This window comes from Schistocerca cancellata, chromosome 1 (assembly GCF_023864275.1).
Source record: "Schistocerca cancellata isolate TAMUIC-IGC-003103 chromosome 1, iqSchCanc2.1, whole genome shotgun sequence".
In the NCBI taxonomy this organism is placed as follows: Eukaryota; Metazoa; Arthropoda; class Insecta; order Orthoptera; family Acrididae; genus Schistocerca; species Schistocerca cancellata.
Window position 1 is genome coordinate 198,007,143 of NC_064626.1, and position 144,179 is coordinate 198,151,321.

Here is a 144,179-nt window from a genome sequence, read left to right on the forward strand (position 1 = left end):
AAAATGAACTGCAAACATCGATTTATCTGCGAAATGTAATAACACTAACTGTAAAAATATACACTATAGATCGATAGATGCAGAAAAGACATTATTTTTATTGTATGAGATTATAATGTGTAAGTAATTAAAAGAAGTATTTTTATCTTTGTAAGAGTATAAAACACAATGCAGTGCTCATTCTTCTGTCTAGTCTGTTTTGTTCTGTTCGTTCTGGTGTTAGCTGGAATAAGGTACGCAAGCTATTGTGCTGCGCTAGCATTTGTTTCTGTCGTAACGTAATTGCAAATATTTAATGGTGTAAACTGTGTCCTAGTAAGACTATATTCGTATAAAGTGATCTCCGTGTGTTATTTCAAGATCCTACGTCACATTTATCTTATGAAAAGAATATTTAATGAAAATCATTTATCATGTTTCCAGCTGCTGCGGGGCGAGTAACAGTGATCTCTGACTGTTAACAATTAGCCGCCATTACGCGATACATTTAAAAATAGTTTTTCACAGGACAATGTCTGATAGTTGGAGCGGAAGAAATGGTGTAAAAATATTCAGTGAGATTAATTGAAGGAATCCAGTTAAATAATTTTATTAAAACTTGTCTATTTTCTGTGATAGTAATTATTTCAGATCAGTGAACTGGAGCTGAGTAATACTACGCTACTGCATTTACAGTAATTTGTAGGGAGTCTGGCGCTCGATAAAATCAGATATAATATGTAACTGGCAACGTATGAAATTCATTATTTTGCTTATTATATCTCTTTTGTATTTTTTTGAAAGCTAAACGTAAAAACTAGCTTCACTTAAAATCAGTAACAGATCACGATAAATCAAAGGACAAACAAATTTACTAGGAGAGTGTTTCCTCTAAATAAATAGTTACATTATTTTTTAAGAGATATAATACATAGAACAAACTGTAGAATTATCTTCTGTTTTGTCAAATGTGTACTTGTTGTCTAGATGGTGGTTGCAATATGATCTGAAAATATTTTTTCTTACGTAAAGTAATGCGACGGCTCATTTAGGGATAGCTTGTGAGCTGCCATATCGGGAAAAGGACGTGCGCATGCGCGTGTGTTGCAGACGCCATGTGCGCACTCTTTAGTTTCATTGTGAGACGGTTTCACAACGCTTTTGAGCTTGGCTTATGAGTAGTTTTGCAAGTGGCTACACAGAGGTCCTTTTGGTTCTATTTGACTATGTGAAGATGATCGAGGTCTGCGGAATAGCAGTTTCGTACGCCACATTGTTACACAAATGGAGGTTACTGCTGTTTTAAACCTGAGTATTACCCAATCATTACTATCGTGAATTTGTTCCTTGTGGCAGGTTAAACTTAAAAAAAGGGAGGTTTACTGATGTGAACTATCAGTTGTGGTAACTAGATGCTGGCCGGCCGCTGTGGCCGAGCGGTTCCGGGCGCTTCACTCGGGAATATCGCGACTGCTACGGTAGCAAGTTCGAATCCTGCCTCGGGCATGGATGTGTGTGATGTCCTTAGGTTAGTTAGGTTCCAGTAGTTCTAGGGGACTGATGACCTCAGATGTTACGTCCCATAACGCTCAGAGCCATTTGCACCATTTGAACTAGATGCTGAAGTGTGAGGTATGTATTAAGGAGACGCTTAGGTTTTAAGCAATCGATTTTGTATGCTGAGCAAATTGGCTATTGACTGTATGTACCATTCGCATATTTCACATATTGCATGAGTGGAATAAAATAAGTTCACATGCTCTGGTAAATTAAAATTGGAACGGGCGCGTACTGTTGACTTTACTAACCATGTTTTGCACTAACTGGACGTCAAATTCCCAACCTAACATCTGCCCGATCTGTTGAGGCTTCTAGCATGTCGCAAACTGCAAAACTTCTCATCCCATTAAAGTAGGCGCAATTCATTTTCTTTTAGTTTTGTGAGCAAAATCGCTATAGTTTTTACATTCGAAGGCAGAATACAATTCGCATCTCATCAGTCTGTGACATCCAACGAAGTGAATAAACGTTCAGCACCGCCACCGGTTACAAATGATCAGACAGCAGAGGCACAGCATGTCCACTCTGCTAACTCCGAAAAAAAAGCATCTACACTCCTGGAAATGGAAAAAAGAACACATTGACACCGGTGTGTCAGACCCACCATACTTGCTCCGGACACTGCGAGAGGGCTGTACAAGCAATGATCACACGCACGGCACAGCGGACACACCAGGAACCGCGGTGTTGGCCGTCGAATGGCGCTAGCTGCGCAGCATTTGTGCACCGCCGCCGTCAGTGTCAGCCAGTTTGCCGTGGCATACGGAGCTCCATCGCAGTCTTTAACACTGGTAGCATGCCGCGACAGCGTGGACGTGAACCGTATGTGCAGTTGACGGACTTTGAGCGAGGGCGTATAGTGGGCATGCGGGAGGCCGGGTGGACGTACCGCCGAATTGCTCAACACGTGGGGCGCGAGGTCTCCACAGTACATCGATGTTGTCGCCAGTGGTCGGCGGAAGGTGCACGTGCCCGTCGACCTGGGACCGGACCGCAGCGACGCACGGATGCACGCCAAGACCGTAGGATCCTACGCAGTGCCGTAGGGGACCGCACCGCCACTTCCCAGCAAATTAGGGACACTGTTGCTCCTGGGGTATCGGCGAGGACCATTCGCAACCGTCTCCATGAAGCTGGGCTACGGTCCCGCACACCGTTAGGCCGTCTTCCGCTCACGCCCCAACATCGTGCAGCCCGCCTCCAGTGGTGTCGCGACAGGCGTGAATGGAGGGACGAATGGAGACGTGTCGTCTTCAGCGATGAGAGTCGCTTCTGCCTTGGTGCCAATGATAGTCGTATGCGTGTTTGGCGCCGTGCAGGTGAGCGCCACAATCAGGACAGCATACGACCGAGGCACATAGGGCCAACACCCGGCATCATGGTGTGGGGAGCGATCTCCTACACTGGCCGTACACCACTGGTGATCGTCGAGGGGACACTGAATAGTGCACGGTACATCCAAACCGTCATCGAACTCATCGTTCTACCATTCCTAGACCGGCAAGGGAACTTGCTGTTCCAACAGGACAATGCACGTCCGCATGTATCCCGTGCCACCCAACGTGCTCTAGAAGGTGTAAGTCAACTACCCTGGCCAGCAAGATCTCCGGATCTGTCCCCCATTGAGCATGTTTGGGACTGGATGAAGCGTCGTCTCACGCGGTCTGCACGTCCAGCACGAACGCTGGTCCAACTGAGGCGCCAGGTGGAAATGGCATGGCAAGCCTTTCCACAGGACTACATCCAGCATCTCTATGATCGTCTCCATGGGAGAATAGCAGCCTGCATTGCTGCGAAAGGGGGATATACACTGTACTAGTGCCGACATTGTGCATGCTCTGTTGCCTGTGTCTATGTGCCTGTGATTCTGTCAGTGTGATCATGTGATGTATCTGACCCCAGGAATGTGTCAATAAAGATTCCCCTTCCTGGGACAATGAATTCACGGTGTTCTTATTTCAATTTCCAGGAGTGTATGTTACGCAACTTCTTTCAGCTTGATGGACAAATTACACGACCTGAGAGTGTCTCCCGTGTTCAAATCAGTGTATGTAAATAAACTGTTACGCACACGTATACTACAAACATTTCAGACATGTGAAGTAACATTACAGAATACAGCCTTTCGCAGCGTTTGCTCACATCTCGCAAAAAAACACAATCATTTTACGTTTGACAACAACAAGCTGTCATTCAAGAGGACTTTGCTGTTTTGTACACTATGACAATGCGATACTATACCACACTGGTGTTTACGAAACAAATAGTAAGCGTCTCTTTTAATAGAACCTCCCACAAGATTGTACCGTGTCTCTACCTTTCAATACATCAAAATCAAATACTGTCTACGTGCTTATATTTGACATTTTTGATCCGTAAGCCCCTCCCTGCCGACATGTTAGTAAAGTTTCTACCACACAGAAGGCAGTTAATGGCAATAGCAGCAGATCATGCGTTCTAGTTTTGTAAGAGATCTACGTACAAGAAAGCAAAAAACAAAATCATTTCTCGGTTCAACAACAAACTATAATTCAAGTGTTGTCTGCTTTACAATTACAGGTTATGAGACACGAAATAACACAAAACTTGCGGTAAAACCTAGTTATAAACACGCAATCGTAACGATAATAATAAAAACAGTCAGTATCCCACAAGAACAGATACAGTCGATTTCTACTAGTTTTATGAGCAAAATCGGTGTAGTTTTGAGAGAAGTATCTGTATACTTACTTCAACCAGTTATACCACCTATAAGATTTTACCGCTTCTGTCTTCTGACGCATCCATAAACAAATGCAGGCTGCATGTTGACATTGAGCACATTACATACGCACGCATCACTCCAATGGAGCTGTAGGCCAGTGGTCGATGTCACTCGCACAGACCTGCTCAAAGTTCTGTCAACTGTACTGGAGGAAGATCATATCCAACAGACCATCAATCACAGGAGATTGTTCCTCTATTGTTCCTTCATAAGCAGTTTAATACATTGTTTTTCCGGTTGTAACAACATAAATCGTGTACGACTACAGCTTTATACTCCGCCATACACTTCGTTTTTCTACCATGACTTCGAGGTCTATGTCAACCCTTAAACCCACATTAGCACATTTCGACCCATCGACTCTCACAGAATACTGAACATCGCATGGTGTAAACTGTGCAGCTCCCATAACACACAGGTTGGTAGAAATGAAAAACAGAGGTGTTGTTTCTCCTTGACAAAATTGTGGAAGACATCGCAACATATGGAAACTGGAAAACTTTGCTGCATTGCAGAGCGTTTCCTTCAACTGTCTGAAGCTGAGGTTCCATACAGTTAATCTGATCTTCCTCAGCGGCGGGCTAGCGGATGTCTTAGTGTTCCGTTTCGAAGAACATTGCTCCCTCATTTTGCAGTCGTGTACTTGATTAGTGTTCCAGTGCTGACCATGGCAGGGGGATGCTGTTTACAACATGTACGAGGTGGTAGAAATAGAAAGAGGTACTGTTATCTTTATATTTAATCCCATACTGCACAGCGAAAAGTAGCATATATCCAGGCATTCCACCAACGCTCCCTCCATCTCAACCGAGTGTCAGTCAGTCATTAAGTGGTAACCAACAGCTTACCAGTCGATAGATGGGATGGAAAGACTCTGTTGATATGGAAAGATGTACTGTAATATGCACCGCAGTTGATATGATGATCACTTTGCAATACAGTCGTTTGACTATATAAAATGGGTATCTCAAGAGGGCACTAGAGAGACATAAATCAACACATCGCTCATCAGTTACACTGCCAGAAGCAGAGTTCGTTTTGTTTGCAGACGACACAAGTATTGCAATAAATAGTATGTCGAGTGTAGTTCTAGAAAGATCTGCTAATAATATTTTCATGGATATTAATAAATGGTTTAAAGCCAACTCACTGACATTAAACTTCGAAAAGACTCACTATATGCAATTCAGAACCTGTAAGAGGTTTCCACCCAGCATATGCATAAAGTACGAAGAAGAGCAGATAGAAGAGGTTGACAGTCTTAAATTCCTGGGATTACAACTTGATAATAAATTCAGTTGGGAGGAGCACACCACAGAACTGCAGAAACGCCTTAACAAATCTGTATTTGCAATTCGAGTGTTAGCAGACATAGGCGACATAAAAGTGAAAAAATGGTTCAAATGGCTCTGAGCACTATGGGACTCAACTTCTGAGGTCATTAGTCCCCTAGAACTTAGAACTAGTTAAACCTAACTAACCTAACGACACCACAAACATCCATGCCCGAGGCAGGATTCGAACCTGCGACCGTAGCGGTCTTCCGGTTCCAGACTGCAGCGCCTCATAAAAGTGAAAAAGCTTGCGTACTTTGCCTACTTTCATTCCATAATGTCATATGATATAATATTTTTGGGTAACTCTTCAAGTCAAACAAAAGTTTTCAGAGTCCAAATGCGTGTAATAAGTATTATTTGTGGAGTAAACTCACGGACGTCTTGTAGAAACCGCTTCTGGGCAGTTACAGAGTAAAGTCGTTTCTTCTGTTCTGTATCCAAGGAGAGATTTGTGAGGAGCTGTGCTCGTCCGGACACACAATCGAAACTTAGCTTTTCAACTGGCTGCGACTAAATCATGCTGCACTCCGGAGTATGGCGGATGGGATGCTGATTCAACATCATCACCATACACCAGTCAGTTTCATGTCATACATCTGCGGTGTTGGTAAAGTGCGGCAGCACCAGCAGATAGGGGACTCTGAGAAACATTACCACCACTTGCTACCTTTTTGCCATCTGCAGTAGCTGCAGTCAGCGCCTCTCTGTTTCCATGCAAAGATACGTCTTTTCTCTGTGTGGTGAATCACCGTTTTGGGTTAGACAAATCCTACAACAGTATTAACAGCCCTCCACTCACTGTAGTGTCAACAGAACATTCGTTGTTGTCAAACTAGGAATACAGGGTTGTGTTTTTAGCAAACCAGCAGCAATTCTTGCTCACGTATGCGATTTTTGTACATCCTGCCACTGTAATATTCTGTATCAAGGTCCAAGTTTTAATTTTGTGCTTACACAAATAAAATTGTGGGGTTCTGCCCACTCATCTCGTATAGGGTGCCTAAAGGATGCTGCGTTCTCGGAATGCTATATAACAATTCAAGCAAATAACATTAATAGCTGTTATTACAATAAAGAAGATAGACATTGCGCGGACAAGTGCTCTACCACTGAGCTACCGAAGCACGACTCACGCCCGGTCCCCACAGCTTTACTTCTGCCAGTATCTCGTCTCCTACCCTCCAAACTTTACAGAAGCTCTTCTGCGAACCTTGCAGAACTAGCACTCCTGAAAGAAAGGATACTGCGGAGACATGGCTTAGCCACAGCCTGGGCTATCCTTTCTTTCAGGAGTGCTAGTTCTGCAAGGTTCGTAGAAGAGCTTCTGTAAAGTTTGGAAGGTAGGAGACGAGATACTGGCAGAAGTAAAGCTGTGGGGACCGCGCCTGAGTCGTGCTTCGGTAGCTCAGATGGTAGAGCACTTGCCCACGAAATGCAAAAGTCCCGAGTTCGAGTCTCGGTCGGGCACACAGTTTTAACCTGCCAGGAAGTTTCATATCAGCGCACACTCCGCTGCAGAGTGAAAATCTCATTCAAGATACACATTATTTAACTTCATATTACAAGAACGTGTCGCAAGCGATGGGCGACAGACAAAGCGTCAGCGTCTTTCTCTATATACTACGTCCATACAAGCAATGGATATAGGTCACTAATAATTGCTATTGTAGTGCTCTCTTAGTGCCGGTCTAGTACTGTGCCACCGAGGCTGGCAAGGGCGGCGTTTATATTCTCTTCTTGTAGAGGCCGCTCCTGTGGTGGTGCAGTCCAAGTCAGCGAGCTACTGGCTGACGTCGTCTCACAGCCTTCTCTGCTCTTGCGTTCTTCGTTTTCGTGCCGGCGCTTGTGGTTACGCCGGAACATTCTTCCCCCCTCCCTCCCCCCCCCCCCCCCAAAGCGACGGACCGTCGCCGTGTAGGGAATGCGACCACGGCGGGGGAGGCAGGAGCGTGGGCGCATCGCGGGGACGGAAGCTTTGGCTGCAGCGGACGTCAAGCTTCCAGTCGCACCCCGCTATCTAGCCTTATCTCTGAGGGAAACATCCCCCAGTAAACGACCAGAGGGGTACATGACCACCTATTGATGCCACGAACCAGATGAAGAAGGCGGCGACTGCTGCGGTGTGAGCGGCTCGAGCTCCATCGTTAGGATGATAGGAGGCGGAGGAGACGAAGGCCCCGCCTCCATTGGGTCATCGCGCGGTGCGGAATCCGTGAATTTGGGGGAGGAGATACAGAAAGATCACCACACACATGACAGTGAGTCTGGAACCGCGTGACCACTACGGTCGCAGGTTCGAATCCTGCCTCGGGAATGGATGTGTGTGACGTCCTTAGGTTAGTAAGGTTTAAGTAGTTCTAAGCTCTAGGGGGCTGATGACCAAAGATGTTAAGTCCCACAGTGCTCAGAGCCATTAGAACCATTTTCAACTATGACAGTGACGAATTTGATTGTGATGTCGGCTCTGCAATCCACCTGGGCCTGAAATGAAATACAAGCAGCAGACGACCAATCCGATTGGTTTTGCTAACGTAACGACATCGCCTGCAGCACCTCTCCTGGGCTCGATATCATAGTCAGTACCCCGCTATCCGGCGTTCGCCCTGGCGGAAAAGTCCCACGGAAAACGACCAGAAGGGTACACGTCGACCTCCTGCTGCCATGAACCAGATGAAGAAGGCGGCGACTGCTGCGGTGTGAGCGGGTTCAGCTCTATCGGTAGGACGAGACGAGGCGGGGGAAGCGAAGGCTCCGTCTCCATCGCGTCGTCCTGCGGTGTCATGATGACACCTTCCGACGGCTTCTGTGGCCGCGCTGTTCTCTGGATCCGTGAATCTGGGGGAAGAGACGCTTAAAGATCATCGTCCATATGACAGACGCGCAGCTGATTTTGATGGCGGTACAGCAAGCGAGCTGGACCTGGAATAATACACATGCAAGCGAGAAGTCGACGGATGACCTCGCCTCGCGCCCACCGTCTGCTGCCGCTAAAGATCCTATAAATTGCAATATCATGCGGCGCGAAGCGATACTTGCGGCCTTCCTTCAGAGCCGGATGCTGAGGAGGGTGGAGCAGTGTCCTACGGTGGCAACCGTGAAGCAATTCGGCCGGCGATGGTCCATCTTGTGGGTACGAACGATAGGAGGCAAGAAACAGTTGCAACGCTTGATTCCTGGTGTGTGCGGAACGGATTTTGGCCATCTGCTGCTTGAGGGCTCTGACAAAACGTTCGGCTTCGCCGTTTGACTGTGGATAGAGCGGTGCACTAGTTAGATGGTGTATGCAACTGCGTTCACGGAATGATTCAAACTCATTTGACGTGAACTGAGGGCCGTTGTCTGATACCATTACTTCAGGCAAAAAATAGAGGACAACTCCTGAACTGAGCTACGTGACGTTGTTGAGTTCATTAGCACAGTGTAACCTCCCCACAAAATTTTAATATAAGTAATAATAATATGAGTATGATTCTAATTTAGTGTAACCTCCCCACAAAATTCTTTCTCATTTGACCTCCCACACAAATTTCTTTCTGATTTAATCTAAGCTCAAAATTCATTCACACTTAGCGTAACCTCACAACAGAAAAATTCCTAAACCTCTCAACAGTAAAAATTATAATTATGTCGTTCACATTCAGTGTAACGTCCCAATAAAAAAATAAATTCAGTAACCTAGTAATAAAACAATGTACCTAACCTCTCAATTAAATTGTCGCTCACTTATGACTTTTCAATAATTCACTGTGAATTTAATCTGGTAAATTTTGGACGACAGCAGTGCTGCGTCATGGCCCTGAAAGATCATTCTGAATATAAAAAAAAGGAAAAATTATTACCTCAATAAAGTCGCCGGATATATCTGCTCTTACAATAAATTTTTCCGGCACAGCTCTGTGCAATGCTGGCCGATATATCTCTCATTTATGAAAGGAAGCAACTGATTTTTCTATTGCAATAATCGGGATGATCATGGATGGGAGAAATTAGTAAATCCTTTAAATTGAAATGAATGGTCGTTAAAAGTTACTTTTTATAAGGAAAGTTATTATTACGAGAGTTTTAAAACATTTACATGTGACTTGAGATAACATTACTACATATGCGCGAGGCTGTTTTTTTACCTTATACAATAATACTCAGGCTCCGGCATCGCTGAACTGCGACCGGGCCAGCCAACACGATACACTATACCAGACCAGAGCAGACTCCAGACTAGCAACAACATACTGCTACAGCTACACAGTTCCTACTGCGGCCAACACTGCTCTCTGGTCAGAGATTCTCTTATACCTTGCCTATTGCAGGCAGCGCATGAGCAATACAAAGAAATTACATCTGCTCGGACCTCTTACAACAACAAAGGAAACTTTCTATACAAGTCAACCAGAATCAACAATGAGTGTTCCAAAAAGGTCCCGCAAAGTCTATGTGCACTCGTTGCCATGGTGATGCGACTTAGGCCAACCAGAGAATTTTTGTGGCCGAGCGGTCTGATTTTGCGCACATGCATGACACTGTGACCTCATCTGTTCTATTTGGGTGTCCATACCCTGCCTAGTACAGTGTCAACGCACTAACCGTTCCGCATTAACACAATCTCTCAGTGTCCTTGGTGAAGTAACTGCAACACTTCTTTGTGCAAAGCTTTAGGGGTCAGCACCCGTGACTGTCCACTGTTATTTTGTACAAGAACCATACCTTACTGTACAGCGAGGCTATGCTGAGGTGCAAAGTATCGGCGCACTACAGGGTTCTGTATGCTATGCAAGGAATATGGCCAAAATGTGCTAATGTCTGTTAGCAAAATGTTCAAATCTGGATCAGCTTTCGCGGTCCGTGCAATTTTCTTATAGCTCAGCGGAAAAGACTGAAGCAATTCAGAATCCTGAGTATCGATGTGTCAAGATGCAACAGAAGCGTCAGAGTCTGTGTATCAGTGCCAATCGGAAGACAGAGAGCGCATCCGCATTACCATGTTTAGCTGTAGAACGATACACAATCTGGTACTGGTATTGAGACAACAACAAAGCCCATATTTACAATTTTTGGGCAGTCCGTACTGGAACCAGTTTAGTCGGATGACACAAGGACTGCAAAGGCTTGTGATCCGTTAGAAAGCAGGATTTTCTGCCATGCAAATAGTGGTGGAATTTGGTGACGCCATACAGAATAGCCAGTGTCACTTTCTTTATTTGTGAATAGTTACACTGAGCTTTGGACAACACCTTTGATGTGAAAGCAACAGGCCTGTCTTCATCACCAGTTCTGTGCGAGTGCACTGCACCGATTCCGTATGAGGAAGCAACTTGCAACACGACTGATTTGTCAGGATCAAAGTGAACTAAGCATGATCACCGAGCAGTGCATCTTTAAGTTTTTGAAAAGCTACTTGGCCCTCATTTGTCCAAACAAAGGGACATTCTTACGACGCTAACGAGAAATGGAGCTGCGATTTGTGTAGCATTCGGTATGAACCGAATATAATAGTTCATTTTCCGTAAGACTGACTACAATTCTGTGATATTGCGAGGATCTGGCAAGTCTCATATGGCTAACAAATGCGACTGAGTAGGATGTATACCTCGACTGTTTATGACATGACCAAGAGACTCCAACTCAGGTTTAAAAACATCACACTTGTCTAGTCAAGACAGGTAAAACACGAAACAAAGTACGTAAATTTGCAGTATGTTCTTCAAGTGTACGACTTGCTACGACAATATCGTCCAAATAGTTTCAATAGTTTGGTACTTGCACAGTCAGCTATTCCAAACACCGTTGGAAAATGGCGGATGAGTAAGTACTGCCAAAAGGCAAACGGAAATATTCAAACACAGCCAAATGAGTATTTACTACACACACTTTCTGAGACTCTAAATATAGCAGTATTTGAAGATGCGAGCCGTGTAAATCAATTTTTGAAAAGTAGCATGCAGTGCCAAATCTGTCTACGGGAACCTCTGGGCGTGGCAATGGATAAGTACCAATGACAGTTTGTGGGTTGACTGCAGACTTACCGAGCGAGGTGGCGCAGTGGTTAGATACTGGACTCGCATTCGGGAGGACGACGGTTCAATCCCGCGTCCGGCCATCCTGATTTAGGTTTTCCGTGATTTCCCTAAATCGCTCCAGGCAAATGCCGGGATGGTTCCTTTCAAAGGGCACGGCCGACTTCCTTCCCCGTCCTTCCCTAATCCGATAAGACCGATGACCTCGCTGTCTGGTCTCCTTCCCCGAAACAACCAACCAACCAACTGCAGACTTAAAGTCAACACAGAGGCGAATGCGACCTGAAGGTTTGGGGAACAAAACCATTGGGCTTGCTCACTGACTAGCTGATATGGCCGCAATAGCTCCGATATCCTGCATTTCTTTAAGTTCAGCAGCGACTTTGTCCCGTAATGCAATGGGAACAGTTCTGGCCCACTAAAATTTCGGCTGAACATTTTCTTTCAGTTTAATATGTGCTACAAAGTTGTTAGCTTTGCCTAAATCATCAGACAAGATTTCCAGGAATTCTTTTAGCAAGCTAGCTACACTGTCTTTTGCATTGCATGCGGACACAGACAACACATTGTCCTGAATGTTACAGCTAAACAAATCAAAAGATTCAAGGCCAAATATGTTCTCACAATCGGGTGATTGTAGCATTGTAAAAGTAACTGTTCGCATATGCGAGCGATGTGTGGCAGTCAAAGGACATGTTCTAAGAGCGGTAATGTTTTGTCGATTATAAGCCGTCAGTTGCGTGCTAGTTTTAGACAGGTGTGGGGAGCCAAACAGTTCATACGTGTGACGAGTCAGCAGTGTGACAATGTGACAGATGCACCCGTGTCCAACTGAAATTTCACACGTTTCCCACAAAGTAGTAAATGAACAAAAAGTTTGTTTGACTGGCGTATCACTGAAGAAACTGCTCGTGTACCAGTTTTGCGAATGCCTGTTGCAGACTTCGAATATACTGCATTGATGACATGGGCCTTATGACTAGATCTGTGTGAGTGGGCATAATTCTTATGTTTTTTTCTGTTGCAAACCTATGGATCGTAAATGTCCTTTCCTAACGCAAGTGCAACACTGAGGGGCAGTCTCGGAGTTAGTGCCCCATGAATAACACGGAGGGCAAGACTTAATTCTGATCGCCTGTGTGGTGTAGTGAACTGCTTATGTGGCATGGAAGGTTGTTTACTCGGCATGGCGAGCGGCTGCCGCCGCCAAATGGGCCGATTGCAACTAAGGGACCGCCGGCCGGAGTGGCCGAGCGGTTAAAGGCGCTACAGTCTGGAACCGCATGACCGCTACGGTCGCAGGTTCGAATCCTGCCTCGGGCACGGATGTGTGTGATGTCCTTAGGTTAGTTAGGTTTAAGTAGTTCTAAGTTCTAGGGGACTTATGACCACAGCAGTTGAGTCCCATAGTGCTCAGAGCCATTTGAACCATTTGAACTAAGGGACCCAACCAGACAAATGGCTAGCTGCTCAAAATTTTGAGCCGACAAGGCACCTGACTTGTACAGATCTAGTATTTGCTCTACCTGCTGGAATGATGGATCGGACTGTTTCAAAATTTGTTCTCTGAGTTTGACATCAGGCCCATTGTACACGATCGCATCACGCAACATAACGTCTGAATATAAAGTAACGCAAGCACATTCGAATTTGCATTTCGTTGTCGTACCCTACAAATCTCTTACCCGGTTGCGATAAGTTTGTTCTGGCCGGTTTTTGCAATTAAAGAATTGATACCGAGATGCTGTCACATTCACTTATTGGTCATAATAGCGAGTCTACCAGTTGTTCATAAGACAGTTCACTCGGAGTGGTGCTAGGATATAATTTATTTATGAGGCGGAACACTGCACTTCCTGAAGTGGATAAGAAATAATGGCTTTTCACAGTACCTGGTACGTAGTGAGCGAACAGGTGCGCTTCAAACTGGTTCAAAATGGTTCAAATGGCTCTGAGCACTATGGGACTAAACATCTGAGGTCATCAGTCCCCCAGAACTTAGAACTGCTTAAACCTAACTAAGCTAAGGACATCACACACATCCATGCCCGAGGCAGGATTCGAACCTGCGACCGTAGTGGTCGCTCGGTTCCAGACTGAAGCGCCTAGAACCGCTCGGCCACACTGGCCGGCCTTCAAACTGGGACAACCACTCTAGCCAATCCTCTTCTTGTTCACAAAACTGTCGAAAATACGGTATACTAATAGGTATTGCGATGGGCGGTGCTTCTTCCGTCAGACGCGCAGCGTTGGCCACTAGCTGCTGCACTGTGTTGAGCAGGGTGGACATCTGCTGCATCTGGAACTGAAACATCAGCATTAGCTGTGTGGCATCTAATGCTTGAGGATTTGGCGCCTGAGCAGGGGGCGGGATAGGCGGGGTGGGCATGTTGAAAGACACAAATGCAACAAACAGACAAAGCGAGCAAGCAAAATAAGAACAAAAGCCCACCTGAAAAGACTGATTAGGAAAAACGAGAAGAAACTATTAAAGCAAATAAACGCCCCTACAAAGTAAAGACAAGAGAAAATTAAGGCGCCAGCATACAAAATTCCATGGCCGTCAGGCACTAGGTTCAGTGTAGACCTCGTCGCCAATGTTGGGTACTGCCCACTTGTCTTGTATATGGTGCGTAAAAGATGCTGCGTTCTCGGAATGCTATACAACAATTCAAGAAAACCACATTAATAGTTTTTTTATAATGAAGAAGATAGACAGTACTTAACATTATATTACAAGAACGTGTCGCAAACGATGGGCGACAGACAAAGAGTCACTGTCTTTCTCCATATACTATGTCCACACAAGCAATGGATTTGGACCACTAATAACTGCTATCATGGTGGCCTCCAAGTGCCGGTCTGCGTTCTTCGTCTTCGTGCCAGGGCTTGTGGTTGCGCCGGAACAAAATCTATGTTTTATAGCTTAGCACTCTGCCTTCTTGGTTCATGATAATAACTTACCTTCCTTTTCCAGCCTGCATATTTTTGAGGGGCTATCACATAATTTCTGTAGCAATTGTATTTAAGAGAAAGTAGGCAGAGGCGAAAGTAAATTAGCGTAAGATAAACCTTGCGCCACAGTATGAGAGAGCATTCTCTTGAGGGTGGCAATTAATAAAATTCTTCCGTTTTTAATGTAAATCAGTCAGTTCTAATTAGGACCGGCCACAGGCTAACTTCCATAATTGGCGGCCCTGCTGGGATGGAACTCCCCTCAGTGTCTTCCAATACCTGTTACTCAGATGTACCACACTTAGGAGTTTTATATTTTCTTTTAGTTTTGTGATAGTATTTTAGACCTGGAGAGTTTATTTTTATTTTCGCTCTATCTAATCCATGCACCTTCATCTTTTTCTAGCGTATTGTTTATGTGTGTTTATGTGCTGGTGTTATTGTTTCTGAACCACATCCATGAATTTACATATCATTGTTTTACCAGTGTTGCTAACATTTGTTCGTGGAGGGGTGTAATTTAGAGTTAATGCCTACTAAAAGGAATGGAAATGAGCGTTTCGCGTCATTGGCCGGGAGGCCCCTTGCGCGGCAGGTCCGGCCGCCTTGGTGCAGGTTTTGTTACATTCGATGCGACATTGGGCAATCTGCGCGCCGGATGGGGATGAAATGACGATGAAGACAACACAACACCCTGAGCGGAGAAAATGCCCGACCCAGCCGGGAATCGAACCCGGGCCGGTAGGACGGCAATCTGTCGCGCTGACCACTCAGCTATCGGCGCGGACAATGCCTACACATGTAGCAGAAAAGCCGCGCAGGTGAATTTTGTAGCGAAACAGTTTTTTTTGTCTTGTGGTGACATGCCAGTAATGCAGGAATCCTAACAAGAAGCTGACTAAGGTTGATGCAAGGACTAGAATCTCGTAGCAATAAGGAGCACATAAATGATATGGACGAGGACGTTTCTGAGGACGAATCGTCATGCTTTCCCACATGGCAGACTGCGACATGCTACAACTGTAGCCATTCAGTACCAATCGATGACGACGGACAGGAACTGGCATGTGATAGTAGAGAGGAGACAGGCTATGACGATGATAGGAGCATTGTGAACCCACTGTTAAAATTAGGAAAAGAGACAGAAGATAGACCGATCATGCGATGCCAGTGCTATGGTGCTGGCGAATCATCGATCGCATCACCAATTACAGGCATACGTTGTGAATCACTACCTTATCTGGTGACCACTCTCGTTGGTCGGATAAAGAACCAGATTGAGGAAGCAGAAAAGACACGAACACAGGAGGCAGAAGAAGCAGGAAAGACACGAAAACGGGAGGTAGAAGGAGCACAAAAGAAACGGCAGCGTGAGGCGGAACAATTAATGAACGAAATCACTGAAAGCATAGAAGAGTTCGGGAACGAAGTCACAGAAGTACACGGAATTAGTGCAGAGACATAGAAGAACGCACATCTCACCCGAATAGAGGCACCAGGGGCTAAGAATATCGCTCTTGTGCTGGACAGTTGTGCAAAGCTGACCAGGTCGACGGCAAACATGTGTTTCAAAGGCTTGGCACGTGGACAGAGGGTTGTTGCCAAATGTAAAGAAAACATCTCCGAAATGGACGATCGTTTAGCTCTTGTTGAGCAGACACTGAAGGCAATAACATCCAGAACAGATCTTACTGCTCAAATACACATACGTGGGACCCGAATGGTACAGAGGCAGCAGTCGGGCTCCGCACACGGAAGCCACACCCAGGCCACCTGTCAGAGCGCGGCAAGTATACATACGGGTGATAGCCTCACTCCAAGAGGCGAAACCATACCTGGAGAGTTGGATGGATTAAACCGTCACAAGAGACATGAGATGTCACGTCATTTGCAGCAAATATACAGGGTGTACATTAAGTCCGAGAACGCTTTCAGTTATTTATTGCACAAGAACGAAACACATGTGTCATTTTGAAGAGAAACCAAAAAAGGTTTTTGTTTTTTTCATGTATTCCGCCACAGCGTAGTTTGGTAATTTGCCGATAGTCAGCGCTAGTCGCAAACATGGCGGCCGAGCTACAGAAGGGGGACAGTTGTTTCATGAAATGGCCTCCCCGATCACCAGATCTCACTCCTTATGAGTTTTTTTTTTTTGTGTGGACACATTAAAGATCTGGTGTACGTACCGCCTCTACCACGTGATGTAGCAGAGCTCCAGGAGAGAATACGGGAAGCGACTGCCACAGCCGACGATGCCACCGTACTGGGACGGGTATGGCAAGAATTCGATTACCGTATTTACGTCTGTCGGGTCACTCATCGTTCGCATATCGAATTTTTGTAAAAGAAAACTTTCAGAGTTTCTCTTCAAAATGAATTATGTATGACATCTGTACAATGTTTAGTTCTTGTGCAATAAATAATTGAAAGTGTTCCCAGACTTTATGTACACCCTGTATATGACGGATTTTGTAAGAACTGTAAGCGCGAGGGACGAAACAATATTCGACCAGAAACATTTTCACTCCGTTCGTTGAGAGATTAACAACATGCTCGCTGCTGAAACGGCCTTCTTCGAGGTCTCCCACAGCAAATCTTGAATTTATCTGTGGCTACACAGAAGGGTCGGCCACAAAAAATGAGGAACCTTGCAGTTCGGAGCAGAACTTTCGAAGAATTTAAAGAAGCATTTCTCGGTAACTACCGGTTACGAGAAATACAAGATTGTGTTAAACAAGAACTTTTGATGTTGCCGCACTTTGAATCACCAGGTTACAAAGGAACGGTTAAAATGTTTGAGGCCCTCATCAAAAAGAATCAGTTCCCGGAAGCACCACGTAGTCCGTCCGAGATAATCCGTCTCTGATTCTGTAAGTGCCTGCTGACGTACCAGCAGGCGCTAGTGGAAAGGCGCGAAGACAATATAGAGTCCTTTAAGATTTTGCTCTACGAATTAGAATTTATATACGAGAAAAAGGGAACGCAAGGTAAGAGAAGAAACAACGAGGGCAACAATCAGTAACGCCATGAGAATAATAATAGACAGAAAGACCAAAATGACGTCGGCAGCTGTGACCGAGCGGTTCTAGGCGATTCAGTCCGGAACCACGCTGCTGCTACGGTCGCAGCTTCGACTCCTGCCTCGGGCATGGATGTGTGTGATGTCCTTAGGTTAGTTACGTTTAAGTCGTTCTAAGTTTAGGGTACTGATGACCTCAGACGTTAAGTCCCATAGTGCTTAGAGCCATTTGAACCATTTTGAACCAAAATGACTAACATGGTAGGAATGAGGAGCGAGCAACTCAGGTCGACCGGGAAAACACCAGTAACAGTATTATGGGAGTAACAATGCACAACGGTATGACTGCAACTGGCGTAGTCGGGATACAACCAGCACGCGGCTGTCAGTTGGCGAGGGCGGACAGAATTCAACAGGGCGGCGGTGTCACTGAACTCCGTCCACAGAATCCGTCTCATGGCAAAGGTCATCAGACTCCTGCTTGGAATTGACTCCAGGCGAGAACGGGAAAAGTTCCAACCAATCCCACTAAGAAATTTGGGAATAACACCATATACTTGACTGAACGTGAGGAAATAAGGGACATCTTAATTGAAAAAGGAAATAAAAAGAAACAACAAAGGAAGACTTACACCCGGTCATATCTGTGCAGATAGGAGACTCAACATTTAAATATGATACAGGAATAATTTGTTCCTGCGACCATGCCAGATTTTAAAATTAGAACTGATCTTTTTTGTGTTTTCTCACATGCTTTCAGTTTGGTACGTCATAGTAGTTAGAGTATTTGTTTTCATATGTTATGTTACCCTCATGGTTGCCATTTTGGTTTTGTGTTTTACACATGTTTATTCTGTAAGGCAACGGTTACTATGGAGTTGGCAGAACATCAAATGGTTCAAATGGCTCTGAGCACTATGGGACTTAACAGCTGAGCTCATCAGTCCCCTAGAACTACTTAAACCTAACTAACCTAAGGACATCACACACATCCATGCCCGAGGAAGGATTCGAACCTGCGACCATAGCGGACGCGCGGTTCCAGACTGAAGCGCCTAGAACCGCTCGGCCACACCGGCCAGCGGCAGAACATCGTAAGGCCAGAATCCAACTGAGTTGCGCATCAAATTCCCATTGTTCGGGCTGCCATGGGGTTGAGACTGCCCTTTTTTCGCTGAGGAAGTAATCGTTTTCGTTGTGCGTATGAGCTGGACTGGACTTGTGTATTTGCAAGAGTTGCGGTATACCTGCTGTAGTCCTAGGACAGTGTTCCAGGAGATGGGAGCGCCCTTTTTGCCCCGCACCAGCCTCCCGTGTTGATTCCTGTATATATGAGCACGCCCTGGAGCATTGTGCATACCCCTTCTGGAGCTTCCGAGTAGGTATAGTCAAGTCTAAGTGCGTTTGCTGGTTTCTAGTTATAGATGATACTAAAGTAGCCTCCGTACCTTCACTGGTGATAGGAGAGGCTGGTGTCAACTTCGTGTCATCGCACATGCGGGTGTTATCTTTGTCAGCGCCATGACAGGGCACTATGACGGACATACTTGGGAGAGTTTTAGAATCACGAGCGTGTTTAGTCGACCGACATGCCGGAGTGTCTCACCTCAATCCAACATTCGACGAGAATCGGCATACAACAGCAACACACTACAACCACTCTCCCAGTGACGTGGGTTGGCCATTCAGAGATCGGCAGGATCGCCGACGCTTGTAAGAGTACTAAGTATCGTACTTTCGTTATACAGGGTGGTCCATTGATCGTGACTGGGCCAAATATCTCGCGAAATAATCGTCAAACGAAAAAACTACAATGAACGAAATTTGTCTAGCTTGAAAGGGGAAACCAGAAGGTGCTATGGTTGGCCCACTAGATCAGGCTGTTCCACCTCGTCGGCTCCGTTGTGAGCCGCGGAGCGCTCCCTGCTCCAGGGAGCCGTGTCGCTCGCTGTGACCATTCAAGTGGGCCGGCACGCCGGCACGTGGCACGGCTGGCTGAGGCAGGCGGCAAGGCAAGCGTTTTGATGTGCCAGCTGCGTCTTACAAGATCGACAACCTCATATTCTTAGCTGCTAAGACGTGGTGACATGCTACACCAGGAAATGCGATGTTTAGGAATTAAATGAGAAACAAATGTTTTACAAGAAATGGCATACTAAATTTATTGGGACTCTGTAGCTTGACATTTTCGTTTCATTACAAGATCGGAAACATCAGGCGTCAAAGTGCTAGCAGCGTTAATGCGGAGGATGGCCTTCATTGTTGCATCCTGAAGAAACGATCGTTCCTTACTTTTTACTCTTTTCATTGCTGAGAAAAGCTGCTCACAACAATACGTAGATCCAACCATGCACATGATCTGAGTGGCATTGTTGTGAAGCTCGGGAAATGTTTTTTGCTGTAATGAACGATACCATCGTGACAAATCCAACGTGTTGTAGTACCTTCTTTCAACAAAGCTGAATTTTGCAAATCAATAATCTCCAATTGAAGTGACGATGACAAGTCATTGGGGGAAACTGAAAAAGGAGTGCAGAACCCCTAAAGTTTCATTTCCAAACTAGTTAGGTCTCGGAATCATGTCTCAAACGGCGTGATGAGCTGCTTTAACTTTGCTTGGTAATCGCCGAATGTAGTACCTTCAGGGAGTTTTAAAGAAGCAAAGACGACTGAAGAACGTTAAATGTCCATTACTCATCTGCCTCTATAATAAAGGTAACTTTTCCATGAACTCTTTGATCTGATCGTGCATGTCAACGATTAGCTGCCCTTTGCCCTGCAATAACAGATTTAAATTATTCATATGCATAGTTATGTCAGCTAGGAACGCCAGGTCTGATATCCATTTTATATCTTTCAGAAAACGCATTTCTTCCCCTTTCTTTTCGAGAAAAAAGGGATATTTCCTCACGAATGGCAAAGATAACATCAAGAACTTTTCCCCGACTCAGCCAACGAACTGTACTGTGGTAAGGTATATCCCCATACTCCGCTTCCATATCTTCCAGGAATCCTTTGAATTGGCGATGATTCATACCGTGAAGCCGCACAAAATTCACACACTTCACGACATCTTTCATTATGCCACCTAGCTCTACAGTTTCAGCCTCTTGGTGAATAAAACAATGAAGTCAAAATGTCTTTCCCGAATTCGTCCCTGAGTTTATTTTTCAAATGAGAAGCAAAACCTTGGTGACGCCCGATCATTTGTGGTGCACAGTCTGTCGCTACAGAATGGAGCTTATCCCATGGCAAATTAATATTGTCCACTGATTCACAAACAGCTTCAAAAATGTCACGTCCTGTTGCGGTGTAATTGAGCGGTACCACATCCAAGAGTTCTTCAGTTACTTGCAGTTCCATGTCGACACCACGCACAAAGACTGCAAGCTGAGCACAGTCCGATATATCGGTGCTTTCGTCAAGCGCTAGCGAAAATGCAACAGAGCTCTCCGCCTTTTTCCTGAGCTGTGTTTCTAAATCCGCTGCCATGTCCAGGATTCGACGAGACATTGTTTGCTTCGACAGGCAAACCCCTTCAATTGCCTGCACTCCCCTTGGAAACAAACATTCTGCAACTGCTACCATGCACGATTTCACGAGTGGTCCCACTGAAAACAACTTGCCACTCGTCGCAATGATGTGAGCGACCCTGTAGCTTGCTCGAATTGCAGATTCAATAGTGTTTTCTCCGCTCTCATTCACCTGAAAATTATAAACGCATTACAGATCACGAACTATGTTGCATGTTTTGATACCCTCCGTATTACGAAACCGTTTTTAAACTTACGTCTCCTGGTATGTTGCTCTTAAGACTGGCTACCAGTTCTCTGCGTGCAACGCCTTCTACCTGATAGTAGTGCGCTGCGTGAAGACGTGTGTAATGTCGTTGTACCTCTTCGCAGAATTAAATACTTATGACATACAAGACACTGCGGACGACCATCCCTCTCAATGAATAGAAAGGTACCTCCAATAGAGGTACAGGGCTCCTGCGGCTAGTCATAGCTGTCATTGAACACGGATTATTGCGTCAGTTGCGGCAGCATGCGGCCAGGGGGCAGTGAGTTCGCTTTCCCCCTCCACGCGGGCTCCGAGCTGCCGCAGTGAGCGCTCCGGAGCGCTCCGGCTCCCTGGAGCTCGGTTGGAACAGCCTGCACTAGATGGTGTTGCCATAGTTCAATCGGATATCAAATGCGTCTTTTAAGTAGGAACCCACACTTTTTATTACATATTCGTGTAGTACATAAAGAAATATGAATATTTTAGTTGGACCACTTTGTTCGCTATGTGATAGATTGTGCTATAATAGTTACAAACATATGGCTCACAATTTTAGACGTACAGTTGGTAACAGGTAGGTTTTTTTAAATTAAAATACAGAACGTAGGTCGTTTGAACTTTTATTTCGGTTGTTCAGATGTGATACATGTACCTTTGTGAATTTATCATTTCTGAGAATGCATGCTGTTACATCTTGATTACCTGTAAATACCACAGTGATGCAATAAATACTCAAAATGATGTCCGTCAACCTTAGTGCATTTGGCAATACGTGTAACGACATTCTTCTCAACAGCGAGTAGTTCGCCTTCCGTAATGTTCGCACATGCATTGACAATGAGCTGATGCATGTTGTCAGGCGTTGTCGGTGGATCAAGATAGCAAATGTCCTTCAACTTCCCCCACAGAAGAAATCCGGGGACGTCAGATCCGGTGAACGTGCGGGCCATGGTATGATGCTTCGACGACCAATCCACCTGTCATGAAATATGCTATTCAATACCATTTCAACCGCAAGCGAGGTATGTGCCGGACATGCATCATGTTGGAAGAACATCGCCATTCTGTCATGCAGTGAAACATCTTGTAGTAACATGGGTAGAACATTACGTAGGAAATCAGCATACATCGCACCATTTAGATTGCCATCTATAAAATGGGGGTCAATTATCCTTCCTCCCATAATGCCGCACCATACATTAACCCGCCAAGCTTGCTGATGTTCCAGTAGTCGCAGTCGTCGTGGATTTTCCATTGCCCAATAGTGCATATTATGCCGGTTTACGTTACCGCTGTTGGTGAATGACGCTTCGTCGCTAAATAGAACGTGTGCAAAAAAGCTGTCATCGTCCCGTAATTTCTCTTGTGCCCAGTGGCAGAACAGTACACGACGTTCAGAGTCGTCGCCATGCAATTCCTGGTGCATAGAAATATGGTACGGGTGCAATCGATGTTGATGTAGCATTCTCAACACCGACGTTCTTGAGATACCCGATTCTCGAGCAATTTGTCTGCTACTGATGGGCGGATTAGCCGCGACAGCAGCTAAAACACCTACTTTGGCATCATCATTTGTTGAAGCACGTGGTTGACGTTTCACATGTGGCTGAACACTTCCTTAAATAACGTAACTGTCCTGCGAACGGTCCGGACACTTGCATGATATCGTCCAGGATACCGAGCAGCATACATAGCACAAGCCCGTTGGGCATTTTGATCACAATAGCCATATATCAACACGATATCGACCTTTTCCGCAATTGGTAAACGGTCCATTTTAACACGGGTAATGTATCACGAAACACATACCGTCCGCACTGGCAGAATGTTACATGATACCACGTACTTAGACATTTGTGAATAATACACAAAGCGAAAAAAGTGGTCCAACCAAAACATTCATATTTTTTTACGTACTACACTAATATGTAATAAAATGGGTGTTCCTATTTTTAAAAAACGCAGTTGATATCCGTATGACCTATGGCAGCGCCATCTAGCGGGCCAACCATAGCTCCATCTGGTTCCCCCTTCAAACTAGACATGTTTCGTTCTTTGTAGTTTTTTCGCTTGGCGCTTATTTCGTGAGATATTTGGCCCGGTCACGATCAATGGACCACACTGTACATGTAGCATAAATTGTCCCGCCGACAAGACTACATTTTCATTACTCAATTCGTACATGTCCGAAAGAACAGGTACCACCTTCGTATAGATAAGGCATACCGACCAATGATCTTCAGTGTGGATGCACTCATATTGCTCAAACTCACGGGAATTGGTAGATTGACTGCTGCGAGGGATGACTATAGTGGGCAGGGGCACTACAAATGTAGTGTGTGGACAGTAAGTTGGAAATGTGGGACTCACGGGGAGCGTGCCAGTGATAAGTCCCTGCAGTCGCACTATCTTCTGTGTCCTCGATGGCTCAGTCGGACGGAGCGTCTGCCACGTAAGCAGGAGATCCCTGGTTTGGGTCCCGGTCGGGGCACACATTTTCTACATTCTCCGTTGATATTTATCAAGGCCTGTAAGCAGCTAATGGGCTAAATTTCATTGTTATTTCATTCTTTGGGAGATGCTAGATCATCAATCGTATCTTTTCTTTCGGACATGTCCGAAGGAACAGATACCATCTTCACACAGTTCTGAGCATATCAGTGCTTCGCAATTCTGGCTTGGTGGTTCCCCCAGGGTGTAGGCAGAGGTCAACACACTCTCTCCACTCTCCCTTTCTCCACAGTATCGGTGTACACCCTCTTGAGGATGGTGGATATCAGAATTCTCTCTTTTAAACATTGACTAATGTAAATCAGTCAGCCCTAAATAAGACCCATCGCAGGCTACCTTCTACTGTCGACCGCCAGATTCTCCCCCACATGTGATCTACAATTTTAGGATCATTCTCAGCTCGCTAGTACTTACGATCCTCAGTGTCACGACAGAAGAAGACTTTCGTGATCCAGCAACCAACTGAGATTATTACAGTTTTATAATCGGTGGACGTTATAAGAAGTCCTGTGAAACAATATGAAACGCCTTCTCTGAAAACTGCCTACAACAAATAGTACGGAAGCCTGATGATGATGGAAATATCAGATCTAATGGCAACAAATAAATCTAAAGTATTTCAGGAAGTCTAAATTTATACTGGTGTCAGTGGCCATGAGGCAGCAGTAGCGATAATAATTACCAAAATACAAAAGCCAACAAAAACAAACAGAAGGTTTAAATGGAAAGCATAATTTCGGGTCGGTATACACTGACAGATCTCTCTCTGGCTTCCAGTTGCATGAGTACTCTTCGACCATTGAGAAGTGGTGACTAAAGTACGGTTGCCGCTGCCGTCATTATACAGCGGCGCTACATCCTGTGGCGTCATTGGTGCCATCTGAGGTAATATTGTTTTGGCGGCGCGACTACCGCGCCTGTTTCAACCTTCCGATGGCCAGGTCCCAAGCTGTGCATTTCCGCAGACCGTGGTGTTTATTGAGGCGTTTTCAGAAATATTAATCTCGGTCACTTATTTTGTGGAGGTATCCCAGAAAACATTTGTTCTTTTTTTAGTAGTAGTTGTTTCGTCAAATGCAATTCAATGTCCATTTTTAAGTTCATGCTTTGCTACAGATTATTTCTCGGGATACTGTAGGCGGAAACGCCATGTTCTATACAGTGCAGTTCGATACTGCGCACTGTCTGTCTAACATAAAACAGTTCACACGGACACGGTATTCTGTATAATCTTGGAATTCTGTGCCTCACATCACATGTCACAGGCCTAATTTTTGCTAGAGGCCTAAAAACTCAATCGATATCATCAAAAATAAAATGTTTCTTTGTTCAACAAACTTCACTACTGGCCATTAAAACTGCTACACCAAGAAGAAATGCAGATGATAAACGGGTATACATTGGACAAATATGCTAGAACTGACATGTGATTACATTTTCACGCAGTTTGAGTGCTCAGATCCTGAGAAATCAGTACCCAGAACAACCACCTCTGGCCGTAATAACGGCCTTGATACGCCTGGGCCTTGAGTCAAACAGAGCTTGGATGGCGTGCACAGGTATAGCTGTCCATGCGGCTTCAACACGATACCACAGTTGAACAAGAGTAGTGACTAGCGTATTTTGACGAGCCAGTTGCTCGGCCACCATTGACCAGACGTTTTCAGTTGGTGAGAGATCTGAAGAATGTTCTGGCCAGGGCAGCAGTCGAACATTTTCTGTATCCAGGAAGGCCCGTACACGACCTGCCACATGCGGCCATACATTATCCTGCTGAAATGTAGGGTTTCCCAGGGATCTAATGAAGGGTAGAGCCACGGGTCGTAACACATCTGAAATGTAACGTCCACTGTTCGAAGTGCCGTCAATGTGAACAAGAGGTGACCGGGACGTGTAACCAATGGCACCCCATACCATCACGCGGGTCATACGCCAGTATGGCGATGACGCATACAGGCTTACAATGTGCGTTCTCCGCGATGTTGCCAAACACGTATCCGACCATCATGATGCTGAAACACAACCTGAAATCATCCGAAAAAATGACGTTTTGCCATTCGTGCACCCAGGTTCGTCGTTTAGTACACCATCACAGGCGCTCCTGTCTGTGATGCAGCGTCAAGGGTAGCCGCAGCCATGGTCTCCGAGCTGATAGTCGATGCTGCTGGAAACGTCGTCGAACTGTTCGTGCAGATGGTTGTTGTCTTCGAAACGTCCCCATCTGTTGACTCAGGGATGGAGACGTGGCTGCACGATCCGTTACAGCCATGCGGATAAGATGCCTGTCATCTCGACTGCTAGTGATACGAGGCCGTTGGGATCCAGCACGGCGTTCCGTGTTACCCTCATGAACCCACCGATTCCATATTGTGCTAACAGTCATTGGATGTCGACCAACGCGATACGATAAACCGCAATCGCGATAGGCTACAATCCGAGCTTCATCAATGTCGGAAACGTGATGGTACGCATTTCTCCTCCTTACACGAGGCATCACAAGAATGTTTCACCAGGCAACGCCGGTCAACTGCTGTTTGTGTATGAGAAATCGGTTGGAAACTTTACTTATGTCAGCACCTTGTAAGTGTGGCCACCGGTGCCAACCTTGTGTGAATGCTCTGAAAAGCTAATCATTTGCGTATCACAGCATCTTCTTCCTGTCGGTTAAATATCGCGTCTGTAGCACGTGATCTTCGTGGAGTAGCAACTATAATGGCCAGTAGTGTAATAATGAAGAATCTTAGAAAGTAGTCTCAACTCAGAAACAATGCCTTGTCTAGAACAGAATGACCGCCTCCAGGGCAACCAGCAGTGGTTGCGGAAACATTGCTCGTGCGAAACATAGCTTACTCTTTTCTCATGTGACGTCGTGACTGCCACGGATCAAGATAGTCACACAGATACAGTATTCCTTTACTACTGAAAATCATTTGACTCAGCAGCACCCACAGGCTAATTATTGAAAGAGTGATGATACGATCGATGGTGTATCAAAAGAAACTTGAGACTGAACTGAGGATTTCTTAATAGGGAGCGCACAGTACAGTATCTTAGTTACAGAGCCGTTCACTGATGTAGAAGGAACTTCATGTGTGCCCCACGGAATATTGATGGCACGCTTGCTGCTCATGTTATGTGTTAATTACCTTGCAGACGGTATTAACAGCAACCTCAGACTTTTTGTAGAAGATGCAGTTGTCTATAGTGTAATACTGCCTAAGAAAAGCTTCGCAAATATTCAGTGAGTTATTCGTAAGTTTTAAAGGTGGTGCAAAGGTTATCATCTTGCTTCAAGTGTTCACACTATAAAATTTTGCACTTCACAAAACGAAAGGACGTAGTATCATGTGACTGCAATATGAGTGAGTTACAATTAGAATCGGTTGTGTTATTGTTGTGGTTTTCAGTCCTGAGGCTGGTTTGATGCAGCTCTCCATGCTGCCCTATCCTGTGCGAGCTTCTTCATCTCCCAGTATTTACTGCAACCTACTTGCTTCTGAATCTGCTTAGTTTTTTCATCTCTTGGTCTCCCTCTACGACTTTTTCCCTCCACGCTGCCATCCAATGCTAAATTTGTGATACCTTGATGCCTCAGAACATGTCCTACTAGCCGGTCCCTTCTTTTTGTCAAGTTGTGCCACAAACTCCTCTTCTCCCCAATTGTATTCAATACTTCATCACTAGTTATGTGATCTACCCATCTAATCTTCAGCATTCTTCTGTAGCACCACATTTCGAAAGCTTCTATTCTCTTCTTGTCCAAACTATTTATCGTCCATGTTTCACTTCCATACATGGCTACACTCCATACAAATACTTTCAGAAACGACTTTCTGACACTTAAATCTATACTCGATGTTAGCAAATTTCTCTTCTTGAGAAATGCTTTCCTTGCCATTGCCAGTCTACATTTTATATCCTCTCTATTTCGACCATCAGTTATTTTGCTCCCCAAATAGCAAAACTCCTTTACTACTTTAAGTGTCTCATTTCCTAATCAAATTCCCTCAGCTTCACCCAATTTAATTCGACTGCATTCCATTATCCTCGTTTTGCTTTTGTTGATGTTCATCTTATATCCTCCTTTCAAGACACTGTCCATTCCGTTCAACTGCTGTTCCAAGTTCTTTGCTGTCTCTGACAGAATTACAATGTCATCGGCGAACCTCAAAGTTTTTATTTCTTCTCCATGGATTTTAATACCTACTCCGAATTTTTATTTTGTTTCCTTTACTGCTTGCTCAATATACAGATGCAATAACATCGGGGAGAGGCTACAACCCTGTCTCACACCCTTCCCAACCACTGCTTCCCTTTCATGTCCCTCGACTCTTATAACTGCCATCTGCTTTCTGTACAAATTGTAAATAGCCTTTCTCTCCCTGTATTTTACCCCTGCCACCTTTAGTATTTGAAAGAGAGTATTACAGTCAACATTGTCAAAAGATTTCTCTAAGTCTACAAATGCTAGAAAAGTAGATTTGCCTTTCCTTAATCTAGCTTCTAAGATAAGTCGTAAGGTCAGTATTGCCTCACGTGTTCCAATATTTCTACGGAATCCAAACTGATCTTCCCTGAGGTCGGCTTCTACCAGTTTTTCCATTCGTCTGTAAAGAATTCGCGTTAGCATTTTGCAGCTGTGACTTATTAAACTGATAGTTCGGTAATTTTCACATCTGTCAACACCTGCTTTCTTTGGGATTGGAATTATTATATTCTATTTGAAGTCTGAGGGTATTTGACCTGTCTCATACATCTTGCTCACCAGATGGTAGAGTTTTGTAGGACTGTCAGTAGTTCTAATGGAATGTTGTCTACTCCCGGGGCCTTGTTTCGACTTAGGTCTTTCAGTGCTCTGTCAAACTCTTCACGCAGTATCATATCTCCCATTTCATCTTCATCTACATCCTCTTCCATTTCCATAATATTGTCCTCAAGAACATCGTCCCTGTATAGACCCTTTATATACTCCTTCCACCCTTCTTCTTTCCCTTCTTTGCTTAGAACTGGGTTTCCTTCTGAGCTCTTGATATTCATACAAGTGGTTCTCTATTCTCCAAAGGTCTCTTTAATTTTCCTGTAGGCAGTATCTATCTTACTCCTAGTGAGATAAGCCTCTACATCCTTACATTTCTCCTCTAGCTATGCCTGCTTAGCCATTTTGTACTGCCTGTCGATCTCATTTTTGAGACGTTTGTATTGCTTTTTGCCAGCTTCATTTACTGCATTTTTATACTTTCTCCTTTCATCAATTAAATTCAATATTTCTCCTGTGACCCAAGGATTTCTACTAGCCCTCACCTATTTACCTACTTGATCCTCAGCTGCCTTCACAACTTCATTCCTCAAAGCTACCCATTCTTCTTCTACTGTATTTCTTTCCCCCATTCCTGTCAATTGTTCCCTTATGCTCTCCCTGAAATTATGTACAACCCCTGGTTTAGTCAGTTTATCCAGGTCCCATCACCTTAAATTCCCACCTTTCTGCAGTTTCTTCAGTTCTATCTACAGTTCATAACCAATAGATTGTGGTCAGAGTCCACATATGCCCCTGGAAATGTCTTACAATTTAAAACCTGGTTCCTAAATCTCTGTCTTACCTTCATATAATCTATCTGATACCTTCTAGTATCTCCAGGATTTTTCCATGTATACAACCTTCTTTCATGATTCTTGAACCAAGTGTTAGCTATGATTAAGTTATGCTCTGTGCAAAACTCTACCAGGCGGCTTTCACTTTCATTTCTTAGCTCCATTACATATTCACCTACTATGTTTCCTTCTCTCCCATTTACTACTCTCGAATTCCAGTCACCCATGAACATTAAATTTTCGTCTCCCTTCACTGTCTGAATAATTTCTTTTATTTCATCATACATTTCATCAATTTCTTCATCATCTGCAGAGCTAGTTGGCATATAAACTTGTACTACTGTAGTAGGCGTGGGCTTTGTGTCTATCTTGGCCACAATAATGCGTTCATTATGCTGTGTGTAGTAGTTTACCCGCACTCCTATTTCTTTTTATTCATTATTAAACCTACTCCAGCATTACCCCTATTTGATTTTGTATTTATTACCCTGTATTCACCTGACCAAAAGTCTTGTTCCTCCTGTGACCGAACTTCACTGATTCCCACTATATCTAGCTTTAACGTATCCATTTCCCGTTTTAAATTTTCTAACCTACCTGCCTGATTAAGGGATCTGAGATTCCACGCTCCGATCCGTAGAACGCCAGTTTTCTTTTTCCTGATAATGACGTCCTCTTGAGTAGTCCCCTCCGTAATATTTTACCCAACAGGACGCCATCATCATTTAACCATACAGTAAAGTTGCATGCCCTCGGAAAAATTACGGCTGTAGTTTCCCCTTGCTTTCACCCCTTCGCAGTACCAGCACAGCAAGGCTGGTTGACTCGTACAAATACCTGGGTGTGACAAATTTTGGAGATATGAAATGGAACAATAACATGGGCTTAGTCGTAGGTAAATCAGGTGGCAAACATCCGTTCATTGACAGAATATTACGACAACGCAGTCACTCTAGAAAGGATTATATTGTGCGTGATGTGCGAGGTACGCTGCATGGGACGGTTTTCAGGATCATAAAGGTTTTCTTTCTGGTATAATCTTCTGCTCAGTATGAAGTCTACCAGTGGCAGACGTGTCCCGAAAATAAAAAAAAGGATCTCCACCTTAAACAGTTCAAAAGAGTTAACTTCTCCCAACACGGAGCGTTTTATCTTGTTCCAGTTCCGCGTTAGGTCTATTAAAAGACAACATAATGTAACGATTTTCCGTCACAAGTTGGCACAATTATCGCAGAGAATTATCCGTAAGTTTTATTCGTAGAAAATAGAGTTATTTTGCATATGTCGGTTTCTCTTTTTTATTATAAAAAATAGGATCGACAGATGGAAAAAAGTATTTTTTTTTCTAGAATGCAATCCTTCTTCTTAATATCAGCCCTCGCTGTGTGACATAAGAATATATCAACTCGGACCTTACGGCCAGTTCTAAGCACATGACGTACGATGAATGTGAATATCCGGCTGTAGACGAACCTGCTGACTGGAAACCGGAAACGTAGCTGTTTCTTCACAAATAGAATAGTTTACGTTGGCTGATTACTGTTCTTGATATCTGTAAGAATTCGTCCAAATGAAGCATATCATACCGCGTCACCTTAGAAACAACTCCAGTCAAACCCCGCTTGACCCTTTTTTTAATTTTAAGATGTTAGAAAGGAATTTCAGACTAATCCACGCACTTAATGTTCGTTCCCTCCTCAAATCAGGAAAGGAGTGTGTAAACGAACGTCTTTCAAATGTTAAGGTTCTGTGAAATAACAAATCTAATTCCTAAACATTAAAAGCGACGTGATTTTAGTATGTCTCCAGTATGGGTAAGTCATCTTAGGTATTACTGTGGTGCTGCTTGCTGGTTGTGACACAGAGATAGTGTTTACTGTATTTTTATATTACCCAGACACACACATCCATGCCAGAGGCAGGATTCGAACCTGCGACCGTAGCGGTCGCACGGTTCCAGACTGTAGCGCCAAGAACCGCTCGGCCACTCCGGCCGGCCTTTACTGTTTTAGAATGAGGGATTGTGTGTGATGGTGAATGGTGAGCATGAGTTAGTATTGGAACGAAAGAACCCGATATTAATTGAGATTACGTTTTTTTAAAGATATTTTACATGTGTCAATCATTTTTGGAGCACCACGTCACAAGTGATACCGCACTTCCCTGATATAATCCTGTTGGAAGTATGAGGTTTGCTCCTGTTTCCCTATAATGTCGTTCCATTACATTCTCCTCTATATCTATTCCAGTACCTTAAAAAAGTCTTGCCACGCTAAATGATAGATTGTCTCAGAATTAACAATAAAATGAAAGAACGATAAGTTTATGGTTACTCTGAAGATGCTTGTCTTCACATACTATTTCCAAGATGTTCACTGAACTTCAGTGTAAAGGATATCTCCCTTCAAAGTTAGCCAAAGAACAGCCAGCATTTGGTTTGATGCAGTGAGAGATTCCTTTAGAGGAATAAAAATAAAAATGCGATATTCGCGTAAGAGAGGTACTTATACTTTGAGACACGAACGAAGAGGATGCGGACAGTATACCTACGACTTCATCAATCGCCTGACTCGTAACATCATGTCAACGAAAAAGACGAAAAGAAAAAAGAGCTAAAAATTCTCCTGTGTTCGGAAAGATCTAACAATGCATTGTTTCTGCAAAGATTGCGTCAAGTGAAGAATTTTCAATACAAAAGCGTAGCTAGCACTTTCACTACAGATATATAATTCACTGCAAATTGTATTATGAAAAGTTAGAAACTCTCTCATAGCAAGCTTTACAAGTACACTGAATGGAATGCAAACAGCAACTACAAGATGCCAATCAGTGTTTTATCGTGAGCGCTAACAAATTCTGTGAAGAGCCATTAGAGCTGCATACTCATAATGAGAAAACAATATCCAGTAGCAATTAGACATGATAAGCTCTGAGGCTCCGAGCACTATAGACATAAGCACATTCCCTAATGAATGAAGATTAATTTCCTTAAGTGACGCGTGTGACGGTCGATCGGTGCTACAAGGAACATCTTGAAGCCCCACACTGTCTTGCTGCCTGCGTGCAATATGATTGAAGCAAACATCAGGATGGTACACTTTAGATGTTAACAGTGTAGTGGATAGTTTCTTTTCTTGCTGACTGTGTTCCTCTTTTGCTCGAGAACAACGTCCTGGGAAATGTTATTAACTTTGACAGCAACAGGATATCAACTGAAAGCAAACTGTTTTCCGAAGAAAAAAGCTGCTTGGTCATTACGAGATAGTGATTTACTGCGACATCACATGGCTGAACTTTTTATTTCTTATTAGCTGTCTTGCAACAGTTCTTCGGGAAGACATGGCTATTAGCAACGTCACAAGAAATGAACACAGTTTTAGACACGCCATCAGACCATTGTATCTAGCGTACCAAATATGCGGTCTGGCTACAGTAACCTGTTACAGCACTATATCTGCCGAACCGTCTCCCAAACCCAAACTCAGAACAGTTACCAACATTCTTATAGTGACTTCTTGGCTAAGTGCACTCGTGATACTCGGTACGCACTGCATTGATAATGAAAAGTGTATACCCTCAAAAAACCGCAATATGCCAGCGACCTACCACTTGCAAATGACAATCACATGGCTTAATTGGCTGGAACCTGCTTCAATGCTACTCAGCTCTACAGTCACGAGAAATCATTATCAGATCGAGATAGTCCAAAATCTGGAACACGTGGACTCTTTGTTGGCGCATGTCGATGGTGAATACATGAGAAAAGTTTACAAGAAAACGCGGGTTGTGGCACTGGTTTTATTGGGAACAGTTGCACTTTTCGCTGCAGTGCCAACAGCTGGCTTTGCTGCCGGAATTCTGGGGCACCCGTCAGCTACGATCTACTTCTGCCTGGGAGCCTACTCCCTGCTGTGGCACACGCAGTTCCTCGGAGTAGTACTCACGGCGCGCAGCCGTCTGGGAGTGGTCAGTGCGCTGATGCTGAGGAGTGTCCAGCCGCCGGTCGCTTCCGTGGACGACCTGGATGAGGTGGTGACTCGACCAGCGCCGCCAAACCTGGCAGCGTCAGCGGAGAACGGCCTGCGTACGTTGCAGCACGCCAGGATGGTCCTGCATAGAACGGGACGCCTCTGCTCGCTGCACTTCGGGCCCGCGTTGCTGCTGGCCGTCCTCTACAACACCGTCGTCATAGTGTGCCTGATGTACGTGATCACAGTGGTACATGCATCACTCCTTCCTCCAGAAATAAGACTGGAGATACAGCTGCAATTGTCTCTCTACCTGCTACTTGTAACAGGCCACCTACTAGTCGCATGCTGGGTGTGTTCTTCTGCAGTACAACAAGCTGTCCAGACGGGGCATGTACTGGCGAGAGTACGGCTGTTGTTGCGGACGTGGACTGCAACTGACGTCTTCAAAGTCCCAATAGAAAAATTGCGTTTCTCTGTCTGTGGCTTTTTCCTCCTTGACCTACACTTCTTTGGATCAGTGGTAACTGCTGTAGTAGCCTATTTCATTGTACTTAAACAGTTCTCCCCAAAATAAGAATATCTTACAGAAAATATTTTTCTGCAGTTTATTCATAATCTGAAAAGTAATATTTCCCACGTGTGTAAAGCAGAAATCTTGATATCTGTGTTATGTTCACATATTAGGACGACAAGGCGTTGTTGTAGGGTCAACTTATTTTCGTGAGATGAACATTTCTCGGTTTAAATACAGGCGCTAACTGACACTCATAGTACCTGCACAATTCTGCAGGTACCTTTGCTTGTATGTGTTTCACATGCCAGAGCGAAAGACCTAAGTATGATGTGATGAATTCAGTTTGAAGAATATTACTCTTGGTTAGCAGCTGAACAATCCAATAAACAGCTGCACTAATTTTTATTTTGATAACTGATTTTGTCCACCATCTGACCATAAAGGACGCATTTAACTTTGACTACACCAATTGCAATAACCACACAAGGCGTTGACATACTCCTATATATATTCTGAAATAAGAATCATGTAAAAGTATCACAAATTAAATAAAATTGGAGCATTTAAAGATACTGATGAATTAATGCAATTGTGGAATGCACAGTCTTTTATAGACTAAAGACTGTCAGAAGGGTGACCAAAATCAATTTTCAAAATGAAAGTAAGTGAAGATGTTCTACATTACCAACACTAAATTGTAACCTTTAGAGTCTTACATAATAAACATGCGTATTGTTAAGTTAGCTGACACACCAGTTTGGGTGATGGTGAGGCAGGTACTATCATTTCAGTTACACTATTTTGTCCTAAAACTGTGCTATTTTGTTCCAATATCTGTATATTTTCTGTACATTTAGTTCTGTATCTATTTCTTTGACAGTTTAAGTGAAGTCTGATCTAACTAGCCTGTTGAAAAAGAAGTGAATGGCACAGACCTGTATATCTGCGTGTGGCAGAAACGCCGTTGCCCCTCATTAAACAGATTTGCTACCAAAATGCTGGATTGACATCTTATGTGTTAGAGGTAAGCACAACTGTCACACACAAAACACATACGCTCTATTTTAAAGAAAGGTAAATAAAGGTTAGGAATGTAAGCTATTAAACAAAATATTATAGTAGACTTCTCTGAGAGTCAATTCACTGACACTTCAGAACTACTGTGTTCTGCTCTGTTTTAGTTATCTGTATGAAATTATAAATTACGTGACTGACTAGATAAAATTCCAAACAGTCAGTGATACACACAGCAACGTAACACTGCTCTGTGAGAATGAGACAAGAAATGTAACTTAATCTCAACTTTGCCTAATCTGAACCTGATATTAATTTTGGAATATCGTCACTAACCTCTATAGAGTTCTTCTTTCGTCTTCAAAACCACCAACACCACAAAATCTAGAAAACCTAAATACAAATCATCAACCTATACAGATTTTATCTGACATCTTCAAAACTACTAATACTACAACGCAGCTAGAAACCTTAATACATACTATCAATCAAATATTAAATGAGTAGAATGAAGGTTAAGTTATTTTTTTCTGGTCCAGTATGTGAGCTTGAAAACACAACAGTAAAACTATAGCAATACACAGCCATAACAAAAAGAATAATAGACAGTTGAATGAAGAATGTAGCTACATACATCTATACAAAAACGAAAAATGTTCATCATCTATTCAGCAATTCATGTTAAGTTTCTTTTTTGCAAAACTTTCGAAATACTTCGACTGTTCTAACACTTGTAATTAAAACTGTCATTCTTCTGTGTACTTGAATGCTCTTTGTCACGCAGTCTCGGCCGTCCATTATTTTACCTGCGAGGGAAATTATGTTTCCGAGAATGTTTGCGTACACAGAGTAAGTTCTTACGTTCATTCAGACTGTCTGCCTAGAAATGACCAAAATCATTATCATTATCAGTGTTCATAACGAACGTGGTTTTGCAGTCAGTGCTATGTTTACAAATACGGAGTAGGCAGAAGCCCATTTGATGTATGGATTAGCATGGGGCAATAGCCGTGGCGCGGTACGTTTGTATCGAGATAGATTTCCAGAACAAAGGTGTCCCGACAGGAAGACGTTCGAAGCAATTGATCGGCGTCTTAGGGACCACGGAACATTCCAGCCTATGACTCGCGACTGGGGAAGACCTAGAACGACGAGGACACCTGCAATGGACAAGGCAGTTCTTCGTGCAGTTGACGATAACCCTAATGTCTGTGTCAGAGTAGTTGCTGCTGTACAAGGTAACGTTGACCACGTCACTGTATGGAGAGTGCTACGGGAGAAGCAGTTGTTTCCTTACCATGTACAGTGTGTGCAGGCACTATCAGCAGTTGATTGGCCTCCACGGGTACCCTTCTGCGAATGGTTCATCCAACAATGTGTCAACCCTCATTTCAGTGCAAATGTTCTCTTTACGGATGAGGCTTCATTCCAACGTGACCAAACTGTAAATTTTCACAATCAACATGAGTAGGCTGACGAGAATCCGCACGCAATTGTGCAATCACGTCATCAACACAGATTTTCTGTGAACGTTTGGGCAGACATTGTTGGTGATGTCTTGATTGGGCCCCATGTTCTTCCACCTACGCTCAATGGAGCAAGTTATCATGATTTCATACGGGATACTCTACCTGTGCTGCTAGAACATGTGCCTTTACAAGTACGACACAATATGTGGTTCATGCACGATGGAGCTCCTGCACATTTCAGTCGAAGTGGTCGTACGCTTCTCAGCAACAGATTCGGTGACCGATGGATTGGTAGAGGCGGACCATTTCCATGGCCTCCACGCTCTCCTGACCTCAATCCTCTTGACTTTCATTTATGGGGGCATTTGAAAACTCTTGTCTATGCAACCCCGGTACCAAATGTGGAGACTCTTCGTGCTCGTATTGTGGACGGCTGTGATACAATACGCCATTCTCCAGGGCTGCATCAGCGCATCAGGGATTCCATGCGACGGAAGGTGGATGCATGTATCCTCGCTAACGGAGGACATTTTGAACATTTCCTGTAACAAAGTGTTTGAAGTCACGCTGGTACGTTCTGTTGCTGTGTGTTTCCATTCCATGATTAATGTGATTTGAAGAGAAGTAATAAAATGAACTCTAACATGGAAAGTAAGCGTTTCCGGACACATGTCCACATAACATATTTTATTGCTTTGTGTGTGAGGAATGTTTCCTGAAAGTTTGGCCGTACCTTTTTGTAACACCCTGTGTACTTCCGTCAACTGTAGTATTTATCCATACACCTTGCGATCACTGGCAGAGTATTTTAAGTTTTTGACGCTCTTACGAAACTGAGTTTCATTAAGCCAGATGTTCTTTTAAACTCTTTATCCCCAATCCGTATAGCGCTATCGGTTACACTTATAGATTGAGAGCCGAGCATGTACGGTCTCTCCTTGCTGGCACCGAATGTTCTATCTACCATTGTCGTGTACTGGTTAGTAAAGTCAGCAACTGGATCGTTCTCGACATTATCATCTCATCATGCTAGCTTTCTGATAGATTCTGTATCAGGTTGAAATGTCTCTGTTAGTGTTTGCTCCCACTCAATATTCCTCATCCTCAACAAACGTAATTTCTCTCGAACAGCTTTATGTGCATGAATGACTTTATGTTTAGTCGACATCTTGACGCACACTAATCGGAGCTCTGTACATCGCAAGGCTTTATATATGCTGTTGTTCTCCTTCTTTCCCAGATCCTCCTCCCCTCCACCTCAATAATAAGAGCCTCATCTTCTATTTTCGTCTCAATTGCGCTAATTCTTTCCTCTAGCCAGTATTGGTCAATCGCATAAACTTTCTAATTTTCTCTTAATTCCCTTACATCCTTACCGAGTTTGTTGAGTCTTCCCTCAAGAATTTGAAATTTCGTATGAGTATACTTGCGAGCATTTTGTCTATGTAAACCTAACCTCTCAGACTCAGTGCCCGACATGTGTGCGAACTTGTCCATGGTGTAGAGTATACTGATGCATTCACCTATTTTGTACGATTGCATATGGAAAAACTCCTGGAAGTTCCGGCTGTACCTACCACCATTCAGTTTTCGAGTTTCATCAATAATGAGAAACCCATACTGTGAGTGATTCCAGCAATCTCCACATATCTTTACAAATTCATTGTTCGACATGTCAGTTCCCACATGAGCCTGGTAAATGAGTTTTAAATTGACATTGTCTTCTTTGAATGCTATAACGAGGTTGGCCTTATCCTTAACCAACTGTTTTGGGATCCTGGAATATGTTTGACTCAGATAAAATACGTCAACATCCATATGGCAACCAAAGCAGAAATGTATACGGATCTGGTCCTGCTTTTCAACAGCTACATCATCAAATATGAAGACCGTTTTTGGCTTTACTTCTTCAGGTGTAGGGATATCTTCGCTTTCACTAAATGCCCTGTATGTTACACCATCTAATAATCTCTGCAGTAACTGATACTTGGGTTGAAATAGTGTTCCGGAGACTATGTAGACATGCTCGAAGTGAACTCCATCAATGTCTGTTAGCACAGCCATGAGAAGATTTGTCTTGCCACAGTTGGAGGGACCTACAATTATAGCCCGTATGCTGTAGGGGAAGGAGCACTCCATTCTTCTTACTCTTCTTCTCTGGATCTTCATTATCACAGGACCAGTCACCTACAACAAAGTCCTCGTGGAGAGGGTACTTCATCCATCCTGCTATGATACCTGCTCTGTTAGGTCCTGGCTTGCAACATGCTTTTATATAAAGAAAGAAAATGTGTGTAATCACATGCGACATTACAGGAAGGGTCATTTTTTCTAGAGAAATAACACAAACACAAATTTGAGATAAAAAATATCTTTATTCACCACTGACAATTACACATAGCATTATTACCATCAAAAAATCATTTGCTCCTTTTCTTTTAAATCGGTCCAGCAGCAGTGCAGTATTTGGAAAATAACTGCTACTTATATCCCTCAAATTCTGCACGTATATCACATTGCAGGGGTCTGGTATTCCACTAGTAAATTTAATTTCAACATTTTCCACGCCTATTCAACGAATAGCGTGAGGCTTCGGCACTGTACTTACACAGGTACTAAAACAGTGATCTGTATCTTCTATGTGAATACTGCATGTGCGAAGCCAGTTCATGATATCAATGTATACATCTTGAACATCGTAGTAGTTATCACTGAGTGCAGATGGAACAAGTTATCAACTGTTCAGTGCTGCATGTAAATACTCTGCCCATCGGCACTTTTAGTGTAGCATCATGATACATTGATAATATACTCACAGTTAGGCCTCCACAGTAGATGTCCTGGTAAGATTGGGCCAGATCATGTTCCATAATCATACGCCTCTTAATGTAAGCTTTTGTGTGACAGAGTTCATCCCACTCATAGTCTGATAAACGCACTTTAATATTTTTTGGCATATTTTCGAGCACTAACACAGCTGATGTGTCACCATCTTGTGAAACTTCAGTTCCTATATGGGGGTGGATAGCTTCTCATCCTCAATATCCATACCAGCACGGTTAACCATCTGTTCTAGCACTGATGCTGGAATGTCTCTTGCACTTGGTGCAATGGACGGTGCACACGATGGAACCCAGTACGATGTTGCACTGTCGACAGTATTGAGCAGCACAGACAATAGTCTCATTATCCTGATCCACCATGCTGATGCCCCAGATGTGGATCTCTGTGGGTTGGAACCTGCCAACTCTAACAGGCTGGAGCTTGGTGCCACCGCGTATGTGGGACTCAATGGGATGGAACTTGCCAGTCCTGGCAGGTTGGATCTTGCCAGTGCCATGGGTGTGGCTCCTGATGGGGTGGAACTTGCTTGTGGCGGCAGGTTGGATCTTGCTGACACTTGCTGATCCCGACAGGCTCGAGGGGGACTCTATGGATACCTCTGGTGGAGAGAGAAGAATAATCATCAGCATCATATGTTGCTGCTACAGAAATAATAATAATAGAGCAAAGTAGATATTTACTTGTCTGCTACTTCCTCTTCCTGTTCTGCTGGGCTAACTGGCGCTACATCATCCTGGCTGAGTGACTGACTGACGACGATAGATTTTGAGCAGCTGCTGGGCTCACCTTATGCGTACATCATCATGATGCTGTGCTCCTATTGTTTTAACTGCATGATCATGTGACCTATAGCAGCATCCTCTAGTGTTGAACCCGCGAACTAGCTCAGTGGTCTGCTGGATCAGAGGCAGTTGTCTCTTGTGGGGTGGGAGCTTATATGTAGGTTTTATAAATGACAGACAGTTCCAGCAGAGACAGATGTTTGCATATGTTGTGTAATGCATCTTTAGTCCTCTCGTTGCAAAGCATTTATTTGGAGGACCATATCCTTCGTCGTCATATGTTCAAGCATTAATGCTCGCTTCCATTCAACATGTAGGAGGCTATGGGTGCAGTTCTAGGCTGTATACTTACAGGAAACAAGGCTGTTAAACTCAATAGCTCCTCGATATAACACATTCCGAACAGCCGCGAGGATAGGGATGAGTAGCTGCTCTTCAATGATATATATCACGTATACAAATATGCTCCCACTGAAGCGAATTTACATCAACTGCCCACCTCTTCCGTTTTGGGAGAGTGAGTGCCTCATGTTGAATATTGCGACAGTTTGCACATGCACATGAGCATTTATTGGACACAACATACATCTTGGCTCCATCTCTCTGCACTGTCGCAATCTGATGAACTGAATTCTTCTGCTTCTTTCTCCTACACTCTACCAACATCATACTCTTCTATACCTCAGGTAGTGAAATGTGGCTGCAGACCTCCTTCGAATGCGCACATGTATTGCAGCTATTGAAAGCTGCTCTATCCTTCACATTCATCTCGATGATAGAACACATCACGATGGTTCCACAATGACAACTCAGCAAAGATTGAATGTGTGCGACCAATTCTGGTCACGTGAGAGGAGAAAAAAAATCCCTCCAAATATCAACATTCCCGCCCATTTTCCAAGGGGATGACGCACTATCATGCACAAAGTCGAAAAGGGGGGACCCATAGAAACCCATAATTCAATTTCCCGCCAAAATTCAAACTTCCCGCCAGGGAAGGGGGGGGGGTGGTGGTGACACTTTCCCGCCAAAAGCCGCCACTTTGGATAACGGTAATCACGTCATCAGCTGACATCACGGTCGCCATCTTGGATAACAGTACTCGCGTGATCAGCTGACGTCATGGCCGCCATCTTGGATGACGTCAGGGGGCCGCACTGGTGTTAAGTCGTGTAGTACAAAGATTTACCTCAGGAAGGTCTCTTCTTACTCTAAGATAGGACACTGCACTGTCATAAGTGCGTGTCTCTCTGCTAATATGCCTCTCTGCTGACATGCCCAGTTCCAGCACTGGGCTAAGAATTCCAGTCTACAAAACCCTGAGTGTATCTGTCTGTAAGTAGCAAGCATAGGCTCACTTGTGACATAAAATGCTGTGTTTAAGAGGCTCATGTTCTTCCAAACCACACACCAAAATTGTGAAGAAAATCAACAGGGACGATTGTTGAATTTATCCAGCTGGATTTGTACCATAAATGTGCTGGAACGTTTCTTGGTACAGGCTAGGGAAGAAAGTAATCGACAACTCGAAAGTGTCACAGTTCTTCTCGATCAGATGGTTGGTGGTTCAAGCTTATTGGGACAGCTGTAGTTCTAAGGCTTGTCGATTCACAGCGCACTCCTAATCTATAAATTTATTTCCTCTGTCATTTACATTTATAGTTTGCTACACTGTGCCTCTCTCTGTTCATTTACTCTAGTTTCCACAAAGTCAACTCAATAATTAAGTTCCTCTGCGTGGGCTGTTCTCCACTCAGCTGCATCACCTTCGAGATAATTCAAATTAAATCAGCTTTATGCCGCCATTCCAGCGCTTAGGTAAGGGATTCCTAAACGCTCCTAAAATGCGTAGGATGTGTCTTTCACCCATTTTAAACTTGGAGATTTGCTTGGTAACGTTAGTACGGAATCCAAGTGTATTTGAAACAACCTATTCGTCTACGATTAACAACACTGTTCTTGATTTTCGCCAGTTCATACCATAATTTCCTAAATTTTCCTTTCATATTTTCTAAGTGAAGATGAAGTGGATCCACTGACGAAACGATCCTTTTCTTTACCTTTTGCTAAACCAGATTACTTGCTGGTTCCTCCAACTCCTACAAGGAAATTCTTGACGTTGAAGCCCCTCAGAAATTTTCATTGTGTCTAAGACATTAAAACATTTGTGCTTGCCTGATAGATGGTTCGTAATATCTATAAATTTATGAACATTTGCCTGTTTAAACTGTAAAATCCGATGATTTTAGTGACAGGTTAGGCTTCAGTCGTTCGACGTAATTACTTCCAATCCTCGTAGCCATTCCTAACTATGTTACACTGTGTTTCTAAATCAGAACGCAGTTTTTCCATGAAGTCATATACATTTTGACATAATTCAGTAGTCTTTTTTATTTGATTCTTTTCCACTCAGGACCTGGCAGTATGTTCCTCTATGTTTACATTATTCTGATCTTATTTACTATTACATTGCTCACTGTCTAACATAAATTCAGCATACATTTGTACTATTTTAGCATATAATAGTTGTCTAAACTCTTTCAGAATTTCCTAGTTATTATTGGCATACGGTTCAAATGAATTAAATATAACACCCAATAATTACTCGATCCCCATTTCATCACAAAAAAGACACATCACTTTTCCACCAATAATGACCAATGTATTGTACTATTAACTAGTTTCACCGCATTCTGGATTTACCCCAATAGGAATTGCCAAACCCATCAGTGGTTAGCGAAGTCGACGTGAATAGTACAGCCCGCCCATCGCCCATCTGCTTCGCGTCTCGTGAGTTTGGTGGAGCATCGCTACGTGACGTCCTGGTAGCTTTAAAAATAATAACCGTCGTTGCTGCTGCTCTGAGAAACGATGTTCTTGCTTCAAACTTCAAGCTGGACTACAAGCACTCCTGGAGAAATTTCTCTGATTGCAATTCGTTTATGGCTGGTTGCTCGTGGACACGAAAGACAGTTTCGTAACAGTCCTCATTTTCTCTTTGAAATCTATATATCTCGTACTATAGACGGAGGACTGCTCATTTAACATTGATCTGTACTGCCAAATATAGATTATCTCTCAATATATAAACTTCACTTGTCCACAAAAAGTCTCAAAAAGTTGTCACGTCCAAGGATAAACAATTGATTCGTTCATAATCTACAAAACTATAACATCCTGTCATCGATTCTAAAGAAGTTTCTTTTCTAAATCACCTCTCTTTCTCTTTATTAACTATATTTCGTTGCTTTCTTTATCACACTTCGATCGACGCATAGGTCACCAAAACTGTAACATTTTCGCCTGACTTGATTTTTCCCTTAGGTAGACTGTATATTTTGTGAGGCTCGCTTTATGTATCCATTTACATGGATCTGTTACAGATGTCGACGTCACCTTACGTATATTCCAGGCAAACAGTCTTTTTCATCTAAAATTCGTTATACAGTACTGCACTACAGCTTGCTTTTTAAATCAAATAGCTCTTCAAAATTTGCTATCCATAATATATTCTTCTTCTAGTTTGTACAAATGTCACATTGCAGGTTGGCAGTGTAATTCTATTTGCTCTCTCGGAGGATTCAACCGAACTGAGCTTAATTTCTCAGAACTTGATTACATTGTTCTCTTAATATTTCTTCCGTGGAAGCCGGCATCCTTCTAGGCCGGCTGATTCATTCACGGAACGTCTATAAAAGCGTCCGAAAAGACATTTCCATCTCAGCGTGGCCTCTGACTCTGCGACCGCTGAAGACGCGCTCCGTCCCATATTTACACGAAACACGAACACCACAGCGCCCTATACAACACAAATATCTACCAGAACGTAATACTTCGCATAACTGTTTGTGGTATTTTATGCATTCGAATCTCGTCTGTCTGATAGCGAGGACGAACAAATGTTTCGCCTCTCCCACGTAGTAGTGGCGCGAAACACCACACATCAGTGATCATATGAACTAACCGGAGTTTCCACTCCGGTATAAATAACTAAAACCATAAGCAAGGCCACTGCAGTAAAGCAGTATTTCAGTTACGGCATATTAAAACACAGAAGTGAAACCTACAGAATTTTAGTGAAAATAGTCGTCCTTTTGTTTATCGAGTTTACTGAACATGTTGAATATTCTATACACCTTTGTATCCCTTTATTTCGTGATGATCAATCAACAGTTGATTCATGTCGATAACGAACAATGTCTCTTCTGAAATCTTCAAGATGATCACGCTTGCTCTTTTGTACCCTTTTTGTCATTTTCTAAGGAAACTTTCAGAACTGATACACATGAATTTTTATTCTCTGGCTCTTCCCAGAACGTTTCTTTCTTTATGTACTTTGATGTGTTTCTTCGAAATTTATTATGTACTAAGATGTATAACTACGGGTGTGCCAGTTTACTCCTCGTTTTTCAGTTACGTCTGCGGGTAAGTGGCGGCCTACAGACCAAATTAGCTATAGATTTTAGTTTACCCCACATGTTAAGCTTACAGAGCTTAGTATGCATGAAATCTCTCATTATGCCATTACCTGTTTTATTTTACCTTCAAATGTGTTACTTCTCAGATGAAAGTATTACTAACCAAGTAGTGATTACAGCCAAGTCTCACAGCAGCTTCCGAGCCGTCTTTCTAAATTTTGCGCTTCAGGGCCAGCACATTTATATTGAAGCCCAAAGCTGTTTCGGATGAAGGGACATATAGTTAAGAAATTCCTTAAATCTGTATGACATTTAGTAAGCCTCGTTTGCAACAGCCTTTGGGGTAACATTCAAACAAGAATAACTATTGAGGTCTAACAGCTTTCGTGCTTCTAAGACAAGTCTCAGACTTTACACACAAGGTCCTTATAGAATCGCGAATGTGTTCGGATCGTGCCGTTCATATGGCTCAGTGTGAAGCACATTTTGTTCTCGTTTCAACAAATGTTTTAAGATAAGCGTAATAATTAAACAGAAACGAGTTACTAGATCAAACTGTTACGTTATATAATTTTCCAAATAAAAAATGAAACATAGTAAACGTCGACACATCGTTATAGAATAATATTTTGTTATATTTTTAATGTTTCATTACTACAGTTTTACTGGATACATACCTCGCAGATATCACAGCACTTAATTACGCATGTTCAAAAACTATGTGTGACCAAAATGAAGCTAACTTCTCTTCGCTCTCTAAGTCTCACCGAGACACTGCGTTGCATCTTAAAGTTGCGAATTTTTCAGTACGACTCACTGGAATGGAATGAGCTACCTCAGAAGAAACGACACACTTATCAGTGTTTCCACGCGAGTCTTCTTGAAGACTGTGACATGCTATTTTGTAATTGATGTTGATAGCTGACTAATCTTTCGTCACAATTCAACGTATGTAGCACATCCGATATGGATGTTATTGAACGGAGGTTAAATAAAAGCTGTTTTAGAAACCGTTGTACTCAACTCTATCAGAGAAGAAACCGGAATTTCAACCCATAGTTTGCATAATAATTAAGAGCAAATTTATAAATACGTAAATGATTAATTAGCAGCTCCTCCGTATGGCCAATATGACAATTACGTTCAGTGCCTTGCGTGATGGCAATATTCACTAGTGAGTGACAGTTAATTTTCTTAATGGAAACGGCTTGCTGACGATCGATACTGTATGAGACAGTATGACCACTTCAGAATGCAGTGCAGTACTACAGTACGGCTGATAGATCCTTTAGAGGTGGTCTGCTTCACATAATATTGCTATATTAAAACATTACATTCTTGGGTATGATGAACACCCTTTGAAAGTATTTCGTGCTTTATTTACACATTAGGATGCGACAGTAAAAAACTGAGAAAAGGAGACCAGATTTTTGTGATAACAAAGTGAAAGTGGAGCTATTGTTTCGCTGCTACATTGTTGTTATTCGAAGTCAGAAACATATATTGGGTACTACTGGATGAAAGAAATTCTGCAGAAAATGTCTGACATCTACATTGTACACAAAGACTGCGACTTCAGACATGCCATCAGGCCGCTGCATGTTTTCAGCCAGATATGTGGTCTAGCTCCTGTTACTTTTCAAAGCACAGTACCGGCGCCAGTTCTCTCCAAAAGTGAACACAGCAAGTTAATTAGTTTTATCGTGTCGTTATCGTGGCTAGTTGTAATCACAGTGCTTGGTACATTATGCAGCTATGGAGGTGGTTGTACACATCCTAGCCTACACAAAGTGCCCGCAGCCAGCCACTTGTACAAGTTAATTATGTGGCTTACTTGGATAGAACCAGCTACGATGGCGCTTACTTCATTAATAACAGGGAACTGGTATCTAAATGAAATAATCGATCACTTTGCCTCGGTGGACTTTTTACTGTCGCGCCATGATGACCTCCGCATGAGAAGAATCCATGCTCGAACCCGGATCCTGGCAATGGTCTCGCCGGGAATTATTACGCTTGTCGCTGTCATTCCTACGGCGTGCAGTGTATTTGGAGGACTTGTTCAGCTGAGAGGCTTGACATTTTTCTGGCTGACAGCCTACTCCCTGTTGTGGCATGCACAGTTCCTGGGAATAGTGCTGACGGTGAGACACAGGTTGGGTGCCGTCAGAGCGCTGATGTTGAAGTGTGTCCAGCCACCGGTCGCCTCTGACGCCGACCTGGATGAGACGCTGACACGAGCAGTGCCACCGATACTGTCAGCGTCGGCCGGGGACATTCTGCGGAAGCTGCAGCACGCCAGGATGCTCCTGCATAGAACGGGGCTCCTCTGCTCACAACACTTCGGCCCTGCTTTGATATTTGGTTTCCTGTACTACGCTACCATCACAGTCTTTCTGATGTATGTGATCACTGTGGTAAACGATACACCAAGAGTAGCGCCGAATTTTAGGAGAGAGACAATTTCGCACATGTGTGTCCTTCTGGTGCTTGCTCTCAGCCATCTGCTCTTCATGTGCTGGGCGTGTTCTTCTGCAGTGGAGCGAGCTGTCGAGACGGGACACACTGCGGCGAGGGTGCGGTTGTTGCTCAAAAGGAGCAACGCGGTGGGTGTATTCGATCTTCCTCTGGAAATGTTGCGATTTTCTGCCTCTGGGTTTTTTTATGTAAACCTCCATAGCTTCAGATCTGTTGTAGCTACTACTTTGGCCTACTTGATAGTAGTGAAACAGTTTTCTTAGTCGCAAGTGGCTTTCCAATCCCGCGAATAGTAACAGTCATGACACGAACTTGTATCAAGAGTCTCTCTGAAACACCTATCAAAATTTTAACTGCACCAATAACTAAGTGACAATTGTTTTCTAATATTTCCACACCTCACACAGAATACCTATACGTACAGAATATGCGCAAGCACATTCACTTATTCTGGAGTACCATTCAAGCCCTGATTGTGGCACCTGTGTCAACATCCTTCTCAGTTAACTTGAGTTGATAGACTTCAGTATCATAAGGCTTCACTGAATATTTCTCTGCTTCTTTGGTAGAAGGAAAGTACCGGGTGATGAAAAAGTCAGTATAAATTTGAAAGCTGAATAAATCACGGAATAATATAGATAGAGAGGTACGAATTGACACACATGCTTGGAATGACATGGTGTTTTTATTGGAACCAAAAAAATACAAAAGTTCAAAAAATAACCGACAGATGTCGCTTCATCTGATCAGAATAGCAACAATTAGCATGACAAAGTAAGACAAAGCAAAGATGATGCTCTTTACAGGAAATACTCAATATGTCCACCATCATTCCTCAACAATACCTGTAGTCGAGGAATAATGTTGTGAAGAGCACTGTAAAGCATGTCCGGAGTTATGGTGAGGCATTGGCGTCGGATGTTGTCTTTCAGCATCCCTAGAGATGTCGGTCGATCACGATACACTTGCGACTTCAGGTAACCCCAAAGCCAATAATCGCACGGACTGAGGTCTGGGGACCTGGGAGGCCAAGCATGACGAAAGTGGCGGCTGAGCTCACGATCATCAGCAAACGAAGCGCGCAAGAGATCTTTCACGCATCTAGCAATACTTTTTTTTTGTTCTAGTAAAACCTCATGTCGTTCGAAGCATGAGTGTCAATTTTTACCTCTCTATCTACATTATTCCGTGGTTTATTAAGTTTTCAAATTTATACTGACTTTTTGATCACCCGGTACAACTAAATCCTAGCTTAAGCATATCTCTACAGCCACAAGCCGCATCACAGTTCCGTGAATGGACTATAACAATGTAAAACTCGTTAACAGTAAGTTAGATTTTGACTGTAATTATTGTTCTGTAACAATTATTAAAATTTAAAAGTTTTATAACTCCCCAAAAGAAAACTTGCCATAATTGTGAAAAAAATTCTGTTTTCGTAGCAAATGAAAGTTTGTAAAATCAGTCAGCTTGTTATGGCAACATACACTCCTGGAAATTGAAATAAGAACACCGTGAACTCATTGTCCCAGGAAGGGGAAACTTTATTGACACATTCCTGGGGTCAGATACATCACATGATCACACTGACAGAACCACAGGCACATAGACACAGGCAACAGAGCATGCACAATGTCGGCACTAGTACAGTGTATATCCACCTTTCGCAGCAATGCAGGCTACTATTCTCCCATGGAGACGATCGTAGAGATGCTGGATGTAGTCCTGTGGAACGGCTTGCCATGCCATTTCCACCTGGCGCCTCAGTTGGACCAGCGTTCGTGCTGGACGTGCAGACCGCGTGAGACGACGCTTCATCCAGTCCCAAACATGCTCAATGGGGGAGAGATCCGGAGATCTTGCTGGCCAGGGTAGTTGACTTACACCTTCTAGAGCACGTTGGGTGGCACGGGATACATGCGGACGTGCACTGTCCTGTTGGAACAGCAAGTTCCCTTGCCGGTCTAGGAATGGTAGAACGATGGGTTCGATGACGGTTTGGATGTACCGTGCACTATTCAGTGTCCCCTCGACGATCACCAGTGGTGTACGGCCAGTGTAGGAGATCGCTCCCCACACCATGATGCCGGGTGTTGGCCCTGTGTGCCTCGGTCGTATGCAGTCCTGATTGTGGCGTTCACCTGCACGGCGCCAAACACGCATACGACCATCATTGGCACCAAGGCAGAAGCGACTCTCATCGCTGAAGACGACACGTCTCCATTCGTCCCTCCATTCACGCCTGTCGCGACACCACTAGAGGCGGGCTGCACGATGTTGGGGCGTGAGCGGAAGACGGCCTAACGGTGTGCGGGACCGTAGCCCAGCTTCATGGAGACGGTTGCGAATGGTCCTCGCCGATACCCCAGGAGCAACAGTGTCCTTAATTTGCTGGGAAGTGGCGGTGCGGTCCCCTACGGCACTGCGTAGGATCCTACGGTCTTGGCGTGCATCCGTGCGTCGCTGCGGTCCGGTCCCAGGTCGACGGGCACGTGCACCTTCCGCCGACCACTGGCGACAACATCGATGTACTGTGGAGACCTCACGCCCCACGTGTTGAGCAATTCGGCGGTACGTCCACCCGGCCTCCCGCATGCCCACTATACGCCCTCGCTCAAAGTCCGTCAACTGCACATACGGTTCACGTCCACGCTGTCGCGGCATGCTACCAGTGTTAAAGACTGCGATGGAGCTCCGTATGCCACGGCAAACTGGCTGACACTGACGGCGGCGGTGCACAAATGCTGCGCAGCTAGCGCCATTCGACGGCCAACACCGCGGTTCCTGGTGTGTCCGCTGTGCCGTGCGTGTGATCATTGCTTGTACAGCCCTCTCGCAGTGTCCGGAGCAAGTATGGTGGGTCTGACACACCGGTGTCAATGTGTTCTTTTTTCCATTTCCAGGAGTGTATATATTTATATTTTTCGTGACACTCTGCCTACCGAAATGACAGTACGGCTTGAAAAATTATCGGATATTTTATCTGAAAAGAGAAACAGTAATTAGTAATGACATTTGCAGTGCAGCATTCTATCTAGCTGTAGTGATGGGACTTTATACCAGAATCCGTTGATGTGAGTTTTAACTTCCAAAGTTCATGATTTCATCTGTATTACATTTTGATGTAAAGTGTTTGTTTCTAGTGTGTTCTAAAATTTTTTGGTAAGTATTTCAATCTAGAGTGCGCATGAGAGACTTGTTTCGCATTCAGACACATTTCAAGCGAAATTTCTGAAAGATTGGAGCAGATGTACACTACACTGTTTTCAATATGTGTTACTACTAGCTTGCTTTGCTCGTGTAGACGTCACAGTCTGCACACATTTTTTCCTTTAATGGAATTTTTTTGTTTTTCACAGAGTTTAACACCTTCTACACTTTTCACGCTAGTTAAGACCACAGAACATGGTACTTTCTGAATGTGCTTCCGACCAAAAAGCTATTCTGGAATCTGGCAACCCAGATTTTTGTTAATCATGTCTTTGGCGTTCTTGTGGTGATACTTCCAAAGAAAATTTCAACCCCTGACAAATATTTCTTTTTTTCTAAGTGAGAAATGAAACATCAGATTTTATATATTTAGTTTCGAAATTTTTTACTATTCCTTAAAAGTTTTTAGTCCATATTTCACCACCTTAAGGGTTGAATTTCCAAAAACAGTATATCTTATTTCCAACAGAGAAGCCAACTAACAATTTACGCAGATTAAGCTTTGAAAATGCTTTCAGAAAGAAATAATTTCGAAAATAATCCATCCCATTTTTCACTCCCTTTTTGAATTTCAAAAAAACACTAAACATGTAATTTTTTTTATTTCCAGCCCTGAAGACAGATACCAATTTTTATAGATGTAGCTCTAAAAACGTTTTGGAAGTTCTTTAATAATGATTTATTTAAAAAATGTCACTCTCACTACTTCACTCCCAAAAGCGTTAAATTTGGAAAAACGCTGAAAAAAGTATGAATTCATTTCCGACTGAGAAACCAAATACTAATTTCAATAGGAATAGCTACAAAATTTCCTTCTCAGCAACATCTTTTCAAAAAGCCTTTCATCCCCTATTTCACCCCCTTTGGGCTGTTATTCCCAAAAGTCCCTTCCTAAACAATAACTTCAAAACCTTATCCCAATTTCAGGTTTATGTCCTCACCAGTTTGGGCTGGGCGATGATGAGATAGTCTATCATGACATTGCCTTTCGTATATAGTAGCACATTTTCAACTCAATACTGAACTATGACATTGAAACAATGATATTAGAAATAAATTGTTAATGCCCCATTCTTTTGGTAGACAGTGTATACACATAAGATTTTGACTCCCATCCACATACGGTAATCAAAAATTTGTACCATAAAATGATTGACAGATGTGGTTTTTGCGTTTCTATAATACATAGTTTCATATCAACCTTGCTGATAACGACTTTTTGATGAATATCATCGTCCTCAATTTTCTTCAGCCATGTTGTTCTCCAGTCATTTATTACTGAAATTGTTTACTCTGGCCAAGGCTGAATAATCATCAGAGGCGACATTCTACTGGAAAAACAAGAAATATGTTGCGACCATAACTGCTCAAAGAAGGACAATTCAAGTTTCACCAGATTTCCTAAGCACTTTGTATTAAGGTAGGCTCTGTTCTCAGTGTAACTTAGAATACAAAAACAAAATTTGTAACTTGCATTGTTTAAGAAGCTTTCAAATAATAAGATTGCATCATTATTAAAATTATTTAAAAATTATTAAAATTTGTCTTCCTGAGCTTCAAGTTTGTAGATCATCATATTTTGTATAAAGAGGACGACAGTTGCTCACCTAAGGAGTGGCTAACTATTCACTTGCTGGCACTTTTTCCATGTTTAGGAGAAAAATCTGTACACCTTAAACTCTGTAAAACAATATTTTCATGATGCGCCTTTGTTTCTATTGAAATAGAAATAAATAATGTGCCCCTCAGCACTGAAAATATATATGATAATTGCGATATTTTGTGTTTCTGTGAAAATCTACTAAAATTTCAGTAGATGCATGGAAACTTATTATATAATGATAAACAATAACTGCGAAAATATTAATTATGTAATTTTTTGTGTGCCTTTATGCAATAGCAGCATTTTTTACTGTATAAACATAGGTACTATCGCCATTAATGATATAATCAAACCTCAGGGGACTAAAATGACGATACAAGATAACATTTTGTCTTTCTCTGCTTAGTTTCACGAATATGCGACCTTATGAATTGTGGTTAACGCGGTCGCTCTTTACAAATGGGAAATTTGGGTTCGAATCTCAGTCTGGCACAAATTTTCATTTGTCACAAGTAGCTAATGCTAATAGAAATTCACAATATGTGAATCCATTTCATAACTAATTTTTGTTACATTCGTCTAGAGGCTAGTGTATTACACACATTTGAATCTATAGTTCGAAAAATATTTCACTGTTTTAAAATTAAAATAAGTAGAACACGAGATACTGTTCCTTCTCGAATGCTCTGTATACATGTCGTCCCTTTTTAATCCACATAATGTCAAAAACATGAAATGGACAACAGAACTCAATACATAGACTTAAAACGCCGTTCAGATGATCCGATATGTCGTTACTATCACGGTGCTGAACTTGTAAACAATTGACTACCATCACTACTAGACATCTGAACCATCATAGAGTAGAGCTGTATGCAGTTAAAATGACAGCTACGCGTACTGTAGATGGGTTGTTCGTGCAGCTATGTTGAACATAATGCTGTGGTGGTGTAAAGGTCAACATATCTGCCTCCTAAGCAAGAGGACTCAGGTTTGAGTCCCGGCGCAGCACGAATTTTAACTCACTTCCTCAGCTTCCAACGTTATCGTAGATAAATTAGAGACAGTAAATTTCGCTGTCCTAGTGTGAGATGTGTAAGTGGCAGGCAAACGGCACTGTCCAAGCACTGCTGGAATTTCCTGTCCGTTGTAAGCAGTGAAGCGTTTGCTAGATTTAGAAAGGCGTGGTGAGCCTAGCTGTTCCTACGTGACACGATTAAGCGAGGTTACTCAAGCTCCTGTGTCTAACTGGAAGTTCACACGACAACCAGCAATTCGTAATGAGACAAATAGTTTGTTAGAACGTCGTTGCACTGCACTTGGGCGAGAAGGAGCAAAACATTAATCTTACTTTTGACAGAATCTTTTGCAGGTTGTGAGAACACAGCGTTCACTGCATGTGCACGAGCCTGTTTTTTTTTTTTTTTTTTTTTCTGGAGTGGTCAAAACTGGCGTTTTTACGCCGTTGCAAACAAACTAATTTGACAAGGTATTTTTTCGATACCGGTAACACGTTGAGTTACGTGATGGGCAGTCCTGTCTCTCGTGAGCGGGGTAGCCGTAAAGGCGTTTGATGTAAAATTTGAAATTTTCCCGGCGAATCACTGTTCAAACAGATTTCGGGTTTGCAGCCGGTCGTCGTAAACTTCATTGCACCATATTTCGGCTGGACAACTGCCAGTCAACTTCAGGTGAGCCGAACGTAGACTGACGAAGAGGTTCTCCGATCCAACATATATAGTGCGATGATAGAACTGCCGCGCATGCGTTGCAATTGGCGGAGACGGAAGGGCCACATTCAGCTGTCGTCGGTATTGTCGCTGGCCGCAGCTATCGAAGTCTTCTGGCGTCTTCGTCACGAAAAAATTTCGGAGATGACGGGATTCCGTGTGTTATTCAATTGGTAACCACTGTCACGGTTCATTAGATATCCCGCAATGCGTATTTCAACTGATTCTTTAAGAATGGAGTCCCAAAAAATATTTGCAGTGGCCAAAATCGAAGTTTTGTCGTACTACATTGAATGTCCGTTAGAAATACAATGTTCCGCAACTGTAGACTTACTGGGTTACAGTAGGCGAGTGCAGTGCTGATGTTCTGTACAACGCTCTTCTAGTGTACGCGTAGTCTGTCCTACAGGGTGATTCAAAAAGGATACCACAACTTTAGGAATTTAAAACTCTGCAACGACAAAAGACAGAGCTAAGCACTATCTGTCGGCGAATTAAGGGAGCTATAAAGTTTCATTTAGTTGTACATTTGTTCGCTTGAGGCGCTGTTGACTAGGCGTCAGCGTCAGTTGATGCTAAGATGGCGACCGCTCAACAGAAAGCTTTTTGTGTTATTGATTACGGCAGAAGTGAATCGACGACAGTTGTTCAGCGTGCATTTCGAACGAAGTATGGTGTTAAACCTCCTGATAGGTGGTGTATTAAACGTTGGTATAAACAGTTTACAGAGAGTGGGTGTTTGTGCAAAGGGAAAAGTTCTGGATGGCCGAGAACGAGTGATGAAAATGTAGCACGCATCCAGCAAGCATTTGTTCGCAGCCCAGGAAAATCGACTCGCAGAGCTAGCAGAGAGCTGCAAATTCCACAATCAACTGTATGGAGAGTCCTACGAAAAAGGTTAGTTATGAAACCTGAACGTCAACTACCCGAGGCGATGGATCGGCCGCCAGGCAGCCCGTGACAGAGCACTTCATCACTGGCCTCCAAGAAGCCCTGATCTTACCCCCTGCGATTTTTACTTATGGGGGTATGTTAAGGATATGGTGTTTCGGCCACCTCTCCCAGCCACCATTGATGATTTGAATCGAGAAATAACAGCAGCTATCCAAACTGTTACGCCTGATATGCTACAGAGAGTGTGGAACGAGTTGGAGTATTGGGTTGATATTGCTCGAGTGTCTGGAGGGGGCCATATTGAACATCTCTGAACTTGTTTTTGAGTGAAAAAAACCTTTTTAAATACTCTTTGTAATGATGTATAACAGAAGGTTATATAATGTTTCTTTCATTAAATACACATTTTTAAAGTTGTGGTATTCTTTTTGAATCACCCTGTATATTGGTCAAATAAGAAGCGAAACTGGTCGGGTTCTTCTGAAAGTTCCTCCTCAACGCAGTAATATAACCGCTGAAGAAAGGGCTGCACTACGGAACCTTGGAGAAGATCCGGAAATAGTGGTGCTTAAGGCTGATAAAGGTAACTCTACCGTTTTGTTACCTCGTGGGTTGTATTTGGAGAAGATGTATAGTCTACCTAGTGCTACGAAGTATCGGAGAATTGATCAAGATCCAAGAGCACTTGTCGCTGGAAGACGTGTGCACTTCTGAACTCTTCCTCGCTAGCTCCAGAGACTATCAAGCGATTAAGACCACATGGCAGCGTACCACCGAAAATGTATGGTCTTCCTAAAGTGCATAAAGAAGGTCTGCCTTTACGGCCTATAGTGAGTAATATTAACGCACCGACATATGATTTAGCCCAACATCTAGCTTCTTTGTTGAGACCATTTGTTGGCAAATGTTCACACCGTATGCGGAACTCTGCTGATTTTATTAACAAAAAAAAAAAAAAAATGGCTCTGAGAACTATGGGACTCAACTGCTGTGATCATAAGTCCCCTATAACTTAGAACTACTTAAACCTAACTAACCTAAGGACATCACACACATCCATGCCCGAGGCAGGATTCGAACCTGCGACCGTAGCGGTCGTGCGGCTCCAGACTGTAGCGCCTTTAACTGCTCGGCCACTCCGGCCGGCGACTTAACAGACTGGGGGCTCTCCACTTAAGTAGTTAGGATCTTCTAGTGAGTTTTGATGTAGTTTCCCTTTTCACAAAAGTACCTCTTGCGGATTCCTTGATTCTAATTGGTCAACAGTTTGAATCGGACATTACTGCTTTGTTTCGACATACTCTTTCCTCAACTTATTTTATGTTTAACGAGGAATACCTTGAACAGTCTGACGGTGTCGCCATGGGCAGCTCTCTGTCTGCTCTGGTGGCTAACCTCTTTATGGAGGATTTTGAGGAGAGAGCACTTGAATCAACAGTCTGTAAACCAACTGTTTTTTGGAGATACGTTGATGACACTCTCATAGTGTGGCCCCACGGAGAAGAAAAGTTTGTAAGAGGTCCATGATTAAGGAATGTGTTGCTATCGCACTCGAGCAGATGTAATTTTGATTGATTGCTCACGCGCTGCCTGTGATATGTAAGCTATAAGAGAATCTCAGACCAGAGAGCAGTGTTGTATGCAGTAAGAGCAGTGTCTGTAGCAGTAGCAGTAAATAGTAGCGAACTGTCGTGTGTGTGGAGTTGGCTGGGCCGGTCGTGGGGAGCGATGGCAGATTCTGAGTGTTGTAGTATAAGGTAAAAGCAGCTTCGCGCATATGTACTATTGTTGTGTCAAGCTCCATGTAAATATTTTAAAATATCTCTTAATAATAATCTTTATTATAAAAAATTAACTTTTCATAATCATTCATCTCAATTTCAAGAACTTTCTAATTTCTCCAATCCATGGTCATCCAGATTATTGTAAAGAAAAATCAGTTGTTTCTTTTTACACATGACAAATCTATCGGACAGCATTGCACAGGGCTGTGCCAGAAAATTTCTTATAGCAGAAGGCATTGCGCATGACCCGGAAAAATTTCTTATAGGAGCAGATATGTATGGTTATCCGGCGACATTATTGAGGTAAGAATTTTCAATTTATTTAGAATGATCTTTCAGGGCCATGACGTAGCACTGCTGACGTCCAAAATTTAGCAGTTTAAATTCACAGTTAAATACTGAATGGTTATAAGTGAACCACAATTTCATTGAGAGATTAGTCACATTGTATTATTGTTATGTTACGGAATTTGTCTGTTGGGAGCTTACACTGAATGTGAATGATATAAATAATTATATTTTTTACTGTTGGGAGGTTTCGAAATTTTTCTGTTGGGAGGTTACACTTCGCGACAATGGGCCAGGATCGTAATTTTGTGAATTTCTGAGAAGTAGTCAGTTGTATATCTGCTCTTATTTACTTAATGTTAAATGTAGTTTGCATCTGGCGCAACGCGTTTACTACTTTGTCACTCTTTCTTTCACAGATCATCGGCAATTTGTTGCTCTTTGTTGTTATTGTATTTGTTCCATTTTTGCTTTGTCTTTGTTTGATTTTGTGCTTATCTTTGACTTGTTAAAATGCCGCGAAAAACTGCCAACAATACATCGCGATCCGTAATGAATGGAACAGCCGACTTGAATAATTTGACCGGTAATACTAGTGACACTCAGTGTCATAATGATAATCCTCTAATTACAGATAATCAGTGCGTACAGACCACAAGTTATGATTTTAATCCTAATGATGAGCAAACAAATTCAATGATGTCCACAGTAAATTTAACAATTGGTGACGCGGCACGTTCCGATTCAATGAACGCCGGCCAGTTAGACACACCTGATTTGCAAAATTTACATAGTGAACAGATAAATGTTTCTAACGAAGGTGAGCAATGTACTCAAAATATGTCAGATCTATTTGATTCCGACGTAGTGACCAACAGTGCACTTCCAATTAGCAGACCTTTTCGTGTATCATACAATGACCAAATGGTTACACAAAACGTGACACATGTAGATACACCATCACACAGCACAGAAAATAGAGCCGCTAATTTTGGCTTGGATCAAGTTATGGCATTATTACTACAAATCAACGAAAAAAATGAAAAATACGACAACCATTTTAAACACCTTAAAATTTCAAACAGTTGAATGAAAAACACGACAACCTTAATGAATAGAACAAACAGTTGAAAGAGAAACAAGACAACAATTTCAAACAACTTAGTGAACAGATTACAGCCGTTGCCGTGCCATGTCATGGTACTAAAGAACAATTGCGTGAGGACATTAAGGCTTGAGCTAGGAACAGTAGTGAAGAAATTAGATCTGTTGCAGAAGAATTAAGTAATACACATGCAGCCACAACGAAATTACTTAGAGACGAAATTAGTGCAGTCGCTAAACAATGTTCTGAAAAGGCAACACAGTTACGCGACGAGTTTAAATTAATGTCAGCAGAACTTTCACGCGCACTGAATACGAAAGTCGACAAGACATTTGAACAACAAAACAGCCAAATTGACGAACGTTTGAATCATCACCTACAAAACAATGAAACGCGTTAATGTAAATTCATACAGGAACAGAACAAAGTAAAGAAACAAGTCATGGAAACAATTACTGCACAGAGACAGGAAGACAGGCGAAAGTTGTTTACGAAAGCTAAAACATACGTAGACAACAACATTGCGACAGTATCAGACGAAATTAATATTATCAAACAGTTGAACACTGAATTGCAAGATGAAATCGCCGGTCTTAAAACAAAAACAGACACACACATAGTAGACTTTCAGACAGTGACCAACAGACTTGAACAATTAGAATTAATACAGGACCCTGATGCCATCAAAGCAGGCGTTAAGAAATTGAACAAAACCACACGTAAAATGCAAAAACAAATTAATGCTTGTGACACTAAAAATGACGATCAGGTTAAATCACTGACTGAATAATTCGATGAATTGGCCAGTGGTATTGACGTTATCGAAAATAATAATGACACTAAATCAGACGATACGTCACCAATTTCGTTCAATCAAACACCCAAATTCCAAAACGTACAGCAATCAGTGAGATAGGTTCGTCCAATAATACATTGCGTAGAAAATTGTCATCTTTACAGCCAGAAGTGACAGAAATGAAAAATGTTTCAGCCTCTAACACGTCACAGCATATGCCACATTCTGAACATTTGTCACACTCACACAGCCAGTAAACTTAGGTAATTTACAAAGAGAACGTGCCTTAGATTCCGAACAATCACAGACAAACAGATTATCATACAATCCTGAGCCTGCTCAGACATTCAGAGACGATAATTTTGATTGCAAACACTTTCTATCTGTTAGGAAATTTAAGGTATTTAAAAATGACAGAACACAGGTTCACCCTTTGGATTGTATACAACAATTTAGCTTTGATTTTTCACCAACTTGGCCTGTAACACACACACTTGAATTTATTTGCCGTTTTTTGGAAGGCGAACCTGCAACTCATATGAGACCGATCGCGAGACAATGCTACTCCGTGGAAGAATTTCAGAATGCTTTTCTGTCAGCGTATTGGTTGAAAACGACACAGCACGGAATCGAGGATCAATTAATTAGCTTACCGAATTATGAGAAGTCAAATTTTCCCACTGTCACGCAATTTTTGAACACATGGTCCAACAAAACCAATACGTAAGTGAGCCATACAGTGAATCAGCACTTATCAAATTATGTACTTCTAAATTACGACGATCGTTAAGAGTATCGCTTTTAACAGACCGCAGAAAGAAAATATTTCGGCACTTAGAGATCTGTTACAGCTTTTGGAAGTTCAGCAATCAGACTATTCCTTCATAAACAAAAATTTTTCACATCATAACCAAGGCCAACAAGCATACGGCAGTTACGATCAGCCACGCTATTTTAATAGCAAAGGCGATAGACAGTCCAGAAATGACAACTACCAGAGCTGTAATAACAGACAAAAATTTAATTATCAGTATCATCAAAATTATCAGCAAAAGCAAAGAAATTTTGGTAACAATAGAGGTTTTTCCCCACAACAGCAACAGAACCAGCCGGTTAGCATACCTAACCAACAATATAATGTGCAAGGACAACCAAGCTTTAATGTTTTGCCGCCTACACGTATAGCGTCGGCTCCTCCAAATAGTAACGCACCGCAACAAGGAAATTAGTACGTACAGAAAACACATCATTTCAGTTCCTATCGCAACGCGCCGTATAGCAATGACTATCATGACAGACGTAAAAGCAATGAGCACAATTTTAAGCGTAACAGTCGGTCTTACCGGCAGCAGAATCAACCACAACAACAGATTATGTGAATGAACCAGACAGTAGGTGTCATCCCGAACCTAATATGTCAGCACGAAATAACAGAACAGTACAAATAGTTGAACTGCCACAGCATCCTCCCTCAAACAACAGCACGTCACAAAGAATTTGACTAGATACAGTACAGGTTGCATCTTCCAACAACGTAAGCACTACTTTTGACACGCAGAATGTTGTTCACGAAAGTGTTATTATTTTTGATGACATCCGAGACACACTTTTGCATAAAAAACCAGTTATTCAAAAAACCATTTCCCACCCTGTCTTGAAGTAAAGAATGGAGCATCCACATTTTCAGTAGTAATCGATTCTGGATCACCTATGTCAGTTATAAATGAAGAAACTTTCAACGAATGTAACAAAGAGAACACTTATCCTACGTTACCATTAGGCAAAACTAAAGTAAAAGGAGCAGTATCTAGTAAAGGGGTAGACGTAAAATTACAGACACACTTATCATTTTTTATTGCATGTCATACGTTCCATTCAAATTTTTGGATTGTTCCCTTATTGACAACAAACGTAATTTTAGGTACAAATTTTTTGGTACAACACGACGCAATTATAGACTTTCAAAATTCCTATTTAATGTTTAAGGATGAAAATGTACAACTGGCATTAGAAATCAGCCCGCGTTATCTGCAGATGAACAAGCAATTAATCGAACAGAAGTCATTTCTACATCGCGTAACACAAACTGTCATTCGACATTGTTCACAGATACGTACGTACACAACTACAATACACCAGACGAAGCTGACTATGACGTTATGCAAATGATTTCTGAGAAGATAAAACAGAGCAGTGCACAGACAGATGACGAACGTACGCACCTACGCAATATTCTTTTACAGCAAGCTCCAGTTTTTGACAACGTCCCTCGTACTATGTCCGGTTTTATGTATGAGTTTCAAGTTAAACAGCACGACACGTTTAAAGCCAAACATTATCCCATTCCATATATTCACAGAGAACAAGTTAAGAAAGAATTGCAAGCTATGCTTGACCAAGGAATTATTGAACCGGCAGTTAGTCAGTACATAAACCCGCTCCATGGTTCACTTCGACTCGTAGTTGATTAGCGACATGTCAACGACATTATTATTAATGAAACAGATCGCCCACAGACACTAGAAGAACTTTTACAGAAATTTCATGGTACTGCTATTTATTCCACATTAGATATAAAATCGGGATTTTGGCAAATTCAGCTCCATCCGAACTGCAGAAACTACACAGCATTTCTCTGTTTTGATGATTGTTATCAATTTTGCAAATTACCGTTCGGTTTAACAATTTCTTCAGCAACGTTTATTCGCGGTTTGAATACTATACTTCCGACAGAACCGAAAGACAGAATCACAACGTATGTAGACGACATCCTTATTGCAGAAGCTAATTGGTCTGAACACAATTTGATTCTGGAACAACTGTTACAAACGTTTCGTGCACAAGGACTCACAGTTAATCTTAGCAAATCGCACTTTGGGAAAATTTCCATAAAATTTCTTGGACGTGTAATTTCAGCAGAAAGCATTGGGCCTGACCCGGAAAAATTTCTTATAGGAGCAGATATATATGGTTATCCGGCGACATTATTGAGGTAAGAATTTTCAATTTATTTAGAATGATCTTTCAGGGCCATGACGTAGCACTGCTGACGTCCAAAATTTAGTAGTTTAAATTCACAGTTATATACTGAATGGTTATAAGTGAACCACAATTTCATTGAGAGATTAGTCACATTGTACTATTGGTAGGTTACGGAATTTATCTGTTGGGAGCTTACACTGAATGTGAATGATATAAGTAATTATTTTTTTATTAAAACTGAAGGAACTGCAAAAAGGTGGGAATTTAAGGAGATGGGACCTGGATAAACTGAAAGAACCAGAGGTTGTACAGAGTTTCAGGGAGAGCATAAGGGAACAACAGACAGGAATGGGGGAAAGAAATACAGTAGAAGAAGAATGGGTAGCTTTGACGAATGAAATAGTGAAGGCAGCAGAGGATCAACTAGGTAAAAAGACGAGGGCTGGCAGAAATCCTTGGGTAACAGAAGAGATATTGAATTTAATTGATGAAAGGAGAAAATACAAAAATGCTGTAAGTGAAGCAGGCAAAAAGGAGTACAAACGTCTCAAAAATGAGACTGACAGGAAGTGCAAAATGGCTAAGCAGGGATGGCTAGAGGACAAATGTAAGGATGTAAAGGCTTATCTCACTACAGTTAAGATAGATACTGCCTACAGGAAAATTAGAGAGACATTTGGGGACAAGAGAACCACTTGCATAATATCAAGAGCTCAGATGGAAACCCCAGTTCAAAGCTAAGAAGGGAAAGTAGAAAGGTGGAAGGAGTATATAGAGGGTCTATACAGGGGCAATGTTCTTGAGGACAACATTATGGAAATGGAAGAGGATGTAGATGAAGATGAAATGGGAGATATGATACTGCGTGAAGAGTTTGACATAGCGCTGAATGACCTAAGTCGAAACAAGGCCCTGGGAGTAGACAGCATTCCGTTAGAACTACTGGCAGCCTTGGGAGAGCCAGTCCTGACAAACCTCTACCACCTGGTGCGCAAGATGTATGAGACAGGCGAAATACCCTCAGACTTCAAGAAGAATATAATAATTCCAATCCCAAAGAAAGCAGGTGTTGACAGTTGTGAAAATTACCGAAGTATCAGTTTAATAAGTCACAGCTGCAAAATACTAACGCGAATTCTTTACAGACGAATGGAAAAACTGGTAGAAGCCGACCTCGGGGAAGATCAGTTTGGATTCCGTAGTAATGTTGGAACACGTGAGGCAATACTGACCTTACTACTTATCTTAGAGGAAAGATTAAGGAAAGGCAAACCTACGTTTCTAGCATTTGTAGACTTGAAGAAAACTTTTGACAATGTTTATTCGAATACTCTCTTTCAAATTCTGAAGGTGGCAGGGGTAAAATATAAGGAATGAAAGGCTATTTACAATTTGTACAGAAAGCAGATGGCAGTTATAAGAGGGACATGAAAGGGAGGCAGTGGTTGGGAAGGGAGTGAGACAGGGTTGTAGCCTCTCCCCGACGCTATTCAATCTGTACATTGAGCAAGCAGTAAGGGAAACAAAAGAAAAGTTCGGAGTAGGTATTAAAATCCATGGAGGATAAATAAAAACTTTGAGGTTCACCGATGACATTGTAATTCTGTCAGAGACAGCAAAGGACTTGGAAGAGCAGATGAACGGAATGGACAGTGTCTTGAAAGGAGGGTATAAGACGAACATCAACAAAAGCAAAACGAGGATAATGGAATGTAGTCGAATTAAGTCGGGTGATGCTGAGGGTATTAGATTATGAAATGAGACACTTAAAGTAGTAAAGGAGTTTTGCTATTTGGGGAGTAAAATAACTGATGATGGTCGAAGTAGAGAGGATATAAAATGTAGACTGGCAATGGCAAGGAAAGCGTTTCTGAAGAAGAGAAATTTGTTACATCGAGTATAGATTTAAGTGTCAGCAAGTCGTTTCTGAAAGTGTTTGTATGGAGTGTAGCCATGTATGGGAGTGAAACATGGACGATAAATAGTTTAGACAAGAAGAGAATAGAAGCTTTCGAAATGTGGTGCTACAGAAGAATGCTGAAGATTAGATGGGTAGATCACATAACTAATGAGGAGGTATTGAATAGAATTGGGGAGAAGAGGAGTTTGTGGCACAACCTGACTAGAAGAAGGGGTCGGTTGGTAGGACATGTTCTGAGGCATCAAGGTATCACTAATTTAGTACTGAAAGTCAGCGTGGAGGGTAAAAATCGTAGAGGGAGACCAAAGAGATGAATACACTAAGCAGATTCAGAAGGATGTAGGCTGCTGTAAGTACTGGGAGATGAAGAAGCTTGCACAGGATAGAGTAGCATGGAGAGCTGCATCAAACCAGTCTCAGGACTGAAGACCACAACAACAACAACATTTTTTATTATTGGTTGGTTACAAAATTTATCTGTTGGGAGCTTACACTGAATGTGAATGATATAAATAATTAAATTTTTTACTGTTGGGAGGTTTCGGAATTTTTCTGTTGGGAGGTTACAAGTTAATGGAGTATTTTCATCATCTTAACTCCATCCATAAGTATATTCGATTTACTATGGAACTAGAGAAAAATGGCTGCCTTCCATTCCTGGATGGTTTGGTTAAACGGAAGAGTGACGGCACGTGGGCCAATCTGTCTACCGCAAGCCTACTCACACTGATTTGTATCTACAGTATCCCAGACCATGAGAGTACTTAAAACCCTTGTACACAGGGCACACACTGTATCGGATGCAGAGAATTTGCCTAAGGAACTGGCACATTTGAGAACGGTGTTCAGAGACAATGGGTACTCGCCCCTCAAATTAACAGGGCCTTCTCAACTAGAGCCAGGAACCGGGAAGTGTATAAAATGCAGGACGTCCAGCCAAGTCCCTAGCTTCCTTTTGTCGGAAATATCTCCTTCAAGATAGCAAGGATTCTTAATCATTTTAATGTGAAAGTGGGTTTTCGTCCGCCTTCCAAGATTTCGGATTTGCTGGGATCGGTGAAGGATGATTTGTTACTGCGGAAGGTGGGAATTTACAAAATATCGTGTCAATGTGGTATGGCCTATATAGGACAGACAACGTGTACACTGGAAGAGCTTTGTACAGAACATCAGCGTTGCACTCGCCTACTGCAACCCAGTAAATCTGCAGTTGCGGAACATTGTATTTCTAACGGACATTCAATGGAGTACGACAAAACTTCGATTTTGCCCACTGCAAAATCTTTTCGGGACTCCATTATGACGCATTCGGGAGGACGACGGTTCAATCCCGTCTCCGGCCATCCTGATTTAGGTTTTCCGCGATTTACCTAAATCGTTTCAGGCAAATGCCGGGATGAATCCTTTGAAAGGGCACGGCCGATTTCCTTCCCAATCCTTCCCTAACCCGAGCTTGCGCTCCGTCTCTAATGACCTCGTTGTCGACGGGACGTTAAACACTAACCACCACCACCACCTCCATTATGAAAGGATCAGTTGAAATACGCACTGCGGGAAATCTAATGAACCGTGACAGTGGTTACCAACTGAATAACGCACGGAATCCCGTCATCTCCGAAATTTGCTCGAGACGAAGACGCCAGAAGACTTGGATAACTGCGGCCAGCGACCTAACCGACGGCAGCTGATAACTGCAGTTCCACCAGCGAGGGCGCTGCCGCTGGGCGGTGTGGCCCTTCCGTCTCCGCAATTGCAACGCATGCGCGGCAGTTCTATCATCGCACTATATAGGTTGGAGCGGAAAACGTCTTCGTCAGTCTACGTTCGGCTCACCTGAAGATGACTGGCAGTAGTCCAGCCGAAATATCGTGCAATGAAGTTTACGACGACCGGCTGCAAACCCGAAATCTTTTAGAGCAGTTGATTCGCGGGGAAAATTTCAAATTTTAGATTAAGTAGTTTGTAAGCCTAGAGACGGATGACCTTAGCAGTTTGGTCCCATAGGAACTTACCACCACCAATCCGGTCTTTTATGGCGAGCAAAACATCGAGGGTAAGATATCACTAAATTCACAGACATTTTTACATGTCTACGTGGCTTTCCGCGCGGCTGCGTAAGCGCTCGTTATGGTGGCTGCTTGGGGTGGTCCGAACATGGGGGGGTCTCGACCCGACAAGTTGGGGCCTGTTCAAACGTATCGGCCGCTATGGCACCCGAATCATTTTGCTCTAAGATTTGCAGTACTTGAGGAAGTGATGATCAGAGTACTTTAAGATGCGTTCTACTATCTGGGACATTGAATGTTATTGTTTCCCTAATCATTAAGTAATAAAAGTTTCCACAACAACACTTAAATTTACACTTCCTAGTCACGCCTGTTAACTCTGTGCACCACTGACGGTAGGTTCAAATGGTTCTGAGCACTACGGGACTTAACATCTGACGTCATCAGTCCCCTAGAACTTAGAACTACTTAAGCCTAACTAACCAAGGACATCACACACATCCACGTCCGAGGCAGTTTCGAACCTGCGACTGTAGCGGTTCCGCGGTTCCAGACTGAAGCGCCTAGAACCGCTCGGCCACACCGGTCGGCCTGGCGGTAGGTCTGTTCCGGTTCTTTCTCCAATCGAAAGAGCTGATATCTAGCTGCAGCTGCTTGGACTTGCTGGTCATAATATTGAGTTAAAGCAGCGATTACTTGGTCATGGCTGAGTTCGTCGGGAGACGCGGTTGGGAATAGTATTTGTATTAACCTCAACACTGGGTTCTCCGCAACCGAAAGGAAGTATTGTAGCTTTAGAGTACCTTGAAGACGATGAACTTCACACCGTGCTTGGAACTGTGTCAGGTATTCGAGCCATTCCTATTTTGTGTCGTTAAATTTCCGGAACGTTGGTATGCTGGTCGGCGGGGCTGGTTGGTTGGTTGGTTGTGCGGCCGAGGCAGCTTGTGCAGCCAGTAATTTTTGTACTGTCACCAACAAAGCAGCAATTTGTTGATTCCGAAACTGAAAAACTTGTGTTAGATCCATCACAATGGCCGAATGCGGGTAAGACGCGGGGGCAGGTAGTGGAGGGGGCGTGGCAGCCATGGTTTACACAAATACGTCATATCAAAAGGCAAGCGAAGCCTTTGAAAAGAGAAATTTGATTAGTTCTGCGTCTCTCCTCGTGGAATACATCAAAGAACAGAACAATATTTGAGTAAATAGAAATGAGCAACCCCGCTTGCTAAAACACAAGAGAAGCTAGCAAAATCTTTGGCGAAGTTGCTGAACTTCAATCGCATATCCTCGTCCCCACTGCAGGTTTCTCGTCGCCACTATAGAGTCTAGTACCACAGGAATCAATGGGGAGAATATTGTTTGGTGGCTGGTACCCTCCTCCTACAACAAAACTGTACATATGTATTAACAGGGTTCTGTATTTACCTAAACAGGAAGCTACCTATCATAAGAGAGTCCATGATTTTATTAAAAAAAAAATGTTCAAATATGTGTGAAATCTTATGGGACTTAAGTGCTAAGGTCATCAGTCCCTAAGCTTACACACTAGTTAACCTAAATTATCCAAAGACAAACACACACACTCATGCCTGACGGAGGAGTCGAACCTCCGCCGTGATCATCCGCACAGTCCACGACTGCAGCGCCTGAGACCGCTCGGCTAATCGCGCGCGGCCATGATTTTATAACTTACGCCAGCACTTTCCTCTCCCCCGAAATGCCGCACCGTTGTCGTGTAGGGAGATCGCGAACGACACTTTCTTTTCACTAGCAGCTTATTTTTTATGACCCACCGTCTAATTTCTTATGGTGGGTCGTATGATGCCACTTAGCCGCTGTGACTGGGTCCGGGGTCCGGAGTGACTGAAAGTAACACCACACCGGCTCCCGTCCCCACTCACACCGTTGCCCGTGTCCCGCCACGTGGAGGCGGGATCTATTTGTTTACATGGCACCCCATACCATCACGCCAGGTGATACGCCAGTATGGTGATGACGAATACACGCTTCCAATATGCGTTCACCGCGATGTCGCCAAACACGGATGCGACCGTCACGATGCTGTAAACAGAACCTGGATTCATCCGAAAAAATGACGTTTTGCCATTCGTGCACCAGGTTCGTTGTTAAGTACGCCATCGCAGGCGCTCCTGTCTGTGATGCAGCGTCAAGGGTTACCGCAGCCATGGTCTCCGAGCTGATAGTCCATGCTGCTGCAAACGTCATCGAACTGTTCGTGCACATGGTTGTTGTCTTATCAAAGTCGGAAACGTGATGGTACGCATTTCTTCTCCTTGCACGAGGCGTCACGACAACGTTTCACCAGGCAACGCCGGTCAACTGCTGTTTGTGTATGAGAAATCGGTTGTAGACTTTCCTCATGTCAGCACGCTGTAGGTGTCGCCACCGGCGCCAACCTTGTGTGAATGCTATGAAAAGCTAATCATTTGCATATCCACAGCATCTTCTTCCTGTCGGTTAAATTTGGCGTCTGTAGCACGTCATCTTCGTGGTGTAGCAATTGTAATAGCCAATAGTGTACATAGTTGTGATATGGAAACAGTCAAGATTCAAGAATTAAATGGTTCAAATGGCGCTGAGCATTGTGGGACATAACATCTGAGGACATCAGTCCCCTAGAACTTAGAACTACTTAAATCTAACTAAACCAAGACACTCACACACATCCATGCCCGAGGCAGGATTCGAACCTGCGACAGTAGCGGTTGCGTGATTCCACACTGAAGCGCCCAGAAGCGCTTGCTCACATCCGCCGGCTTCAAGAATTAGTACATGTTATTTAATTGCTGTTAACCGCAGACCTTGATACTGGACTTCATTGAAGTTACGTACTCATTTGATTCCTGTAATAGCGTGTATTTTAAGCAAGTGTGCATATTGTGTTGTAGTGAGAGGAAACCGACCACCCACCTATCATACCACGCTGTCCTCATCCAGCCAGGAACCACAAAGCATTACAAGAGTCCACAGCCACAACACGTACTGTTCGCTTAAGCATGTTGTACAGCACAGCAAAGTATCTTGAGTGACGAAGTGGTTTTTTTTTCACATATCAGAAATGAGTTCCAATACTCATAATTTCCAAGGTGTCGGGCCCCGTGGAAACACGTGCCTCGCAACGAAATTGTGACTTACACTAGTTACCTTGCCCAACATAAATTTAAAGTCTGCCCCTTGTTTGTTAAGCTGATTAATTTTCATGTAAGAAGTATCTCCCTTTAATATAATCGGGCGCAGTGCTCCATGGTTCCCATTTATACCGCTATGTATCTAATTCTTTCAGTTAGGCCCGATAAACTGAGATATCGGTAATCAAACCCGCTAGAAAAGATAGTATTCTAATTTAAAAATGAAGCAACGAATAACGCAAGATCGGTGAATGGCCATGGAACAATACGTGCACATTAGGGACGGTAAAACTTTCTTTTTCTGATACTATGCATTCAGTTAGTCGCATGAAGTGCATAATGCGTACAATGGACATGTCTGGATTGAAAATTCATAGAATATAATGATTGTCTCAGTGGTATGGATGAAGGATACTAAATAACGCTAAGAGAGAATTTCATTTATCATTCTGATTTACTTCGATAATATTTAAGAAAACTATTACTCTCTGTGACAAAACATTTAAGAAAACTATTACTCTCTGTGACAAAACATTTAAGAAAACTACCACTCTCAGTAACAAAACCTACATGAAGCACTCACTATCTCTTGCATCTCGTCATACCGGAAACATAGACAACACTTCGTCGCCAGTTACATCTACTAATGATTAAAATGGGCAAAAATGAATGTTACTGATTGGTGGCTTCTTAACACCATTTACTTATTGTCACACCTAATTAACGCGTGGAGTAGGGAAGGATATTACCTTTCACTCTCTCAAACATTACTTGGGTTACTACACATGCAGTACCATGCGGATAAGTTCATGTTGAAACCGCGTATTATGCACCCGCAATGCAACGTGAGGAAGCCAGCCCAGGCTTCATGACTCCACATTATTCATACTATGACTAACGAATGGCAAATCCAGTGACTACCGTTATGAATGCTGGCAACACGTGGCCAAGTTCGACAACAAAGAAACGAGTAAAATAAACCGTTGAATCATGAAAAATTTATATTGCTTGTATGCAGAACGAAACTATGCAACAAATGAAACATCAATGAATCCATCCGCTATTGACCTAAGAAGAAGAACCGTTGGTTCATGCCCTCAATCACCTCGTGCCGAAGTCCGCTAGCTGAAACACATTAATCTGAAAAATTTCTACAAATAAAATATCGATGAAAGTTTCCCGGTATTAATTCACACCCGAACATGCTACGTAATCAATGTTACACCAAAAAACCTACGTTATGAATAACTTTTCTCACCATCCATGACGAGCGCCGCACCCCTGCGTCCGTATCGTTCAATCGGCGGCCGCAGAGAGTCCTAACATGGCGTATTCCAGGACCAACCGCCAACCGTTCAGAAGAACTGGTGGTGGGGTAGGTCGTCAGTGCGAACCAACCTCACAAACTCTGTCCTGCTCATCCCCACTATCTTTGGAATCACGAACACTCTGCCGAATCTGCTCACGCTGTTATGTTGGTGCTAAACTACGCTACTGCTACCATCTTTGACTAACCAAGATTATTATATATTCCTTGCATAATTACGTTTATCCATCCACATACATCATGGAATCAAAGGATGAGAGAGGAGGTGTGACATCAACAGAAGAAAAGATATACACTGAAGAATTCTTGAATCCAGAGGTTAATTAGCTAGACGAAACATTAAAAGGACGCTCTCGGCGTAAAATGAATTATTAAACATGTAGAAATTAATCAGTCAGTTAAATGAAGCGTAAACCTGTGACGTTTCAAAATTTAGGAATTCTGTGCTACATCTGGGGCAAGGTGGGTAGTCAGTATGCCAATGAAAACGTATGCAATAAAGTCCTTAAGTTTATCGTATGTTATTCGGAGCAAGAGACTGTTTAAACGCACAGATACGAAATATTAAAGTGGTCTCAAATAGTAACTCACTCCCCGCCAGAGACGGTCGCCGCAACTCGTAAGACCTGGAGTGTCACATGCTTTGTACTTATTAGAGCATCCGGCACAGCCAATAGTCCCCAAGTATCTCTTTGCGCTGTGCGATCTTGCTGTTTTCATGGTTTATTGAAACCGTGGGAGCTGGAAGAGAGACGTGATCCAGGGACACATTGATTCTTTCATATACCTAATTGCAGGCCCTGATGGATTGCAGCGCCGCCACCAGAACCAAATTCGTGTGTGTCATTCGCCCCGTGATTCGGCTGCTTTTCTTCCCCCAGATTCACGACCTCACGGGAGCGCGTGGCCTTCGCAGCCGCCCGCTGCTGCGGCCAGGGCACCCCAACAGGAGCCCTCGTCCCCGCCGTTCCCGGTCCGCGACCCGATGGACCTGGAACCGCCATCACCGTAGCAGTCGCTGTCATCGCCCCGGGACACGCCCTCAGGCCTGGACGTGTGCCCTAGCAGCAGTTTTCAAGAGAATGTTCCTGTTGCCTCGAAAGCCAGATGGCGGGGTACGGTCGGGAGCACACCGTCCTCCACAGTCACACGACTCCCTGCTCATCTCTACGTCCAGCGTCCTTCGCCGCTTCTCGCTGTCGTTCACGAGGTTGGAAGGTGCTAACTGCCACACCACGTATCGTCATAAGTCTCATTGGCTCAGCATGAATAGCTTGTACAACCAACCTACACAGCCTATACCTCAACCTCCACTACACTAATAACTTCTGATTTGAAGCTTAAAGTTAGGCACCTCTTCAAGCGACCTACGCCTCCTGGTAAGAGGCGGCGCACGGTCTGGATGGAAGGAACTTAATTGTGGTTCCTCTCTTTTGAGCCCAACCCGACGGATATCTATGGTAGATTGGGGAAAACCACCGTTCAGGTCGTGTTGTCGGCGGGGCCGGGAGGTACTTGCGCCTGATGTACTCTACTAGGATCCTTGTAGGCTCAACACAAACCGTAAGCGTCATTACTTATATTACTTTTACCACAAGTACCCTTTCATTAGCAACTTTAAGCACAAAATCAGTTATCTCTCTATTGTATATTGTAAAAAGTTTAGCAGGCAGGACATGGAGGTCTTAGTTTCTAGCTTTAACGTACCCTAATCTCCTCTACTTCAGATAGTTTTTAGGATGGTAGATGTTAAAGGCACGGTGTGCGATGACCAGCGTCTTGAGGGTCATTCCAAGACCCTGGCCGCCGCCCACAACCAGGTGACGGCCAATATTACACCTATCTCTTCTCTATTCAATTCTCTTCGTTCCTTCTTTATAAATATTTAATTTCGTTTTGTTAATTAATATCTCACTTGACTTTGTATTAGTTATAAGTTTATCTAATGCTGCACAAAAAAAAGGTATCAAATGGATGTAAACAAATAGATCCCGCCTCCACGTGGCGGGACACGGGCAACGGTGTGAGTGGGGACGGGAGCCGGTGTGGTGTTACTTTCAGTCACTCCGGACCCCGGACCCAGTCACAGCAGCTAAGTGGCATCATACGACCCACCATAAGAAATTAGACGGTGGGTCATAAAAAATAAGCTGCTAGTGAAAAAAAAGTGTCGTTCGCGATCTCCCTACACGACAACGGTGCGGCATTTCGGGGAGAGGAAAGTGCTGGCGTAAGTTATAAAATCATGGCCGCGCGCGATTAGCCGAGCGGCCTCAGGCGCTGCAGTCGTGGACTGTGCGGATGACCACGGCGGAGGTTCGACTCCTCCCTCAGGCATGGGTGTGTGTGTTTGTCCTTAGGATAATTTAGGTTAACTAGTGTGTAAGCTTAGGGACTGATGACCTTAGCACTTAAGTCCCATCAGATTTCACACATACACTCCTGGAAATTGAAATAAGAATACCGTGAATTCTTTGTCGCAGGAAGGGAAACTTTATTGACACATTCCTGGGGTCAGATACATCACATGATCACACTGACAGAACCACAGGCACATAGACACAGGCAACAGAGCATGCACAATGTCGGCACTAGTACAGTGTATATCCACCTTTCGCAGCAATGCAGGCTGCTATTCGCCCATGGAGACGATCGTAGAGATGCTGGATGTAGTCCTGTGGAACGGCTTGCCATGCCATTACCACCTGGCGCCTCAGTTGGACCAGCGTTCGTGCTGGACGTGCAGACCGCGTGAGACGACGCTTCATCCAGTCCCAAACATGCTCAATAGGGGACAGATCCGGAGATCTTGCTGGCCAGGGTAGTTGACTTACACCTTCTAGAGCACGTTGGGTGGCACGGGATACATGCGGACGTGCATTGTCCTGTTGGAACAGCAAGTTCCCTTGCCGGTCTAGGAATGGTAGAACGATGGGTTCGATGACGGTTTGGATGTACCGTGCACTATTCAGTGTCCCCTCGACGATCACCAGTGGTGTACGGCCTGTGTAGGAGATCGCTCCCCACACCATGATGCCGGGTGTTGGCCCTGTGTGCCTCGGTCGTATGCAGTCCTGACTGTGGCGCTCACCTGCAAGGCGCCAAACACGCATACGACCATCATTGGCACCAAAGCAGAAGCGACTCTCATCGCTGATGACGACACGTCTCCATTCGTCCCTCCATTCACGCCTGTCGCGACACCACTGGAGGCGGGCTGCACGATGTTGGGGCGTGAGCGGAAGACGGCCTAACGGTGTGCGGGACCGTAGCCCAGCTTCATGGAGACGGTTGCGAATGGTCCTCGCCGATACCCCAGGAGCAACAGTGTCCCTAATTTGCTGGGAAGTGGCGGTGCGGTCCCCGACGGCACTGCGTAGGATCCTACGGTCTTGGCGTGCATCCGTGCGTCGCTGCGGTCCGGTCCCAGGTCGACGGGCACGTGCACCTTCCGCCGACCACTGGCGACAACATCGATGTACTGTGGAGACCTCACGCCCCACGTGTTGAGCAATTCGGCGGTACGTCCACCCGGCCTCCCGCATGCCCACTATACGCCCTCGCTCAAAGTCCGTCAACTGCACATACGGTTCACGTCCACGCTGTCGTGGCATGCTACCAGTGTTAAAGACTGCGATGGAGCTCCGTATGCCACGGCAAACTGGCTGACACTGACGGCGGCGGTGCACAAATGCTGCGCAGCTAGCGCCATTCGACGGCCAACACCGCGGTTCCTGGTGTGTCCGCTGTGCCGTGCGTGTGATCATTGCTTGTACAGCCCTCTCGCAGTGTCCGGAGCAAGTATGGTGGGTCTGACACATCCGTGTCAATGTGTTCTTTTTTCCATTTCCAGGAGTGTATTTGAACATTTTTTTTAATAAAATCATGGACCCTCTTATGACAGGTAGCTTCCTGTTTAGGTAAATACAGAACCCTGATAATACATATATACAGTTTTGTTGTAGGAGGAGGGTACCAGCCACCAAACAATATTCTCTCCATTGATTCCTGTGGTACTAGACTCTATAGTGGCGACGAGAAACCTGCAGTGGGGACGAGGATACGCGATTGAAGTTCAGCAACTTCGCCAAAGATTTTGCTAGCTTCTCTTGTGTTTTAGCAAGCGGGGTTGCTCATTTCTATTTACTCAAATATTGTTCTGTTCTTTGATGTATTCCACGAGGAGAGACGCAGAACTAATCAAATTTCTCTTTTCAAAGGCTTCGCTTGCCTTTTGATATGACGTATTTGTGTAAACCATGGCTGCCACGCCCCCTCCACTACCTGCCCCCGCGTCTTACCCGCATTCGGCCATTGTGATGGATCTAACACAAGTTTTTCAGTTTCGGAATCAACAAATTGCTGCTTTGTTGGTGACAGTACAAAAATAACAGGCTGCACAAGCTGCCTCGGCCGCACAACCAACCAACCAACCAGTCCCGCCGACCAGCATACCAACTTTCCGGAAATTTAACGACACAAAATAGGAATGGCTCGAATACCTGACACAGTTCCAAGCACGGTGTGAAGTTCATCGTCTTCAAGGTACTCTAAAGCTACAATACTTCCTTTCGGTTGCAGAGAACCCAGTGTTGAGGTTAATACAAATACTATTCCCAACCGCGTCTCCCGACGAACTCAGCTATGACCAAGTAATCGCTGTCACCATAACGAGCTCTTATGCAGCCGCGCGGAAAGCCACGTAGACATGTAAAAATGTTTGTGAATTTAGTATCTTACCCTCGATGATTCGGGTGCCATGGCGGCCGATAAGTTTGGACAGGCCCCAACTTGTCGGGTCGAGTCCCCCCCCATGTTCGGACCACCCCAAGCAGCCACCATAACGAGCGCTTACGCAGCCGCGCGGAAAGCCACGTAGACATGTAAAAATGTCTGTGAATTTAGTGGTGTCTTACCCTCGTGTTTTGCTCGCCATAAAAGACCGGATTGGTGGTGGTAAGTTCCTATGGGACCAAACTGCTAAGGTCATCCGTCTCTAGGCTTACAAACTACTTAATCTAAAATTTGAAATTTTCCCCGCGAATCAACTGCTCTAAAAGATTTCGGGTTTGCAGCCGGTCGTCGTAAACTTCATTGCACGATATCTCGGCTGGACAACTGCCAGTCATCTTCAGGTGAGCCGAACGTAGACTGACGAAGACGTTCTCCGCTCCAACCTATATAGTGCGATGATAGAACTGCCGCGCATGCATTGCAACTGCGGAGACGGAAGGGCCACACCGCCCAGCGGCAGCGGCCTCGCTGGTGGAACTGCAAGACTCAGCTGCCGTCGGTATTGTCGCTGGCCGCAGCTATCGAAGTGTTCTGGCGTCTTCGTCTCGAACAAATTTCGGAGATGACGGGATTCCGTGTGTTATTGAATTGGTAACCACTGTCACGGTTCATTAGATATCCCGCAATGCGTATTTCAACTGATTATTTAATAATGGAGTCCCAAAAAGTTTTTGCAGTGGCCAAAATCGAAGTTTTGTCGTACTCCATTGAACGTCCGTTAGAAATACAATATTCCGCAACTGCAGATTTACTGGGTTGCAGTAGGCGAGTGCAACGCTGATGTTCTGTACAACGCTCTTCCAGTGTACACGATGTCAGTCCTATATAGGCCATACCACATTGACGCGGTATTTTGTAAATTCCCGCCTTCCGCAGTAACAAATCATCCTTCACCGATCCCAACAAATCCGAAATCTTGGAATTATTTATATCATTCACATTCAGTGTAAGCTCCCAATAGATGAATTCTGTAACCTACCAATAATAAAAAATGTTGTTGTTGTTGTGGTCTTCAGTCCTGAGACTGGTTTGATGCAGCTCTCCATGCTACTCTATCCTGTGCAAGCATGAAATTTCTGTAAAAGTCCTTCTGAATCTGCTTAGTGTATTCATCTCTTTGGTCTCCCTCTACGATTTTTACCCTCCACGCTGCCTTCCAGTACTAAATTAGTGATACCTTGATGCCTCAGAACATATCCTACCAACCGATCCCTTCTTCTAGTCAAGTTGTGCCACAAACTCCTCTTCTCCCCAATTCTATTCAATACCTCCTCATTAGTTATGTGATCTACCCATCTAATCTTCAGCATTCTTCTGTAGCACCACATTTCGAAAGCTTCTATTCCCTTCTTGTCTAAACTATTTATCGTCCATGTTTCACTTCCATACATGGCTATACTCCATACAAATACTTTCAGAAACGAGTTCCTGAAACTTAAATCTGTACTCGATGTTAACAAATTTCTCTTCTTCAGAAACGCTTTCCTTGCCATTGCCAGTCTACATTTTATATCCTCTCTATTTCGACCATCATCAGTTATTTTGCTCCCCAAATAGCAAAACTCCTTTACTACTTTAAGTGTCTCATTTCCTAATCTAATTCCCTCAGCATCACCCGACTTAATTCGACTACATTTCGCTATCCTCGTTTTGCTTTTGTTGATGTTCATCTTATATCCTCCTTTCAAGACACTGTCCATTCCGTTTAGCTGCTCTTCCAAGTCCTTTGCTGTCTCTGACAGAATTACAATGTCATCGGCGAACCTCAAAGTTTTTATTTCTCCTCCATGGATTTTAATACCTACTCCGAACTTTTCTTTTGTTTCCTTTACTGCTTGTTCAATATACAGATGGAATAGCGTCGGGGAGAGGCTACAACCCTGTCTCGCACCCTTCGCAACCACTGCCTGCCTTTCATGTCCCGCTTATAACTGCCATCTGCTTTCTGTACAAATTGTAAATAGCCTTTCGTTCCCTCTATTTTACCCCTGCCACCTTCAGAATTTGAAAGAGAGTATTCGGATCAACATTGTCAAAAGTTTTCTTCAAGTCTACAGATGCTAGAAACGTAGGTTTGCCTTTCCTTAATCTTTCCTCTAAGATAAGTCGTAAGGTCAGTATTGCCTCACGTGTTCCAACATTCCTACGGAATCCAAACTGATATTCCCCAAGGTCGGCTTCTACCAGTTTTTCCATTCGTCTGTAAAGAATTCGTGTTATCAGTTTGCAGTTGTGACTTATTAAACTGATAATTCGGTAATTTTCACATCTGTCAACACATACTTTCTTTGGGATTGGAATTATTATATTTTTCTTGAAGTCTGAGGGTATTTCGCCTGTCTCATACATCTTGCGCACCAGGTGGTAGAGGTTTGTCAGGACTGGCTCTCCCAAGCCTGCCAGTAGTTCTAAAGGAAACTCCCAGGGCCTTGTTTCGGCTTAGGTCGTTCAGCGCTATGTCAAACTCTTCACGCAGTATCATATCTCCCATTTCATTTTCATCTACATCCTCTTCCATTTCCATAATGTTGTCCTCAAGAACATTGCCCCTGTATAGACCCTCTATATACTCCTTCTACCTTTCTACTTTCCCTTCTTAGCTTAGAACTGGGGTTTCCATCTGAGCTCTTGATATTATGCAAGTGGTTCTCTTTTCCCCAAATGTCTCTCTAATTTTCCTGTAGGCAGTATCTATCTTAACTGTAGTGAGATAAGCCTTTACATCCTTACATTTGCCCTCTAGCCATCCCTGCTTAGCCATTTTGCACTTCCTGTCGGTCTCATTTTTGAGACGTTTGTATTCCTTTTTGCCTGCTTCACTTACTGCATTTTTGTATTTTCTCCTTTCATCAATTAAATTCAGTATCTCTTCTGTTACCCAAGGATTTCTACTAGCCCTCATCTTTTACCTAGTTGATACTCTGCAGCCTTCACTATTTCATTCGTCAAAGCTACCCATTCTTCTTCTACTGTATATCTTTCCCCAATTCCTGTCAGTTGTTCCCTTATGCTCTCCCTGAAACTCTGTACAACCTCTGGTTCTTTCAGTTTATCCAGGTCCCACCTCCTTAATTTCCCACCTTTTTGCAGTTCCTTCAGTTTTAATAAAAGATATAATTAAACTCCTGGAAATGGAAAAAAGAACACATTGACACCGGTGTGTCAGACCCACCATACTTGCTCCGGACACTGCGAGAGGGCTGTACAAGCAATGATCACACGCACGGCACAGCGGACACACCAGGAACCGCGGTGTTGGCCGTCGAATGGCGCTAGCTGCGCAGCATTTGTGCACCGCCGCCGTCAGTGTCAGCCAGTTTGCCGTGGCATACGGAGCTCCATCGCAGTCTTTAACACTGGTAGCATGCCGCGACAGCGTGGACGTGAACCGTATGTGCAGTTGACGGACTTTGAGCGAGGGCGTACAGTAGGCATGCGGGAGGCCGGGTGGACGTACCGCCGAATTGCTCAACACGTGGGGCGTAAGGTCTCCACAGTACATCGATGTTGTCGCCAGTGGTCGGCGGAAGGTGCACGTGCCCGTCGACCTGGGACCGGACCGCAGCGACGCACAGATGCACGCCAAGACCGTAGGATCCTACGCAGTGCCGTAGGGGACCGCACCGCCACTTCCCAGCAAATTAGGGACACAGTTGCTCCTGGGGTATCGGCGAGGACCATTCGCAACCGTCTCCATGAAGCTGGGCTACGGTCCCGCACACCGTTAGGCCGTCTTCCGCTCACGCCCCAACATCGTGCAGCCCGCCTCCAGTGGTGTCGCGACAGGCGTGAATGGAGGGACGAATGGAGACGTGTCGTCTTCAGCGATGAGAGTCGCTTCTGCCTTGGTGCCAATGATGGTCGTATGCGTGTTTGGCGCCCTGCAGGTGAGCGCCACAATCAGGACTGCATACGACCGAGGCACACAGGGCCAACACCCGGCATCATGGTGTGGGGAGCGATCTCCTACACTGGCCGTACACCACTGGTGATCGTCGAGGGGACACTGAATAGTGCACGGTACATCCAAACCGTCATCGAACCCATCGTTCTACCATTCCTAGACCGGCAAGGGAACTTGCTGTTCCAACAGGACAATGCACGTCCGCATGTATCCCGTGCCACCCAACGTGCTCTAGAAGGTGTAAGTCAACTACCCTGGCCAGCAAGATCTCCGGATCTGTCCCCCATTGAGCATGTTTGGGACCGGATGAAGCGTCGTCTCACGCGGTCTGCACGTCCAGCACGAACGCTGGTCCAACTGAGGCGCCAGGTGGAAATGGCATGGCAAGCCGTTCCACAGGCCTACATCCAGCATCTCTACGATCGTCTCCATGGGAGAATAGCAGCCTGCATTGCTGCGAAAGGTGGATATACACTGTACTAGTGCCGACATTGTGCATGCTCTGTTGCCTGTGTCTATGTGCCTGTGGTTCTGTCAGTGTGATCATGTGATGTATCTGACCCCAGGAATGTGTCAATAAAGTTTCCCCTTCCTGGGACAATGAATTCACGGTGTTCTTATTTCAATTTCCAGGAGTGTATTTATACCATTCACATTGAGTGTAAGTTCCCAACAGATAAATTCCGTAACCTACCAATAATACAATGTGATTAATCTCTCAATGAAATTGTGGTTCACTTATAACCATTCAGAATTTAACTGTGAATTTAAACTGCTAAATTTTGGACGTCAGCAGTGCTACGTCATGGCCCTGAAAGATCATTCTAAATAAATTGAAAATTCTTACCTCAATAATGTCGCCGGATAACCATATATATCTGCTCCTATAAGAAATTTTTCCGGGTCAGGCGCAATGCCTTCTGCTGAAATTACACGTCCAAGGAATTTTATGGAAATTTTCCCAAAGTGCGATTTGCTAAGATTAACTGTGAGTCCTTGTGCACGAAACGTTTGTAACAGTTGTTCCAGAATCAAATTGTGTTCAGACCAATTAGCTTCTGCAATAAGGATGTCGTCTACATACGTTATGATTCTGTCTTTCAGTTCTGTCGGAAGTATAGTATTCAAACCGCGAATAAACGTTGCTGAAGAAATTGTTAAACCGAACGGTATTTTGCAAAATTGATAACAATCATCAAAACAGAGAAATGCTGTGTACTTTCTGCAGTTCGGATGGATGAATTTGCCAAAATCCCGATTTTAAATCTAATGTGAAATAATTAGCAGTACCATGAAATTTCTGTAAAAGTCCTTCTAGTGCCTGTGGGCGATATGTTTCATTAATAATAATGTCGTTGACCTGACGCTAATCAACTACGAGTCGAAGTGAACCATGGAGCGGTTTTAGTATGTACGGACTAACTGCCGGTTCAATAATTCCTTGGTCAAGCATAGCTTGTAATTCTTTCTTAACTTGTTCTCTGTGAATATATGGAATGGGATAATGTTTGGCTTTAAACGTGTCGTGCTGTTTAACTTGAAATTCATACATAAAACCGGACATAGCACAAGGGACTTTGTCAAAAACTGGAGCTTGCTGTAAAAGAATATTGTGTAGGTGAGTACGTTCGTCATCTGTCTGTGCAGTACTCTGTTTTATCTTCTCAGAAATCATTTGCATAACGTCATAGTCAGCTTCGTCTGGTGTATTGTAGTTGTGTACGTACGTATGTGTGAACAACATCGAATGACAGTTTGTGTTACGCGATGTAGAAATGACCTCTGTTCGATTAATTGCTTGTTCTTCTGCAGATAACGCGTGCTGATATTCTAATGCCAGTTGTACATTTTCATCCTTAAACATTAAATAGGAATTTGGACCCTCCCATGAACCATGGACCTTGCCATTGGTGGGGAGGCTTGCGTGCCTCAGCGATACAGATGGCCGTACCGTAGGTGCAACCACAACGGAGGGGTATCTGTTGAGAGGCCAGACAAACATGTGGTTCCTGAAGAGGGGCAGCAGCCTTTTCAGTAGTTGCAGGGGCAACAGTCTGGATGATTGACTGATCTGGCCTTGTAACTTTAACCAAAACGGCCTTGCTGTGCTGGTACTGCGAACGGCTGAAAGCAAGGGGAAACTACAGCGTAATTTTTCCCGAGGACTTGCAGCTCTACTATATGATTAAATGATGATGGCGTCCTCTTGGGTAAAATATTCCGGAGGTAAAATAGTCCCCCATTCGGATCTCCGGGCGGGGACTACTCAGGAGGACGTCGTTATCAGGAGAAAGAAAACTGGCGTTCTACGGATCGGAGCGTGGAATGTCAGATCCCTTAATCGGGCAGGTAGGTTAGAAAATTTAAAAAGGGAAATGGATAGGTTAAAGTTAGATACAGTGGGAATTAGTGAAGTTCGGTGGCAGGAGGAACAAGACTTTTGGTCAGGTGATTACAGGGTTATAAATACAAAATCAAATAGGGGTAATGCAGGAGTAGGTTTAATAATGAATAAAAAAAATAGGAGTGCGGGTTAGCTACTACAAACAGCACAGTGAACGCATTATTGTGGCCAAGATAGCCACAAAGCCCATGCCTACTACAGTAGTACAAGTTTATATGCCAACTACCTCTGCAGAAGATTGAGATATAGATGAAATGTATGACGAGATAAAAGAAATTATTCAGGTAGTGAAGGGAGACGAAAATTTAATAGTTATGGGTGACTGGAATTCGTTGTAGGATAAGGGAGAGAAGGAAACATAGTAGGTGAATATGGATTGGGGGCAAGGAATGAAAGAGGAAGCCGCCTTGTAGAATTTTGCACAGAGCATAACTTAATCATAGCCAACACTTGGTTCAAGAATCATAAAAGGAGGTTGCATACCTGGAAGAATCCTGGAGATACTAAAAGGTATCAGATAGATTATATAATGGTAAGACAGAGATTTAGGAACCAGGTTTTAAATTGTAAGACATTTCCTGGGGCAGATGTGGATTCTGACCACAATCTATTGGTTATGAACTGCAGATTGAAACTGAAGAAACTGCAAAAAGGTGGGAATTTAAGGAGATGGGACCTGGATAAACTGAAAGAACCAGAGGTTGTACAGAGTTTCAGGGAGAGCATAAGGAAACAATTGACAGGAATGGGGGAAAGAAATACAGTAGAAGAAGAATGGGTAGCTCTGAGGGATGAAGTAGTGAAGGCAGCAGAGGATCAAGTAGGTAAAAAGACGTGGGCTAATAGAAATCCTTGGGTAACAGAAGAAATATTGAATTTAATTGATGAAAGAAGAAAATATAAAAATGCAGTAAATGAAGCAGGCAAAAAGGAATACAAACGTCTCATAAATGATATCGACAGGAAGTGCAAAATGGTTAAGCAGGTATGGCTAGAGGACAAATGTAAGGATGTAGAGGCTTGTCTCACTAGGGGTAAGATAGATACTGCCTACAGGAAAATTAAAGAGACCTTTGGAGAAAAGAGAACCACTTGTATGAATATCAAGAGCTCAGATGGCAACCCAGTTCTAAGCAAAGAAGGGAAGGCAGAAAGGTGGAAGGAGTATATAGAGGGTTTATACAAGGGCTATGTACTTGAGGACAATATTATGGAAATGGAAGAGGATGTAGATGAAGACGAAATGGGAGATACGATACTGCGTGAAGAGTTTGACAGAGCACTGAAAGACCTGAGTCGAAACAAGGCCCCGGGAGTAGACAACATTCCATTTGAACTAGTGATGGCCTCGGGAGAGCCAGTCATGACAAAACTCTACCATCTGGTGAGCACGATGTATGAGACAGGCGAAATACCCTCAGACTTCAAGAAGAATATAATAATTCCAATCCCAAAGAAAGGAGGTGTTGACAGATGTGAAAATTACCGAACTATCAGTTTAATAAGTCACAGCTGCAAAATACTAACGCGAATTCTTTACAGACGAATGGAAAAACTGGTAGAAGCCGACCTCGGGGAAGATCAGTTTGGATTCCGTAGAAATGTTGGAACACGTGAGGCAATACTGACCTTACGACTTATCTTAGAAGAAAGATTAAGAAAAGGCAAACCTACGTTTCTAGCATTTGTAGACTTAGAGAAAGCTTTTGACAATGTTAACTGGAATACTCTCTTTCAAATTCTGAAGGTGGCAGGGGTAAAACACAGGGAGTGAAAGGCTATTTACAGTTTGTACAGAAACCAGATGGCAGTTATAAGAGTCGAGGGGCATGAAAGGGAAGCAGTGGTTGGGAAAGGAGTAAGACAGGGTTGTAGCCTCTCCCCGATGTTATTCAATCTGTATATTGAGCAAGCAGTAAAGGAAACAAAAGAAAAATTCGGAGTAGGTATTAAAATCCATGGAGAAGAAATAAAAACGTTGAGGTTCGCCGATGACATTGTAATTCTGTCAGAGACAGCAAAGGACTTGGAAGAGCAGTTGAATGGAATGGACAGTGTCTTGAAAGGAGGATATATGATGAACATCAACAAAAGTAAAACGAGGGTAATGGAATGTAGTCAAATTAAGTCGGGTGATGCTGAGGGAATTACATTAGGAAATGAGAAACTTAAAGTAGTAAAGGAGTTTTGCTATTTAGGGAGTAAAATAACCGATGATGGTCGAAGTAGAGAGGATATAAAATGTAGACTGGCAATGGCAAGGAAAGCGTTTCTCAAGAAGAGGAGTTTGTTAACATCGAGTATAGATTTAAGTGTCAGGAAGTCGTTTCTGAAAGTATTTGTATGGAGTGTAGCCATGTATGGAAGTGAAACATGGACGATAACTAGTTTGGACAAGAAGAGAATAGAAGCTTTCGAAATGTGGTGCTACAGAAGAATGCTGAAGATAAGGTGGGTAGATCACGTAACTAATGAGGAGGTATTGAATAGGATTGGGGAGAAGAGAAGTTTGTGGCACAACTTGACTAGAAGAAGGGATCGGTTGGTAGGACATGTCCTGAGGCATCAAGGGATCACAAATTTAGCATTGGAGGGCACTGTGGAGGGTAAAAATCGTAGAGGGAGACCAAGAGATGAATACACTAAGCAGATTCAGAAGGATGTAGGTTGCAGTAGATACTGGGAGATGAAGAAGCTTGCACAGGATAGAGTAGCATGGAGAGCTGCATCAAACCAGTCTCAGGACTGAAGACCACAACAACAACAACAGGAATTTGGAAAATCTATAATTGCGTCGTGTTGTACCATAAAATTGGTACCTAAAATTACGTCTGTAGTCAATAAGGGAACAATCCAAAAATTTGAATGGAACGTATGACCTACAATAAAAAATGAAAAGTGTGTCTGTAATTTTACGTCTACCCCTTTACTAGATACTGCTCCTTTTACTTTAGTTTTGCCTAATGGTATCGTAGGATAGGTGTTCTGTTTGTTACATTTGTTGAAAGTTTCTTCATTTATAACTAACATAGGTGATCCAGAATCGATTACTGCTGAAAATGTGGATGCTGCAATGTTTACTTCAAGACAGGGTGGAAAATGGTTTTTTGAATAACTGGATTTTTATGCAAAAGTGTGTCTCGGTTGTCATCAGAAATAATAACACTTTCGTGAACAACATTCTGCGCGTCAAAAGTAGTGCTTACGTTGTTGGAAGATGCAACCGGTAATGTATCTAGTCAAATTCTTTGTGACGTGCTGTTATTTGAGGGAGGATGCTGTGGAATTTCAACTATTTGTACTGTTCTGTTATTTCGTCCTGACGTATTACGTTCGGGATGACACTTACTGCCTGGTTCTTTCTCGATAATCTGTTTTTGTGGTTGATTCTGCTGCCGGTAAGACCGACTGTTACGCTGAAAATTGTGCTCATTGCTTTTACGTCTGTCATGATAGTCATTGCTATACGGCGCGTTGCGATAGGAACTGAAATGATGTGTTTTCTGTACGTACTAATTTCCTTGTTGCGGTGCGTTACTATTTGGTGGAGCCGACACTATACGTGTAGGCGGCAAAACATTAAAGCTTGGTTGACCTTGCACATTATATTGTTGGTTAGGTATGCTAACCGTCTGGTTTTGTTGCTGTTGTGGGGAAAAACCTCTATTGTTACCAAAATTTCTTTGCTGTTGCTGATAATTTTGATGATATTGAAATTAAATTTTTGTCTGTTATTATAGCTCTGGCGGTGGTCATTTCTGGACTGTCTATCGCCTTTGCTATTAAAATAGCGTGGCTGATCGTAACTGCCGTATGCTTGTTGGCCTTGGTTATGATGTGAAAAATTTTTGTTTATGAAGGAATAGTCTGACTGCTGAACTTCCAAAAGCTGTAACAGATCTCTAAGTGCCGAAATATTTTCTTTCTGCTGACCCGTTAAAAGTGACACTCTTAAAGATCGTGGTAATTTAGAAATACATAATTGGATAAGTGCTGATTCACTGTATGGCTCACTTAAGTATTGGTTTTGTTGGACCATGTGTTCAAAAAATTGCGTGACAGTGGGAAAATTTGAGTTCTCATAATTCGGTAAGCTAATAAATTGATCCTTGTGTCGTTTTCAACCAATACACTGACAGAAAAGCATTCTGAAATTCTTCCACGGAGTAGCATTGTCTCGCGATCGGTCTCATACGAGTTGCCGGTTCGCCTTCCAAAAAACTGCAAGTAAATTCAAGTTTATGTGTTACGGGCCAAGTTGGTGGAAAAGCAAAGCTAAATTGTTGTATCCAATCCAAAGGGTGAACCTGTGTTCTTTCATTTTTAAATACCTTAAATTTCCTAACAGATAGAAAGTGTTTGCAATCAAAATTATCGTCTCTGAATGTCTGAGCAGGGTCAGGATTGTATGATAATCTGTTTGTCTGTGATTGTTCGGAATCTAAGTCACGTACTCTTTGTGAATTACCTAAGTTACACTGGCTGTGTGACAAATGTTCAGAATGTAGCATATGCTGTGACGTGTTAGGGGCTGAAACATTTTTCATTTCTGTCACTTCTTGCTGTAAAGATGACTATTTTCTACGCAATGTATTACTGGACGAACCTATCTCACTGATTGTCTGCTGTAAGTTTTGGGATTCGGGTGTTTGATTGAACGAAATTGGTGACGTATCGTCTGATTTAGTGTCATTATTATTTTTGATAACGTCAATACCACTGGCCAATTCATCAAATTATTGTCAGTGCTTTAACCTGATCGTCATTTTTAGTGTCACAAGCATTAATTTGTTTTTGCATTTACGTGTGGTTTTGTTCAATTTCTTAACGCCTGCTTTGATGGCATCAGGGTCCTGTATTAATTCTAATTGTTCAAGTCTGTTGGTCACTGTCTGAAAGTCTACTATGTGTGTGTCTGTTTTTGTTTTAAGACCGGCGATTTCATCTTGCAATTCAGTGTTCAACTGTTTGATAATATTAATTTCGTCTGATACTGTCGCAATGTTGTTGTCTACGTATGTTTTAGCTTTCGTAAACAACTTTCGCCTGTCTTCCTGTCTCTGTGCAGTAATTGTTTCCATGACTTGTTTCTTTACTTTGTTCTGTTCCTGTATGAATTTACATTAACGCGTTTCATTGTTTTGTAGGTGATGATTAAAACGTTCGTCAATTTGGCTGTTTTGTTGTTCAAATTTCTTGTCGACTTTCGTATTCAGTGTGCGTGAATGTTCTGCTGACATTAATTTAAACTCGTCGCGTAACTGTGTTGCGTTTTCAGAACATTGTTTAGCGACTGCACTAATTTCATCTCTAAGTAATTTCGTTGTGGCTGCATGTGTATTACTTAATTCTTCTGCAACAGACCTAATTTCTTCACTACTGTTCCTTGCACAAGCCTTAATTTCCTCACGCAATTGTTCTTTAGTACCATGACATTGCACGGCAACGGCTGTAATCTGTTCACTAAGTTGTTTGAAATTGTTGTCTTGTTTATCATTCAACTGTTTGTTCGATTGATTAAGGTTGTCCTGTTTTTCATTCAACTGTTTGAAATTTTAAGTTGTTTGAAATGGTTGTCGTATTTTTCATTTTTTTTGTTGATTTGTAGTAATAATGCCATAACTTGATCCAAGCCAAAATTAGCGACTCTATTTTCTGTGCTGTGTGATGGTGTATCTACATGTGTCACGTTTTGTGTAACCCTTTGGTCATTGTATGATTCACGAGAAGGTCTGCTAATTGGAAGTGCACTGTTGGTCACTACGTCGGAATCAAACAAATCTGTCATATTTTGAGTACATTGCTCACCTTCGTTAGGAACATTTATATGTTCACTATGTAAATTTTTCAAATCAGGTGTGTCTAACTGGGCGGCGTTCATTGAATCGGCACGTGCCGCGTCATGAATTGTTAAATTTACTGTGGACATAATTGAATTTGTTTGCTCATAATGAGGATTAAAATCATTACTAGTGGTCTGTACGCACTGATTATCTGTAATTAGAGGATTATCATTATGACACTGAGTGTCACTAGTATTGCAGGTGAAATTATTCAAGTCGGCTGTTCCACTCATTACGGATCGCGATGTATTGTTGGCAGTTTTTCGCGGCATTTTCACAAGTCAAAGATAAGCACAAAATCAAACAAAGACAAAGCAAGAATGGAACAAATGCGGAATAAGCAATAAATTGCCGATGACCTGTGAAAGAAAGAGTGACAAATTAGTATACGCGTTGCGCCAGATGCAAACTACATTTAACATTAAGTAAATAAGAGCCGATATACAACTGTCTTACTCCTCAGAAATTCACAAAAATACGATCCTCACCCGTTGTCGCCAAGCAAAGCCTCCCAACAGAAAAATTGCGAAACCTCCCAACAGTAAAAAATATAATTATTTATATCATTCACATTCAGTGTAAGCTCTCAACAGATAAATTCCGTAACCCACCAATATTAAAAATTATAATTATTTATATCATTCACATTCAGTGTAAGCTCCCAACAGACAAATTCCGTAACATAACAATAATACAATGTGACTAATCTCTCAATGAAATTGTGGTTCACTTATAACCATTCAGTATTTAACTGTGAATTTAAACTGCTAAATTTTGGACGTCAGCAGTGCTGCGTCATGGCCCTGAAAGATCATTCGAAATAAATTTTCAATTCTTACCTCAATAATGTCGCCGGATAACGCATATATATCTGCTCCTATAAGAAATTTTCTGGCACAGCCCTGTGCAATGCTGGCCGATAGATTTGTCATGTGTAAAAAGAAACAACTGACTTTTCTTTACAATAATCGGTATGACCATGGATTGGAGAAATTAGAAAGTTCTTGAAATTGAGATGAATGATTATGAAAAGTTAATTTTTTATAAGAAAGATTATTATTAAGTGATATTTTAAAATATTTACATGGAGCTTGACACAACAATAGTACATATGCGCGAAGCTGCTTTTTACCTTATACTACAACGCTCAGAATCTGCCATCGCTCCCCACGACCGGCCCAGGCAACTCCACACACACGACAGTTCGCTACTACTTACTGCTACTGCTACAGACACTGCTCTTACTGCATACAACACTGCTCTCTGGTCTGAGCTTCTCTTATAGCTTACATATCGCAGGCAGCGCGTGAGCAATCAATCGAAATTACATCTGCTCGAGTGCGATAGCAACACATTCCTTAATCATGGACCTCTTACAAACTTTTCTTCTCCGTGGGGCCACACTATGAGAGTGTCATTGACGTATCTCCAAAAAACAGTTAGTTTACAGACCGTTGATTCAAGTGCTCTCTCCTCAAAATCCTCCATAAAGAGGTTAGCCACCAGAGGAGACAGAGGGCTACCCATGGCGACACCGTCAGACTGTTCAAAATATTCCTGGTTAAACGTAAAATAAGTTGAGGAAAGAGTATGTCGAGACAAAGCAGTAATGTCCGATTGAAACTGTTGACCAATTAGAATCAAGGAATCCGCAAGAGGTACTTTTGTGAAAAGGGTAACTACATCAAAACTCACTAGAAGACCCTAACTACTTAAGTGGAGAGCCCCCAGTCTGTTAATAGAATCAGCAGAGTTCCGCATACGGTGTGAACATTTGCCAACAAATGGTCTCAACAAAGAAGGTAGATCCAGAATGAGATTTTCACTCTGCAGCGGAGTGTGCGCTGATATGAAACTTCCTGGCAGATTAAAACTGTGTGCCCGACCGAGACTCGAACTCGGGACCTTTGCCTATCTCGGGCAGGTGCTCTACCATCTTTTTTTTTCTTTTTTTTTTATTTTTTACTGGTGCCTTAAACCAGCGCCTTAGACCGCTTTTTTTTTCTCAAATTGTGAGGAATAAATAAGGAAATTTTTTGTTTTTTTTTTCAAAAGAAAACAAAGACTCCAATTATACTGGTTTCGCCTTCCAGTAAACAAAAATGAGTCTCCTTCATCTTGTTGGCGAAGAAGCAATCTTTTGGAACAAAAAAAAGTTTCTCAAATTCAAAATCAAATTTCTTGTTCCTTTAAGAACAAACTATGAAGAATAAATAAGGAAAAGCGTTTTAAGTCGTCGTGCGACTTGTAGTTAAAGTCCAGTTCTTACAGGAGCTCCTGAAGTGTCCGCCTACAGCATGCCATCTCGTCCAAACGTGTCTTCTCATGGCGTAGGCGTGGGTTCCGGGTAGCAGATCTATTCAGTTCGGTTCGTTTTATACAGTTTTCAGCTTCTCATGGCTTGGACGTTCCAGCTACTAGGTGGGTCATCGAAAGTGCTCCGTAAGAAATTGGAAAAATATTGTTTATAGCGTGGGTTGCGTATCAGGACGCAGTGTCGTTCGTTGAGATAAGTCCAATATCCTAGCGTAGACTTGTCGCCAGAAGTAAAAAGATAGCGGATCGTGTGGCCACAGATCCAATTCAAAGAGTTAGTTTTGGCGGAGGGGTAGAAAGTCTTATCGGGGTGCAAAAGCATGTGGACGTCGATCTGAGCCGGTGTCTGGCGAGTAAGAAACGCCAAAATTCGCCGCGCAAGTGTCCAGACGTCTAGCGCTGTGCCACAGTGGAACCGGTGGACATCCGTGTCATCCACTCCACAGTGGGTGCAGAGGGATGAATCGGCGAGATGGATGCGGTGCAGACGATCTCGGTTAACTTGTTTGCCATTCACGGTGATGTACCACGCTGATTGAACGTCTGATTCGAGAAAACGCGCATGGATCGCCTTCCATATGTGTCTCCACACGTACTGTGGATACTTACGTTCGATGGGGTTGGACGGGCGGCACTGTTGTAACAATTCGGAGACTGTTTTCGTGAGGTACAAACGTGTAAGTGGTAAGGACCGGTAGATATAACTGAACTCCAGGAAAAATCGTTGGATGTAATAAAAGGGGGTTGGAATGGTCGATACCAGTACTGGGGCGGACAAGGAGGCCGGTGCAAAGTTGTGAAGCAGGAGGCTAGTAAGGCTCTGCGGGAAACGATGCCAAAGTTTGAGTTGGGAGCTGACGTATAGTGCCTTGACACGAGTCGGCACGTGGATGGGTCCCAAACCGCCACGATCTCGTGGCAGTGCAAGGGATTCATACTGCACCTTGAATAACATCCCCGAGCTGACGAAGGAGCCGAAAGCCATCAACAGTCGTCGCGCCAGGAGATTTGGGACTGGTAGTACTTGAGCCACGTGTGGTATACGGGAAGCATGATACATGTTCACGTATTGCGCGCGTTGGATAATGTCGAGAGCTCGTAGCCGGTGATCTGCGAGATTTGCTCTGATTGTCTGTAGCAAGCGTCTACCATTGATAGTCACTGAGCGGCGCAGGTCTGCTGTGAAATCAAGTCCAAGACACCGTATGGTGGCGGAGACACTAAGCGGGGCAGCGCATCTCTCCGGCAAGCCCTCACCAATGAGCAGGACCTTGGATTTTGACACGTTGAGGCAGCTCCCCGACGCTTCGCCGTAAGTCGCCACCCATGCCAGTGCTGCTCGTACTTCATCTTCACTGCGCAGATATAGTACTATGTCGTCTGCGTAGGCTGTACAACAAAAACGGTGGCCTTGCACAGCCATGCCTTCCAAACGTTGGCGCATGCCCTGGAGCAGGGGTTCCAAGGCGAAAGCATACAAAATCGTGGAAAGAGGGCATCCTTGTCGTACAGATCGTGCGATGACCAGGGACGGTGTAAGACGACCATTGTACATGATTTTGGAGGTTGCACTACTCAACAGGCGCATAATCACCGTTACAATACCGCCAGGAAAACCCATATGCTGAAGAACTGTCCGTAAATAGAAGTGGTCAACACGGTCGAAAGCCTGGCTAAAGTCCAGTGAAGCCAAGGCGCCAGGGAGACGCTGATGATGCGCTAATGCTATCATGTCTCTGTAACGGCAAAGGGCCGTACGGATGTTGTTGTCGCCTCCTAGGGAAGTCTGGTCGCAGGATGTGACGTAACGTGCGACCTTCTTGAGACGCGATGCCAGTAGCCGTGTGAATATTTTCATGTCGCTGTTGAGCAAAGTAATTGGTCGATAGTCCTGGACCCTCGATAACCCACGCGGTTTATGTACGGGGATAATAATTCCTTCTAGAAAGGCGCTCGGGACCACTGTCATCGGTGACATCAGCTCTTGTGCGATTGCCGTCCACGTGGAAGCCAACAAATAGTGAAAACTTTTATAAAATTCGATGGGGATACCGTCAGGTCCAGGAGATCTGTTATCGGAACCCGCCTTGATAGCGTCTAGCACTTCATCGGTGGTTACGTCGTCTTGGAGGTCGTGCACTGCATCCTCTGGAAGAGTGGTCGTAGTAAGCTGAGCGACTTCTGTGATCAGTGCTGCAGAATGCGGTACGGCTGCGTATAACCCGGCAAAATGAGCATGGAGAGCACGACCGATGCTTTGTTGGGTGTCGTGCCGGCGCCCTTCCACATCAGTGAGGACTTGGATCAGAGCTCGTCGTCGTCGTTGTCTTTCCTGAAGGAGGTGGTACATCGACGGACGTTCTTGAGGGATTCGATTAGAAGCTCGAGAACGGACTACAGTGCCTTCCAAGTTACGCCGCATGATCATGGAGATCTGCGCCTTCGTGCGATGGACCATCGACTGCCGGGCTGGCGAGAAAGGCATCGTCGTACAGTCACGTAGAATGGTGTAGTAGAAGTGCAGGGTATTAGTTTGCCACGCCTTTAATTCCTTCCCATAACTCATCAGAGTCTTCCGGAGGGTCGGCTTTGCACAGGAGATCCACCATGATAAGGTGGAGGCATAGGCTTCTCGACGATGGTGGCAGCGTGCCCACGCTTCTTCGACCATACGGCGACAGTCTGAGGAGGTCAGGTGAGCGACATTGAGTTTCCACAGACCACGACTATGCCACACTTGCTGTCGGGCGAGAGTGACGTCACAGATGTACGCATCATGGTCTGAAAAGGCCAACGGCCAGATTTCCGCATGACGTGTGCCATCAGCAAGGGAGCGGGTAACGTAGATGCGATCTATGCGGCTTGACGAGTGAGAGGTGTAGAATGTATAGCCCGGTTGAAGTCCGTGGAGCTTCCGCCATGTGTCAACAAGTCGGAGACGGTCGATGACCACTGAGAGAGATGCACAAGGGGAATGTCGCGAGAGTTGGTCCGCGGGCTCCTGTGTCGAGTTAAAATCCCCACCGAGTACCAAATCGTCCTGCGGACCAGTGAAAAGGGGCGTGACGCTTTCGGCAAAAAAAGTTTGTCGGTCATGACGGCGGCCAGTGCCGGACGGTGCGTAGATATTAATAATACGCACGCCGAACAGTGTGAGGGCCATACCTCGCGCAGTGGGGAGGTAGATGACGTCCTCTGCAGGGAGGCCGTCGCGTAGCAGGATGGCGACGCCGCTACCGGTATCGGATGCGGGGGAAACATGGGCGTTGTATCCGGTGGGAACTAGGAAGTCAGCCACAAACACCTCTTGTAAGAGTGCTATATCCACATCCGCAGAGTAAATAGTCTCTCTGAACATGGCCAGCTTATGGGGGGCACGAATGGTGGCAAGATTCATCGTGGCGATACGATATTGCTGTGTGCGGCCATCCTCAGTATTTGCAGAATGTACGGTAGAAGTAGCCGGCAGGTGGAGACCCGCCGGTGGTCCCGCAGTGGTGATAATTACTGGCGGGACGCCTGACCCAGTGTCGCCGAGGTGGACTCCTGTGCAGACACGCTGGCAGTCTGTTCCGCTTCTTCTTCAACGTCATCGGCCCAGGAAGCTGACGACGTGGACATGTGACGGTCACGTACTTCCGAAACGGGTGGTGTGGATTCCGGAACATGAGTGGCAGGGGGATCGCCGTCATCATTCGTTGACAACGGCGAGGACACGTCCCTGGCCGGGAGAGTAGGCGTCACAGGAGGGGCGCCTGTTGCTGCCACATCGCATGACTGGACACAATGTGGGAGATCACCGTCAGACATCAGGTCGACATCTCGTGGGGCCGTCTGAGAGAGGGCGTCATCGGAAGGCGTTCGTCGTCGTTTCCTGTGTTTGCGAGGCGACCGCTGTTTCCTGATGTGGCCTTCTGAATCAGAATGTGGTCGCCCGTCGTCTGACGCCGAACCCGTCTGGACAAAGGCAGACGTCGGGACGACACCGAGGTCGACGTCCATGGTTCCAACAGGAACATCGGTTTCGGTCTGCAAACCGGACGGTCCTGAAGCGAGCACTGGAGGCGACGCCGTGCTTGTGTCCTCGGCGCGTTGTGCTGCGGCGGGTGGCGTTGACGAAGCTGCTGGCGCAATCGAGATTGGTACGACGGGGTCCTGTGCAACCTTGGCGTAGGTGATGGGTAAGGACGTGACCGTCGAAGCCTGGGCCTCTTCACGTAACGGCGTCTGTATTAAACGGCGGTGTAAGCATTCGGAACGTACATGTCCCTCCTGGCCACATCCTGCGCACGTTCGTGGCTGTCCATCATACATGACGATGGCCCTCACACCGCCAATCAGCAGGTACGATGGGACATGTTTCGTCAGCTCAATTTTTATTTGCCGGACGCCATTTAATACGGGGTAGGTCGTAAATGTTTGCCACTTCTCCGCGACGTGACCTAAGACGGTGCCATATGGTTGGAAGGCGGCAATGACCACATCCTGAGGCACCTCGAACGGGAGCTCAAACACCCGCAATGTCCGGAGACCGAATCCAGCATGGGCGACTGTCACAGCACCCATATGTCCATCAGAGTGTTTAAATTTCAGTCCGGTGGCATGACGGTGAATTATGTCATTGCAAATTTCCTCCGTCGACATCTTAATGTAGACAACACTTCCAGTGATGGAAAAATGTATGCCGATTACGTCCTGGGGGTTCAAACGTAGATCCTCACGTATAAACTGTTCGACTTCGAAAGCTCTGGGTCGTGGATGTTCGGCCTGAAACGTTACTTTGATCGTTGCCCGGCGGTACGAGTGCGCCATGGTGTACGTTAGTACTGGACTCGATAGACACAAACACCGCGACGCGGAAGTAAACACCACCGAGAGCGGAGCGTCGGACGGCGCGCGGAGCAGCTCCGCACGCTAGCACGGCTGAGAGCCGACTGACCATCTGAGCTACCGAAGCACGACTCACGGCCGGTACTCACAGCTTTACTTCTGCCAGTACCTCGTCTCCTACCTTCCAAACTTTACAGAAGCTCTCCTGCGCGCAGGAATCCCGTCATCTCCGAAATTTGTTCGAGACGAAGACGCCAGAACACTTCGATAGCTGCGGCCAGCGACAATACCGACGGCAGCTGAGTCTTGCAGTTCCACCAGCGAGGGCGCTGCCGCTGGGCGGTGTGGCCCTTCAGTCTCCGCCAATTGCAACGCATGCGTGGCAGTTCTATCATCGCACTATATAGGTTGGAGCGGAGAACCTCTTCGTCAGTCTACGTTCGGCTCACCTGAAGATGACTGGCAGTTGCCCAGCCGAAATAACGTGCAATGAAGTTTACGACGACCGGCTGCAAACCCGAAATCTTTTTTACAGTTGATTCGCCGGGAAAAATTCAAATTTTACATCAAACGCCTTTACGGCTACCCCGCTCACGAGAGACAGGACTGCCCATCACGTAACTCAACGTGTTACCGGTGTCGAAAAAAAGCCTTGTCAAATTAGTTTGTTTGGAACGGCGTAAAAACGCCAGTTTTGACTACTCCAGAAAAAAAAAACAGGCCCGTGCACATGCAGTGAACGCTGTGTTCTCACAACCTGCAAAAGATTCTGTCAAAAGTAAGATTAATGTTTTGCTCCTTCTCGCCCACGTGCAGTGCAGCGACGTTCTAACAAACTATTTGTCTCATTACGAATTGCTGGTCGTCGTGTGAGCTTCCAGTTAGACACAGGAGCCTGAGTAACCTCGCTGAATCGTGTCACGTACGAACAGCTAGGCTCACCACGCCTTTCTAAATCTAGCGAACACTTCTCTGTTTACAACGGACAGGAAATTCCAGCAGTGCTTGGACAGTGCAGTTCGCCTGCCCCTTACAGATCTCACACTAGGACGGCGTAATTTACTGTTTCTAATTTATCTACGACAACGTTGGAAGCTGAAGAAGTGAATTAAAATTCATGCTGCGCCGGGACTCAAACCTGAATCCTCTTGCTTAGTAGGCAGATATGTTGACCTTTACACTACCACAGCATTATGTTAAACATAGCTGTACGAACAACCCAAGTCAAGTACCCTCCCCAACACGAACTCCATTTCACATCTCCCCTTATATTCTCACTATTACCACTGCTCTCCGACATTGGACGTAATGGGGAAGTGTTGTAGTAGCCCTGGTAATAGTGACAATATAAGGGGAGATGTGAATTGTAGTTTGTTTTGGGGAGAGTATTTGACTTGAGTAGTTTGTGCAGCTAGGTTGACCGTAATGCTGTCGTGGTGTAATGGGCTGCATATCTGCCTACTAAGGAAGAAGACCTGTGTTCGAGTACCGTCTGCAGCACGAATTTTAATTCACTTCTTCAGTTTCCACCGTTTTCGTAAATAAATTAGAGACTTAAATGTCTCAGGGAAAATTTATTTTAAGAAGTTTACTGTGTTGAAATCAAGAGACGGTGCCTTTGATTTGTTTGGCCTTAGCATTCAAGACAATGTACTTTCAGTCTCAGTCACTAGCTCAGGCACTATTCTAATTGGCGTCTATTAGTTCACATCATCGGCTACGAGAGTGTATAGCGACGGAGTAGCGTTTATAGCAGGAGTTGTACTTCACCAGCAGTGGGGCTCACGAAGACTAATATTGAAGAGCTTGTACCATAACACATGGACGCTGTTAAAGTTATGTAGGAGCTATCTCCTTAAGTAAATAAAAAACCCTGTTAATACATGTGTGCAGCTGTGTTGTAGAAACAGGATACCGGTCACCAAACAAAATTCTCTCGTATGGTACTAGACACTACAGTATATCGAGCTGAACCTGCCAGCGAGCCTTGTGACTGCCTAAATGATAGAAATAACCATTGGGTACGACAGTTACTATATACCAACATAATGCCTGACAGGTTAGTAGTGAACATTGTTCTGTTTGTACATATATTAATTTAGGTAAAACTTTTTCAAAGACTGTTGTACATAAATTTTAACATTTACCATCTATTCGGAGAATGTCTAACAATAACACTGACATTTACACACTTTCGAGGTGTTACCGAGTCTGTAACGACAGAAAAAATGACGTAAGGAGGACACGCCGTCTGCAAGTGGTTGTTACAATGTATCACAGAAATGAATGGTGAGCAACACAACTCCCTGTTAGTCCATAAACGCAAGCTGCCACGACCAACTTTCGCAAGGGGGTAGCAGTTTTGTTTGCGCTGGACAGAATTTGTATGATTTTCGTCTAAAGCGTGGGCTGTACCATGAAACTTATTCCAGATATCAGACATCCTTGACTGGAACACATTTGCAATTGTGTATTTTGCGTCACTAAATTTTCGTCTTAAATACTCCACAGTCTCACGAAATACAGCTTCATTAAAGGCCATCTGATCCCAACAATCGGTCATTTCGCTTTTTCAGTGCTACTTTACAGCATAAAGATTGTGTACTGATCTTCCGCACTTACAAGAAGTTATGCATAGCCTTACCCTGTAGCATGCATCAGGAAGATAGAACAAGTTGACGAGTGTGAAGTGACTGCAGCGTCACAATTCTCAGACTCGCCATACTCCCAGAACTACAGAAGAATCGAAAAAAGCCCGCTAGCTCTGACGTAAATGAAATGCCTTGACTTTTGAAGTATACAGCCCGCAACATTAGACTTGCATTCGCTCCGTTTCTGATCTCTAGCTTTCTTTGCAGCGTGGCATGCATCCACACGGACAGTGTGATGACATCCACGGCAAGACGAACTGTCAACACTGCGCCGGTTGTTGCGGCAGCGGGGAGAGGCCCATCGATTGTGTTGCACCCAACACTAAAACTGGAGGCTGAATTGGTACCACAGCATCGGCATACAGCATCAGGATAGGTGTATTCATGTGTGGAGTCTCTAAGGAGAACGGGTGTTCCCAAATTGCAACTGTCAGTGCCATACGGGTATATTGACATAAAACTTGGTGTGATAACATTGGGTGCTGTTGGGTACACTACGCAATCATCTACAGTACGCATAGCTGTAATTTGAACTGCAGACAGCTCTACTCTATGATGGTTCAGATGTCTAGTAGTGATGGTAGTCAACTGTTTACAAGTTCAGCACCGTGATAGTAATGACATATCGGATCATCTGAACGGCGTTTTAAGTCTATGTATTGAGTTCTGTGGTCCATTTCATGTTTTTGACATTATGTGGATTAAAAAGGGACGTCATGTATACAGAGCATTCGAGAAGGTACAGTATCTCGTGTTCTACTTAATTTAATTTTAAAACAGTGAAATATTTTTCGAACTATAGATTGAAATGTGTGTAATACACTAGCCTCTAGACGAATGTAACAAAAATTAGTTATGAAATGGATTCACATATTGTGAATTTCTATTAGCATTAGCTACTTGTGACAAATGAAAATTTGTGCCAGACTGAGATTCGAACCCAAATTTCCCATTTGTAAAGAGCGATCGCGTTAACCGCAATTCGTAAGGTCGCATATTCGTGAAACTAAGCAGAGAAAGACAAAATGGTATCTTGTATTGTCATTTTAGTCCCCTGAGGTTTGATTATATCATTAATGGCGACAGTGTGTATGTTTATAGAGTAAAAAATGCTGCTATTGCATAAAGGCACACAAAAAATTACATAATTAATATTTTCGCGGTTATTGTTTATCATTATACAATAAGTTTCCATGCACCTACTGAAATTTTAGTAGATTTTCACAGAAACACAAAATATCGCAATATCATATATATTTTCAGTGCTGAGGGGCACATTATTTATTTCTATTTCAATAGAAACAAAGGCGCATCATGAAAATATTGTTTTACAGAGTTTAAGGTGTACAGATTTTTCTCCTTACCATGGAAAAAGTGCCAGCAAGTGAATAGTTAGCCACTCCTTAGGTGAGCAACTGTCGTCCTCTTTATACAAAAGATGATGATCTACAAACTTGAAGCTCAGGAAGACAAATTTTAATATTTTTTAAATAGTTTTAATAATGATGCAATCTTATTATTTGAAAGCTTCTTAAACAATGAAAGTTACAAATTTTGTTTTTGTATTCTAAGTTATACTGAGAACAGAGCCTACCTTAATACAAAGTTCTTAGGAAATCTGGTGCAACTTGAATTTTCCTTCTTTAAGCAGTTATGGTCACAACATATTTCTTGTTTTTCCAGTACAATGTCGCCTCTGATGATTATTCAGCCTTGACCAGAGTAAATAATTTCAGTAATAATTGACTGGAGAACAACATGGCTGAAGAAAAATGAGGACGATGATATTCATCAAAAAGTCGTTATCAGCAAGGTTGATATGAAACTATGTATTATAGAAACGCAAAAACCACATCTGTCAATCATTTTATGGTACAAATTTTTGATTACCGTATGTGGATGGGAGTCAAAATCTTATGTGTATACACTGTCTACCAAAAGAATGGGGCATTAACAATTTATTTCTAATATCATTGTTTCAATGTCATAGTTCAGTATTGAGTTGAAAATGTGCTACTATATACGAAAGGCAATGTCATGATAGACTATCTCATCATCGCCCAGCCCAAACTGGTGAGGACATAAACCTGAAATTGGGATAAGGTTTTGAAGTTATTGTTTAGGAAGGAACTTTTGGGAATAACAGCCCAAAGGGGTGAAATAGGGGATGAAAGGCTTTTTGAAAAGATGTTGCTGAGAAGGAAATTTTGTACCTATTCCTACTGAAATTAGTATTTGGTTTCTCAGTCGGAAATGAATTAATACCTTTTCAGCGTTTTTCCAAATTTAACGCATTTGGGAGTGAAGTAGTGAGAGTAACATTTTTTAAATAAATCATTATTAAAGAACTTCCAAAACATTTTTAGAGCTACATCTATAAAAATTGGTATCTGTCTTCAGGGCTGGAAATAAAAAAATACATGTTTAGTGTTTTTTTGAAATTCAAAAAGGGAGTGAAAAATGGGATGGATTATTTTCGAAATTATTTCTTTCTGAAAGCATTTTCAAAGCTTAATCTGCGAAAATTGTTAGTTGGCTTCTCTGTTGGAAATAAGATATACATGTTTCACTGTTTTTGGAAAATCAACCCTTAAGGTGGTGAAATAGGGACTAAAAACTTTTAAGAAACAGTAAAAAAATTCGAAACTAAATATATAAAATCTCATGTTTCATTTCTCACTTAGAAAAAAAGAAATATTTGTCAGGGGTTGAAATTTTCTTTGGAAGTATAACCACAAGAACGCCAAAGACATGATTAACAAAAATCTGGGTTGCCAGATTCCAGAATAGCTTTTTGGTTGGAAGTACATTCAGAAAGTACCCTGTTCTGTGGTCTTAACTAGCGTGAAAAGTGTAGAAGGTGTTAATATCTGTGAAAAACAAAAAAATTCCATTAAAGGAAAAAATGTGTGCAGCCTGTTACGTCTACACGAGCAAAGCAAGCTAGTAGTAACACATATTGAAAACAGTGTAGTGTACATCTGCTCCAATCTTTCAGAAATTGAAATGTGTCTGAATGCGAAACAAGTCTCTCGTGCGCACTCTAGATTGAAATATTTACCAAAAAATTTTAGAACACACTAGAAACAAACACTTTACATCAAAATGTAATACAGATGAAATCATGAACTTTGGAAGTTAAAACTCACATCAACGGGTTCTGGTATAAAGTCCCATCACTACAGCTAGATAGAATGTTGCACTGTAAATGTCATTACTAATTACTGTTTCTCTTTTCAGATAAAATATCCGATAATTTTTAAGCAGTACTGTCATTTCGGTAGGCAGAGTGTCAGGAAGAATATAAATATATTTGTTGCCATAGCAAGCTGACTGATTTTACAAACTTTCATTTGCTACGAAAACTGAATTTTTTTCACAATTATGGCAAGTTTTCTTTTGGGGAGTTATAAAAAATTTAAATTTTAATAATTGTTACAGAACATTAATTACAGTCAAAATCTAACTTACTGTTAACGAGTTTTACATTGTTATAGTCCATTCACGGCACTGTGATGCGGCTTGTGGCTGTAGAGATATGCTTAAGCTAGGATTTAGTTGTACCGGGTGATCAAAAAGTCAGTATAAATTTCAAAACTTAATAAACCACGGAATAATGTAGATAGAGAGGTAAAAATTGACACTCATGCTTCGAACGACATGTGGTTTTATTAGAACCAAAAAAAAGTATTGCTAGATGCGCGAAAGATCTCTTGCACGAGTCGTTTGCTGATGATCGTGTGCTCAGCCGCCACTTTCGTCATGCTTGGCCTCCCAAGTCTCCAGACCTCAGTCCGTGCGATTATTGGCTTTGGGGTTACCTGAAGTCGCAAGTGTATCGTGATCGACCGACATCTCTAGGGATGCTGAAAGAGAACATCCGACGCCATGCTTTACAGTGCTTTTCACAACATTATTCCTCGACTACAGGTATTGTTGAGGAATGATGGTGGACATATTGAGCATTTCCTGTAAAGAACATCATTTTTGCTTTGTCTTACTTTGACATGCTAATTATTGCTATTCTGATCAGATGAAGCGACACCTGTCGGCCATTTTTTGAACTTTTGTATTTTTTTGGTTCCAATAAAAACCCCATGTCATTCCAAGCATGTGTGTCAATTCGTACCTCTCTATCTATATTATTCCGTGATTTACTCAGCTTTCAAATTTATACTGACTTTTTCATCACCCGGTACTTTCCTTCTACCAAAGAAGTAGAGAAATATTCAGTGAAGCCTTATGATACTGAAGTCTATCAATTCAAGTTAACTGAGAAGGATGTTGACACAGGTTCCAGAATCAGAGCTTGAATGGTACTCCAGAATAAGTGAATGTGCTTGCGCATATTCTGTACGTATAGGTATTCTGTGTGAGGTGTGGAAATATTAGAAAACAATTGTCACTTAGTTATTGGTGCAGTTAAAATTTCGATAGGTGTTTCAGAGAGACTCTTGATACAAGTTCGTGTGATGACTGTTACTATTCGCGGGATTGGAAAGCCACTTGCGACTAAGAAAACTGTTTCACTACTATTAAGTAGGCCAAAGTAGTAGCTACAACAGATCTGAAGCTATGAAGGTTTACATCAAAAAACCCAGAGGCAGAAAATCGCAGCATTTCCAGAGGAAGATCGAATACACCCACCGCGTTGCTCCTTTTGAGCAACAACCGCACCCTCGCCGCAGTGTGTCCCGTCTCGACAGCTCGCTCCACTGCAGAAGAACACGCCCAGCACATGAAGAGCAGATGGCTGAGAGCAAGCACCAGAAGGACACACATGTGCGAAATTGTCTCTCTCCTAAAATTCGGCGCTACTCTTGGTGTATCGTTTACCACAGTGATCACATACATCAGAAAGACTGTGATGGTAGCGTAGTACAGGAAACCAAATATCAAAGCAGGGCCGAAGTGTTGCGAGCAGAGGAGCCCCGTTCTATGCAGGAGCATCCTGGCGCGCTGCAGCTTCCGCAGACTGTCCCCAGCTGACGCTGACAGTATCGGTGGCAATGCTCGTGTCAGCGCCTGATCCAAGTCGGCGTCAGAGGCGACCGGTGGCTGGACACACTTCAACATCAGCGCTCTGACGGCACCCAACCTGTGTCTCACCGTCAGCACTATTCCCAGGAACTGTGCATGCCACAGCAGGGAGTAGGCTGTCAGCCAAAAAAATGTCAAGCCTCTCAGCTGAACAAGTCCTCCAAATACACTGCACGCCGTAGGAATGACAGCGACAAGCATAATAATTCCCGGCGAGACCATTGCCAGGATCCGGGTTCGAGCATGGATTCTTCTCATGCGGAGGTCATCATGGCGCGACAGTAAAAAGTCCACCAAGGCAAAGTGATCGATTATTTCATTTAGATACCAGTTCCCTGTTATTAATGAAGTAAGCGCCATCGTAGCTGGTTCTATCCAAGTAAGCCACATAATTAACTTGTACAAGTGGCTGGCTGCGGGCACTTTGTGTATGTTAGGATGTGTACAACCACCTCCATAACTGCATAATGTACCAAGCACTGTGATTACAACTAGCCACGATAACGACACGATAAAACTAATTAACTTGCTGTGTTGACTTTTGGAGAGAACTGGCGCCGGTACTGTGCTTTGAAAAGTGACTGGAGCTAGACCACATATCTGGCTGAAAACATACAGTGACCTGATGGCATGTCTGAAGTCACAGTCTTTGTGTACAATGTAGATGTCAGACATTTTCTGCAGAATTTCTTTCATCCAGTAGTACCCAATATATGTTTCTGACTTCCAATAACAACAATGTAGCAGCAAAAAAATAGCTCCACTTTCACTTTGTTATCACAAAAATCTGGTCTCCTTTTCTCAGTTTTTTACTGTCGCATCCTAGTAATGTGTAAATAAAGCACGAAATACTTTCCAAGGGTGTTCATCATACCCAAGAATGTAATGTTTTAATATAACAATATTATGTGAAGCAGACCACCTCTAAAGGGTCTATCAGCCGTACTGTAGTACTGCACTGCATTCTGAAGTGGTCATACTGTCTCATACAGTATCGATCATCAGCAAGCCGTTTCCATTAAGAAAATTAACTGTCACTCACTAGTGAATATTGCCATCACGCAAAGCACTGAACGTAATTGTCATGTTGGGCATACGGAGGAGCTGCTAATTTATCATTTATGTATTTATAAATTTGCTCTTAATTATTATGCAAACTATGGGTTGAAATTCCGGTTTCTTCTCTGATAGAGTTGAGTACAACGGTTTCTAAAACAGCTTTTATTTAACCCCCGTTCAACAACATCCATACCGGATGTGCTACTTACGTTGAATTGTGACGAAAGATTAGTCAGCTATCAACATCAATTACAAAGTAGCATGTCACAGTCTTCAAGAAGACTCGCGTGAAAACACTGTTAAGTGTGTCGTTTCTTCTGAGGTAGCTTATTCCATTCCAGTGAGTCGTACTGAAAAATTCGCAACTTTAAGATGCAACGCAGTGTCTCGGTGAGACTTAAGGAGCGAAGAGAAGTTAGCTTCATTTTGGTCACACATAGTTTTTGAACATGCGTAATTAAGTGCTGTGATATCTGCGAGGTATGTATCCAGTATAACTGTAGTAATGACATATTAAAAATATAACAAAATATTATTCTATAACGATGTGTCGACATTTACTATGTTTAATTTTTTATTTGGAAAATTATATAACGTAACAGTTTGATCTAGTAACTCGCTTCTGTTTAATTATTACGCTTATCTTAAAACATTTGTTGAAACGAGAACAAAATGTGCTTCACACTGAGCCAAATGAACGGCGCGATCCGAACACATTCGCGATTCTTTAAGGACCTTGTGTGTAAAGTCTGAGACTTGTCTTAGAAGGCCGAAAGCTGCTACACCTCAATAGTTATTCTTGTTTGAATGTTACGCCAAAGGCTGTTGCAAACGAGGCTTACTAAATGTCATACAGATTTAAGGAATTTCTTAACTATATGTCCCTTCATCCGAAACAGCTTTGGGCTTCAATATAAATGTGCTGGCCCTGAAGCGCAAAATTTAGAAAGACGGCTCGGAAGCTGCTGTGAGACTTGGCTGTAATCACTACCTGGTTACTGATACTTTCATCTGAGAAGTAACACGTTTGAAGGTAAAATAAAACAGGTAATGGCATAATGAGAGATTTCATGCATACTAAGCTCTGTAAGTTTAACATGTGGGGTAAACTAAAATCTATAGCTACTTTGGTCTGTAGGCCGCCACTTAGCCACAGACGTAACTGAAAAATGAGGAGTAAACTGGCACACTGGTAGTTATACATCTTAGAACATAATAAATTTCGAAGAAACACATCAAAGTACATAAAGAAAGAAAAGTTTTGGGAAGAGCCAGAGAATAAAAATTCATGTGAATCAGTTCTGAAAGTTTCCTTAGAAAATGACAAAAATGGTACAAAAGAGCAAGCGTGATCATCTTGAAGATTTCAAAAGGACATCGTTCGTTATCGACATGAATCAACTGTTGATTGAGTGATCATCACGAAATAAAGGGATACAAAGGTGTACAGAATATTCAACATGTTCAGTAAACTCGATAAACAAAAGGACGACTATTTTCACTAAAATTCTGTAGGTTTCACTTCTGTGTTTTAATATGCAGTAACTGAAATACTGTTTTACTGCAGTGCCCTTGCTTACGGTTTTAGTTATTTATACTGGAGTGGAAACTCCAGTTAGTTCATAAGATCACTGATGTGTGGTGTTTCGCGCCACTACTACTTGGGAGAGGCGAAACATTTCTTCGTCCTCGCTATCAGACAGACGAGATTCGAATGCATAAAATGCCACAAACAGTTATGCGAAGTATTACGTTCTGGTAGATATTTGTGTTGTATAGGGCGCTGTGGTGTTCGTGTTTCGTGTAAATATGGGACGGAGCGCGTCTTCAGCGGTCGCAGAGTCAGAGGCCACGCTGAGATGGAAATGTCTTTTCGGACGCTTTTATAGACGTTCCGTGAATGAATCAGCCGGCCTAGAAGGATGCCGGCTTCCACGGAAGAAATATTAAGAGAACAATGTAATCAACTTCTGAGAAATTAAGCTCAGTTCGGTTGAATCCTCCGAGAAAGCAAATAGAATTACACTGCCAACCTGCAATGTGACATTTGTACAAACTAGAAGAAGAATATATTATGGACAGCAAATTTTGAAGAGCTATTTAATTTAAAAAGCAAGCTGTAGTGCAGTACTGTATAACGAATTTTAGATGAAAAAGACTGTTTGCATGGAATATACATAAGGTGACGTCGACATCTGTAACAGATCCATGTAAATGGATACATAAAGCGAGCCTCACAAAATATACAGTCTACCTAAGGGAAAAATCAAGTCAGGCGAAAATGTTACAGTTTTGGTGGCCTATGCGTCGATCGAAGTGTGATAAAGAAAGCAACGAAATGTAGTTAATAATGAGAAATAGAGGTGATTTAGAAAAGAAACTTCTTTAGAATCGATGACAGGATGTTATAGTTTTGTAGATTATGAACGAATCAATTGTTTATTCTTGGACGTGACAACTTTTTGAGGCTTTTTGTGGACAAGTGAAGTTTATATATTGAGAGATAATCTATATTTGGCAGTACAGATCAATGTTAAATGAGCAGTCCTCCGTCTATAGTACGAGATATATAGATTTCAAAGAGAAAATGAGGACTGTTATGAAACTGTCTTTCGTGTCCACGAGCAACCAGCCATAAACGAATTGCAATCAGAGAAATTTCTCCAGGAGTGCTTGTAGTACAGTTTGAAGTTTGAAGCAAGAACATCGTTTCTCAGAGCAGCAGCAACGACGGTTATTATTTTTAAAGCTACCAGGACGTCACGTAGCGATGCTCCACCAAACTCACGAGACGCGAAGCAGATGGGCGATGGGCGGGCTGTATTATTCACGTCGACTTCGCTAACCACTGATGGGTTTGGCAATTCCTATTGGGGTAAATCCAGAATACGGCGAAACTAGTTAATAGTACAATACATTGGTCATTATTGGTGGAAAAGTGATGTGTCTTTTTTGTGATGAAATGGGGATCGAGAAATTGTTGGGTGTTATATTTAATTCATTTGAACCGTATGCCAATAATAACTAGGAAATTCTGAAAGAGTTTAGACAACTATTACATGCTAAAATAGTACAAATGTATGCTTAATTTATGTTAGACAGTGAGTAATGTAATAGTAAATAAGATCAGAATAATGCAAACATAGAGGAACATACTGCCAGGTCCTGAGTGGAAAAGAATAAAATAAAAAAGACTACTGAATTATGTCAAAGTGTATATGACTTCACGGAAAAACTGCGTCCTGATTTAGAAACACAGTGTAACATAGTTAGGAATGGCTACGAGGATTGGAAGTAATTATGTCGAACGACTAAAGCCTAACCTGTCACTAAAATCATCGGATTTTACAGTTTAAACAGGCAAATGTTCATAAATTTATAGATATTACGAACCATCTATCAGGCAAGCACAAATGTTTTAATGTCTTAGACACAATGAAAATTTCTGAGGGGCTTCAACGTCAAGAATTTCCTTGTAGGAGTTGGAGGAACCAGCAAGTAATCTGGTTCAGCAAAAGGTAAAGAAAAGAATCGTTTCGTCAGTGGATCCACTTCATCTTCACTTAGAAAATATGAAAGGAAAATTTAGGAAATTATGGTATGAACTGGCGAAAATCAAGAACAGTGTTGTTAATTGTAGACGAATAAGTTGTTTCAAATAGACTTGGATTCCGTTCTAACGTTACCAAGCAAATCTACAAGTTTAAAATGGATGAAAGACACATCCTACGCATTTTAGGAGCGTTTAGGAATCCCTTACCTAAACGCTGGGATGGCGGCATAAAGCTGATTTAATTTGAATTGTTGCCTCCGCATCGGGCACAGTCCCTTAACGCATGGTTTTTTACTCCGGCGGGAGGACCCCCCAATCTGCAGTTCTTGTGGCATCCAGATTACTGTCCGCCACATTTTACTTGACTGTCTTTTATTCTCTAACCATCGGCAGAATCCAATGCGACGCATACAATCCGTACCAGTTAATTCTTGGTGGAGACTGATATGGTAAGGATGATATTTATGGCGATGCAGAACAAGAACAACATTACTCGGTCTCATGCCAGATTCCTTTGCTATTTGTCACGAACTAACACGAGGATCTCGAACCACAGTGCAAAAGTACCAACATCCATTTCCTGATTAGTAACTTTCCTTGCCGGATATGTTCCTGATGCGTTAAAGATCCAGTTGTTCTCAGTTTATCATACACATATTTAAATGTGCGTCGTGTAGGGTCAGTAGGTGAGGATATCTTTTAACGTATATGTTTCTAGCTCTCACTGAATTTCTCTGGCATTCTCCGTAAATGAGAGGCATATCGAGTTGTTCTTCGAAGGAATATATCATTCAAATTCGCTTTATTCGACGATACTAGTCTTACCCTTATTAGTGTTGTATTGTGAAACAGTCGAATGTTTACATGTCAGTGGCACGTTGGATGGATACGCCCTATTGGACGAATATGTACTATTTTGACGATATGCGAGAGAGAATTTCCAGAGTATGTGCTTCAATAATGTTCAAATGTGTGTGAAATCTTATGGGACGTAACTGCTAAGGTCATCAGTCCCTAAGCTTACACATTACTTAACCTAAATTACCCTAAGGACAAACACACACACACATGCTCGAGGGAGGACGCGAACCTCCACCGGGATCAGCCGCACAGTCGCATGTGCTTCGATAAGTGCTGAAGTGATAAGCAACACCACTCAATCCTTGATAAGAAGATTGCAGCACTGCTCTGATACCAATGGTCATCACTTCGAACACCTTGTGTAAATGGTCTTGCATGCCACCTTTTTGATCTTTGTTGACCTTCAAAGACCTTACTGTTACACATCATTGAATTAATCTCGATAGCCGCTATCAGAATATAAGAACGAAACTATAGCATCCCATTTAAGAAACCAAAGTTGATCTTCATATCTCTATCGCGACCCGACCTAACAACAAAAAACCGACGTCATATTATGATCCCCGTGTCCCATGCAACATTTGTCCCACAAACTTTTCAGCTACTATCATACTTTCGGAGTTATTCTTGGAGTGACTCCTCTTGCAGATTTTATCACTTTCGGTCTTAGGCTCCTTCCAGGTTATGTTACTGGTGGTACAGAGGCAGGAGATCTGCGACATTCATTGACTGGAAATTTGTTGCCGTGTCTGTCTAAATTAGATTACAGACTATACGTCACTTCCTTTTCATAATGTAACACCAAGATCTATAGCATATTTAACCGTTCACACCACATTTTCCGACTCTTTAATACAACATGCTGCGCTAAAAATGACGCGGTTTCGGGAGATCTTTAATGTAGTGTATCATTTAAACTTCATATTTTCGTAATACACAACTTAAACTTCGAGAAGCAAAAACACGAAATGTCAGTTTTGTAAACTCTTAGAAAAACATACTCGGTTTGCTAGTGAGGTCTGCTGTGCAGCTACAGATTACAGGATTAGTAATGTCTTTCGATGAAATTCCACACAGAGGAAATTTCGATTTCAGATTGTGGACGAAAATTGCGTCTGTGCTGCAAAGTAAAATAGCACTTTAAAGAAAGCATAAACTGAATTATTTGTCAAAATGTGTAAAGATTTCTTCTGCAACAGATGAAGACACATGTTACTCGTATAGGCTACAGGTTAAGGTACAATTGGTGACGACAGTGCACAGTGGAATGCAAAAGACAGTTCGAGGAAGTAACACATTTAACAGTAATTTTAACATCCAAATTTTATACGCACGCGTATGGGTAAGAAAGAGAAGGATGTTGTGCTTTCAACTCCACATGGTGACGCCTCTGCTAGGCGCATACGAATGCAGCGACACCCTTCTAATCGCTTGGCTGCCAGTTTCGGACGCCGGTCTGAGAAGACAGTGGCATAACAATGCCTTGCAACAAGTAGGGTACAAAAATTTACCTTTAACTGTCGCCAAGTGTGCTACCAAGAACAAGTATGCAGACCTTGGACTGCATACCAATTTTTTTTCTCTGTTAATGGTCCGTAAAATGTTGGGCTTTGCATGGAATAGCAAAAACGTGCGTGTTGGCTTACGTTTTGTATGCAAGGTGAACGTTAATAAAACCGGCAGGCTGCCGGGACGGATTGCTGACTGGAAATGGAAGTAAAAAAGTCCCGTAAACTTGTATCCGGAAATGGACGGTGTGCATGCAACAACGGAAAATCGTCCGAGAACACAGTATAGAGCTGCATCGCATCCACGTCACAACAGATGTACAAACGGCCGCTAAGGGATTGCAGCTGATATGGATAGTAGCGGTTGTCATGCAGGATACACAGAATCGTACTTTGGGTTACACCATGTTGGCGCGTCACTTCCCTAGTGCTTGTGCTACGGTTCGTCTCAACATTCTGTAGAACCTGTTTTCCCAAATGTGGTGTATGCACAATCCTCCGTCTTCCTGCACGTTCGCCCGTCTGAAAGGACACATGATCACACAGATGCCCAAAAAGGGCTGGATAGGTTATGTGATATGGTTGGTGTCTGTGAGGCTATTTCTTTTGGTATAGACAGCTACTCTCGACCATTTCCATCTGCTTGGCCGTACACGAACACCATCTTGGCCTGCTCCCGACATGAATACCAAACCATTCTGCTGCTCACAATACGCTGCGACAATCACACAGCCTGCAACACACAAGGAACTCAAGGCACGCGGTAAAAGGGACAGTCGTTCGTCAGCGCCACTCTTTTCCTCCCTTTCCAATAAGGAATCCGTCCCTGCAGTTTGTCGGCTTTATTAATGGCCTCCATGGAAGGAAAGATAAAATAACGGATTTTTCATTCAGATACAACATTTATACGTTTGTTGTTTGTGCTAAGATGATGTCATGCAAGGTGGAAGAAGGAGAAACGTCTACCATACCGTTCTTGATTCAACAGATAAAATTTCCGACCATCGAGACAACTGTTTATTGTTCCGCGATATTGCTGCTCGCATTGGGCGATATACCGCTACTGTCATATATATATGGAATCGATGGGTTCAGGAGGTACACACTCAGTCCCATAAAGGATCTTACCTGCCTCATGCCATTAGCGTCACAAGAGGACTAACATACTGTGGTGGCGTACGCCTTCCCCAGCACACCGGTCGGCACTAGGAAACATTGTATAGCAGGCGCTGAACTAAGCGCGCCCACGACATGAGAAAACTATGACACGCCCCCAGGGTACGCGCCAATAACTCCCTCTGGGCATCATGTACATAGGCCGCGGCGGCCGACCTGCTTGTCTCAATCTCAGTACCTGAGTACGTCGCATCGCACCTCAGTACGTTGCACTGTGCTCTAGTCTTTCGCAGAGATAGTCATCGCCTCGCATCTTGGCCAGCTGTGAGGAAACGTTAGTCATCATACACAACTGGCCATTAAAATTGCTACACCACGAAGAAATGCAGATGATAAACGGGTATTCATTGAACAAATATATTATATTAGAACTGACATGTGATTACATTTTCACGCAATTTGGGTGCATAGATCCTGAAAAATCAGTACCCAGAACAACCACCTCTGGCCGTAATAACGGCCTTGATACACCTGGGCATTGAGTCAAACAGAACTAGGATGGCGTGTACGGGTACAGCTACCCATGCAGCTTCAACACGATACCACAGTTCATGAAGAGTAGTGACAGGCGTATTGTGACGAGCCAGTTGCTCGGCCACCATTGACCAGACGTTTTCAATTGGTGAGAGATCTGGAGAATGTGCTGGCCAGGGCAGCAGTCGAACATTTTCTGTATCCAGAAAGGCTCGTGCAGGACCTGCAACATGCGGTCGTGCATCATCCTGCTGAAATGTAGGGTTTCGCAGGGATCGAATGAAGGGTAGAGCCACGGGTCGTAACACATCTGAAATGTAACGTCCACTGTTCAAAGTGCCCCATGGGGTGCGGTACGTGCGCGTCGAGTGAGCTATAATGCGGGACAACAGCTGTACTGGCACATTTACATCTACATCGATAGTACAAGGATACTCTGTGAATCACACTTATGTGCCTGATAGAGGGTTCATCGAACTACTTTCACAATAATTCTGTATTATTCCAGTCTCTAACAGCGCGCGGAAAAAGCGAACTCCTATATCTTTCCGTGTGAGCTCTGATTTAACTTATTTTATTATGATGATCGTTTCTCCCAATGGAGGTCGGCGTCAGCAAAACATTTTAGCATTCGGAGGAGAAAGTTGTTGATTGAAATTTCGTGAGAAGATTCCACCGCAACTAAAACCGCCTGGTTCGCCTTCTCCATAACATTTTCTATCTGTTCTTTACAGTTTAAGTTGTTATTAATTGTAATCCCTAGGTATTTAGTTGAATTTACGGCCGTTAGAATTAAATGATTTACCGTGTAACCGAAGTTCAACTGATTCCTTTTAGCAATCATGTGGATGACCTCCCACTTTTCATTATTTGGTGTCAATTGTCAATTTTCGTGCCACACAGATATCTTTTTAAAATCGTTTGACAATTCGTTTTGATCTTATGATGAGTTTATGAGACGATAAATGACAGCATCATCTGCAAACAATCTAAGACGGCTGTTTAGATTGTCTCCTAAATCGTTTATATATTTATAAGGAAGAGCAGAGGGCCTATAATACTACCTTGGGAAGCACCAGAAATCACTTCTGTTTTACTCGATGATTTTCCGTCAGTTATTACGAATTGTGACCTCTCTGATAGCAAATCACGAATACAGCCACATAACTGAGACGATATTCCATAAGAAATCTAGAAATACTGAATCAATCTGAAGTCCCTTGTTAGCAGCACTCAGTACTTCGTGTGAGTAAGGAAGCAGTTGTGTTTCAGAAGCACAATGTTTTCTAAGTCTACGTTGACTGTGTGTCAATAGAAAAATGGTTCAAATGGCTCTGAGTACTATGGGACTTAACCTCTGAGGTCATCAGTCCCCTAGAAATTAGAACTACTTAAACCTAACTAACCTAAGGACATCACACATATCCATGCCCGAGGCAGGATTCGAACCTGCGACCGCAGCGGTCTCGCGGGTCCAGACTGTAGCACCGGCTGTCAATAGAACCTTCTCTTCGAGGTAACTCATAATGTTTGAACACAATATATATTCCAAAATCCTGCTGCAAACCGACGTTAATGATAGAGGCCTGTAATTTAGTGGATTGGGCAATACATGCCAGCCATCTGGTTCAGCTAATCTGTAGTGATGTGAGCAGTTACAGTTAAGACGTTGAAAGAGGCGAGGAGAGAAACAGTACAGGTTCGAACGTCATTTAATTTTTAACGGAATCCGGGAAAACGCCAGCAATACCGCCAGCTTCTTAGGGGAACAGAAGGAAAGCATAACATGCCATCGACCTTAACTAACATGTATCGTAATTAAAAACAAAAGTGAGAGAAATTCCTAACTTAAGATCAGGGTAATTTTTCTGTCTGAGTGAAGTGTGACTTAAGAGCGTATCGCAGGAATTTCGTCAAATAATTACGTGTTGAAGCCCCTGAAGGTACTACATACAGTCATTCGTCAGGTAATCTCTAAATCCCTTCCACATCCGAATACGGCGAATACATTAATGGAAGTGTCATCAGCTACGCTGATGACGAGTCGATCAACGACAAAATCCACGAAGCCATCCAAGCGCCTCATTTTCTTCTCTTCTTTTATGACGTACCGTTCTGTATCCCGACAACGTTCGGCAGTGACGCGTGACAAAGCTTCGACCATTAGTTCCAGTACGTCTGGCTGCTTAAATATCTTGTTGTTTCTTGCGACATATTCCTTAACGTGGTTCCAGATAATTTCATATCGCAGTGCGACGGTGGCAACTCCAACGATGCGGGATTTGTGTAGTGCGCTCGATGTCGTAAAAATTATTGTTTTCCATGTTTATACCACACTTATCGCTCTGGCTCGTATAAGACCACATGTGTGATATAAAACAGAGGACACAGTCCAATGAAGAGTTCTTTATTGTTGATGCTTGTCGTAAAATTTAATTTGTTATGTTTTCTTAATTTAGACAACCTTTATTAACAATCTTCTACAAATTATCGATGGTTAATGATTTATATTTGCAATGAAAACTAGAATAATGTATGGAACATGCAATTAGAAACAAGAAGACGCGTATTTTTCATAAAAGATAGTGATTAGATATGCTTCAATTAGCATATATTTCAAGAGTTTTATATTTAAAAGGCGTAGGTATTACAAAATGAATGGCAAAAAATCAAAGTGAGATTTGAACCGGTGACCCATGGACCTCGGATTACTATTACTACAACACTACCGATTCAGCTAGGCATCCTATTTACAGAAATGTCTACGAAGGATTTCCCGGCGTAATAATTGATAATATTCTTCTCGGGTACGCAGCCGGATCATAACGTCTTCATGACACAATATTTCCGCGGTCCAACTGGCCGCCATCTTCAGGTGAGAGTGCTGGTGCACGATCTCACCCGAAGATGGCGGCCAGTTGGACCGCGGAAATATTGTGTCATGAAGACGTTATGATCCGGCTGCATACCCGAGAAGAATATTATCATACAGAAATGTCTTTTATATTTATTATTTAAATGCTATTTTTGCTGTACAATTGTGAAAAACAGTGAGAACAATCTATTTCTCGCCACTTTTTAACGGTGGTTTAAGCGCGTTTTTCACAAGGAGCAATGTCGGCTATTTTCACACTACATGTTAAAACGTGACAGAGGACAACAGTACAGAGAAGCAAGTGTACACGGTTTTTAAATAAAATCTACATAGCTAAAATGTGATTAAGTAAAACGTTGGTGGCTGCTAAAACATTACAATATCGTAAAAGTTTCATTTACCGTAACGTAATATCAAGATATCTAATACATGAATAGGATCTACTTCCAAGAGAGTAACAACGTCACAGTACGTGTGCTACGGCTGCTGACCAATCATCTCGTTTGTGAGTGTTTACATCAGGTTTATTCTTATTATGAAAAAAGTATAGCACAAAACAAATGCTGCTTGGTGAGCGAAAGTATTGATGAAAAACGTCTAAAAAGATCAGGCGGTAAAAGTTTCATCTTTGTACAGTCAGTAACATAGCCTAAAGTTGGTCTCAGATCGAAATGCCGCTATTTTACCTATTTTGACACTTAACTTGAGGGTTTGCAGTCGTGTTTAGGTGTCAAGTGTACCGTACACTCTGAATTACAACAGGAGTGCCAGTAAGTGAGTCACACGTTTTTTGTTTTGTTATAGAATAATGAAAACGATACGTAGAATTTAGAAGGGGTAATAAGAATCTAATATTGAATTTGTGAGTGCATTGCGCCTTGTAGCAAGTGGGGTACAATGACAGAAATTAAGTCATCGACAAGTGGGATACAGAGGATAAGATGACCAGCTAATGGGATGCGTACTGCTAGGCTGTTCCGTTTTAAAGTGCACTGTGGCTATGGTTGGAAGAGCAAAATGTTTCTGCGTTTGTGTTTGTGTGTGTGTGTGTGTGTGTGTGTGTGTGTGTGCGTGCGTGTGTGTCGTGTTGACGAATCTTCGCCGTTTCTTTGAACGCCGACAAGATAGCGGCACTGGGGCTGTTCCATGTTATATGTGGTGAAATACTGGGCTGTCATAGGGAAAGGAAAATACGGGTATGTAAGCTTAATTTGTGTGCAGAAATCCCCTTGTATTCTTACTGTTACTCGTAACTACCTACTAAAGCAGGTACGTACGGGTAATGGTAGCACTGGAACGCTAATTAGTTTGGTACTGAAGCAAGTAATGCGCTTCATGGCATCTTGACGTTTGTCGCATGCTGCCTTCTTGGAGTTGCAAAGTTTTTGGCCAGCAGAGTAGTTGATTGCTCTGCAACCATCTGCCCAAAAGCCCTTTCATCTACTACAGCAGAACAGAGGTTAGATACAGAGCTATAGCACATTTACACGCAGACGCGTCGTTTAACTCGCAGAGACTGGTATGCCGGAGTCCTGTGGTTTCCCTGCACGGAGGAACGCGAACCGCGCGCCCTCCATCAGCGCCACGAGCTTGCGGCTCCCACTGCAGAACCACGTAGCGCTGGCGCATTCTCTGTGCACGAATATTTGTAACACGTTTCTCCGCTCTAAATGCAAACTGCTTTAACGCAGCGCATTCCTCCGATTGGCAACGCGTGTGGTAGCAACTTCGCACACTGATTTCATAGTGAGCGTAGTGAGGAAGCTTCTGAGCTACGTGTTTCAGTGAAGATGTGTTTCACAGAAAGTAAAGAATGTTCTTAGACCATTGTATACGAAAAATTTTCCTCTCTGACCCAGGGCTCACCTCCTCACTCTATATCTCCCCCTATTCTTTTCCTTTTTGTGTGTGAAATCTTGTGCGACTTAACTGCTAAGGTCAATTGCCCCTAAGCTTACACACTACTTAACCTAAATTATCGTAAGGACAAACACACACACCCATGCCCCAGGGAGGACTCGAACCTCCGCCGAGACCAGCAGCACAGTCCATGACTGCATTTTCCTTTTCACTCTATGACCAAACCCACGCTCCAGTCCTCTGCGCTATTTCTGTCTCCTACCATATGCCCCGCCCCCTCCCCTCCAACACCACATTCATCCACATATCGATGGTTCACGTCTTTCCTCTGTTTATCGCCATATTCTACGACGCATTAGATTCTCTAACCTTTTCTATCCTATTTTTTTCCACCTCAGGTTCTTTCAACTATATGCAGTGTGCAGGACAACGTTTTTTAAATGTTCGCTCCTTCTGCAATATTTTCTCCTGATACAGAAATACCAGTGTCATTAGTGCGAGTAAAAATAGCTCTGAAGCGTCGCATTTCTCCATATTGCGAAAAGCACATTTTTTTCTTACCAAAATTAAACACTTCCCCCATGTCCCACTCTACCACAACCATCATTTTCACCTTCCCCTCAGCTGCTCCAACCACGATCACATGGAGCTCTTCCACAGACCCCATCTCTGTTCTCCCTTCCCTCCCTGTCTGTCCCACTCCTGCGCCATTTTCAGCTGTCACTTCCACCGCTTCTGCCTCACCCTTAGCTGTCACCCCATCGTCATCTTCAGACTTCCCACCATTCACTGCATACCTACAACAGGCTCCCAGCCAGCATGGATCTTCGCCTGCCATGCCACAGTTTCTGCCACACCCCTGCCCCCACCCACTGCATCGCCCACCCCTCAGGGAGGACCTGCCCCCCTGACATGTCCCTCTCCTACACATCCCCCAGCCCCCTTCCCACTCTGTCCTGTCCAAGAAACCTACTAAACGCCCTAATGTTGAGCCTGCTCCCTCCCTGATCCTCTTGACCCATCCACCACATGGACATGACCCCACCCACCACCCCTTCAACCCCTTCCACCCACATCTTCGTCCTCCCCAGTCCTGACCCTCAATTCCTTGACACCTGCACCCTCACCCTGGTCGTCCTTAAATACCTCCCTAATGCCCCTATCTCCTTTCTCATTCCTCAAAACGAGTTGGTCCTTAGTATATCCCCCAATGCTTCCTTCCACACTGATCTCTCCAAAATCCCATGTATCCAATTTGGCCCACAAACCACTCTTACCCCCTACCACACCCTGTCCTCTCCTCAACAGCCTCAACCTCCCCGACGTCTGCTGACCTTCACCTCTGTGATCACAAAGCTCAGCCCTGTGATCAGAGGCTGAGTTGTTGGTGGGACTAAATTCCCATCCCGACATTGAAATACGATTTGCTCATCACATCCTTAATGATACCAGGCCGACTTGCATTATGCGCCTATTCACAGAATCCTCCCCCTCCATTGACCATCTCCATACAGAGGGAGTCCTAATCTATAATAGCAGTCACGAAGTTGAACCCTCCTGTCCCTCCCCCCTCCCCCCCAATCATACTGCTGCCAACGATGCCTAGAGTGTAATGACCATGTCACTGACACCTGCAAGAGCTCCCCTACGTCTCCCCATTGCAAAGATTCCCACTTCCTGAAGAACTGCCCCAACCTTGCCTCTGCCTCCTCCTGTAATAACTGTAATGAACCCCATCCTACCTACTCATCTAAATGTAAATCGAAACCTCCTCCTGTCACCTTATAGTTCACCATCCCTGTCTGCCCCATTTTTGACCCAATCCATCCCAGCAACTCGCTCCGCCCTCCTCCTACTGCAGAGGACGTCATCTGCTTTGACACCATTGTCCTCCAAAACTTCCACCTCTTCCAATGGCCCCAAACCCTTTCCCAAATCGCCCTCACTGCCCACCCCATCTTTCACCTTACCACCTATGCCACCTACTCCCACAACGAGGCCCACTTCACCTTCACACACCTCATCACCCTTGTCTAAATCTCCCCTACCATGGCATGACAACAATACATTATCCTTTACCCTAATATTCGCTCCCTGCCCACCCACCAACTCCTTATCCTCCACACACCCTCAATCGACACTGCATGGATGCATTCATCCTAAATGAAACTTTCGTCCTAACCTGTATCTCTGAGTGCACAGCCCTTTATAGCCTCCACCACACCGATAACCCGTACTCCTGGCATATAGCGCGGTTGCTATCGGCTACCTCAAGGATCTCCCTGTTCGGCCCCAACCTCTCCTTAACAATCCTGCTGAGCACCTCACCCTCAGCATCTTCTTCCCTACCCTTACTGTCACATGTGCCACCATCTACATCCACCCTCGTACCCCCATCCCATAGTATTTCCTGGCCCACACTGATTGCACCTTCTCCACCTATGTGATTCCCATAGATCTCAATATCCACAGCTGTGCTCCTGCTGAACTCCAGCAGTGGCAACAGTTTATCACCACCCTCCAGGGAGACTTGGTCCCCCTCCCCCCGACCTCAGTCCAACACCACTCCTGATGTGATCTTAGTCTCTCCCAACGTCCTTGGGTGCATCACCACAGAAGGCCTTGACTTAATTTGTAGCGACCATGCCTCCATCCTCCTCACTATCTCTGATGGTCGCCATCCCTGCCCTGTTCCTCGCCCAGACATTCCGGCTAAACTAGTCCATGATTACTCCTGCACCAATTGGGATGCTTACCGAGACTACGTACACATACGCGTCAAACACCATGACATTACACTCCGATCTCCTGATGGCATCTCCCAAACTGCTGCCTTCCTCCACCAGACTGACGCCATAGCCACCCATATCCTTACCAAAGCCATGCACCATCACCACCCAGCCATGCCCTTCTCCTCCGTGAATCCCATCGCCTCTACTGCTCCTTCCTCTGCATTCGTGACCAGGACACACTTAATCATCAGCGGCAGTTGCAACAAAACATCCGCAACATCCTTACTGCAAAGAAACACCATGCCTGGCGACAAACAATCACACAACTCAATGCCATGCTTCCAATAAACTCTTCCAAGTATTGGACTGCTTTCCACTGCCTTACTGGGAACTGCCCTACCCACAGTATCCTCTCCTCCTTGATGACCTTCCCTTTCCTGATAACCTCAGTAAGGCCAACCACTTTGCCTCCCACCTATTTGATGTCTTTTCTATTCCAGATGATCCCCAATTTGATTATTCCCTCTTGCCTGACATCATCGAATGTATGGATACCCCCACTCCTCCCTTTGCTCCTAGCTTCCAGTACTTGAGTCACACAGTGTCATCCGAACTTAACACTCCAATCACAACACAGAACATCAGCCTCACACTCCACACTAAACGCAACATTGCCCCTACCATGACCGCATTACCTACCACCATCTCAAACACTGCCCTCCCTGCTTCCTTCCAGTCTTTGCCGCCCTCTACAACATAATCCTTGCCATCGGCTTCTATCCCAACTTGTGGAAAACGTCCTGTATCCTGAGGTTCTCCAAACCCAACAACCCTCCTTCTGAATCCTCTTCCTATCGCCCTACTAGTCTCACCTCAGTGTTCAGTAAGCTCTTGGAATCCATCCTTGGTCCCGGTGGAGGTTCGAGTCCTCCCTCGGGCATGGGTGTGTGTGTTTGTCCTTAGGACAATTTAGGTTAAGTAGTGTGTAAGCTTAGGGACTGATGACCTTAGCAGTTAAGTCCCTTAAGATTTCACACACATTCGACCATTTTGAATCCATCCTTACACGGCACATCCATCACCACCTTTACTGACACCACCTCCTCCTCAACACCCAATGTTGCTTTCGACCTTCCCTCTCTGCCGATGACAAACTCTTGCCTCACTCATCTCCTTAAACTCCCGTTGCTTAGCCATTTTTGTCTCCCTAGACCTTGAAAAGGCCTACAGCTGCATACGGCATCCACATCTCCTGTTTAAACTCCAAACCTATGCCCTTCCTATCAACTACATCTGTCTGATTGTCTCCTCCTCTCCCACTGCCCCTCATACACTACCCATCATAACGACAATTCCCACACCTCCTACCTCTACAGATGTACCCCAGGGCTCTGTCATCTCCCCTCTGCCCCCTGTACACAACCAATATGCCCCAATCCCCGTCCCTCCTGTCCACCACCTGCACTATGCCGATGACACTGCCTTCCTTGCCCTCGCTCCTAGCCTTCAATGGTCCCAACGCTTTATCCAGAATCACCTTGAGCTTTTTGCCACATGGTGTAACGAGTGGCCCCCCAAAACCAATCCTTCCAAGACCCAAGCAATCATCGTAGGTTGTACCACTCGCTCCTTCCAGCTCTTTGATTTTTGCCTTACCATCTGCACCTGTTCTGTCTGCCTCTCTCCCACCATTGCCTATCTCGGGCTCACCATTGACTGTCACCTCATCTGGATCCCTCATCCCTGCTCTATCCAATCCAAAGCCCATAACTGCCTCCTTCTCCTTAAACTCCTCTCTAGCCAGACATAGGGGTGGAACCCCTCTACCATCCTCCACACCTAAAAATCCTTAATCCATCCCATACTCTGTTATACCCCCTCTCCCAAATTTTTTAAGTCCCTCCAGATCCTCAAGTACCATGCCCTCTCCCTTGCCTTCCGTATACACCTCCTGTCCATATGCAGATCCTCTACGGCTTGATTCCTTTCCCCCATTTGCCCTTTTTCTCAAACATATCCGAGTCCTCTACACCTCCCACCACCTTGATCCCCCCTATGCCCTAGTTGCTCGTCTCCTCTCCAACCCACGCCCACTACCGCGCCTTCACCACTATGTCCCCCCTACCCTCCACCTCTACACTCTTAATCTCCTCTCCCATGGTGGCTTCCGTCAACTTCCCCTTCCAGATGATGCCGTCTCTCCTCCATTTGTCCCTCCTATCAACTCTGATCCTCACTTCCCCTCCCTCCCTCTGTCCTCTTCGTGGGATTCCCTCCCCCCTGCTTTCATCCTGTTTCCTTTTTAGTCCTTTTGGTTTCCCCTCCACTGCCTTCCCCAGTCCTCCCTGCCCCCCTTTTCTGTGTCATCTCCCTCCATCAGCTCCCCCCCTTCTTTGCTTTTCCTCTCCTCCCCCGCCTTTTTTGCCCCCTCATCTGTCTGGGTCCTCCCCCACCCCCATATACATTTGTATTCTATAGAGCAGTGTTTTCCATTAATATTGTGTTGTGCGTCCTCCTTTTTAAGTGTTGCGAACAGAAACCAGACTGTCGCCGTGTTTTTTAACTGTGCCTGTCTAATTATTATGTGTTTTAATCATCACTTCCCACCCTATATTTTTTATATTTTCTTTGCAACTTTTCACCATGTTCGTTTTAAGCAGTCAGCGTTTTGTCACCTGTTTTTATTGTTATATCTCCTCATTATGTTATTTAACTTGATCTGTAGGCTTCAGAGCGGCGTATTACGCTGCTGCCAGAGCCCCCCCCCCCCCGGGTGGGGCGGGGGGAGAATCTAAACACAGTAAAGGAAAAAAAAGCCGTCATTGGAAACGGGGATGAGGAGGAAGGTTATTAGGTGTTCTTTTATTGAACTTTGCACTCCGTGTTGTCATTGACGGAAATAGGCGTTTTCCATTGGAGTTTCCTTTATTGTTTGCCATTGGTGAAAATCGGTGAATATGAAACTGAGCAGATCCTGCGACGTAGCGATGTTTTTCTAACTGCCTAGTATCGACTAGGGCGCGTCAGCACTCTGTGTTCCCTCGGCCGCTGTGGCCTACCGCGCGTCTGTTGCTTTGCGAGAGCTGTCCTTCCGCAAAGCTGTCACTGCTGGCAGCCAAGACAATGGGAATCGGTACCCGTGTTCTCTATTCATGTTGACGGGTCGCTTGGCTATTTCTATAAACTATCTGATCTTCCTCCTCAAGCTAAACGGCTGTTTCGCCAGTACGCGGGCCTGTCGAAATTCGATATTCATCCTGCACAACGGCGGAGGGTACACAGAGTGCTGACGCACCCTAGTCGATATTAGGCAGTTAGTAAACAGCGCTTCGTTGCAGGAGCCTTTCAATTTCTACTCGCCGATTTGCACCAGTGGCAAGCAATAAAGGAAACTCCAATGCAAAATAAATGGTTCAAATGGCTCTGAGCACTATGTGACTTAACATCTATGGTCATCGGTCCCCTAGAACTTAGAACTACTTAAACCTAACTAACCTAAGGATATCACACAACACCCAGTCATCACGAGGCAGAGAAAATCCCTGGCCTCGCCGGGAATCGAACCCGGGAACCCGGGCGCGGGAAGCGAGAACGCTACCGCACGACCACGAGCTGCGGACAAAATCCAATGCACAACGCCTGTTTCCGCCAATGACAACACGCAGTTCAAGGACTACGAAAAGAATACCTAACAGCCTTACTCCTCCATGGTATATAAGTAACCAAACTAGCGCCCATTCAGCAGTTAGCAATACAGCGTGGTCCATTGATAGTGACCGGGCCAAATATCTCACGAAATAAGCATCAAACGAAAAAACTACAAAGAACGAAACTCGTCTAGCTTGAAGGGGGAAACCAGATGGCGCTATGGTTGGCCCGCTAGATGGCGCTGCCATAGGTCAAACGGATATCAACTGCGTTTCTTTTTTTTTAATAGGAACCCCCCATTCTCAATTACATATGCGTGTAGTACGTATAGAAATATGAATGCCTTAGTTGGACCACTTTTTTCGCCTTGTGATAGATGGCTCTGTAATAGTCACAAACGCATAAGTACGTGGTATCACGTAACATTCCGCCAGTGCGGGCGGTATTTGCTTTGTGATACATTACCCGTGTTAAAATGGACAGTCTACCAATTGCGGCCGGCCGTTGTGGACAAGCGGTTCTAGGCGCTTCAGTCCGGAACCGCGCTGCTACTACGGTCGCAGGTTCGAATCCTGCCTCGGGCATGGATGTGTGTGATGTCCTTAGGTTAGTTAGGTTTAAGTAGTTTCTAAGTCTAGGGGGACTGATGACCTCAGATGTTAAGTCCCATAGTGCTTAGAGCCATTTGAACCATTTGAACCAATTGCGGAAAAGGTCGACATCGTGTCGATGTATGGCTATTGTGATCAAAATGCCCAACGGGCGTGTGCTATGTATCCTGCTCGGTATCCTGGACGACACCATCCAAATGTCCGGACCGTTCGCCGGATAGTTATGTTTTTTAAGAAAAGAGGAAGTGTTCAGCCACATGTGAAACGTCAACCACGACCTGCAACAAATGATGATGCCCAAGTAGGTGTTTTAGCTGCTGTCGCGGCTTATCCTCACATCAGTAGCAGACAAATTGCTCGAGAATCGGGAATCTCAAAAACGTCGATGTTGAGAATGCTACATCAACATCGCAACATCGATTGCATCCGTACTATATTTCCATGCACCATGAAATGCATGGCGATGACCTTGAACGTCGTGTACACTTCCGGCACTGGGAACAAGAGGAATTACGGGACGATGACAGATTTTTTCCACGCGTTCTATTTAGCGACGAAGCGTCATTCACCAATAGCGGTAACGTAAACCGGCATAATATGCACTATTGGGGAACGGAAAATCCACGATGGCTGCGACAAGTCGAACATCAGCTATCCTGGCCGGTTAATGTATGGTGCGGCATTACGGGAGGAAGGATAATTGGCCCCCATTTTATTGATGGCAATCTAAATGGTGCAATGTATGCTGATTTCCTACGTAATGTTCTACCGATGTTACTACAAGATGTTTCACTGAATGACAGAATGGCGATCTATTTCCAACATGATGAATGTCCGGCACATAGCTCGCGTGCATTTGAAACGGTATTGAATAGCATATTTCATGACAGGTGGATTGGTCGTCGAAGCACCATACCATGGCCCGCACGTTCACCGGACTTGACGTACACGGATTTCTTTCTGTGGGGAAAGTTGAAGGATATTTGCTATCGTATTCCACCGACAACGCCTGACAACATGCGTCAGCGCATTGTCAGTGCATGTGCGAACATTACAGAAGGCGAACTACTCGCTGTTGAGAGGAATGTCGTTACACGTATTGCCAAATGCATTGAGGTTGACGGTCATCATTTTGAGCATTTTTTGCGTTAATGTGGTGTTTACAGCTAATCACGCTGTAACATCATGCGTTCTCAGAAATGATAAGTTCACAAAGGTACGTGTGTCACATTGGAACAACCGAAATAAAATGTTCAAACGTACCTACGGTCTGTATTCTAATTTAAAAAACCTACCTGTTACCAATTGTTCGTCTACAATTGTGAGCCATATGTTTGTGTTTATTACAACGCCATCTATCACAAAGCGAAAAATGTGGTCCAACTAAAACAGTCATATTTCTTTAGGTACTACAAGAATGTGTAATAAAAAATGAGGGTTCATATTTTAAAAAAACGCAGTTGATATCCGTTTGACTTATGGCAGCGCCACCTACCGGGCCAACCATAGCGCCATCTGGTTTCCCCTTCAAGCTAGACAAGTTTCGTTCTCTGTAGATTTTTCGTTTGACGCTTATTTCGTGAGATATTTGGCCTGGTCACAATCAATGGACCACACTGTATACTCCTTCCACCTTTCTGATTTCCTTTCTTTGCTTAGAACTGGTTTCCCGTCTGAGATCTTCTTATTTATACGAGTGGTTCTCTTTTTTCCAAAGATATTTTTTAATTTTCCTGTAGGCAGGCTCTATCTTATCCCTAGTGAAATATCCCTCTACATCATTACATTCGTCCTCCAACCATCTCTGCTTAGCCATTGTGCACTTCCTGTCGATCTCATTTTTGAGACTTTGCATTCCGTTTTGCTTACTTAATTTACTGCATTTTTATATTTTCTCCTTTGATCCATGAAGTTTATAACTCTTCCGTTAGCCAAGGTTTTCTACTATTCCTTATCTTTTTACCTACTTGATCCTCTGTTGCCTTTACTATTTCATCTCTCAGATCTACCTGTTCTTCTTCTACTGTGTTTCTTTCCCCCGTTCTTGTAAATCGTTCCCTAATCATGCAGTTATATCATGAAAAACTTTTTGTTTACTATCTGTTAGGTAATGAATATTTTGGTTTTTGAGATATCGTGTGTTTCGTAAGCACAACACCCTCCCCAACTATACGCATGTAAAAAAAAAAAAATATTCCGACTCCTCAGTAACAAGGTCCTTGCATGGAATAGTAATTCCTTTTGATCATAAAGGCAAGAAGTACATGAACGACTGCGCTCTAGATTATTTAAAAAACGTATTTGAGGTCAGTACTGTCATTATATAGCAGTCTGAAGTTAGAGATATAAACAGGGAGACAATGTTGGCTTCTTTGCAGCTTACCGCAACTGTTTCTTAAAGGTACTGTTACTAATCGATTTCGCATTGAGTTTCACACGATCATGACAACACTGTGGCAGATGACCCGCGTCGGCTCGTATCGATTGCGGTCCGTGTATCGTATCTCTGGTTTGTTTTCCCTCTGGTCGCCGGTCGGTGTCTTGTTCTATTCGCACTGAGGGAACCGTTGCAATGGGAACGACTTTAATTATGATCAGCTGAGTTTGGTGCGCTGAAAGAGCACCTTTTTCCTGTTGTCGAGCCCTGTTGTGTTCTCTATTTTGGTGGCGTTAGCGGGGCCTGTTGTTACTTCCCTGCGTTATGTGATTACTCTCTGAGTTGTGAATTTGTACCTTCCAGGAAGTCTGGATCCGCTGTTAGTGTTGTCTGCATCACTTATAGATACTGTTTAAGCCCACCCACCTCGGTGTTCGCTGAGCTACCTGCGTTGCTTTCCTGAAAAGTAACTTAAAAAAAATGGTTCAAATGGCTCTGAGCACTATGGGACTCAACTGCTGTGGTCATAAGTCCCCTAGAACTTAGAACTACTTAAAACTAACTAACCTAAGGACATCACACACATCCATGCCCGAGGCAGGATTCGAACCTGCGACCGTGAAAAGTAACTTAGTTGTGATCACTAGGTGTGACGATTGTGGTGATAGTTTTTATTGTTTGGTTTTAACAGCGTTTCTTCTTACCAAATGATGCCTAACATTATCACTGTCTCCGTCTTTGCCAGCAGTGGTATTGTGACGACAGTCGCGGGTGCTGCTGGTGCTGTGATGAAAATTTATGATCAATGTGCTCTTTTAGTTGTGTTTAAATTCTGATGTGTTCATATCTATTAGTGTACCGGATGTGCTCCCGGAGAGCTGTGAAATTCTCTGTGTTTGCACCCTTGGGTGTTGTAATGCGAGATTCCTTACCTGATTCTCGGAATCATGTACTGGTATCAGACTGTTATATAGTTCATAGATCCAGGATTTCAACCCCAAAAGAAAGTTATTTAAAAGCTACTTAAACTATTTTTATAGCTTCATTATATTAAACTACTTATTCTCGATACTTGACAGTGTTTAAATTGTACTATTTTTGAAATTCTTAGTTTTGCCTATTAGCTTGGATATTCAAATTTTGCTTAAAGTTCTATCTGTTATTAAATTTGTGCTAGTGATTGTTACATTTGATTTTTAAAAGTCTTGATTTAAATTTGTCAGGTCTGTTAAAGGACCGTGTCAAATCTTGGGTCTGTAATTTAAAATCATTATGTTAACCTGGTATTATTTTGCTATCGTTGTTAAACTGATTAAGCCATTGCGCTCCTTTGAATTCAAAGCATTCCACTTACTGTTTTAAGAACGGCTGGGTTCTAAAAGATTATTTCATTATATCTTACTGTTGTTACTTTTTAAAAAAAATGTTTAATAAATGTGAATCACTTGACAAATAATGAATGATGTCATAATCTCGGGCCTAGCTCTTCCATGAATTCCTGTTAGCCTGGTTCACTGGAGCCCAGTAGATAAGAGCTCTTCCTGGTAAGAAGTTTCTAACCTTAATAGGTTTCTTTAGGCTTTTGAAATGATGCAGTCCGTGTCTCCAGCAAAGAAATGAACTCGAGGCATTGAGCCTCTCGTTTGCCAAGTATCAGAAGGGCTGTGGCTTCTGCTGGCTATCAGCAAATGGTAGAATTCAGTGCAGTGGGTGAAGAAAAGCAAGGAAGATCACGACTTAATGTCCATCGCAGCCGCGGTCATTGGGGGCGGAACGTAAGTTCGGGTTAAGGTAGGATAGGAAAGGATATCGGTCACTCTATTTGGCAAGGAACCAACTAGTGATACAACTTACACGTTTTATGGCCAGCACGACGATCCTAAGTCCAGAGAGATGGATGGGGAATGAAATGCCGGTCATCGTGAAAGAATATCCACTATCTTAATCACTGCACCATCTCACTCGCTGCAAGTAAGGTAGAATTGCCCAAGCAGCTTCTTTTCTGCGCTACACTGTATCAGAATGCGCATATGAGGGGACAACACGGAGGTTTTTTGAGGATTTGTCCTCCAAATTACTGATGGCCCCAAACGTCTCAAGCTACTTTTGAAAACTTTATTAGTGTAAATTACTCTCACTTGAACTGTGGGAAGGTACATGTAGTATGCACACATAACATTCTGGCACACTGACCAACGTTAAAAAAACATTTTCAATTAAAACGGTCCATTCCGTGATTTGTAGTGTGCTGCATCGTAACATTATAACAAAAAACAGTGGTATCAACATTTATTTCCGAATTAACTCTCAATATTTTTACAAAAAGGTACCATGAAGAAATGATACGAAGGGAACGGAAATCAGTAGATGTGATCATTTGGTTGCTGTTCATGTCCATCACATGTACCGATTTCGGTCGCAATCGGATAATTTCTTCGTGGTGCATTTCTTCTTTTTTTTTTTTTGTCTAAGAGTGTATTTCAGGTACTATTTCAGGTAAGAACAGCATGAAGCTGAAATCTCGGTAGTAGTATTTACAGTGTTTATTATACGTCGCAATGACTATGGCAATAATTTTGACCTTTGAAACTTCCTGGAAGATTAAACCACGTGGCACACCCGCACTCGGTAAATATGTGCTTTCCAGACTGAGCTAAAAACTTAGGACCTCCCGCACAGCTTTACTTCCACCAGTACTTCACCTCCCGCCCTCCAAATTTTACAAAATTTCTTCTGGTACCTTTATGGATGAAAGGATATTGCGAAGACATGGCTTAGCCACCGCTTAGGCGATAGTTTTTGTGAAGTTGTAAAATAGAACATTAGGTTCGCACTGAGGTAAAACTGACTCCGTGTCTTGAGTCGTGATTACATAGCTTACTGTGTACAGCATTTGCCTGCGAAAGGCAAAGGTCCAAAAACAAAGTCTGGCTCACAGTTTTAATCTGCCAGAAAGTTTCAAATCAGCGCACACTCCACTGCAGAGTGTTAACCCTCTTTGACTGTTCTTCTTTTTGGACAAAATCTCGAAGCTCCAAGAAATTCTATTACCATTCCTGCATATAAACATAGGTCTAATGAAACAATTTGCGAAAACTGTATCTAAGTGGATAGCGTAGATAGCTGCCATGCGGAGGACCCGGGTTCGATTCCCGGTACTGCTAAGGATTTTTTTCTCGGCTCGAGGATTGGTATGAGGTGCACTCAGCCTCGTGATGCTAACTGAGGAGCTACTTGATTGAGAATCAGAGGCTACTCGGTCTAGAAAGACAGCGAAGTGGCCGGAAGAATGTGTGCTGACCACACTTTGATCCATAGCGCATCCACATGTATAACGCTAGCCAGCCTGTTCTACGCACTAACAACCTAACCTGCAATTCTTGTTCTGGGACAGCCAGAGCGAGAGCGAGAGCACCAGCAGCAGCGAGTACTGTTTGTATAAAGCGTTTATTTTGCATTTTGTTTACGACCTTCCACTAAGGAAGGGATTCTATTTGTGTTTATCTGCTCTGCATAGTAACTAACAGTTCTTGATAAAACTTTACGTAGTTTTCGTGTTAGATTTCTTAGTGTTTTCTTGATCGTTTAGAACAGAAAGCGCCCTAAAACCGTCTTTGTTTGTTTCGCGGCCGTTAGCCACTAGTCACTTGAATCAGCAGTTGTCTTGTGACAGCCAGAGCGAGAGCACCAGCAGCAGCGAGTACTGTTTGTATAAAGCGTTTTTGTACTTATTTGCTGCGCTTAGCTTTTAAATAGTTTTTCTGGGAAAACCTAGCGTAGTTTTCGCGTCTCGTATTTCAGTGAGTGTTTCTTGATTATCAGAGTAGCTCATCAGAAGATTATCTTGGGAATTTGTCACCGTATAGGGTAGGGTAAACATAGTCATGTGTAGGGACTGTGGTTGTTGTGAGCGGACGTAAGGAGAATTGGCCACTCTTCGGGGGCAGGTGGAGGCTTTGTCTGTTAGGCTCATCGAGCTCGAGGCGCAGGCGTCGGCTCGTAGTGGCGTTGGGGCAACTGTGGTGAGACCTATGCCTACTTCGGTGGCCTTGGAATCACATGGAACCCCTGATGTCGCTGCGTCTTCCGGCAGTGAGCATCTTACCGGTCAGCCATCACTCCAGGGTGAATGGCGGACAGTGGTGGGCTCGCGCGTGCCTGGCCGAAAGGCGAAGGTGGGATCTGGCCGCGTGGCAGCTGCCTTACCCCTTTCCAACAGGTACGGGGTGCTTCCTAGTGGTGATGACATCGTTTCCGAGCCACAACAGGATGCCTCGCCTGTTGGGCCAGTGGCCGATTCTCCGGCAAGGTCCCGACAGTCACAGAGGGCGGGCCTATTAGTTATAGGGAGCTCCAACGTTAGGCGGGTTATGGAGCCCCTCAGGAAAATAGCGGGTAGGTCGGGGAAGAATGCCAGTGTGCACTCGGTGTGCTTGCCGGGGGGTCTCGTCCGTAATGTGGAGGAGGCCCTTCCGGCAGCTATTGAACGCACTGGGTGTGACCGGCTGCAGATAGTAGCACATGTCGGAACGAATGACGCCTGCCGCTTGGGTTCTGAGGCCATCCTTGGTTCCTTCCGGCGGCTGGCTGATTTGGTGAAGACAACCAGCATCGCACGCGGAGTGCAAGCTGAGCTTAATATCTACAGCATAGTGCCCAGAGTCGATCGCGGTCCTCTGGTTTGGAGCCGTGTGGAGGGTCTAAACCAGAGGCTCAGACGACTCTGCGACTATAATGGTTGCAAATTCATCGACCTCCGTTATTGGGTGGAGAACTGTAGGGCCCCCCTAGACAGGTCAGGCGTGCACTACACACCGGAAGCAGCTACTAGGGTAGCAGAGTACGTGTGGCGTGCACACGGGGGTTTTTTAGGTTAGAGGGACCCCCCCCCCCCCCTTGGGCGAAACGATAAAATACCTGACGGCTTACCAGAGAGGACATTATCATCGTTGATAAAGAACGTCCGTCCTCAGAGACCAAAAACAGGAAAAGTTAACGTAATATTGGTAAACTGCAGGAGTATCCAGGGCAAGGTTCCTGAATTAGTATCTCTTATTGAAGGAAATAGTGCGCATATAGTATTAGGAACGGAAAGTTGGTTAAAACCGGAAGTGAACAGTAACGAAATCCTAGACACAGAATGGAATATATACCGCAAGGATAGGATAAACGCCAATGGTGGAGGAGTATTTATAGCAGTAAAGAATTCAATAATATCCAGTGAAGTTATTAGCGAATGCGAATGTGAAATAATCTGGGTTAAGCTAAGTATCAAAGGTGGGTCAGATATGATAGTCGGATGCTTCTATAGACCACCTGCATCAGCAACCGTAGTAGTTGAGCGCCTCAGAGAGAACCTGCAGAACGTCGTGAAGAAGTTTCGTGATCATACTATTGTAATAGGGGGAGACTTCAATCTACCAGGTATAGAATGGGATAGTCACACAATCAGAACTGGAGCCAGGGACAGAGACTCTTGTGACATTATCCTGACTGCCTCGTCCGAGAATTACTTCGAGCAGATAGTTAGAGAACCAACTCGTGAAGCTAACGTTTTAGACCTCATAGCAACAAATAGACCGGAACTTTTCGACTCCGTGAATGTAGAAGAGGGTATCAGTGATCATAAGTCAGTGGTTGCATCAATGACTACAAGTGTAATAAGAAATGCCAAGAAAGGAAGGAAAATATATTTGCTTAACAAGAGTGATAGGGCACAAATCGCAGAATATCTGAGTGACCACCATCAAACGTTCATTTCTGAGGAAGAGGATGTGGAACAAAAATGGAAAAAATTCAGAAACATCGTCCAGTACGCCTTAGATAAGTTCGTACCGACTAAGGTCCAAAGCGAGGGGAAAGATCCACCGTGGTATAACAATCATGTACGAAAGGTAGTACGGAAACAAAGAAAGCTTCATCATAGGTTTAAGAGTAGTCGAATCATAGCTGATAAGGAAAAGCTGAACGAAGCGAAAAAGAGCGTAAAGAGAGCAATGAGAGAAGCATTCAACGAATTCGAACATAAAACATTGGCAAACAATCTAAACAAGAACCCTAAAAAGTTTTGGTCATATGTAAAATCGGTAAGCGGATCTAAATCCCCTATTCAGTCACTCGTTGACCACGATGGCACCGAAACAGAGGACGACCGAAGAAAGGCAGAAATACTGAATTCAGTGTTCCGAAACTGTTTCACTGCGGAAAATCGTAACACGGTCCCTGACTTCAGCCGTCGCACGGACGCCAAAATGGAAAATATTGAAATAAACGATATCGGAATTGAAAAACAACTGCTATCACTTAGTAGCGGAAAAGCATCCGGACCAGACGAGATACCCTTAAGATTCTACAGTGATTATGCTAAAGAACTTGCCCCCTTTCTATCAGCAATTTATCGTAGATCGCTGGAAGAACGTAAAGTACCTAGCGACTGGAAGAAAGCGCAGGTCGTTCCCATTTTCAAGAAGGGTCATAAATCAGATGCGAATAATTATAGGCCTATTTCGCTTACGTCAATCTGTTGTAGAATAATGGAACATGTTTTGTGTTCTCGTATTATGACGTTCTTAGATAATACAAATCTCCTTCATCATAACCAACATGGATTCCGCAAACAGAGATCATGTGAAACTCAGCTCGCCCTATTTGCCCAAGAAATTCACAGTGCCATAGACACTGGCGAGCAGATTGATGCCGTATTCCTGGACTTCAGGAAGGCATTTGATACGGTTCCGCACTTACGTTTAGTGAAAAAAATACGAGCTTACGGAATATCGGACCAGGTTTGTGATTGGATTCAGGATTTCCTAGAAGAAAGAACACAACATGTCATTCTTAACGGTTCAAAATCTGCAGATGTAGAGGTAATTTCGGGAGTACCGCAAGGAAGCGTGATAGGACCTTTATTGTTTACAATATACATAAATGACTTAGTTGACAACATCGGTAGCTCCGTGAGGCTATTTGCAGATGACACGGTTGTCTACAAGAAAGTAGCAACATCAGAAGACTCGTACGTACTCCAGGAAGACCTGCAGAGGATTAATGCATGGTGCGACAGCTGGCAGCTTTCCCTAAACGTAGATAAATGTAATATAATGCGCATACATAGGGGCAGAAATCCATTCCAGTACGATTATGCCATAGGTGGTAAATCATTGGAAGCGGTAACGACCGTAAAATACTTAGGAGTTACTATCCGGAGCGATCTGAAGTGGAATGATCACATAAAACAAATAGTGGGAAAAGCAGGCGCCAGGTTGAGATTCATAGGAAGAATTCTAAGAAAATGTGACTCATCGACGAAAGAAGTAGCTTACAAAATGCTTGTTCGTACGATTCTTGAGTATTGCTCATCAGTATGGGACCCTTACCAGGTTGGATTAATAGAAGAGATAGACATGATCCAGCGAAAAGCAGCGCGATTCGTCATGGGGACATTTAGTCAGCGCGAGAGCGTTACGGAGATGCTGAACAAGCTCCAGTGGCGGACACTTCAAGAAAGGCGTTACGAAATACGGAGAGGTTTATTATCGAAATTACGAGAGAGCACATTCCGGGAAGAGATGGGCAACATATTACTACCGCCCACATATATCTCGCGTAATGATCACAACGAAAAGATCCGAGAAATTAGAGCAAATACGGAGACTTACAAGCAGTCGTTCTTCCCAAGCACAATTCGTGAATGGAACAGGGAAGGGGGGATCAGATAGTGGTACAATAAGTACCCTCCGCCACACACCGTAAGGTGGCTCGCGGAGTATAGATGTAGATGTAGATGTAAAGCCACGTATAACGCCAACTTGCCGTGGAACTAGCTAATGTTACCCTCTGTGGGGATTTCAAATTTTGGACTGCGCGTGTGTCTAATGGATAAAGGTATCAGACTATAATTTGAATATGATGAAATTAGCAAAAATACTAAACAGACTTAAACCTTGGGAGTTAATGAATGTGGTAAAAATTATATGTGAATGAAAAAAAAATGAACGTTCGCCAGCCCAATTGGGCACATTAATTTGGAGATATATGCTTAATAAAATGGAACATTGGTTATTAAAGTTACTTTCGTTGCTATTTCCCTTTGAATAATGCACAGGATACAAACTGGCATAGGGCATTACGAGCTGTATGCAGTAGCAGTTATCAATAACGCACACACTGGTAATTAAAAGCAAATTTGTACCAAGCTCACACTAATAACAGCTACACTCAGATCATTAGTTAAACCAGTACTGAAATGTTACTGCATGAAGTGCAGAACTAAATTTAGACATGAAGGGCTTCTATATGAGATTTCCTTAGCAACAATAATAGTCCCATTATCCTTCTAATATGTGAAGAATATGCTGGGGACCCATAAACTACTATAATGTCACTGGTCAACCTCTATGATTATTTCAGTTGAAAAGACTAATTCAAAGAAAGCTAATCCTTAACTTCACTTGGAATAGTTTATGTTTTACTTAGGAAGGCAAAATATTCAAGACTAAGCTCAATTATCTTAAAAAAATCATTCATGATAGTAATCAAGACTACATTAGGTTTAAAATGAGCTTAACTTATTCGACCTTTTTTATCACCTGTGAAGCAGATATCTTAGACAATGACATTTACACCGTCTGGTACTGTATTCCAGCAAAAATATACTTCGCAATAAACTAGAAGCACTGTAGCAAAATCCTATCTGACTTCACTTTTGCGCTTTTAATTTTAACTTTCGCCACTCCTTTCACATTTAAGAAACAAAGAGAAACCACTTTAAATCACTCGAAAGCAATAATTGTTCATTTAAAACAGGATACCTGGTTTCAGTAGCACTCAGTAGAGGGCCCTGCATAGGTTCATGATCAGGATAGAAGATGTGGTTCCGAACACAGATTTATAGCATTTGGATTATTATTAAAACCACAGACTCAAATTAACTGGTTCATGCCCATGTACATATCTGGATGTATGAAGTTTTGGTGGCAAGCGACATGGCGGCTGACTGTACTCACGGCTCTTGATGTTCGAATGCTCTACAAAATCTCTTCTGGGTGACGGATTATCAACATATTAAAGCCATTCCTTTTTGCAGGGCGTACCAAACAACAGCCAGGTAACATCCGAGGCAAAATTCCTTGCAAAGCAGCTTCCAATTGCCTCTCTTGGCACCGTCAAAGCCTACCGTGCTACGGCAGACCACTTATTGTCTACCGTTCGCACCACGGAGCCGCCTAGTTCGACCGCCAAAACCACCTTTGACATCGCGCCATGCCGCTTCCGTAGCGGAGGGACTTTACTACTTCTTTTACATTTCACATTACAAGTGCCCTAAGCATGAATCAGCTTCCAATTAACGTTGTCTTTCTTTTATACATATTATAAAAATTCATTATTTTAACAAATCATTTTGCATTTTTCATATACCGGGTGATCAAAAAGTCAGTATAAATTTGAAAACTGAATAAACCACGGAATAATGTAGATAGAGAGGTACAAATTGACACACATACTTGGAATGACATGGGGTTTTATTAGAACCAAAAAATACAAAAGTTCAAAAAATGTCCGACAGATGGCGCTTCATCTGATGAAAATAGCAATAATTAGCATGACAAAGTAAGACAAAGCAAAGATGATGTTCTTTACAGGAAATGCTCAATATGTCCACCATCATTCCTCAACAATACCTGTAGTCGAGGAATAATGTTGTGAACAGCACTGTAAAGCATGTCCGGAGTTATGGTGAGGCATTGGCGTCGGATGTTGTCTTTCAGCATCCCTAGAGATGTCGGTCGATCACGATACATTTGCGACTTCAGGTAACCCCAAAGCCAATAATCGCACGGACTGAGGTCTGGGGACCTGGGAGGCCGAGCATGACGAAAGTGGCGGCTGAGCACACGATCATCACCAAACGACGCGCGCAAGAGATCTTTCACGCTTCTAGAAATATGGGGTGGAGCGCCATCTCGCATAAACATCGTACGTTCCAGCAGGTGTTTATCAGGCAGGCTGGGGATGATGCGATTCTGTAACATATCGGCGTACCTCTCACCCGTCACGGTAGCAGTTTTGCTGTCCAGCGCCATCTGTCGGACATTTTGTGAACTTAGTTTTTTTTTTTTTTGCTGTAATAAAACCCCATGTCATTCCAAGCATACGTGTCAATTTTTACCTCTCTATCTACCTTATTCCGTGGTTTATTGAGTTTTCAAATTTATACTGAATTTTTGATCACCCGGTACATTACAAAACTTTAAATTTCCTGTCACGAATCAATGACGTTAACTAACACAGAATACACACTCCATAACTGGAGCTACAGAGTTGCATAATATAAACCTACTTCTAATCGATATAAGTGTGGCACGTGACACTGCAAGGCAGAGGACAGAGGATGACACGGCGGCCGGTCGACATCCATTGGCCTTGAAGCTACGGACGAGCAGTTTGTTTCAGTCTGGTGTCTGCTATCAGCATATTGTGAAGGAATACACACTAGAACCCACAATAAGCAGTTTCCGACATCTTCTATTGTCTTTGTTGCTGTGTCATGAGGTTGTGTTTTGTGCAGATTTGTCAATATTACTTCCTCATAATTAATTGCTGTGTAATATATTAAAATTCTTTCATGGATATTGCTAATTCTTTAGTTACAGAGTTCTGTTGTCAGTAAAATTCTGTATGTTTGTAAAACTAGTTACATAATGTGTAGATTGAAGCCATTCTTTGTCGGTCATGTACTATCTTGTACCCTGGAACCAGAGGCGTATTTAGGCCTAGGCAGACTAGGCAGCTGCCCACGGCGGCGGATTTTGAGTGGCGGCGGATTTTAAGGCGCCTTACAGGGCTCACAATTACGTTTGATGACGGGAGGCGTCTCTAATACCGCCGTAGAAGTAGCCAGTGCTATCACTCCACAACACCCATTCGAACTTCAAAGAAACTGCCCTGCTCATCCTAACAACCGGCTGGCAGTTCAGTTAATCTGAAAGAGTGCAGTTGTTTAGTTTTTACTATGTGATTTATATTTTAGTGTTAATTAAAACGAGTGACCGTCAGAACAGAGAAAATGGCTGTCTAATTTATGACATCCAGTCTTACAAATTTACTCTCTCTGATGGACACACGTCCAGATCATCCGCTCTCAAAACTCCGCCATCTCTCTCCCCACCTCCACCACTGCTGGCGGCTCACCTCCAACTGCCCAACACTACAATAGGAAATTGCAACAATGCAAACCAGCCACATACTGCACATAGCAGAGTCAGTGATTTTCATATAGAGCGCTACGTGGCGTTACCAACATAAAAACCTAAACAGCCTACTTACACGATATGGTCGCGAGCCCAGGAGAGGCGCTGCAGGCGATGTCGTGCTGTTACCAAAGGCACTCACGTCGGTTGTCTGCTACCATAACCCATTAACGCCAGATTTCGCCGCACAGTCCTAACGCATACGTTCACGTACGTCCAACATTAATTTCTGCTGGTGTTTCACGGAGTGTTGCACGTCTGTTAACACTGACAACTCTTCGCAAACGACGCTGCTCTTGGTCGTTGAGTGAAGGTCGTCGGCCACTGCATTGTCCGTGATAGGAGGTAATGACTGAAATTTGGTAATTTCGGCACATTCTTGACACTGTGGATCCCAGAATATTAATATACCTAAGGATTTCCGCAGTGGACTGTCCCAGGCTTCTAGTTCGAACTACCATTCTGCGTTCAAAGTCCGTTAATTCCCGTTGTGCGGCCATAATCACATCGGAAGCCTTTTCAAATGAACCACCAGAGTAGAAATCACAACTTCGCCAGTGCACTGCTCTTTCAAACCTTGTGTACGCTATACTACCCTCATCTGTATATCTGCACGTTGCTATCTTATGACACTTGTCACCTCAGTGTATGGTGCGGTACGTATGAATATGCTGACATCGAAAAGAGTAAGATAAATATGTACCAAACATTCACATGTAGGAAACAGAAAAGAGAACTGGAAGTGAACGAAACTGCCTGGCCTGAGACTACTTTTTAAGGAAAGGAAGATGTTTTGATGAATACATTCTGGTTGTTATAGGCAGATCGATATCCGATTTCGAGAAAATAAAAACTCGATGGAAGAGCTATAGCAATTTTGAGTTGCTAACTAATTTTCCTGGACAAGGCGACAACGAATTATTGAAGTGTGCTACAAAACTGCAGTATCGTCAAACAGACGACCTGAAACAATATATTTGAGTGATGTGGTTAATCATTTTAAAGCATACGCGAAAAACAACGAAATCAAAACCTCATCCCTAAATCATCCCTAAGTACCTAGTATAGTTTGTTGCGTGAAAACTACTTTCAAGAAATGTTTCCTAATTTTGAGATAGAACTTCGAATATTTTTGTTAACTGATGCAACAAGGTGCAAGGCCGAGAGCTCTTTCTCACTGCTCAAAAGACTCAACAGTTTTAATCTGCCAGGAAGTTTCATATCAGCGCACACTCCGCTGCAGAGTGAAAATCTCATTCTGGAAACATCCCCCAGGCTGTGGCTAAGCCATGTCTCCGAAGTATCCTTTCTTTCTGGAGTGCTAATTCTGCAAGCTTCGCAGGAGAGCTTCTGTAAAGTTTGGAAGGCAGGAGACGAGATACTGTGAGGACCGGGCGTGAGTCGTGCTTCGGTAGCTCAGATGGTAGAGCACTTGCCCGCTAAAGGCAAAGGTCCCGAGTTCGAGTCTCGGTCGGGCACACAGTTTTAATCTGCCAGGAAGTTTCATATCAGCGCACACTCCGCTGCAGAGTGAAAATCTCATTCTGGACTCAAAAATTATTTGCCGTCATCCATTTTGCGTGATCGAGTCAACAGTCATCCCGCGCCCTCAACTAATTTTGGCACAACACAGCAACTAGACTACTAAGATACGATCGATGGATTTGCTACTAAGAAAGCACGCCTTCAACAGCTTTACATGATTTGAGTGTGATGAGTTCAGTACGCATGTATTTATTATTATTATTATTATTATTATTATTATTATTATTATTATTATTCGCAGCAACAGTCGCAGTATTCAGTTACATACAGATGTAAGTTACTTGGTGGTACGCCGAGTCCAAATGAGGGGCGGAAGTATTTTTCTCTGCCTAGCGGAGACAAATAGATAAATTCGGTCCTGCTTGGAACCGACGCAGGTCTTCAACCACGGAATAGTTCATGTTTGCAGTGACCAGAGTTCCTTTAATGTCGTAATAGTTTCCCCTGTCTTGAAAATGGTAATTTGTTTTAGTTGTGAATAGCTTCTATTTCACAATGTTGTTTACTTTTAATTCGTTTTTGATAATGCTTCTTCTTAATCTGATTTAACTTACTGATTATTGGGGTGTTGCAGAGTAATAATATGAGAAATAGACTTTCAGATACAGCAGTGACAAGAATTCCTCGATAGCAACACTTTTACATTTAAATAGAATATTTATTCCTCAGTACATGACCGTGTTGTACCTTGGAACAGTTTATCACATTTGGAAAAACCTTACTTTACCGGAGTAATTTTTGTAATATCAGAAAAGTACTGCAGCATCCATAAAGTGAATGTTATCACTTCAAACCTGGGTAAGAAGATATATTAAAATTCAGTTAAGAAGATTAATAGAGGCGAAAGGTCCAAGTGTCCCAAAATACGAGACTCTCCCGTGCGTTATCACCAGACCTTCTGTTTTCGTACTCTTAGACAGTCATGTTTCAGAAACGTCTGGCCAAAATTTACAACACAACTTTTCAGAATTCCAAATGAAGCCATTACCCGTTACCTAGACTCTTTACTAGTTGGCCGCCGCAAGCTATTTTACTACCGTCGGAAGCATATCTACCTTACAAACACTAGAAATTTATAATAGCTCTTGTTGTTTGCATTAGTTTCTCCAGAAATGCACATGTAGCGTGCAAAGTGTCCGTGTCTTTCTCGTTGAGCAGTTCTCATTCTTTTTGTGCGACGCAGCGCGCTCTGTATTTTTTACGCTCGAAAAAGCACAGTATTCGCTCGACTCTCAACGGAACGTCTCGCATGAGGAACTTGCTGTCACGTTCTTCCAACACAGATTCAACTGAGGACGCTTTGGATTTGGCGCTGAATAGCGGAATGCTGTACCTGCAAAACTGTATCCTACACATAAATTATAATACCTGTTGCAGAAAAATTTCAAAATAGCTTTGTTTCTCCTATGACACCGTCCTACAAATTTGGGAACGTTGACTGTTACGACGATCAGAAAATTTTGTGCTTAGGTTTTTTTCTGTTATACATTTGCTGACTGCCCGAATTTACTAGTTTTGATGCTTACTGTATGTATCTTACAACAAAATATGGTAAAAAGAATGCCGTAGCATAAGAGCCTGCCTCTTTGTTCTGGCTCTGGCTCTGTTGCAGGAGTATCCCTTTCCCCCGTTAGGCAGTAATTACTCCATTTTCCATTGCATCTATATCTTGGTGAAAGCGCTCAGCTTCTTCATATAAAACATCAAGATAATTTAGTGCGAATGAATCCATTTATGACTTCAAAAATCGCATATGAGTGACATGGTATATTAAGCTGTTCGTTCGACTGCTTCGCAACATCTACGAGTTCTTTGAGATTTTCTGCTTTGACGTTTCTCAGAACACACGCTGAAACATTTTTAAAGAACTGTTATCCCGTTTACCCTTCGGCTTTAACACTGATTAAGAGTCAATGCCTCTGAAACGTTCTAAGAAAAGTGAACAGATTAATATGTAAGGTGTATCCTTTTTTTATATTGAGCGTGCGATGGTTTATAATTTAGTAAGTGAAAGCAGAACCACTTACATTTAAAGCTTAAAAAGTTCCAGTACAGCGATATTCTTCCTAAGTCCCACTTATTGCTGTAGAGCTGAAAGTAAAACATCACTTGTCCTTAAACAATATATTTCATTCGGGGAGTTAACGGATGTCTGTTTGGCCAATTTCTCTAGAAATGGTGTTTTTCCTTAACGGGTAACCCACTAGGGCAGGAAACAAAGATCACGTAACCGAATTCCAGTGTTAATAATATTAAAGCCTCCTCAAACGTTACCTGTAGTTCTATAAGGAGTAAGAAAATGTGGTGTATCTAAATGTCGCTGTCTACATGTCTAGCAGCTGTGTAATTTAGAAAAACATTAAAAAAACTAGTGTAGTTTGCTAAATGACTAACAATTAGAGACTAAAATTATGCTAATAATGTAATACTCCTATCAGGATTTCCTTATATTTGGATATGTTAATATAAGACGTCGCTGGATAATTCCTCGAGACAAACGTCATTTAATTATATTTTTAGTAGAAGTTACCTGCAGTGTGAACATATCAACGAGACATTGAAGGAAGTGCCTCTTAATAGCAGAGTGTTAGCTGGAAGTGCACCATAACAAAATTCCTTGGAAAAGCGTCAGGGCATGATATCCCCATTACTAAATATTCTTAAGAACGGAAGACTCTCTCAACTAACAGTGACCCTTGTAACCAAGCGATGAGCACGTTCAGATAATGTACAGCATTAGGCGAGCATATCATGGAGTGATAATTACGAAAAGCCCATACACTGCTGCCAAAATGTTATAAGTGTATTTAATACAAAAAAATGCCTTTGTTATCAGTAATGGTGGCAATCGTCCGAAAACTAGAGTTAATATGCGAACCTTAGCGTCAATTTCGTCTGTACGATGTCAACAAATAACTAAGTGGAATTCATTTCATTTCCGCTACTTTTGTTGAGCAGCGCAGCCTCTGGACGAACATTGCAAAGCAATCAAAAGTAGATTTTCTGAGCACCCCTCACCTCAGTCTGACATAAGGCTGTCGTCGCCCTCAGTTCTACATAAAATTGTACTGAAAAATATTTTATTCCGCAAAAGTGTTTCTTTGTGAACGCACTGGATGGAGTGAAAACATTTTATAAAAATTTAAACTCACACATTCATTTAATCTAGAATGATTACGTATCTTATTGTTCAGCAACTTAAATGTGAGTTACTCCAAAAGCATTAGTACTTAATATGCTGCACAATTTAGGTCCAAAAATGTACTGTAGAGGAGACGGGGACATGTTCACGACGTTAGCGGTTAAACGCTTGTAGTAAATTCGTATTTGGGAAAACTTTGTTTTTCTTTATGCATATTAATAAAATGGCCTTCTACTGTATTGCATCTAGTGATATCACAGTATTTGACCAGTTTTGAAAGGAAATTCAGTAGTATCATCGTGCCATAGTACTGAGCCACGATGACTTTGACCTTGGGGCAAGATGACAATACTGCCTGAAGTTAATTTATTTTTGTTCTTAGAAAGTATAAGACGAATATTAATTAAACACTGCTACGCATTTGTTGTTGAATAATATTTAACGAAAGGATTGATGTTCTAAAAAAAATAATATAATTTTAACATCAGCGTTTTCCGTGTTTTGCATTAACTAAATTCAGGCTGAAATTGTCCTCCTACGTAGGTGGGCCAGCCTCCATTCCCCCAAGTGTGATATTCGCAACACGCTGTCTACTCTTCTGGCGGAGGACCAACGTAGATCTCATCACATGCAGGACACTACTCTGAACATCCTTTGGAAGTTCTCCATTGTTGCTTTAAATGGCCCTGTTCCACTTCGTGTGCTTCCTTACGAACCACCATCGGTTTCTATAGGTGTTCTTATTAAAATATATGCACTTTGCATGCTGTGACTTATCCGTTTATTCACCTATGGCGTTCCTTTATGCAATGGTTTAAAATGGAAAATAATTCGACACCGTTTCGCTTGATGCAAGTGGCAATTGTTGAAGGTACGGCTTCGTTATTATGCTCAACTTGGTCTTCATTAGGTGATTCACAAAGAGTTTGATTGGGTTGGTCTAAAGATGCTGTAGCCTGAGCGGGAACGTCTTAGTTTTGCGTGGACTGTGACAAAAACAACGATCTATGGTTTCCGCCGCGGCAAAATCACGCTCATTAAACACAAGAGAATCGTAAGCGTCGATCTCATACTCTTTGGACCCATTAACTGTTTCGAAATAAGCAGAGCTCAACAGATGACGAGGTCGTCAACATACTCCAGTCACATACGTTAAATTTTTGTTCTTGGAGTAGGAGACATAATTAATAGTGGCTGTGAAACGCGTATTTTTTTCATTATTCATATATAACAATGTTGAGCTTCTTGAAAGTTTGTAACATGTCAAGCAGAGTGCTCGACAATTATGTAACGTGCACTGAGCTATCAGGTGTAGTTTCACTGGGCGAGATTTTGATTTTGCACTGCGTTAAGCGTTTGTAGTATTCGTAAGATGAACTATGTTAAAGAATGAACTTCCACCGATTAGTCATCTCACCACGCCGGTCAACTTGCTCCTATTTCCCTTAAATTCTGACTATAAGGACTAAAATGAAAGTAGAATTTGATACTGTAACATTAGTTCCACTTTCCCCATTAATCTGTTACACAACTTTGAAAATTGCGCTTTTCTTTACGTCTTGATTCTGGAGTCGCATTCGTGAGGACGACGGTTCAATCCCGTCTCCGGCCATACTGATTTAGGTTTTCCGTGATTTCCCTAAATCGCGTCAGGCAAATGCCGGGATGGTTCCTTTGAAAGGGCACGGCCGATTTCCTTCCCCATCCTTCCCTCACCCGAGCTTGCGCTCCGTCTCTAATGACCTCGTTGTCGACGGGACGTTAAACACTAATATCCTCCTCCTCCTCCTCCGTCTTGATTCATCTGTCATTTGGATAGATCAGCGAGCTGAATGGTTAACCTCGTATTGCCCACTACAGAAAATAGTCGGGCAAGTGGAAGGACGCTCAATAGCACACATATGAACATCATTAATTCGACTGATCACACACATAAACATCACCGATCCTTTTCATGTAATAAAAGTTTACATACAAAAAATTCTCAACCCAATAGTTCTGACGCAGAATAGAAGATATTCCTTGATCATGATCTGCGTGACATCTACAATGAACATATGAAAGCAATACCAAAGACTGCCTGGAACTGGATGAAACGATGTAAGAATATTACGAAATGTGATGTGAAGAGGCGTGGCGATGCGTCGATAAGTTTGTAATTCAAATGGCTCTGAGCACTATGCGACTTAACTTCTGAGGTCATCAGTCGCCTAGAACTTAGAACTAATTAAGCCTAATTAACCTAAGACATCACACACATCCATGCCCGAGGCAGGATTCGAACCTGCGACCGTAGCGGTCGCTCGGCTCCAGACTGTAGCGCCTAGAACCTCACGGCCACTTCGGCAAGCAAGTTTGTAGTCAAAACTGAAAATTTTAATCCATCCGTACTGAAATGGCCTCAGTCCGGTGGACTGACATTCGAATACAATAAAAAAAATACTTTAGTAGTCTTAGAATGTCTCTTGAATCTTAAAAGCCTGTCCAGTGTTACGCGCAAATTATTTGATAACATCACTTGATACTCAAACGTTAGCCTAGGGCAGGAGATGAAATAAAGACAACAGACTGAGGTTCTTCTTGCATCATCCTGTATATGTTGATACAATTTATTAATATATGCCTGTATTTTTGCCAGCATGTATGCACGCCGCCGTCCAGGAGCGATGGCCGCTCACATTGATAATCAGCACGAAAGAAATTACAACAACGTGTATTTTAAGATATTATATTATCATATGTAACGTTTTCAATAATTTTTTCCAGTTTTTACACTGTATCTAAGTTCTAGTTGACGAAGCTGTCAACTGTAAACGTTTTGAGTTTTTGTGGAGAAACTCTAGTGATTTCATATTCACGAACTGGCCTGGCGCATTTTATTCGGAGATATCCATAGTGTTTCAGCTGGTCTAGACACAGCTGTACCTCGCTGATCCACTCGGAAAACATGATTGATCATACGATCGATAAGGCAACAATGCAACGTGGCAGCTTGACGTTACAGATGAACCTGCGCTTTTAAACTGCAAGTTCTCGTCTTGACGTACGCATAATTAGCAGTTTCTTCTAATAGACAAAACTCTTTATACATGTTTTGTGAAGCAATTTTAGAATAAACATGTGGTGTCGACTCTTTCCTGACGAGAAACTTGATTTTCCCTCTGTTTGCAATGGTCTTTGATAACTGATTGATACTAAAGATTTCTGTCATGCATTCTTAGGGACTGTTTTAGAAGGCCGAAGTCTCTGTCGCAAGTAAGAAAAGAGTGACCTCGGACAGAGAAGTAGTGTTCTATCCTCTGAAAGTGACCTGTGGCATTGAGGTTTCTGTTCTGCCTCCCATAATTTTGCACTAACAAATGCACTTCGCTTACTTCTAATGGAATATTATTATTTATTATTTAGGAAGAAAAGAACACACATCATTGGACCCTTCAGTACAGTGATGCACGTAGCAAATGCCGTGTTTCTTCCAACCCATTTTTGAACTTGACAACAATTTTTTCCACTGCTAAGCAATAGTGTCTTTCAATTTACAACAACGGGCCCGAGTAGTAAGAATCCTCTCACCCGTAACCTACGTGGTACGGTACTGCGCGACGAGAGGAACTAAACAGACGAGGCAGCTGTCTTCACTGTGGGCACTGGTATACAGGGAAGGGTTAAGTCGCATACTTTTATCGTGGAATTACTCCACTTGTGTTTCGATTTCTCTGCTTTATGAACGTGTGACCGATGTCCTGTTCTCATAGCGCGTTGCTACCAACGAGTGTTATTCCTACAATAACTAATTTTTTACTAATATTGTGACTGAGGGCCTTTCAGTACGAACTCAATCATTTGGTGTTTCACACATGAAAAAGCTAGCAGAAAACGTAATTTTTGAAGCGGGGAAATCGTGAAATTATTTTGACAGTTCTTTAACGCA